This window comes from Sorghum bicolor, chromosome 1, assembly GCF_000003195.3.
Source record: "Sorghum bicolor cultivar BTx623 chromosome 1, Sorghum_bicolor_NCBIv3, whole genome shotgun sequence".
Classification (NCBI taxonomy): domain Eukaryota; kingdom Viridiplantae; phylum Streptophyta; class Magnoliopsida; order Poales; family Poaceae; genus Sorghum; species Sorghum bicolor.
In genome coordinates, this window is record NC_012870.2 from 64,322,612 (window position 1) to 64,442,358 (window position 119,747).

The 119,747-nt window shown below is 43.5% G+C and overlaps 13 protein-coding genes and 1 long non-coding RNA gene across 25 annotated transcripts; 8 read left to right on the top strand and 6 right to left on the bottom strand.

The window, feature by feature from the left end:
• LOC8080108 (uncharacterized WD repeat-containing protein C2A9.03) lies at positions 29,681-35,374 on the bottom strand. 6 transcript variants are annotated; one of them, XM_021451124.1, is made up of 9 exons: positions 35,280-35,374; positions 35,098-35,251; positions 33,340-33,510; positions 33,147-33,233; positions 31,319-31,453; positions 31,103-31,207; positions 30,913-31,004; positions 30,661-30,766; positions 29,681-30,565 (listed from the first exon to the last, which is right to left on the bottom strand). In XM_021451124.1, exons 2-9 carry the CDS (start codon positions 35,248-35,250, stop codon positions 30,056-30,058), a joined length of 1,359 nt encoding a protein of 452 aa, XP_021306799.1. In that variant the 5' UTR covers position 35,251; positions 35,280-35,374; the 3' UTR covers positions 29,681-30,055. The 6 variants fall into 6 exon arrangements, with proteins under 6 accessions (XP_021306799.1, XP_021306802.1, XP_021306800.1 ...); XM_021451127.1 differs by adding an exon at positions 32,303-32,454 and having other exon boundaries at positions 33,340-33,507; positions 35,098-35,374; XM_021451125.1 differs by adding an exon at positions 33,589-33,676 and having other exon boundaries at positions 33,340-33,507; positions 35,098-35,372.
• Positions 39,314-41,964, bottom strand: LOC8080746 (non-specific lipid transfer protein-like 1). The gene is made up of 3 exons (XM_002467730.2): positions 41,501-41,964; positions 41,164-41,187; positions 39,314-39,660 (listed from the first exon to the last, which is right to left on the bottom strand). The coding sequence occupies exons 1-3, from the start codon at positions 41,850-41,852 to the stop codon at positions 39,509-39,511; spliced, it is 528 nt and encodes a 175-aa protein (XP_002467775.1). The 5' UTR covers positions 41,853-41,964; the 3' UTR covers positions 39,314-39,508.
• LOC8080747 (zinc finger CCCH domain-containing protein 15 homolog) lies at positions 43,512-46,265 on the top strand. The gene is made up of 2 exons (XM_002465149.2): positions 43,512-43,762; positions 45,831-46,265. Exons 1-2 carry the CDS (start codon positions 43,646-43,648, stop codon positions 45,963-45,965), a joined length of 252 nt encoding a protein of 83 aa, XP_002465194.1. The 5' UTR covers positions 43,512-43,645; the 3' UTR covers positions 45,966-46,265.
• Positions 47,221-49,877, top strand: LOC8080468. Its single transcript, XM_002465150.2, has 2 exons — positions 47,221-48,342; positions 49,539-49,877. The coding sequence occupies exons 1-2, from the start codon at positions 47,221-47,223 to the stop codon at positions 49,875-49,877; spliced, it is 1,461 nt and encodes a 486-aa protein (XP_002465195.2).
• On the top strand, positions 53,961-58,561 carry LOC8080469 (probable serine/threonine-protein kinase PBL22). 4 transcript variants are annotated; one of them, XM_021451897.1, is made up of 3 exons: positions 53,961-54,363; positions 54,523-54,682; positions 56,402-58,561. In XM_021451897.1, exon 3 carries the CDS (start codon positions 56,425-56,427, stop codon positions 58,360-58,362), a length of 1,938 nt encoding a protein of 645 aa, XP_021307572.1. In that variant the 5' UTR covers positions 53,961-54,363; positions 54,523-54,682; positions 56,402-56,424; the 3' UTR covers positions 58,363-58,561. The 4 variants fall into 4 exon arrangements, with proteins under 4 accessions (XP_021307572.1, XP_021307571.1, XP_021307573.1 ...); XM_021451896.1 differs by having other exon boundaries at positions 54,540-54,682; XM_021451898.1 differs by having other exon boundaries at positions 54,540-54,682; positions 56,417-58,561.
• On the bottom strand, positions 58,679-60,030 carry LOC8080470 (phytosulfokine receptor 1). The gene is made up of 3 exons (XM_021452717.1): positions 59,657-60,030; positions 58,978-59,558; positions 58,679-58,797 (listed from the first exon to the last, which is right to left on the bottom strand). The coding sequence occupies exons 1-3, from the start codon at positions 60,028-60,030 to the stop codon at positions 58,679-58,681; spliced, it is 1,074 nt and encodes a 357-aa protein (XP_021308392.1).
• Positions 61,749-64,492, top strand: LOC110431991. The gene is made up of 3 exons (XR_002449445.1): positions 61,749-61,847; positions 63,749-63,836; positions 63,983-64,492. It is a non-coding gene; the product is annotated as an uncharacterized LOC110431991 (long non-coding RNA).
• LOC8080748 lies at positions 64,872-67,894 on the top strand. Its single transcript, XM_002465152.2, has one exon. It carries the CDS (start codon positions 64,923-64,925, stop codon positions 67,755-67,757), a length of 2,835 nt encoding a protein of 944 aa, XP_002465197.2. The 5' UTR covers positions 64,872-64,922; the 3' UTR covers positions 67,758-67,894.
• Positions 68,634-72,492, top strand: LOC110433045 (putative wall-associated receptor kinase-like 16). Of its 4 annotated transcripts, none has more exons than XM_021454631.1 (3): positions 68,634-69,565; positions 69,683-69,757; positions 70,429-72,492. In XM_021454631.1, exon 3 carries the CDS (start codon positions 70,472-70,474, stop codon positions 72,200-72,202), a length of 1,731 nt encoding a protein of 576 aa, XP_021310306.1. In that variant the 5' UTR covers positions 68,634-69,565; positions 69,683-69,757; positions 70,429-70,471; the 3' UTR covers positions 72,203-72,492. The 4 variants fall into 4 exon arrangements, with proteins under 4 accessions (XP_021310306.1, XP_021310314.1, XP_021310311.1 ...); XM_021454639.1 differs by having other exon boundaries at positions 70,448-72,492; XM_021454636.1 differs by lacking the exon at positions 68,634-69,565 and having other exon boundaries at positions 69,578-69,757.
• LOC110433052 (receptor-like protein kinase FERONIA) lies at positions 77,385-78,731 on the top strand. Its single transcript, XM_021454656.1, has one exon. It carries the CDS (start codon positions 77,519-77,521, stop codon positions 78,473-78,475), a length of 957 nt encoding a protein of 318 aa, XP_021310331.1. The 5' UTR covers positions 77,385-77,518; the 3' UTR covers positions 78,476-78,731.
• On the top strand, positions 78,979-82,674 carry LOC8080471 (probable LRR receptor-like serine/threonine-protein kinase At1g06840). Its single transcript, XM_002465153.2, has 3 exons — positions 78,979-79,592; positions 80,185-80,254; positions 80,433-82,674. Exon 3 carries the CDS (start codon positions 80,434-80,436, stop codon positions 82,396-82,398), a length of 1,965 nt encoding a protein of 654 aa, XP_002465198.2. The 5' UTR covers positions 78,979-79,592; positions 80,185-80,254; position 80,433; the 3' UTR covers positions 82,399-82,674.
• On the bottom strand, positions 84,600-86,750 carry LOC8080472 (5-pentadecatrienyl resorcinol O-methyltransferase-like). Its single transcript, XM_021454653.1, has 2 exons — positions 85,935-86,750; positions 84,600-84,899 (listed from the first exon to the last, which is right to left on the bottom strand). The coding sequence occupies exons 1-2, from the start codon at positions 86,748-86,750 to the stop codon at positions 84,600-84,602; spliced, it is 1,116 nt and encodes a 371-aa protein (XP_021310328.1).
• LOC110431768 (5-pentadecatrienyl resorcinol O-methyltransferase-like) lies at positions 98,625-100,311 on the bottom strand. Its single transcript, XM_021451319.1, has 2 exons — positions 99,454-100,311; positions 98,625-99,289 (listed from the first exon to the last, which is right to left on the bottom strand). Exons 1-2 carry the CDS (start codon positions 100,249-100,251, stop codon positions 98,990-98,992), a joined length of 1,098 nt encoding a protein of 365 aa, XP_021306994.1. The 5' UTR covers positions 100,252-100,311; the 3' UTR covers positions 98,625-98,989.
• Positions 113,779-114,929, bottom strand: LOC8080749 (ras-related protein RABB1c). The gene is made up of 3 exons (XM_002467733.2): positions 114,673-114,929; positions 114,371-114,548; positions 113,779-113,886 (listed from the first exon to the last, which is right to left on the bottom strand). Exons 1-3 carry the CDS (start codon positions 114,927-114,929, stop codon positions 113,779-113,781), a joined length of 543 nt encoding a protein of 180 aa, XP_002467778.1.

The following is a 119,747-nucleotide window of genomic DNA, read 5'->3' on the forward strand; positions in this document are numbered from 1 at the left end:
TCGTCTTGGCGAGCAACGCCGCGGCGTTGTCCAACCCGAACGGCAGTGCCGCCCTTGGAGAGAACGACCCGTGTGGAAGTAGCCTAGCTGCGGTGGGGGAGGGCGCGCGAGACGCACCTCCCCCCGTCGTCGCGTGGTGCTGAGTCGCCGTGCTTGTTGCTCGGTCATACGGTGTCGCTGCCTTGTGGCCCACATCCTGCCTTGCGCGAGTTGTTGGTCGCGCTGAAGCAGAGGGGCCGCGGTGGTGCTGCCCGCGCCTCTTCTTAGGCGGGGAGGCGTGGTGGTGAGGGCGTCTTGGAGCCTTCAACCGTGCTGGCGTAACGCGGACTCCTCCTGGTCCTTTGACTGAGAGCAAGATCATGTCGTAGCCGGAGCCCGTAGACATGAACTCGAGACTCCCAAACCAAATCACCGTGGAGCGCGGAAGCGGCGAGGCAGGAGTAGCCATCCGGAAAGTGGTGGGAAATCGGTGAAAAACACGCAGGACCCCTACCTGGCGCGCCAACTGTCGGTGTTTTATCCCCCGGGGGGTCAAACCAACGAGTAAATTTGTATGCGTGCTCCCCTTTCCGGATGGTGATGCAAGAAGACACAGAGATTTATCCTGGTTCGGGCAAGAGAAGGCCCTACGTCCAGCGGGGGGAGAGAGTTTGTATTATCTTGCACCTAAGTGCTTGTACAGGGGCGAATACAAGCGTGGTATGAAGTGTGTAGCTCTACTATGTATGCGTTCTTGTGTTCGGATGTCCCTCTTCTATTCCTGAGTCCCTCCTTTTATAGCTCCAAGGAGAGACACAGGGTACATGCGTAGATGTTAGAGTAGGGATCGATAGCTGCATGAAGCGCTGACCTACTCGAGGCTTCCGTACGGCATGGCCTCGAGCCGTCCCATCCTGATAGCTTGGTGATGATTACGCGTGCTCCCGCGAGCTGCCCTGCCAGCCGCCTTGTGATGGTTCTGAGGTCGCATGCTCGTATGGCGTGGTGGCGGATCCGGCGGAGCAGCTGCGGTGTTGTCAGTCGACGCCCGACTTGTCCCTGGGGAGGGACCTTGTTCGGTCGAGGGTCGGGCGCCGCGTAATATGCCGATATCTGGAGCGCTGACCTTGGGTGTCTCGAGGGGGTCCCGATTAGACGTTCCATCCTTGTTTCTCGCGTCCTGACACGCCCTGAGTCGTTCGGTGGGAAGGCTGCAAAAAGAACGATGGGACAGAAGCTCGCTCCCTATCACGCCTCCCATGACCTGTGTGTTAGGTGGGGAAGCGTCAGGTGCATTTAATGCTCCCGCCCGCGTGCGCGCGTCAGGCGGCGGACAGTGTCCTAACGCTCGACGTCTCTCGGTTCGCTCGAGCCCGCTTCCGTCTTCGACGGTAGTCGCTGCTCGAGCCCTGACCGGTTCGCTCGACGCTATTTCCGTCTTCGAGGCTGCGACTGTCGATGGCGGCGCATGCGTAAAACTAGGGCGTCGAATTAAGGGTCTCGACCTTCGTACGGGCAATCTCATAATGCGCATCGCTGAGGGTACCCCTTACCGATACCCTCGACAAACTTACCTGCAAATGGCTGCACGCATGATGTCACCCCGCGGTGCTCCTGAAGGTCGATCTGTCCAAGGCGTTCGACACAGTGGCCTGGCCCTTCTTGCTGGAGACCCTCGCGCACATCGGCTTTCTGTTGAGGTGGCGCGATTGGGTCTTGGCACTCCTCGGCATGGGTAGCACTATGGTGCTCATCAATGGACGCCTCGGTAAACGCATTTATCACGCCAATGGCCTATGCTAAGGAGACCCGCTCTCTTCCTTTACTCTTCATCATTGTCATGGACATCCTCAATGCCCTCATTTCTGAGGGTGATAGACGTGCCGAGCTACGACCTTTGTCAGGGAACATGATCATCCATCGTGCCTCGGTCTACACAGATGACTTGCTCGTCTTCCTGTCCCTCGAGGTTGATGACTTTATTTGCATGAGGCAAATTCTTGACCTCTTTGCGGGGGGTATCTGGGCTCTCCTGCAATGTGGAAAAGTGCATAATCACTTCGATCCGATGCACAACGTCAGAGGTACAGGCGTGCTTGGTGTATTCCCCTACAGGCTACAGGAGTTCCCGGCCAAATATCTGGGTGCGCCACTCTCCATCAGCAGACTGTGCCACAACCAAGAACAACAGATCATCGACTCCATCTCTACTAGGATTCCAACATGGAAGGGCGGCCTTTTGAACGCTGCTGGTCGCGCGACACTCAAGCAAACCACCCTATCAGCGATACCGGTGCATGTCTCAATCTGCTGCAGTCTGTCTGCTCGGGCCATCAAGGACCAGCGCAGACGTGCCTTCCTTTGGGCGGGCACGAAGTCAGTGATCGACGGGAAGTGCAAAGTCGCCTGGCCGGTTGTCTGCTCCCCAAAGGGACTTGACGGACTTAGTCTGCCGAATCTGCGGAACCTTGGCTTCGCCTTGAGACTGAGATGGGAGTGGCAACGCTGTACGGACCCGGATGTCGCCTGGACATTGCTTCCTTACAAACCCGAACCATTGGTTGAATCCATGTTCTGAGCTTCAGTGCCCGGATGTCGCCTGGACATTGCTGCCTTACAAACCCGAACCATTGGTTGAATCCATGTTCTGAGCTTCAGTGTTGGTACAGATTGGTGATGGGGCCTCAGCAAGATTCTGGACCGACTCCTTGTTACTGAATGGGCCTCTATGCAGCTTTGCCCCAAACTTGTTCCAAGCAATTGGCTAGCGACGTAGGTGTCACTCTGTCCGAGACGCACTCATCGGCAGACAGTGGACGAGGGACATCACCGGAGCCCCTACTGCGGCCATGCTATTGGAATACTTTCAGGTTTGGAATATAGTCGACAAACCTCCAGCTCCTACCACACCCCGCAGACATGTTCATCTGGAGGTGGACTGTTGACGCCTCGTACATGGCTTCCTTGATTTATCGCACGTTCTTTATTGGACGAACTACACTGGCAAGCGCTAAGCTTACCTAGAGAGCCACGGTACCTCCAAAAAATAAAATTTTTCTTTTGACTAACTCTTCATGGAAGGCTCTGCACAACGAAACCCCGGCGATGCCATGGTTTGCAGGCGGAGGCCACCTGCGCGCTCTGCAACCAACATGATGAGTCCACCGATCACCTACTCGTCGCCTACATGTTCTCACGTGATGTCTGGTCAAGACTCCTTGCGAGGGTCGGGCTCCAGTGCCTTGCCCCGGCACACAACTCTGCACTTCAGGACTCTTGGCTCAGATCTCGGCAGTAGGTTCCCCAAGACTTCCGTCGCGCCTTTGACTCTGTACTGATGTTAGCCTTCTGGACCATCTAGAAGGAGGGCAACGCCAGGACGTTCAGCGATTCGTCCCGCACGATGATCCAGGTCTGCTCCGCCGTGCTTGACGAGCTACACGATTGCGCACGGTTTCGACAAAAAAAAGATTCTGTCATTCCAGTCCCATGTGATTTAGATTCTTTTTTTTAGAATTATTCACTTACGAAGAGAAGCGAAGGCATTGCTTCTAATTCTTATAATCGAGGCCATTGTATATGATATCTCTCAGAAAGCGTCGGCTTAAAAAGATAGACAAATAATTAATTCTCTTTCATGCCTCATTTTAAATTATCAACATGGTGTTAATTGTTAAACTATTTATACTGTAATATATGTGGAAGCTTCCAACTTAATCTTTAAATTTAAGACTTACCTACCCTTTTGCAGACATTATGCATGGAGTATAACAAGGACTACTCGACCAGACCAGAAGCTTCACCAAGAGCTTACAAAAGTTACTCCTACGTGCCACAAGTGCCTAGCTAGCTTACGGTCCAAAGCGAGTCCGGTGTTAGGTCTGCGTACCGGACCACCTCGTTTTCAGCTGCAGCTTGCAGGAGATCGTTACAGCAACTTGAAACTAAATCCAATTTATACAGTTATATATATGCAAAAGCTGTGAGTCATGCCTGGATGGATTTGACGCGGCGTCCGGTAGCGACCTGAGACGTGTTCCGCCTGAATGCAATGAGCGTCGTTAGCGTGTTGATTGGTCATTAGTGTACGTGCAGGAGGAAGAAGGGGGATATATATGGGATAAAAAGGATCCATCCAGGAGATAGAAAAGCTGAGCAGTTGCTGTGGAGGAAAGTAATTGGGAGGTGACTGGAGTTTATGATTGGGTGATATGGAAAGGCAAGGTGATTTGTTGGCAAAGTAAGTTTGTACATGCATCCCTCCCTGCTCCTTTATATAGTTTTGTTTTTTTCTCTGTCTTGTTGTGTCTCTCTTCCCTACATCGATCTGCACTAGTAGTTATTAAATGGTAGGTCAAACAAGATATTATGATTTGCCATTAAGTACATATTCATGTTCAGACAACTGACCAACATTTGGTATTTTCATAATTAAATTCTACTGTGAAAGGTATCCCAAGGTCGATTGGGATCAGATTACATTTCTGATTAAACTATCAACCAAAGGAATAGCACTGAATCCACTATTAAAATATTTTTTTTTCTGAGAACCAAGCCACTACATACTAAAGCTGATCTTCTCTCTTTTTTTAAAAAAAAATATTAGTTATTTTCTGAAATATTTTCCTAAAGGGCGATTGCATTCGATACCTTGTTTATCTTCTCTTTTGCTAAAGCTGCTGGCTTATCACTGTCTCCATCTCATGTAGTATCTGCCAATGCAAAGATGACTGTGTTAGGCTCTTTGGATCGGAGTGTACATAGTGGGTCCATTGTCAAAATCCTATAAGGAGCTATTTTGTCTACTTCTAGAACATTGCAAGCCCACTTCAGAGCCAATGCCCCAACAAAGTCCTTCCTATGTCATGCCAACAACATATATTCTAATATTGATTGATCTTTTTTATTTGATGCCCTTGTAATTGCTACCGAAATAAAGATTTGTATCTGATTCCTTCGACAGCCTCCACCTATTTATAATTAAGATATGACCATGTTCTGATGCTTTTTTAATATAAAGTAGCTTTTCAAAACCTGAATAAACACCATTGCAATCCTAATAAAGTTCACGATTGATCGGCTAATTAAAAACTGTTTTAGTTCTAAATAATATCCGCGTATATAGAGCGCTATTTTTGATCCTACACGATGACGGCAGTTTAACACCTCTCAGTTTGTCTGGTGATGCGGATCTATAGAAAAATAAATTGGGAGGCGTTTCTTCCACTATGTTTCATCGCTAACCCTTTCTTTCAAGTTTTCATGAATACCAATTTGTAGGGTGCTTAGGCTGTCTCCAATAGGAGATCCATTTGGGAACCCAAACCCAAAATGGGTCTCCAATACAATACCTATAGCCTCCAACAGAGTACCCATACAGAAAACCCATTTTGGGTATCAGGAGAGGCATAACCCAAATTTGGGTATCCTCTCTCCTTGAGACCTATTTGCAGAAAGTGTTGTCATTTAGGTCTTGTTGTTGGAGAAGACTAAAAATAGGTATGGAACCTTTTACGTGTAGCGCTACCCAAAGGACAAATGAGTATTGTATTTTGGGTAACAATTGTTGGAGATAGTCTTAAGAGTTGTATGCTTCGAGTAGCTGTAGCATGCGCTCGACCCCATCCCGCTCTGGTGCTAGATCCGCCTCTTCTGTCCATTTGATTTCCTACAGTTCTAGCACTCTTCTAGCATCTGTCCAAGTTGGCTATGTTCCACGGATTTATTTACCAACTAGCCAGTCATATAAAGACACTTCAACATCGATTTTGTCATGGCTATATGATTTTCAACACTTATTATTGGTAGAAAGTTTTAGAAGATGGTCCATGGAAAGGAGTTCATAAATCCCAGCCATTCATCCTCTATTCTCTTTTGTTTTGCAAAATACAATGCATACCTATATAGATGCTATATGATATATACATGCATGAAAACTATGGCCATTCACACCCTATATCGCTATGAGCACCTTCAGAGACTATGAACCAACATATCATGAGATTGACAAAAACACCCACCATAGTTCTTGAACTATTGATAGGGTATTGTTGCTTACCACTAAAAATGATGATTCACATGTTCCACCAACCTAATCAACTAATCCATGCTCAGCTCACTATTTTTACAGTGGTTGGAGTACCTCTTAGTTCCTAAGTAATTAATTAGCTCTAATTAATTTTATAAGTGGAAGGTCAATACGGTAATTGTGCTTCTCCTCCTCCCGCAACCCCTTGCAGCGCCCACATGCACCTGAACCCGGACGCATTTGCCCAGGGGACATACACACACCTGCAGCCGGCCTCGTCCCTGCGGAGCGCTGCCGTCGGTGGCCTGCCCTTGCCCACGCTCTGAAGCGTTCTAGCATGCCACCTGGTACCTATGCCCAAAGACGAACATGGAGCTACTCGAGAAGAGCCAAGTTATGATTATTTCTGACTATGCTTTGTGTGTCAGACTACTGCAAGAAGATTTATGCACCCAAACTGTAAATCTGATTTCTAAAATCAAACAACAATTTACAAGTAGAACCATCCTTGAGCATCTTGCTGATAGTTTTCGCTAATGACTTGATAGCCGTGTCACGTTACAGTCCTATTTTATCTTTAGAATCTGAATAAATATATCTCATATTTTTTTGATACGTACTTGTAAAAGGAATTGAATAGAATAAATATATTACATATTTTTGGAGTTTGAGGCGATTGTGCAAGTTTCCATTGTCCTTTCCATCCTGAAATGAACTCCCTTTGTAGGAACTAAAATGTAGGAACTAAAACAAATTATATTACTTCAATTCAATTCAATCATCCCTATACTAGTTAGACATTATTTTTATAGTACTAGTATATATTTACCATTATACCCTTAGTTACATAAACAAATCTCGAAAATAGAATTATTCCAGTGGGTCCTCCCACCAATTTTAGTATGCACTTAGTGCATATGGCCCCACCGTTTAGTATGCACTTGGTGCCTATTTGATTGGTTCCTTTTGGTTTCTTTGCCTTTTTAGCTGTCGGATCGGCTCTCGTGAGCCATCCATTTTCTCACAATCATTGTAAAAATTCTCTATCTTCTATTATGACTACTTATTATAAAACCTAGTAATACTTTTGCGTTACAAAAAACACATAAAATGACTCGAATTAAACATTTTGTCCTCAAATGTTCATTTTAAATAATGCTCTTAGGATATCAAGAGCCAAATTTCAAAGACCTTATTGCACCATCACAAAATCACTTTAACTCAGTCTAGAACTGTATCATAGACCCTAACAATATTGACATGTAAGTGAGAACCGTATCAAATTTAAAGTGCTATAGAGATGGCATATAATGAACATTGTACCAAGGAAAACAAATGCATTGTTGTATCACGAGTGGATTTTGCGGTCTTCAAAGCCTTTATATGGCGAGGGTGTTTGCAGGTATCTCTTTCCTTTGCTCTCTTCAATGCGTTTTTCATTCTAGAACAACCGAGAGACAATGGAAGATCAAAGGAAGAAGATGACATGTTTGATCTTCGATGTACTCTTATTTAGAGGTCATTTGTGTCATGTTGTCCTAGCTATTGTTTTCCTTAATATATATGAAATATACGACACTCTTCTGAATGTTTTTTTCATATAAAAAAAGTTAGTGCTCTTCTGCCTTTTCAATACATACGTAGACACGCACAAGCATGAATGGACGGTCGACATTGCATAAGATTCCTCGATGTCCTAAGCCAGCAAATATCTGAAAACAAACATCTTTTGAGTACAATAGACTAGATTCTACCCTTTTTGGAGCATCCTGTTGGGATCGACTATATATGTGTACGTATAAACCTCCTATTTAGCTTAGTTTTGTCTCTTTCTGTCTCATCATGTATCGATCTGTACTTTCAGCTATATACACTATAATCGTATCTTATGATTAATATTCCATTGCTTGCTTGTTTGGCATACATATATATGTATAGATTAATCGTGACTGTAGGGACATGTATATGGTTCGAATTCTATTGCTTTATTAGATTTGGGCATCATATCGATTTGGGTGTTGCAAATCTTGTTTTTGGTGCCCTGTGTGAGTTTTATAATACAGTATTTTTTTTGAGGGATCTTTTGTAATACATTATTAACTGTGTAACAGAGATACACTACTAGCTTTAGTTTGAAATTAGCTAACAACTACACTTAAATTGTTAGTATTATCAAGGTCAAATCTCCAAACTTCAAAATTGGAACCTTCATGATGACTATTTTTTATTCAAAGTTTTAAGCTGGATTTTTTTGACCAATGTAAGGCTTGAACTTTGAAATAAATATATAGTCGCCCACTGTATAGTGAGGTTATCTACGAGAGTCTTTCTAAATTATCATTTGAAGAATTATTTGAGTAAAAATCAATTTATTTTATTTTGTCCTCCAATAACTTTCTATATCTTGCGCACACTCTAGAAATTTATTATTACTCTCTATCTTTGGCTAGTAAGAAATACATAATATATGATGTCTAGAGATTCAATTAAAGAGGCTGTCGGAGAGCTTTTTTAAAAAAAAAACTCTATTCCTGTAAATTAGGAAGAATATATAAAGTCGCTTGGAGATCCTCTAACCATATTTTAAACTGCACATGGGCACACAAGATTCAGTGAAATTTCAAGTGCCGATATGGTGGTCTATGAACTACCACAACCTGACCAATAATTTTGTTTGAACCGTCCGCGAGGGAGTTCCTACCTATTTTTTCTTTGTTTAACCCAATCTAGAAATTCGTCTCCATGGGGATTCAAATCCTGGCTTGCTGGCCCATTCATATATGTAAACCTAGAGAAATTACAGTACTACCAAATTAGTTTTGAAATAATAACCAAGTATCCAATTATGATTTTATTTTACATTTCTGAGCTATGCGTTAACAAAGGTGTTATACCATTTATTAAAATTCCTCAAATGCAGAAAGGTTTTCCTGTCTAATAAAATCTATCGAGGCATCCATTGATTCAAGTAGTAGCTACTACTTAACTGATCATCTCTCATTGGATTGAATTCATCCATTTGCCTCTCGAATTTATTTGTTGGTTCCAAATAGGTCCATACTTTACAATATAATATCGTCGGATAATCCCAGATTTTTTATTTATTCAGTGCTCATAAGCTTCATGAACTCCATCGTTTATGCTGCCACCATTATATAGTTTTTAATCTAAAAAAAATTGTACTAGTGTATGTATGCTTCTTTTCATCCTGCAAGCATCATAAAACCATCATTGAGATACTCCAAATAATTGACAATTAATTATAGAGCATCCTCATATTAAGTGATTTGGTCATTATTTGCTCCACTTTCGGACCTCAATGATTGCATTACCGGCTAATGAAGGTACAACGACATGGATTAGCTCCTCAAGAACTCCTACCACAGATCGTGTGCTACCTGCCAATACTATATATAGGCGCAAATGCCAATATTGGTATGTTAAGGACTTGTTTACTTCCACCCAAAATCTCAAAAATTTTCAAGATTTCCTGTCACATCGAATCTTTAGGCGCATGCATGGAGTATTAAATATAAACGAAAATAAAATTTAATTGCACAGTTTGGTCGAAATTTACGAGACGAATCTTTTAAGCCTAGTTAGGCTATGATTGGATAACAATTACCATAAACAAACGAATGTGCTACAGTGTCACGAAATCTTTTCGTCCACGAACTAAACACGGCCTAACATTTTGAATAGGAGAAAGACGGTTCCATGCAATCTGGAATTTCCGTTAGGACCTTAGCCACTTTCTGAGTGCTCCCCCTCCTCGTTCTGAGTGCTTTTGAGAATGAGAATGATTTCTTACACAGAATTATATGCACGTGAGAAAGTGAATGACAAGGAAGTGCATGTGTGTTGAGAATAAAAGTATCATGATGCACTATATCAAGAAGGCACAATTTTTATTTCTTTAATCATATACTATTCACCTTAGAAAGCTACTCCTCTGTCTCTAAATATTTGTCGCTATGGTTTGCGTGCTGGTCAAACTTTCTTAAATTTGACTTGATCTGAAAAAATGTTAGCGACATTTGTATCTTCAAATAAATCTATTAGAAAAATAGATTCAATCTATCTAATGGTACTAAAAATATTAATATATTTTTATATAAATTTAATTAAGGTTGACTATGTTTGACTTGTCGGGAAGCGAAAATGAATCTTAAAAAAAGACATAGAGAGTATTAGTATATATATTGAAGCTTTGGTAATAACTGCATGCTCGTTGGTAATTTTGTCGTTAAGTTAACAAGATAGATCGATGCAGTGTGCAATTAAAAAAAATATAGGTTCCATCTTTCAAGAAGAAAAATGCTAGGTTCCCAATACTAGTTGGAACAAAATAGTGTGCGCTAGCTTTAGATAAAAATGATTTCAAATTCAACCTGATATTGCTTAATGCTGGAACTCCCTAACAAATATAGTGTACTTTGGACTATAATCTGACCATGAGTAGTACTCTATACGTTACAAATTATAAGTTGTTCCGTTTTTTTATACAAGCTATGTATCTAAATATAATATATATCTATATAAGATATAATTTAGAACGGATAAAGTATCTAGCAACATATTGAAGGTTATGTACTCCATAGTTTAGTTACCTCGAAAAGAAGACCATAATTTCTACTGCAAAATTATGCTAGCTATCCCTTGACGTTAATATAACGTTCCAATGACACGTGAACCCCGTGCCAACATGTGAGAGAAGCAACAAGTACCATCAAAATTTAGCTGGGTAACATAGTAGGATACACGAGAGAACAAAGTTTTCTTCTTCTTTTGTTGCAGGCTATTTTTTATTTTTGAAACCGTTGCAGGCTAATTTGGGAATGCACCAAACTAGTGAGAAGTGGGAATATCTGCTGTTCCCAACTTGCATGTTTTTTCCGTCCACTAAATTAAACAAAATAATACATCTTTAAAAAAAAATCCAAATGATGACCTTGTTGGGGCCAAATTTGTAAAGATTGGCTACAATTGGTCATCAAGTGAAGATGATCTCGCTGTCTGGGAATGCGAAGACCTTCCTTTGTCCTCTTGTCTAGTGAAGCTTTACCACCCGAAGTGCATGTCTGCTGAGAATAAAAGTGTCATGATGCACTACAGGAAGGCATAATTTTATTTCTTTAATCATATAGTGTTCCACCTTAGAAAGCTATTATATATTAGTCATATATATGTTTTTTTTACAAGTAGTCATATATATGTATATTGAAGCTTTGGTAACTGCATGCTTGCTGGTAATTTTGTCGTTAAGTTGACAAGATAGATGCACTGTGCAATTTTTTTAAAAAAAATCTAGGTTCCCAATACTAGTTGGAACAAAGTAGTGTGCGCTAGTTTAGATAAAAAATGATTAAAAATTCAATCGGATATTGGTTAATGTTAGAACTCCCTGACAAATATAGTGTAGTTTAGACTATATATAATCCGACCATGAGTAATACTCAGTCATTATATTCTGACTTTTCAATATACAAAGTAAAGTTATGTGTCTAGACATAATGCATATCTAGATAAGATATGTATTTAAGATCCAAAATAATTTATAATTTAGAATGGAGATAGCATATATCTAGCAACAGAATTGAAGGTGATGTACTCCATAGTTTAGTTAAAAATAAGACCTTAATTTCTATTGAAAATTTATGATAGCTATCCGTTATCGTTAATATAATGTTTCTATGACATGTGAGCCCCGCACCCACACATGTTAGAGAAGCACTAGGTAGTATCAAAATTTAGCTGGTGGCATAATTTGATACACAAGAGAACAAAGTTTTCTTCTTTTGTTGTGCAAGGCTAATTTGGGAATGCACCAAACCAGTGAGAAGTGGGAATATCTGATATTCCCAACTTGCAAGTTTTTGCCGTGTCCACTAAACTGAAATAATGAATCTTCGAAAAAATCCAAATAATAAACACTGTACAATTTTCAAGCGAACAAGGCCGACCTTGTTGGTGCCAAATTTGTAAAGAATCGCTACAATATAGCTCATCAAGTGAAAATGATCTCGCTCCTTGGAGTGCTAACACTACAGGAATCTGGATGTTCGCCGACAGCCCAGGCGTTTGCCGACAGCCAGGATCTGGGCTGTCGGCGAACCATCTGTTTGCCGACAGCCGAAGACCGCTGTCGGCAAAGTCCACGGTTTGCCGACAGCCACTGTTGGCTGTCGGCAAACTACGCTCTTTGCCGACAGCCACTCGATGCTGTCGGCAAACTTTTTTTTTTGAATTGTGACTTCAAAATTTTTTTGTTGCCTAGATACATTGTTTACAATCACATGTTTGAATTTGGGCCTTTTTGGAAATATTTACCTATATTTCGTTAATTTTTTTCCTTCACATGAATTTTCCCGCATTTTTCAAATTTGAATTGCAGGTACATGAAATAATGAAACTTTGGCCTTCGAAATATGATATTCATGGTGGGGAATGTGTTTTAAGGCCGTGTACCAAAGCTCACCAAAAGTTTCAAGTACTTGTACACGTAACACGACCATCCAAGAGTGGCAAATGTGTTTTTTAATTATATAAAATCCAAACGAAGTTGAAAAATCACGAAACTTGACGGGGTGTCGTGTTATCGCATGTGAAGGCTATGAAAAAAAATTGAAAAAGTTTGAAGCAAGTTGCGGCGTAACATGCTCAAAACCCAGACATCTCCACACATCTCACTTGTGATCACATGTGGAGTTGTGTGTCTTTTGAGCATTTGACGTCGCAACTTGCTCCAAATTTTTTTAAATTTTTTCCATAGCCTCCACATGCTATAACACGACACCCCGTCAATTTTCGTGATTTTTCAACTTCGATTGAATTTTATATAATTAAAAAACACTTTTACCAATCCTAGATGGTCGTGTTATTCACACTTGTGGTTCTAAATAGCTTTGCTTTGTTTCACATGTGAGCATATGCTAAATTTTAACAGCAACACTGCATTTTCACATGTGTTCTGTCCATAGAATCTCCAGAGATGGACCCTGAAATGTTGTGTTTTGTACGTATTAAAATGCAAGAATCCTAGCAAAACCAGTAAAGTTTGAATTAGCAGCTGTTTATACTGTAATAATAATAATAAAGTATGACAAGCTCTCTGAAAAAAGTTTATCTATCCATGTTGCATTTGAGCAGGTGTGGTAATTAATCCTTCTAATTGTTGGCCTTCGTGCCATTGTGATGTTGGCCTTCGTGCCGCGATGGTTGTCGGCCTTCGTGCCGCTGTGGTTATCGGCCTTCGTGCCGTGGTCGTTGTTGGCCTTCGTGCCATGTTTTTTGCAGGTCTTGGAACCTCCCCGTGCAGGGGAGGTGCTGCCGAATTTTTGAGTGGATACTAATCTTTTTCTCTCCTTTTGTAGGAGGAGGACCTGTGGGGGGTACTCGGTGACGAGCAAAGTACCTTTGCCTCCATCTTCTCGACTAGGACGCATGTTAGACCCTTTTGCCCTCATGCTGGACTTGTAGGACTTGTTGGACATGTATGTTGGACATGTATGCACTTGTTACGCGACGTTATGTGTATTTCAGACATGTATCGATGGATTTGATGATGTTCATGTGTGGATTCATGTTGAGATCGAATCTGATGATGAAATGCGGTTTATATGCTATATTGTTATTATAAACGTGATCTGTGGTATATATATATATGCTATAAATGTGATTTGAATGCAATGAAACAGCAAAAAAAAAATCTCAGCTTTGCCGACAGCTTTGACCATAGCTGTCGGCAAAGCTGTGTATTTTTTGCCGACAGCAGATGTTTGCCGACAGCCTTGGTAGGGACTTTGCCGACAGCCCTGTTTACCTGGCTGTCGGCACAAAATTGGACTTTGCCGACAGCTATCTTGGCCTGGCTGTCGGCAAACCCTCACTTTGCCAACAGCCCTGGCTGTCGGCAAACCTGGCTTTGCCAACAGCCCTGGCTGTCGGCGATGCCGTTCACTTCGCCGACAGACCACGTGGCTGTCGGCGAAAGGACGCCGACAGCGCCCTAATTGCTGTCGGCAAAGTCCTGTTTGCCGACAGGATTTTTTCCGACAGGGGTTTGCCGACAGGAATAGGGAAATCCTGTCGGCAAACTCTTCGCCGACTGTTAAAGGGGCTTCGCCGACAGCTTTCAGCTGTCGGCAAACCCGCGAATTCCTGTAGTGTAAAACCGTTGGCCTCTTGTCGAGTGATGAGAAGCTTTTCCATCCTATGTGGCACATATGCTCTGCGTACACCCTCATTGTGCGCTCACTCGTTGCTAAGGGTAACAGGCTAACAGCTAATGAAATGTGCATTCGCTCGTAAGGAAACTAATTAAGAGGGTAAAATTAATAATCAGGGATATTTTTAGTCATTTATGCAAGGAAAAAGAGAGATTAAGAATCTGACATGTAACTGAAGGAGAGATATTCATGGGAGAAAAGAAGAGTTCAATCAGGCTATAAGAAAACTAATAAATAGCTAGAAGACTCCAAAAAAAGCCATGCGTAAGGACTTAGGAACATGAAACTACGCACGTGGCTAAATAAAGATTTTCTTTGTGTGACTGTGGCTAAATAAAGATTGTGCCTGTCGTCTTTGTTAGAAGAAGAATATATGGAGCTGAAGAAAGTGAAATTGTGCATGTATTATTAGGATTCATTATATCTCTAAAGGACAGCGACACGAGATTTTCTGACCTAAATCACTTCATCATCAGATACAATGACGATCTATACAGGCAGAAAATATTCTATATCTTGACAAGCACCGTGCCGTGAGCATATTTGGTCAATGTAACTATCATATTACTTGCCGGTATATATATCTAAAGAAGTGTCTGCAAAGTCAAACGGTGAACACAGAAGAATTGTCTTGTCAGGCATATATTCTTTTTGCTTGAATTCATAATCTATCACATGTTAAAGTTGCCCGTGATCTAGATTTGATCAGCAATCTTGAAACACAGGCGACAAACATCATCTGGAAATGAGGAATATCATAGTAAATTAAATGCTATAAAATGGTTTCTTCATGATGATAAAAAAAAGGGCGTTGCAGTTTGCCAGCTCCAACTGTTCTTTTAAAAAAAAAAAAGCCCTACATGGATTTCCTGATCACATATCATGTTCATACTTATTGTCAAAGTACTCCTACTTGTCAGTACTTCCAAACCAGTATTAAAATGTTGGAACTACCCATTTGATGCTGGGCGTCAAAATGGTCCCTTGGTGTAGTTTTGTAGCTTTAGTTTAATTTAAACATAATATCGCCATTAGTCTGTTGATGACCTAAAACTTTTGACCTTTGGATCAGAGAAAGTACTACTCCAGCCACATGAGAAACCGGCCATTTTGCATCGAGTATATCATGCATGCAGAGGCATAGATTATGGATATATGCATGCACATACCGTGTCCCAGAGAAGCTGACAGACAATGTTGTACCTACGTACGTACAATGTTTGCCTTGTCTGTTAAGAATCAGTACTCGTCAGATCGAGTAGCTTTAGGGTTGCTCACCATTTGATTAATATTATTACGCACTAGCTAGTATAATGGTAGCATGGTACGGCTAGCATGTGTTGCTGATTTCTTGTCGCAATGAAAAAGCACAAGGCAACGTCGCAAGTTATAGCAGCGCGTGGTTCATTGGAACTGATCGAACAGATGGAGATGCCAGAAGCTAGCCATGGAAACGGCCGGCGGGCAGGGCAGATCCTTGATGAGGCGGTCGATGGAGAACCTGGAAAGTGTGTAACTAACCATGGAGATTATTCTTGTTTGTGGAAGACGAATAGTACGTACAGTATATAGTAACGGCGGGAATCTCTCTGACTCTGACCGCGCTAACCCCATATATATGTTGGTACTGACGAACACCTAACACTTTGATGAATCTCGGCATTTCTTCACGTACGTCGTGAAGGAGGAAGAACTCGAACAAGCTAGCCAACACCAACAGCAGCTAATAATTAAAAGCAGAAGCAGCCATGTGCGTGAAGGCGCTTAATTTGTTCCAACCAGGAAAGGATTTCAGTTTCTTGGCAATGCAAGCGACATTAAGTGAGTTTATTTTATCTGAGAAAGGCTAGAATATGTGCTATACTCCGTATTTCAGGACGACGTAGAGGGAACGTAGATGCCAGAAGCCAAAGAAACCGGCAGATTCTTGAGACGAACGATGGAGAACCTGGAAAGTGTCTAACTAACCATGCATACGGCGATTCTTGTTTGTGGAAAACGAATATGTATATAGTAACGTACGGTGCTGGGGGAAACCTCTCTGACTCTTACCGCGCTATCTAACCGATCTGTTGTCGTTGGTACTGACGAACATATACCTAACAGCATTTCGCTTCGATATTTCTTCACGTACGTTCTCGTACGTCATCGAAGAACAACTCGAACTTGGGTATGTACATGTATGTAATACGTACCGTATTATACGTATATTATTAGCGACAATCCAGGCGATGTATGAATATGATCCCGACCATGAGAAGAGGCAGCAGGCACAGGAAATTAAGTCAGGAAGACGTCAAACAAGCCAACAGCAGCAGCTGAAAAGCAGAAGCAACAACCATGTGACTGAAGGCGCTTTGTTCCAACCAGAACTAGCTAGGAATAGGATTTCAGTTTCTTGGCAATGCAAGCGACGTTTGTTGTTGTTGATCGAGCTGGTGCCTGAAGCCTGAATTGCTTAGCGCTGAGGCCTGGAATCTGCTCGATCGTCGGGCTGCAGCGGCAGGGCAGGCGGATGCAAATGCGGATGCGGACACTGCACACAGGAATCACAGCACATGGACGTCGAAAGGAAAGGCACGCACGCACGCACGCTTGCAGCATCTGTCTGGTGGTGGTCAGGTCAGGGACGACAGGACAGGACAGCACGGGAACATTCGACCAATCGACCGCGCCTGCCGCCGGCCATTTGGATGCTTGCTTGGTTTGACCAGCAACCGACTGTGGAACGGCCGCACGTACGCTTGCTTGGGGCTGCAAGCGTGGTTGGAGCTGGAAGCCGTGTGCGTGTGTGTCCACGACCAAATCTGCATCCATGACTAGCTAGTTGTTGCAGACTTGCAGTACTAGTATACTAGTATCTTTCTTGCAGGGAAAGGTGGGTGGCACAAGTGTAAGGCCGGGAGGTGCGAGTGTGATCTGAACCTGGTGTCACTTTGTATCCCGATTCTCTCACTGTATCATTTGAGCGAGAGAGAGTCCTCCTTGTTCGGCAGGCAGTCGGCGCCAGTGGTGGACGGACGGAGCATTTGCGCACATGTTGGATGCGTTGGAAAGGCAGCTCTGGATGCCATTTCGCCATGTCATGCCAGCCACCACGCCCAACGTAAACGTAATGGGGACGAAGACCGGAGCTAGAATATCACCGTCAATGTGTAGTGTAGGAGGAGGAGTACTGCTAGCTAGCTTGTAGTATATCTGCGGGCGATACGGTGTACTACGTGCTATACGTTGGGGACCATCCTCCTCCGATCCCTCCACTTGTTTTTTTCTCGGCCGCTTGGTGGCATCTATCGCATGCAGGGCTGAAGCTGAAGCAAGCAGCACGAAACAGCAAGGGAAGAAACCGACGCGGAAAGGCGAATCGCCTTCATGCCCGATGCGTACGTCGTCGATCGGTCCAAATGGCTGCCTGCTTGCGTCGTCGATGACGACGATGCGGTAGCTGCTAGCTAGTAAGTACTACGTGCAGCAGATGGCTGCTTCCGGGCTTTCTTTCTTTCTTTGACCGGATTCAGAGCGCCGTTTCGGGAATTGAGAAATGGACTCGATCGATCGTCGTCTCGTCTGCACATGCAACAATATAATGAGGCAAGGACGAGAGATGCAGATGCTAGCTTTGACCTTTTGCCAAAAGCTAGCTTCCTTCCGTGTCTGTCATGCATGATGCTTGATGCATGCACCGTCGCCATTCACACACGACACGGTGTGCGACCAACCATAGCTCCGGAAGTGCCAATAATCCAAGGTATGTATATATGTAGGCGAAGAACAGAGACCGATTTTTTTTTTTTCGCGAACGAAACCGCCTCCGGTGCGCGCTGGGCCAAGAAATTGATAGGGCTCAATCTTACGGATATCAAAACCATCGGACAATGTTGCTGGGCTTTAATTTCCAGCCCAGATAATGCCTCCTAATGCTTGGTCGTGATAAAGAAAGCATTATTGCATTTTAGGAAACCTTGATTTTTCTTGACTAGACCATGTTCATACATTTTTTTCAGTGAAAAGAGATCCGTCTATTAACTATTCAGAAACATAACTACGTCACTAGAAATAATTTGCTTAACACACAGTAAAAACACAGTAAACGCCATACGGTTCAATTGAATGTTTCCTATGGTTTGCCAGTTGTTGAAGCATATTTGTGTAGTACTTATTTTACTCTTTTTTCATGTGGGTTACAGTGACTTTCTGGTACACCATGCATGCATTCTGCTGCGCCATGCGTGCCAGGCCAAGTCACACTTCTTCAGCGTCTCTGCCGTAACCAAAGAGCGCCACAGTCACACTATTTCTAGAAGTCCCGGTACCATTTTGTCAAAAGAAATAAAGGAAGTCTCGGTACATTTTAGCGCGCAGTATTAAAATGTTGGTAGTACCGATTCGATGCAGGGCGTCAAAATGGTCCCAGATTTTAGTTTATATAAGTACTATCTTTTAGTTAATAAACTTAATAGTGCCATTAGCGTGCTCCTAACCTAAAACTTTTGACCAGGGATCATAGGAAGTAGGTCTAAGTGGTGCGTTCTGCAGTGAGAATCATGCATGGGTACATTGTTGACAATATAAATAAGCATACCCAATCTAGTATTACTAACTGAAAGTCTCAACTGAATCTCCGTGTTAATCATCACACACGGGCTAGAAGAAATAAATCATAAAAATTGTAAAACAAAAAAAAACAGAGATGCATCTAGATATCAATCTGATATGCTCTAGCCGTTATTGATGGTAATAATCATTGGATCTATTACTAACTGAAAGTCTCAACTGAATCTCCGTGTTAATCATCACACACGGGCTAGAAGAAATAAATCATAAAAATTGTAAAATAAAAAAAAACAGAGATGCATCTAGATATCAATCTGATATGCTCTAGCCGTTATTGATGGTAATAATCATTGGATCTATTTTTATTTATTTTTTTCATAGAGACGGATGAAAAACATATATAGTAATTAGTCCTACCACAAAATATGCTATCATTATCAGACTATTGTTTCATGCTTCAATCGGCAGTAATATGCTGGTTTGTGAGTTGTGACTTAACTGACAGCGTGATAGGTTATTCTGCACAAAAAAAATCATATAAGGTCGGATCAAAATAAACTTGATATTAAAATTATAGAGTTCAAAGCGATCTAAAACTTAGAAGTTGACCAAGTTTTAAATTTGAGATGGTACATGTCCAAATATTTAATATAAGTTCTCAGAGCAGAATTGAGATGATTAATAACAATGTCAAATAGAGACAAAGTCATCGTCAAAGATGTAATACTCCATAAGATCTACAACTTTGTTGTTAACAACTTTTTTTCATTTAACATCGTTTAGAGAGTCAAATCTGTAACACCCGGCCAAGGGCTTAATAGGATTAATAGGAGACTCATACCAATAAGTTGCAACTTCTTTTTCGGAAGCCCATCTCCAAAGAACTCTAAAGTTAAGCGTGTTTGGCCTAGAGAAATTTAGGGATGGGTGGCCGACCGGGAAGTAGTTCTCGGGTGCGCACGAGTGAGGACAAAGTGTGCAGGGGTGCGCACGAGTGAGGACAAAGTGTGCAGAAAAGACTAGTGTTGGTCTGTGGGGATTGACTATGTCTTAGAAAAGCTGCCAGATGTAAGCGTGCCCGACCTCATAGAGGCGTGTTTGGAAATGAATAGAGAGAGAAAACAAGAATAAAACATTTTGTCCAGTAATAAGATTCTAGGCTGATGAGCATGCATATCTCCACTACTATATAATCCACCAGTTGTGAACTTAACTAAATGCACCCCATAACCTACTGCTACAGTCATAAGCTACATTAAGTACACCCAGGAAGTTCTATTTTTTGAAATTAAGGGACAAGATCTATTTTAACCTCTCATTTCTCTTACTCACTCAAATCCAACGGATCATATTGCTTGGATCAAACCTCATCACTCATTCATCGTTCCCCTCTCACGCACACCCGGCCACGCGCGAGGTGCGACTCTCCCTCTCCCCAACGCCCACCCTCCCTCTCCCCGAGGCCACACTGCTGAAAGGTCCTAATATGGCTAGAGGGGGGTGAATAGCCTATTTAAAAATTCTACAAACTCACTAGAGCAAGGAGTTAGTAAATAACAAAGCGAAGCTTTTTGCTCTAGCTCTAAAGGGGTGTTTGCAAGCCACCTACCCAACAATTCTAGTTGCTATGATTACTATGCACACAAGAACTAAGTCTCTACAAGTTACACTAGAGAACTAAGCTACACAAGGCAAAGTATGCAACTAAACTAATTACACTAGTTTGCGGTAAGTAAAGGATAGGATGAGATATTTATACCGTCGTGTAGGGGATGAACCAATCACCAATATAAACAATCAAGCACCGAGAGAATGCCAATCAAACACAATTGAGACACCAATTTTTCTCCCGAGGTTCACGTGCTTGCCGGCACGCTACGTCCCCGTTGTGTCAACCAACACTTGGTGGTTCGGTGGCTAAGAGGTGTAGCACGAACCTCGTCCTCACTAGGACACGACAAGAACCTACCCACAAGTGAGGTAGCTCAATGACACGAGCAATCCACTAGAATTACCTTTCGGCTCTCCGCCGGGGAAGGTACAAGACCCCTCACAATCACGGGAGATGGCCACGAACAATCACCAACTCGTGCCAATCCTCCTCCGCTGCTCCAATCCGTCTAGGTGGCGGCAACCACCAAGAGTAACAAGAAAACCGCAGCTAGAACGATCCCCAAGTGCCACTAGATGCAATCACTCAAGCAAATGCACTTGGAATCACTCTCAATCTCACAAAGATGTATAATCTATGAAGGAAATGAGTGGGAGGTGTTTGCTTAGGCTCACAAGGATGTCAAGTATGTTAGAATGCCAAGAGTATAAGCCCCAAGCCGACCAAACACGTATTTATAGCCCCTCAAACAAATAGAGCCGTTGGCTCTTTCACTGGGCAAAACTCGGGGTCACCGGACGCTCTTAAAGGGGCACCAGACGCTCAACACCAGCGTCCGGTGCTCCAACGTCAGCCGCGTGTCAGAGTCTAACGGTAACCTGCAAAGCACCGGACGCTGAGCAGGTTGGCACCGGACGCGTCCGGTGCACACCGGAGCGCAGAGAGTTCCGCAAACCTGCGGGTCACCTAAGCACCGGTAGCGTCCGGTGCTCACCGGACCCATGCGCAGAGAGGGTCGCAAAACGCCCGCACACCGGACGCGCACCACCGGACGCTCAAGCCAACGTCCGGTGCCTATCGTCCGGTGCCTTACCCTAGCTGGGCCAGGCACTGTCTGCACCGGACGCTCAGACTCCACGTCCGGTGCTCCAGAAGCCAGCGTCCGGTGAGTGCTTTCTCAACGAGAAACACTCCCGCGACTTCTCCAAAACTCCCATCGGCGTAATGGAAAATATGCACTTCATTTTCTCAAAAAGCGCCGAATCCCGCCTCGCAAGCTCGGCGGGAGGAAGAGAGGAACCCATCCTCTCTCTACCCTTCAAACTCCACCTCCTTCTCAAAGTGTGCCAACACCACAACGTGTGTACCAACAAGCGTGCACGTGTGTTAGCATTTTCACAAACAATTTCTTTGAAGGAGTCAAGTTAGTTCACTAGGTTCTAAATGCATGCACATGAACAACGACACCTAGTGGCACTTGATAACTGCTTAGCTAAAGAATTCCCCTCTTTATAGTACGGCTATCTATCCTAAATATGATCACACCCTCTATGGTGTCTTGATCACCAAAACCAAAACCCTAAGCAATACCTTTGCCTTGATCTTCATAGGGTTTTGTTTTTCTCTTTCTTCTTTTCTAAGTTGAGCACTTGATCATCTTATGGTCATCACCATGATAATCACTTGCTCCATCACTTGGCATATACCAACCTCATTAATTCTACACACACTTAGTATAGAGGGTATAGAGGTTAGTACTTGAGTTTCATCAATTATCCAAAACCAAACTCTGCCTCTCCTCGACGCCCTCTCTCCGCACCATTACGCCGGCAGGGACGCGCGCGTCACCAGGGAGTCACATCGGGAGGGAGGGGTGCTGGCAGGGACGCGCGCCGCAAGGAGTCGCATCGGGAGGGAGGGTTGCCGCCGGGGAGCCGTGTGTTGCAGCTGGTCAGCCGCCACAGGGCCGACCTACTGCTGCTGCCCACCGTCGCGGCCGTCGCCGTCTTCTGCCCCTTGATCTTCCCTTCCCGCTGTGTCAAACCAAGCACTCAAACCCTAACTTCCTTAAGCTCCGATCTGATTACACCTTGGTTCGCCCCCTTGGTCTCTCCCCAGTCCGTCGATCCATGGATCGATCCGTGCGCGGCCTTGGTCCTCCTCTGGGTTCTGATCTGTCCTCGCCTCGCCGGAGGAGATGAACAGCGCCGGGGCAGCCACCACAAGCAGCAGCAGAGGCTCCGACAGCAGCATTAGACACTCTTGATGCAGCAGCAACAGCAGTACCAGTCTGGTGCCACGGCGGCCATGACCCAGGTCGTCCCCCTAGATCCTTGCCTCTGAATTTATTGTGAAATTTTCTCCTGCAGGATGTTTATTCAGTTAACATGCTTATCTTTGTTAGTAATTTGTTGTCTTGTGGACTCCAGTCCACCCAGTTCTTAATATATTTGGGCAGAAAATAATTTAACAAGATTTTCTTCTACTGAATGAGAGTCACAATGGCCTCGAGAGATCACACTAGCTTGACCCAACAACTTCTGGATTTTCAACATGATATGATAGTGAGGTAAGTGCAGAACACGATCCATTCATGGATTTGAAAGCAAGATTCATGGACTATGTGTAAGTGGATTGTAATGTAGGCAAGTAACTTACCTCACAAGTTAATCTTGCTTGCAGGTTTATGTCATATCTGTCTACTCCCTAGGTTTCGGATGGTTCAAAAGGCCATCTTGAGACAACCAGTGAAGAGTTATTCACATTTTGTCCTCATGATTTGTTTTCTTATTTTATTTATAGTTATTCGCAAATATCTATGTTACCACTCATCTAATGGAATTCAATGGAATTTTTATTCCTGATGCAAACACTGTAATCACACATAATCAGTTCCACATATGTAAAGCCTGGACATACCTTACTGTGTGCCGTGAATTATATGCTACACCATTAAAAGGTGTTTTGAAGGCCTATGTTGTTGGCACCAGCTTATGATAAAACTTATTTTCATTGGCAATAAATCTAACACGGTTTCATATTTCCATCTGCAATAAATCTAACATGGCTTCATGATTCTTTGAGTTGATTTTTGTAGGTACGATGTTTCATGATTCTTTGAGTCGATTTTTTATGTTAAATTAGAAGTTTCATATATATAATTATGTACATTAATTGAGCTTATTTCTGGGGCATTTGCAAAATTTTCTTAAAAATTTTTCAAAAGTACTGAATGGTTGCATTGCCTCAGTCTATAGGTTGATGGTCTGCAGGCCAATGTGAAGAAAAGTGGACTTTCAACAAAGATTGAGCTGGGTATTTCTTCCCCATTACTAATGTATAATCTGGTAATATTTCTGTGCACTTTTTGGGTTTTAAGTGTTTACTTTGTATGCACATTTTTTTCTCCCTATTTTTCTTCATCAAACACAGAGCAATAGCATATTTTCTCCAAGCTAGATTCACACGAGTCATAACATTTTAATTTCCCAATTCTGACCTGCTCACATGTCCATGTAATTATCTAACTGATGTTTTTTCTTCAGAAGGCCAACGTGTATAGGTTGTTGCCATTTTATAGCTGCAGTATAGGTTGTTGGATTGTACTTCTACAGGGCTCATCGAAGTATGGTTTGTTGCATCCCAGAGCGAGCTCGACGCTGCCTTCAGCCGCGTGATGCGTGACATGGGATAGTGCCTTCTAAATTTCTTCATGCCTTTTTCAGGGTATTATACTATAAGTCATGTGTATCTACTATCTATAGAGCTTGAGACTTGGAGAGCTTGAGTTAAGTCCTGAGTTTAATTTGATGCAGTTGTCAGTGGAGGATTTTGAGAATAAGATTCAATTAAACTCTGCTGCTCCTGACTGCTGCCATTGGCATTTTTTTCTCCTTCTGCTGCTCTTGACAGTTCCACACAGCTGCTCTCATTCCATCTGTTAGATCTACTTCTTACAGTCCATATACTTGCTGCTCTGTAAGAAATTTGCATGCCTGATTTTTGTGTCTACTGTCTACTCTGATAAGTGGTGATTTCCTATTTTTTTCTATATCCAGGCTGCAAGTTCATTGAGGAGGAAGGACCCTGTCAAGTCCTCCCAATCAAACAGATGTGTAATTTCTTCATCTTGATCTTCAATTATTTCTCTTTTTTCTGTTACATTCATTTTTGCAATAGTTTACAAAACTTCTAGAAGAAAAGCAGAGGATTGATAGAGCGGGAGAGTACTAATCTTTCCGGTTCACTAAATTGCTATTCCTTTAATATTTTGCTCAAAAATTTTTTATGTTTGCAGCAATAATTTTGGTGCGGATTGGAGATTGCAGGTTCACACCATGATGGAAAGTTTTCTGAATTTTGTTATATGTTTGAATTCTGGATTTATAATTCATAGTTGATTTGCGATTCCAGTGATATGGAATCGTTGGTGTGACTTGCATGCCTCTGCAGGCATGGCGTGGGAACTAGAGTAGGTGCCGGCTCTGACTTTTTATGGTCTTACCGGTGATATTTAGCTATAGGTAGACATCTCTTGAATTTAGTTATGTCAGACTTCTAGACAGCTCGAGTTGTTAGCTGGAATCAAGTGATTGGACACTGAGAATGAGAGGGGACAGCAGCCAATGAAATTGATGCCAATACCACAACAAGGAAATATTTAAACAAATTTGGATAGTGATAATTTGCGCACATTATTGTGAGTTATTTGTATGAGCTCTATGATCTCACGCAAATATTGGTTGTTTCATTTAAGGTATTATGGATTACAGAAGATATCCCTGTTTGCAGTAAAAGATGTTGATGCTCAAATTACCTTTTCAATCATTAGTTTTGTGATGATCAAGTCATATTGATATTTCTGCAGGTATTTAAGAACATGTATTAATGAGAAACCAGGCTGCTTTTTCATTACAACCAAACATGATCCTACTAGGCATATGACATTTATAGTCAAGAAATTTATTGAATTTTTGTAGCTTCTATTTGTACGACAACATAATTTGCAATCACTTACCTTAATAGGAGCCAGAAATATAGCTGCTGCAGTAATCTGCTCATTACAAAGCAAGGTGCTTAATAGTAAGATGAAAGGACAGTGGATGCATTCTTTATTGATTTTCAATGCCACACTATCATAAAAGGTCTCCTTACTGAAACATGAGGGCTGGTTCACAAAACATATGCATATATGTGCAGTGCTAAGTCCGAACTGTTGATGTGATATTAGGCACTATGTTTCCGGCGATGTTGAAGAGCTCTCAAATGGCAAAGGCAGAAAGGACTTGATGCTTGGATGTTTCTATGTTCTAACTGGGGTCATAATCTTCGTCTGCAACACTGTTCTATAGGTATATCTGAGTTTTAGACATTCAGTAAATGATGCATGTTGTGTTCTTGTAACTTGAAGTACTGCAAACTTGAAAAAGAGAGAATGCAAGAACTTTTTTGCAGGTGTAATCATGACTTCTGAAATTCCTGTGTGCGTGTGTGTGTGGAACTTGGAATGTTAGCTGTGACAACACTGTATGAGTGACAGTTTGATTTGGAGATGTCACAGCTCGAAGGGGCCATGAATCTTCATGCCCAGGGACGTAAGTGGCAATCGTTGATGCATGTTTGGGCTATTTGTTTCTTGATTTAGCATTTGCCTAAAAATAGTGTTTGTTTCTTCGAAGGAATCCATATCTAATTAAGGAAATACATAAATAATAAAATAATTAATTGTTGTTGGTGTTTGTTGGGTTCATGGTGGATTATTTAAATAGTCGTCTAGAACTTAAAGATTTTTGCTGCTATATTTCAGATGGGTCCTCATTCGGCAAGCAGCTTACTGCATGGTGGGATTAAAGATGGGGAGGTTCTTTCTATTGGCATCACCTGATTTGGTATATTGGTCATCTCATGCTTGCTGTAGAGAAGATCGGTAGAAAGGCACACCTTGCTGACCTTACCAGTAGCCATGGCTTTGTTGTTACCAAGATCTATAGCTATGATGATTAATTTGTATTGTAATTTGGATAAGTTACTCTTTAAGCATTGATTGGTACAATAATAACTTTATTGTCTCACGCATATTCTTCTCTCTTTGCTATGCTTGGTCAAGAAATGTCGATTGAGAGTTTTGCTGAGTTGCGGTTCCAGCTCTTTATCTGTGTCGTGTGAATATTTATATTTTTTTTGATTGCTTGATTTGTGCTGCTAAATATCATCAAATATTACCGTAGCGTTAGCACGGGCAATATACTAGTATGGATTTGATGGAACAGTTTAAGAAAAGCTGTAACAGACATTGTAAATTAATTTGCCACGTAGCATGAGAGTATATGTTGGTTGCTCACATTTATTTGATTGATCTCAGCCCTGAGGCATGGTAGAATATAATAGAAGAGAATTAAAGTTGAGAAGATAGTATACCGTAGAAGAAAAGATTCAGGCCACGTTCGTTTCAGCAGGAACGAGCTCCGGGAAAAATTCCTGGCTGGATTGGTATTCTATTTTATATAAACTTTCACTGCTGGATTGATTCTTTTTCTCTGAATGCTGTAACCGAACAAGCCCTCACTGAGATTTGAGAATGAAGATCGATGGAAATATTTTTGTCCGTACCCGTGGAGATCGATGGAAATCTTTTTCTGTGAAGAAAATTACAGAGACATTAATTATCAAGCACGGAATCTGTTGACGACGACCGCGCGACCCTGACCACGCTACCTAGCTAGCTGCCGACGATAGATATACAGTATACTAGCTAGAACAGATTCATCACGCACGTACGCGCGAGGTCAAAATGCGCATCGTCGTGGTTCTCTCCGGCGAAACAAGTGGAGGTGCGCTGCATATGCATGCGGTGACGACCCTGGGTTAGACCACGACGACCCATGCAAATGATTCCGGCCGGCCGCCGGCACCCAGCTGAGGCCCAGGGGGGTACGGTGGCACACGTGAAACAGGCGAGGCGTGTGCAAGTGCCTGCGGGATGCACACGCGCTTTATTCCGGAAGCTAGCTAGCTAGGGCGGCATCACTGTGGCTGAGCGGGATGCGCGCGCGCGTGAGGTGGACGGAGATGCATGCAACTTGGAACGGCATGCATGACGGCAGGCACTGCCGCCGACGCGGATCGATGCGCATGCGCTCGCTCCATCGGTTAATTTGCATCCATGACCGAATCTCTGAAGAATGATCGATCGGTGTAAAAGCTAGGTGCGTAGCGTATATATATATATATATATATATATATATATATATAGCTGGGTCGGTCGCGCTAGCTCCAGAACAGAACAGGATTCGGACGTCGAGAACCCGGCCGATATCGATGCAATGATGATACAATGCAGACACGGCAACAGAAACAGGCGGAAGAACACACGAGAGAGAAGAGAGAGAGAAGGTGGATCGATCGATTCCGTGCCCGCCCGATCCATGGATCGGAGAACTGATGCCTTCATCTGCACGCAACTAGATATGGCGGCCTGGGACTGGGTGGTCTCTGACTGTACCTGCAACAACGACGCATGCATGCAGGCAGGCAAAAACACACTAATAATGAACTCATCGCCAGGTCAAGATGCAGGGCCACTCGTCGTTTCTCTCTTTCGTTTCACTGCAACAAGCCCAATTGCAGCGTGAAGAGCAAGCCAAGGACGCGTTCTCGATGATGAGCAAGAAATTAGAAGTCATTGCTTTAGAGTTTTTCAATAAAGGATGGAAACATTTATATTGTTTGAACTAGCGTCCAGGTCGTTTTATAAGACTATGGCTTTCTCTTTTGTATTTGATCCAAGTTCTGTAATAATAGGCCTCTACATTCTCGGATGTAGAGGCCGGGTTTTTATCCATTATCTAAATAAAAAATACAGCGACTGCTAGTTAGGAGGAAGGAATCGCATGAAATTGTGTAATATCTTCTCTTTTTTCCCGACCTCACTCCGTCTCAATGAATCCAGATGGACTGGCTTTCTTCTATTTCACCGATGCGGTGTTGCAGTTGGGCTTTCTCGGCCCATATTTGGCCCAACTGTGCGGTGACCTTGTAAATTTACGCCGCTAACAGTACCAATGCAGCCCAGAAGTAGCATTTCTTTTTAGAGAGAAACGATTTGTTTTCGGCCTATATATGTGATGACCGAGCACAGCTAAATTTTTTTACAATAGTTTCAGCAAATGAGCTGGCCAATTAAAAAGGGAAAAGAGTCAGAAAGACCAAAAAAAATATGATCAATGCAAAGTCTTCTATTACTTCTCCATTCGTTCTTGATGAAAGTATCCAAGCAAGGCAAGCAACAATCTCTAATGCTCTTCTTTCAAGTGATGTATAGTCTCCCACGCTGGAGCAATGTCAAAACGACAAAACCATAGCTAATATATTTCCTTGAAAATAGCCTACATAGAAAGTAATAATACTCCTTCTCATGAAAAATGATGTTGTGGCTTAAAACGAATATCATTACTCGTACAATAGACTTCTGAAAGAAATGTTGCGGCCCAAAAAAAACAATTTATTTTATTCTTCACTACGGCCTTGTTTAGATGCGAAAGATTTTGGATTTCGCTACTGTAGTACTTTCGTTTGTTTGTGACAAATATTGTCCAATCATAGACTAACTAGGATCAAAAGATTCGTCTCGCGATTTACAGTTAAACTGTGCAATTAGTTTTTATTTTTATTTATATTTAATACTTCATGCATGTGTCGAAAGATTCGATGTGACAGGGAATCTTGAAAACTTTTTAGTTTTCGGAGTGAACTAAACAAAGCCTATGTCAATTTCCAAGCTTATAGGGTATAATAGGTCTAGGTGGGGTCAACCCAATAGCTACTTGAGCAATACTCCAAGACTCCAAAGCAATCTTATACTCCCTCCATACTCGAAATTCTTGACGTTTAGGACATGATTGCGGTAACCAAGGAGTGATTAATTAGGGGTAGTTTTTCCTGTTTGCCCTTAGGGCACTCACAATGCAGACTCTATCATGGAGTCTAAAGTTATTTATTACCTCGAATAATGTGGACTTGGAGTCTTATTTTTTCTACCTCTTTCTTCAATAAATATGATGTCACATCAGCAAAATATTATAAATAATATGTAATTAATTGTCTTGGACTCTATGATAGAGTCTTACATTGGGAGTGCCCTTATTAAATAGGGTTCGCATACCTACTCACTAAAAAGGATGTTAAATGTGTTCATTATGTAATCACCGAAACACACTTTTGACTCGCAAATCTGTTTCTTTTAGCTAAGCTATGTTTTATTTGAAGTATATAGAAGCTCACTCGTCAAATCTTTAGACCCTGATATTTATTTGTTATTAAGAACACCTAGCAATAATTTACATTTCTTACATTACCGAGTGTGAATTCATACACAGCACCTCTATAGCAGCAAGCTCACAGTACCTCAAACACCAGTCACCACACAAGTGTCCTGCTTCCCCAAGTCCGAAACCACCAACAAGAAAGAGGCGCTAGCTAGCTCCTGAAAGCAAGCACCTGCCATTACGCCGTTCTAAAAGGAGCGAATGCAGGCCGCACCACACCTACACTATACACACCAAACCTCTGTATGTATACAGTATATACGTGCACATCGCCGGCCGGCACATGCACAGTGCACAGTCGATATAATGGCGCGCGCGCCTCCCTCAGAGCTCAGAAGAAACACGTGTCGAGGTAGCCGTCCGCCCGGCGGCGGCGGAACTCGAGCAGGCCGCCGTAGGTGCGGTCGGCGACGCTGACGAACAGCGCCTCGCCGTCGGGGCTGAACGCGGCGCCGGCCACCTCCCCGAACAGCTCCACCTCCTGCTCGCGCCCGACGTACCCGGCCGCGGCGTCGTACACGTGCACGAAGTCGGCGGCCTCGGCCGCTGCCAGGAACCTGCCGCCGTCGGGGGAGAACCGGAGGCCCCGGACGGCGCCGATCCGGCCTTTCAGCACCGCGAACGGCTCCGACAGGCTGCGCGCGTCCCACAGCCTGCACGTCCCGTCCTGGTTCCCCGTCGCCAGGACGCGGCCGTCGGGGTGCCACGCCGACGAGAAGGAGTAGTCCTGGTGCCCGCGCAGCGTCGCCGTCGCCCTGCCCGACTGCGGGTCCGCGATCACGCACTCCGTGCTGTCGCCCAGAACCGCCAGCAGCTTGCCGTCGGGGCTCACCGACGTGCTCTGCATGCAGACATAGCCAGTGTCAGGGATTCGGTTCACGAGCGAACGACAACACTATCAGATCGACTGCTCCAGAGCATCGGCAGGGCACTCACGTTGACAGACCACGGGAAGGTGAACTGACTGAGAAGGCTGTATCTCTCGGCGTCGAATGTTCTGACGACGCAGTCGTTGTTCGCCGCCATCACTCGAGTGCCGCCGCTACATCGTGTCGTGGTTCATCAGAACATATATATATATATATATATATATATATATATATATATATATATATAGTTGTAGAACATTGGTCATATTTAGAGGTTGCATTGCCTGAAAAGGCTGAAATGACGATCCCAGTCGCTTACTTGGGTGCCTGGTAGATGTCGACGGCGTTGGTGGTGGAGTTGTCGTCGCCGGTCAGGTTCGTGCAGAATGCCACCCCGGGTTTATCAACATACTGATGAACGAGTAATGCGCAGGAGTGAGAGACCTGTAAGCTGACAGAACTAAGGAAAAAACACTGACGAGTCTGCACTGCAGGCCACCCAATCCTACCTTGCAGATGAGTTCTCCCTGGAAGCCGCCGGCAACAATGAGGTTGTCCTTCACAGCCATGGTGCTGATCTGAACCCTCGACAATGGTCTAGCCCCCTTCACATTCTGCACAGCAGGTAGCGTTTGCACGATTAGGAGACTGGAGAGGAAGAAGCTAAAGGAGGAGAAATTATGTCGCTGACACAACGCCGACGACGACGATGGAAGGCCGCAGACCTGTGTCGGGGCCAATCGGCCGGCCACATTGAGCACTTCCGTTCCTCTCTGGAGCAGGGCAGACCAGTGCATCACGGAGTAGTTCTGCACCAGGTACACGTCGTGCTTCGAAGTAGGCCACAGGAGGTTCCTCAGCTGCAGATGTTCGGAACACGGTTATTGCAACACTTGAAATACATGCTTCAGAGAATGCAAAAGGATACAAATTAAGAGAGCTACGGGATGCGATGATGCAATAGCACTTGTTTTTCACAGTGGTCACAAGAACATGTAATATTGTGAATCTTCCCCATCCATTCAATTATTCAACAGCAAATGCTGATGACGCTGGTGGGGTCTTAACAACTGCCGAGTGAGCTTGCACAGAGTCAAGAAAATAAGACTGAACTTGTGTGATCCTGCGCGTGATTCCACTAATGTACTAGTACAACTTATAATTCACAGCACTGACGGAGCTAGTACACAGACAAACCGGAAAAAAGAAACATCCAGATGCACATAAAACAATTTCAACCATCACCCCCTTGTGACAAGTTTCACAGTTAAGTCTTACAGTGATGTTAGTCTTGGTAGGCTGGTAGCTACTACCTAGCACTGTAATCATGGACCATACATAGGCTCAAACTGAACTTTCAGTGTTCGAAGTTCATTTTTTTTTTCTTTTTTAACATGAAGTACAGTTTCTACAATCTAGAAATATTAACTCTCTGTTGTGAAGGTCCAAGTGTTAACATTGCCATTCAGCATTCAGAACGGTTAGCCACACAATATCACCCCAACGAAGGAATTCGACAATATAAATCCCATAATCTTTAACAAAAAGCATTAGTTTGAGCATAATTTCCATTAACATGAAAAGCATATCAGACACAAATGAGCATGCAGCAAAAAAATTGTGAACTCTCTCCCCGTACAACCTGCAAAAAAGGAAACTCAAGGTGATCCATTTAACAGATTCGCCCATCTTAAAACGTCCTATCATACCATATTGCAAGTTTCCAACCCCTGTAGTCACACTTCTCCCGGCTGCTCGAGGATGCTCATCCACCTGCTTATGGACCTCATAAAACAGGATACTGCAGATGTCCTAGTATCACAAGACTAATTGCATAGTGCAACCCAACTCCTCACATGACCTGCAATCAGTGTTATGTCCATATATAGAAGCAGAACAATAGCAACATCATTCAATGCATATGAAATATGCTTAATGATTCGTATGAGTTGGTATGCACAGTAGTAAAAATAAAAATCCATGGTCCCATGGACAAGTTAGATATAATATTCTAGGAGGTGTTTTTTTTAATCACTAGGTATAGGTCTTTGAACTTGTTGAACATGGAATGTACAGAGGCACACAATGGCACAACATGTTCTAACTTTTAACCCTGTGCGACCTTTGAATTCAGATACAGAGAACACACAAGAGCTAAATTGCACTGTGCTTCATGAGGCAAACTGAACTAATCAACTGTGAAGCAACACAAAATCAACACGGAGTTATGCATCTTGACATGGCAACTCTTAAGTAAATGAATTGTGTAACAACCCACCCAGCCCATAAACAGCGGAATGCATCTTGACATGGCAACTTCCAAGTTAATGAGAGGTGTAAGAGCCCACTAAACCCATGAGCCATGGCCAACGGAATGACTACTGTCATGACAGTATTTGTGTCAGTGCTATATGGGATGAAAAGATGGTAAATTTGAGTGTGTTAATCAAATGGCATGCACCTTCACATCCTCGCCCAAATTATATCTTTATGCTAATGGCAGCTTGGTAAGCATGCTGACTGTGTGAATGGAAAAATAGAGTAAAATTGTACCTGAAAATGAACTATTGTTGATTTGACAGCTCTCGTGTTCAAATGGAAATCATAGAAAGTATCCTTCCTCTCCACTTGTTTGCATTCCTTCCATAAAGAAACAAACATATCAGACATTACATAAAACACAAAGTAAATTGTATTTAACAAGAATTCCAATAGCGAGCATGGAAGATGTGACAAGGGATATAACCTGCTGTAGCCCGCTGCGTGATCTCGTGAGGTTCTGATAGCTCTTGTATTCTTTCAACCTCATCTGACGATACTGCTCCCTAGTGTAGTTCAGTCTTTCCCAGGGTATTCCTTGCATGTCTTTCCCTTCTTTATAGTCCAAAGCTGAAGTATTATCCATCTGCTCATGCTGCTGTACGTAGAAAAAAAAACTTGTTTATAGTCCAAAACTGAAAATATACTTGTTAAGATACTGATTTTTATATCATACCCCATACGTTGAAAATAAACAAGACTTATGTCGTTCCTGGCTTCTTATCTTCATTCGTTGAGAAACACACCCAGATAATGGACCACAACTACATATTGGCTTGAATTAGAAAGATCGAGTAAAATTCTATCAGATGAGACTGAATGGGTAATTTTAGAATATTCACGTAGGTGGAACGTTAATTTTCAGTTAAATTGTCTGGATGACAAAACCTTATCAGTCAGTGAGTCTTGTGTGTTACTGTTTACCACTGACTTGTCCTGTTGTCCACCTTATAACCACTGACTTGTCCACCTTATATAGTATAGTACTATTGTGTATGTAACAAGTAATACCTTGACCCATCTATTTTTTGTAGTCACTCAATCCAATAGACCTGATATATGAGGACAAATCCAAGTATCTAATTCTCATTACCCTGAGTCAATAACTAAACTTCCATTTTTTCACGAGGAAGGACTGAACTTCCTTGGCCTTGTTTAGTTCTCTAAAAGTTTTGCAAAATTTTCCAGATTCCCCGTCACATCGAATCTTTATATGTATGCATAGAGTATTAAATATAGATGAAAATAAAAACTAATTGCACAGTTTGGTCGGAATTGACAAGATGAATCTTTTGATCCTAGTTAGTCCATAATTAGACAATATTTGTCAAATACAAACGAAAGTGCTACTATTCATATTTTGTAAAAAAATTTGGAAGTAAACAAGGCCATACTATACTCCTATAGCTGGAGATAGCGCCTCCTCACAGATCACTGTTTATGAACAGTTCCCTCTCACAAAACACTGTTATGGTAACAGTAAACCCGTTAAAGAACAGTAAAAGTCCGTTAAGGAACAGTGAAAACGTTAACAAAACAGTACAAATCCATTAAAGAACAGTACAACCCGTTAAGGAATAGTACTACCCGATAAAAAATAATAAACCCCATCTAGAAACAGTTACACCCGTTACTAAATATTTACGGGTTTCGAACATAACGGGTTAAAGAAACTCATTTACTGCTCGGGGCACCTGCTAGTATAGATAAGGAACAAATTTCCACCAACCCATTGGTTTGTCTAGATAACCCCCCCTAAACTGAATTCCTGTTTAATTTAACCTCCTCCCCCGTTTTAGTTTGTCCTATGTACACTTTAATAAACTCCTATTTGATTCTTTTTTTTGTTTTGTTTCTCCTCATAAAATATTGAATCTAACTTCTTGATTTTGAGATGTGATAGCGGATAGCATATCTTGTGTCAGAAAAAAAAAAGATTTATGATTTTTCATCACTGTTTTATATGTAGGGTTAATTTTTATTAGGTGCCTTAACCTATCAAAATAATGATTGCAAAGAAACATAATATATTTTCTCTAATAACATAGGCTACGGTGTCCACTATATATCATGCCACAGAAGTTGGTTGGAACTTAAATTCAAACGAAACTAGTTTTTGGAAAAGGTAAACTTGACATCGAACCGTAACGAAACAGAGGTGAGGCAGTGAGGCGATAGTATATACCTGCAGGCCGGAGCCGGACGCAGCAGCGGTGGTGGTGGCAGGGGAGGAGGGGAAGCCGTCGTCGTCATGGAAATGGAAGTCGTCCAAGTAGTCGTCGTCGTCGTAGCCGCAGTCGGCGACGAGCTCCAAGTCGTCGCACAGGTCGTGCGCCATACTATACTAGTATCGATCGGCCAAAGGGGGGCGAGGCGAGGTCGGAGCTGCCGGTGCCCACGGCAATCGATCTATGAGGTGAGGAGTAGTAGATGCAGAATAGAAAGAGCTCCTCTTATCAGCGTTGCAGAGGAGGGCCGCTCTGTGCCAATATATAGGCGCCGCCCGGTCTGACGTGTGGGGCCCGGGCCGGCCGACGTGGCTGTCGCTGGCAAGTCGCTTCGGGTTGCCGTGGTCAGTGTGCCACCATCACCCGGGCCGGGCACCGTCACCGCTGAGACACCCGGCCGCGCGCGCTCCCGTTCTCACGTGGGGGCGCCCTCCCTCTGCGCTGCCCTCTCCGACTCCCACGTCCCGCCGACACGACACGACACCCGCCTCGGCGGCAGTCAGTTCCCGTGCCGCGCGTCCACGCCGCCGGCCAACTACAAGCCCAAACCATTCGCGTAATAATATACGAGAGCAAGCTCAGCAGTGGTTGTTTGATACTACTCTCGGTCAAAAAAAATATGTAAATCTCGATTTCTAAAAAGTCAAAGAATCTTCAAATCTAATCAAATTTATGAATCATATTTTTAATATTTAAATCTCTAACAGATTTATTATAAAACCATATTTAATAATTAATCTAGCTATACTCGTTATACGTCATAAATATCAATATGTTTTTATTTGTATTTAGTCAAAGTTAAGAATCTTTGACACCTCAGGAACCAAAATTTATATGTTTTTTTTGGGATGGGGGTAAAGATGTGCATGCAGCCCGTGGGTCCGAGACACGGTCCGTGGCACGGCCCGGTACGACGTGTGCCGGCCTGTGGCACGTAGCAGGCCGTGCCTAGGGCGATGCCTCGGCACGGCCCGGCCCGCTAACAACGGCCGGCCCGTTAGCGGCCCGGGCCAGTATATAAGCTGAGAGGAGGCCGGGAGGAGACGTCCTAACCTAACCCTAATCCCATTCGGCGCCGCTCCCCCTCCCCACCTGCGCTGCTGCTGCCCGTGCCCGCCGCGCTCCGCAAATTTTTCATATTTTCCATCACATCAAATCTTGTGACACGTGTATGAAATATTAAATATAGATAAAAACAATAACTAACTATACAGTTTGCATATAATTTACGAGACAAATTTTTTGAGTTTAATTAGTCTATGATTAGACAATATTTATCAAATATAACTAAAATTTTTATAGTATTTATTTTGCAAAAAATTTAAAACTAAACCAGGCCGACTATTCCGTAGCATGTAACGGCATTAGGCGGTTGCTTCCGACGACAAGTGCACCCGGTTTCATTCATTGTCCGCCTGTTTCCGAATTCCAACGTACAGGTGGCCGTGTGTGTGTGGGCACGTGCCGTAGCCCGCGGTCGCCGGCAGCAAAGTTTCCGGACGCGCGGCTGATTTGTTCCGTTTAATTTCTCGTTCGTCGCACGTACCTGACCCTGACGCCGTCGTCGGCAAGGCACACATGCATGCGACGTGCCCGGTGCAGGGGCGGCCGCGACCCATCCAGCCATGGCCCATGGCCCATTGCCATCCAGGTGGTGAAAGCGGCGGCGGGGCCCCACGCGGAGATGGGCTGGACTAGGGACCTAAAAGACACCGGTGCGCGTGTTTATGTGGCGGATCCCTGATTAACCGACGGTTTGTCCGGTAGGAGTACGTATCAATCCGCGTCGCCGTCGTCGTCGCCGTCGTCGTCGCGGCGGACGGCGGACGCGACCTGCTGCTCTGCCCGGCTCTAAACTAGAGTTAAATTAATTTTGGTCGGCTTGACCACAGCCGGTCGGTCGGTCGGTCGGTCACGGCCCACGGAGACGCGCAGCTTGACACCATGATCGAGTCTCTGTGTTTATGGATAACGGAGGCTCTACTGCAAGTCTTTTCCCGAGCATACGTCCATGGACGGGGTCCAGCTCAACTGCCCACCTGATCGTGTGCACGTAACCAGTAGGTGATCCTAACCTGTCGCGGCGACTGCCATGCATCAACAGCCCTTTTTTTCTTCTTCTTCTCTCTTTTATTAATTATTATCCGAACTGTCATAGAATTTACTACCAATCCTGTTGTTTTTTAGTAAAAGATCAAGCAAGCTGTCACTATTGGTGAGGGTGAGGATACTTTTCTTTGGACGGTACTCCCTCCATCTTAAAATTAATCTCTATGTTGGACTAGCTGAATTTTTTTTTTTGCTAACGTTAGTTATCGTGAAAGAAAGACACTGTTTTATGACTGAAAAGATCTGGAATTTATCTTCAAAATAATATTATTATCAAAAAAAATTATGAAACATTGTCCTCTAGTGTAGAAACTAATCATGATATGGGCTGAATCCAAGAGATATCCTCTAGAAAAAAAATAAGATAATGATAACAAATTTAAAAAGTTATTTACTTTACAATGGAGAAAGTATATTCCATGCAGCTGTACTAATTCCGTCTTTAAGCAGGTTTGTGCGAAGCAAGACGCACGACCCGTTTGCTTCTTTGTTTAACAAAAATTGCGCGACCCATTTGTTGCACGCACAGGACCACAAGGCAAGGAAGACTAGACTAGAAGTAGGGATGAAAATGGTAATCACTTTTGATTTTATATTTTTATTCAAAAACAGAATCGAGAAAGCCAGTTGAGAAAACAAAAATGAGTATATTAGAAAAGTTCAAACAGAACAATTAATCGGGAACAATTCGATAAACGCTCGGAACCGATAATGACGAGTGAAACTGGTTCAAATATCCTAACTCAATACAAAGGGTAAATACTCCTTATATTTCAAATTATAAGACATTTTATCTTTTCTATAAATATATTATTTTTAAGATATACAATACAAATTATAAGACATTTTATCTTTTCTATAAATATCTATGTGCATAACAAAAGTCACGTATTTAGAAAAGCTAAAACATCTTATAACTTGAAAATGGATTGAGTACATGGTAGATATATACATAGTACCAATGTGTACTATGGATAGGTAGACAACCCTACCAAACAATTAGCGCCTTGTTCGCTTTAGTTTATCAGTTGAATTTGTTAGTCATTCAGCAGTGTTTTTCTCTTGCAACAAATCAATCAGTTATTCAGCAGTGTTTTTCTCTTACAACCAATCAGCCAGCAGTACTTTATACCATCGTTTATGGGAATAATACTATTATTATTTAAATCGTCACAACGTAGGAGAAAACAAAAAGTATAAAATTGCAAGGAGAAAGAAAAAACAAATGAAAGAAACGGTCAAACTTGATATGCTTTCCTGGGCTGTGCTATTCATACCATGGGCTGCACATGACGCTACTGGCTGTTGCTGTGCATGTGCAGTCACGAGTGCAGATGTGCTGCCGAGCGGCGAGCGCACAGCGTAACGTTAGCATAGGTATAATTTAGATAAAAATTATTTTCTAGATATTTATATAATTTAGGATATTTGTAACATATTAATGTATCCAGCTATTATTTAACATAATTTTTCTTTCGTCGAAAAAAAACAACGCAAACGTTAGTACCACCTTGCAAAGTGAAAGCACCTCACATGTGGCGCAGTATATTTCAGGACGCAGATTCCACCAGCAATAACGAGTTTGGCAGCTGTTGTGATGTGAAAAAACGGGGACGATGGCTGTAATTACCCTATAAAATACGGGAACCGGCGTAACGGTAATTCGGTAAAATGTTTCAATTTAGTTATTTAGCTGGAAGATAGATGAGCAGTTTTCCCTCCCTTTTCCTGTGCAGTGCCTGAAACAAGCGGTACGATCGCTGTGAGCACAGCAAATCAGGCCCACAAGTAGATTTCGGCCTGCGATGCTGTACAGATTTCTGTCTATAGATAGATAGACTAGATTTTCCATCTATTCGTCAAATTACTACAAACCCAACGAGCAACTGGCCCGCTAAATAGTCGTCCACTAATTTTAGCCATAATAACAAAGCGCATGGTCCTTTTGCACCAGCGTGGGGTCCAATAATAAAGTTTCGGCCAGCGCAAAAGCGCGAACGCAAATCCGCCAGATGCTCATTGGCAGGCAGCGATCGCACAGCCCATTGACCCATGGCCTGTCAAGACCCAAAACCGATAAACGGATCCATAGAAGCACGATGAGTCTGCTAAATATAGAACACCACCACCTCAATCACCAACAATCTCAAGAACAGGGTAACTAGCAGCTCCACAAAGGTAAATTAATCGTCATAATACATAGTCACTCAGCCACAGCCTGGACGGCGGCATAGCATGCGAGGCAGGCAACAGAGATCCTCAGAAGAGGTAGAAGTAGGCGAGCAGGGGAGCCGCCACGGCAGCCACCAGAGCGGTCGCCGTCATTGGAGAACTGGCTGCCGCGGCTTTGGGTGGTGATGCGGCCGCCCCGCCACTCGACGATCCCCCAGCGGTGGATGATGGTGCAGGTGCTGCAATGAGAAATAACAGATGGTGATCAGAATCAACAGTTTTACAGTTCAATCCATTCATTCATACATATATTTCTCGTCAGAGAAGGTAGGACAATTAACAGTTTCAAATTAGACATCCTGCAACCATTTTTTTACCAGTAGTTTCACACAAAGGCTACACCATAAAAGCCGCTAACCATCACTACTAATATTGTTTGTCCCTGATTCAGAGCTAAAGGAATATGGTGGGTAACCACGAGGGTTTGTCAGTTTCCTAGGCTCGCCAACATGTGTAAACACAGGGACAAGGAAGAAACTACTGGAGGGAGCAAGCACCAGAGACCAGACATTGCAAGTGAACCAAAATATCTAGTAAGCCCTTGCAGGATGGGCAGTCCCGTGGTTGCCTTCGCTTCAGGATGGTTCTTCCATGAATGAAGATCATCCCTCCAGTTTGGCCACAAATCTAGTCAGCATATTCCACAGGCATTAAGACAAATGCTGACTGCGTCTACTTTGATTGATTGAAGCCCGAGTACTCCCGTGACTTGCCAGTCAGACAGTGCCCGTGACAACTGTGCAGATCTCCAGGAATTTAAATAATGGTTCTTTTGCACGGCCATCAACCACCCAGTGCTAGATTAAGGACAGACAATGAAATGTTCCAGGTTGGAATACAATACCGTCAGTCACTACTCTGCTAATAAAAGTAATAAAAAGGATTGTCTGCTTCTTCAGATGAGATTCAGATGAGCTGCAGAGTCACCTCACACACATTCGGTCTAACAATGTACTTACTAGCTTACGGATTGCTTTCAACAGCTCAACTGAACCGTTCGCTAACAGACAAGTAAACTGAATGCTACAACCATAACATTTTTACCCAATCGTTCGTCCTTTTGGCAGGATGGGGGTACAGTGAGTTGAGCCATAAAAGTTTCTTTTCACTCGTATGCTTCTGTCTAAATCGTTTTGTAGTGCACATGCGATCCAATCACTCGCAAAGATACAGAGGCGATGAATTTTTTAAAAAAAAGTGAGATTTTTTTGCGGGCAAATAAAACTGTTGACTGTTGGGGACCCATATATTTATGCCAAAGGAACGGAACACCACACATGCATGTGAAGATGTTTTGAACATGTCACAGCTCAGCTTCTTCTAGTAGAAGAAAGACAACTCATTTTTGTTGGCATTTGATATGTGTGTACTGTACTCTGTGACAGCTAAAATTGTTTTTTTCTACCCACTAAAAAAAATCTTTACTCTTTGAAAAAACGACAGCTAAAAATTCAGATCCCTATTTTTCCAGTTGAAGCCACAGTACCAACATAATCTGTTATGTTCATACTTGAAGATCTAAACAAGCCTAAGACAACAAAGTTCATAAAAGCATAATCAATACTAATATGCGCTAATTGCTCCTACAATCCTACTCTTCATCCATGGCAGACGTACGTAAAAAAAAGGACGGCGAAACAGATAAATAGATAGAGGAGATCTAGAGAGAGGAGTAGAGTTACCTCCTGCTGGGGAAAGCGCGGAAACTGCAAGCAAAAGCAAAAGAATGAAACTGTTAGATCATACCAAAATTGCTTGAAGTAGCAGAGGATAACCAAACCAACTTAATTTAAAAAAGTACCTTTATCTACACTAACATAAAATCCTTAAGAAAAATCGAAGTAACGGTAAAATCCCAAGAAACGAAATCCATAATTTAAGCATGGATTCTCAAGGGGGGAGGGGAAATTTTGGAGGAGATGGATTGTACTAAGTTTCTTGTACACATGATGAGATATGACGAAATTTAAGGAAGGAACAAGCTGTAGGAGGAGCAAAGGCTCGGGGTGTGGTGCTCACTGTTGCACTTGCTGAAGGCGGCGTTGGACGCGCCGCACGCGCCGGGGAGCGCCAGGACGCGCTTCATGTCGATGGGAATGCCCAGGTCCTTGTTGCCGGCGAGGGAGCAGAGGCAGCCCACGATGGCGGGGCTGGCCACGGCGGTCTTGACCTCCGCACAGCAGGCAGCGGACGGCCGCTTTGCGGTGCTCCCCGGCTGGACGTAGTCGAGGCAGTCGATGAGGGTGGTGGCCTGGGTGACGCAGTCCACCGCGGGCGCCGGGGCAGGGGAGTGGGAGCCCGCCCCCGCGGCGGAGGCGGCGAGCGCCAGGAGGACGCACGCCATGGCGGCGGCGCGGGAGGCGAGGGCCATGATGGCTCGAGTGAGTGAATGGGAGGAGCTGCGGTGTGGAGTGGAGTGGAGTGGGGTGGGCGGGCCGCTGGGGGAATGGACTGGGTTGGTGGGACGCGGGGAGTGGAACGGTCAGAGCACGCGGCACGGCAGCCGCCTTTATGGAGGCCAGATGCCGAGAGGGCAACGGTCCACCGGCGCACGGGATGCGGCGCGGCGAGGTTGGCATGAACTTGAATCGTGGGTGGTTTTCTGGTTTGTTTTGCCGTGTTATAATTTGTTCCCATTATTATGTACTATCAGGTTTAATTAATCCCTTCTCTGTGTCTACCTACAATCTATCTTGGGTTGCTCGGCTGCAGCAATAGAGGCTTTTTGGTTGCAAGCCACCGATTGCAACACCACAACCAGCGACACACCGTAATGAAAGCTTCTGTTTGGTTGGTGAAGAAGTTGAGACGGGCACGGAAAAAATAGAGCAGAAACTCTCAAGAAGGTATGGTGGTGGTGTTGGATGCTAATCCGCAGCGCCATCGCACATAAGACGTTACGGGTTATGATATATAACGAAACAATGTTATAGTACTTTTAGCCATTGTTGTTGTAGCCGAACGTTTTATCTATCTATAACTGAAAAGTGTTAGCGACACGTTATAAGACGAAAAGTGTCGAGGCAGCTATAGAAAAGATAGAGTAGAAACTCACCAAGAAGTGTGGCGGTGGTTTTGGACGCCGGGCGCCGCAACACATGGGGTGTGCCAGGCTATGGCTTGTAACGGAACAAGCTCACAGTACTTTAGCCACTGTTGCTGGGGCTGAACGCTCTATCTATCTATAACTAAAAAGCGTTAAAAGATCCTCATCTACTCGGCATAACAATAATCTCATATAGTCAACCGTTTGTAGGATTTTTTTTCTCCATTCCCATGATTTCCTCCCCTTCCCTTTGTTTTCATTTACTTTCCAATGGATGACCACATCCTTCTTACTCCATACTCATCACATGCATTGTCGTCTAGCAATTCGTTTACACCAGCCACCACTGTATGCATTTAGGCGCACAACCTGACCCTAGGCCACCACCACGAGTATTGATCTTTTTCGCCCATTGTTTCGAGTAGCATCCATGCATACTAGGAGCCTACTAGTATTGTATGTCTTGCTATTGCTATCCTCGTCGTATCGTATATACAACGCTAACACGCAAAACCATAATCTATGTATTTTGATCCGCTGAATCACAATCAGAAAAAAAGACATCAACACACACATTGTGTACGTTGATGTTATTGAACAAACATGTTTACGGTATCCTATTCAAGGTGTTAGTTCTTACCTAACAACTAATTCATATTTTTTATTTCAGCTTTTAGTTTAACTATAATAGTATTGCCACGTCTACTAAATATGCAACCGGATGTGGCTCCAGAACGTATTCTAAACAGGATACGGAGGGAGTATTAAATAGTAGGATATAGCAACGGAGCAGAGTTCCTCACCAAAATGCCGCCAAAATGCTATAACTTGCTATGCCATGTATGAACGTGGAACTGTGGGATCAAATAAGCAAGTGCATCGATGGCACAATCAAAATCATGTGAAACCATACACGTGGCAAAGCAAAACCCGTTGCGGTGTTGCCTGTTACCATTTCCTTGGAGAGAATAACGGAGTCGGGAGAGAAAAACTCAACAGAACGGGTTCCGGTTTGATTTGATCTATCGCGCCCGATCCGATCCGTTCCGTAGGCAGTTTCTCTCCGTATTCCAGTCGTCGCAACTTCTTCCCCACACAGAGATTCGCACGTTCTCGCGATGGGAGCGGAAGCCGAGGGTACTCCCCCGTCGCAGCCCGCCGCCGGCGAGCCCGCGACCACGGCAAGGGCGCAGCCCATCTCCGCAGCGCAGTTCCGCTCCTGGAAGCAGCGCAAGGTCCTTCCTCCCTTCCCCGATTAAAATTCCGCCTACATCTTTTACCATCAATTTAGGGTTCGATCTAGTTTGCTGCCCGTCGGGGCAGTAGCTGAATTAGGTTTGCGATCTTTAGGGATTTCCCGATTACTAAGCTGAACATGTCGAGGTGGTTTTGATTCGGTGGATTAAGCTTGATTGAATTCTCGTGGCAAAGATGCGACACCTTTACGACGCCAGCGAATTTACTTAGATACTATCTGACAATTCATCATTATAGGAGTACGATAAATCATTCCATTTCGTTTAGCTATTTAGGTTGCCTAAAGAATCGTGAAATCTTGCGAATACAAAGAATAATTTGTACTTTTATTTCTTACAAAGATATACACGTAGATTGAAGGGTAACTGTTAATTGGAACGGGAAGCCTATATGGCTATCGTATTTGTAACAAATAAACGCAAGTATATAAATTGCTATCCCTAGTTCGAGGCAGTTGTTTTTTCAGTTATTGAATAATCACAGTTTCTGTTTAATTAATCTATCTATTCTTGTTTTTTATTATATATTAAACTGTGTGGTCATTTTAAGTGATGCAGTGTTACTGTTTATCAGTAACATTACCAAGACTGGTGAGGTATTGCTGTTTCATCGCAGTTATTGTTGTTTCATCCTTATCTTGAGCTTCACAATTCACATTCTTATTGCTCAAGTACCAAATAGGCTTGCTAAATTCGTGCACTGTATTCCTATTTATACTTGAATCATACATTTGTGAATCCTGTATATTGCTGTACGCAGTTATGGTTTTGTCTGGCTCTGGCTGTTGATGTCCATGCTAAGTGTAGGGATAGTTTTGTTGCTGGCATACCCTGAGGTTAAGGTTATGTTGTCATCTGGCAGTTCACTGCTTGAGCCATGACATTTCTCTGCACAATTATCAAGTATATAGGAAGTTACAACCTCCATGGCACTATTGGTTCTCAACAATAATGCTGATATATTCCAAAGAAAAAACAATAATGTTGATATGGTATTTTATTGAGGCACCCCTCAAAATATGAGTTAAATTGTCTCTATTAGAGTGATTCAGTGAAAATTCACCCTCTTCCATGGACCTGTCAAGCAAACTTGTAGGGTGCATATATGACAGTTGTATAGACATTATAGGTCTTTGTTTCTTGATTCTTGCTAGACATTCCTCTTTTGTCTTGCAGAATGCATCTAAATTATGAGCTTTCTGATGTGATATGTCATCGTCTTTTGTAATTCATTTGAGAAGGTTGGTCTTAGTTAATGATCTTTTGTCTACCTTGAGAAGCTCTCTCTCAAGTCTCAATTTGTAGACTTTTTTCGCTCTTTCCCATATTCTAGCATGTATAAATGGTCACCGTGTCTAAATCTTTTCGCCTTTTCCTATCGGGATAAATTGCTCTGTCTCCCACCATCCACTATGGAAACTGTATCCATTCGAGGATAGAATTAACACTTCACATTTTTGCATCCCAATCCAAGTAAGCAAGTTGCAGAGAACCTCTTTGGATAAACAAAAATGCAGCATGAATGCAGGATATGCATTCAGTTTCCTGGCTGGCACAGCAAAGCTTGCATAGTGGGTTGGTCAAGAGACCAACTGCCTCTTACAATGTTTGTTGCTTAGGATTTTGTTAGGCAATGCCACCCCTGCGAAGAATTTGCATTTGTTTTGTTTTTGTGCCTTCCAAATTTGTCTTGATTGTGGCAGCAGCTTTCTTGAACATGTATCTCCATAGTCATCCACCTCCTAGGAATCTTAGTCGGTTGAGCTTGGCTTGTGATTGCGCAAAGTCGAATGAGCTGACTTGGTTGCACTGGACCTTTTTAATGTCTCTATCCATGTATAGGCGTCTATTTCTTGCATTGGCTCACTTTTTTCCACACCCACATCTCGATACTGTACTCTACAGATGTATTCCCACCATATTTAGATCAACTATGCCCTTGGCGGCTTTTATTCTGTCATGTATCAGGTGCAAGCTAGGGAAGATTCCATGCTTTACTAAGACCGGATGCTTCATCTGATGTTTTGTTGGTGTTCCTCACCTGCAGGATGAAGAGGAAGCTGCAAGGAAAGCTGAAGCAGCTCAGAAGCGAGCTGCTGATATCGCTTCGGGAGCGGTGCAGATGAACGGCCGCGAGCTGTTCCAACATGAGCCCTGGGTGTTCGACAACAACATTTACTGAGATACCGAGAGCATGGTGGTGTCGGGCTACTGTTCCTGTCTTGTGGATAACTGTAGAATGCCTTGAGATCTGATAAACTCGAGAACATAATGCACTATGGCATTACTGTATATCAGCACATGATTGTTGGTAATCCGTGGATGTGGTTATTGGCAATCCAGATGTCTTTCAGTCTTTGAAGGCATCTAGACTTAGCGAGAAGGCAAAAAAGGTCTCGTCCCAGGTCCAGCAGCCAACTGACTGCCCATCCAACAGATTCGCACCGCGGACAAGCTACAGTGCCATGTTTTTTGCGGGAAAGGCCCCAAACCTATGTGATGACCTTGTAATTTTTGTTCCTACGAAAATCCACCACCCCAAAGGGCACAAGAGGTCACTTGTTAGGGACACACTCTCATCTGCTAATTGTGTTCCTTACTCACCCAAATTTATTTCGTCTCATGTTTGGGCTAGTTCGTAACAATATAAGCATAAAATGGTCACCTTTAACAGCCCGCATCCATTGCTCAATTTTTCAACAGTAGTAGACAAAGTCATGGAAGCATCGTCAAAACTTCTGAATCAATCACTCGTTTTCCACATAGTACAAAAGTCATTGCGGCATCCTTCACGAAAAAACATGCTTTATGTGTGAATGAATAATGAAGATTATTTTTTTTAGGAAAACAGGAGGGTGCGAGCCCCTAGTGTGCTTTTATTAGAAGAGTATAAAAGTTTACAACAAACATCATGATACAAAAAAGGTTACAAAGAAGACCAAATCAATTACACATGATTCTAGCCATTGACTAATAAAAGGTTCATAATTCTTCTTTGCTCGAAGGATAACTTTTAAGTGCCTTCTTGCATTTTGAATGGTCGGCTGAATATGCCTTAAGATCGCATCATTTCTAACCGACGAGATGGTCCAACACATGGAAAGGAATGGCTGACTGATTTTCTGAAAGAGGTGATTGTTTGAAAGGGATTGGTAGAGTCTTCAATGGTTAAACCCAAAGTGGCCCAACAGTCCACTGCAAAGAACATTATTACATTAGCATTAGTCACCAATGAAAAGATCCTCTCTCGTCTCCTTCGGTGCGCGTTGAAGTCAAAATCTTTGGAGAAAAAAAACTGATGATCCCAAGATGGAGACGAGAGATATATGGTGACCCAATTTGATCCCCAGTAAATACCAACCGAAGCTATTTCCTACCTGCTCTCCTATCTCCTTCCGCTCCTCACACAGCAGGCTTGATTTTTTCCCCCCAAGAAGATGGAGACTGCCATCTCTGCAGTGATTGGCGAGGTCGTGAGCCAGTTCATCTCCTTCCTTATGAGCAAATACTCCAACAACGCAGCCTCAGAGGAGCAAAAGATGGGGAGACTGCAGCATCTGCTCCTGAGGGTTCGGACAGTCGTCGAGGAGGCAGACGGGCGGCACATCACCAACTCAGGGATGGTGGAACAGCTTCAGGTGCTCGCAGACGCCATGTACCGAGGCTACCGCCTGCTCGACAGCTTCAGCTGTGGAGGAAGGCCTAATAATCCTTTGATGATGGAGGAGGTTAAGGTTAGCAACACATCTGCCTCCTTGTCTTTGCAAAGCCCTCGTCCCAAACGTTGCCGTACGATTACCCTTGGAAGGAAGGGCAAGGCCGTTATTGACCTTGATCAGTCGTCGTTGGATGAAACACTGGACAGGTTAGAAACTGCTGCTGCTCACATGGCAGAATTTGTTGTGCTTTTGGGTGGCTGTGAACGCTTGTCGCGTCGACCATACGACGCACATCTCTACATCGACAATTTCATGTTTGGGCGTCATGCTGAAAAGCAAAGGCTCCTCAACTTCTTGTTGGATCAGAACAATTCAGCCACTGGTTCACCGCCGCCGGTTCTTTCGGTGATCGGCGGTCCTTCGGTAGGAAAAAGAACTCTGGTCGCTCATGTATGCAGTGACAAGAGAGTTACTTCGCACTTCTCTTTGATTTTACACTTGAATGAAGGTGATCTTTTTAGAGTACAAGAAGAACATGAAAGCAGGCGAGCGGCGGAGGGCAAGGTCTTGATAGTTGTGGAGTTTGATTCAGTAGTGGACGAGGAGGACTGGGTAAAATTTTATTCGTCTGTGACAAATCTGAAGAAAGGGAGCAAGGTGGTGATCATCAGCAACCTTAGAAAATTTGACACATTTGCAACTGTTAAGCCAATTTTTCTCAGTACCCTGCCATATGCGGAGTTCAGGTACCTCTTCAAGATACTCGCATTCGGAAGCACAAACCCCATGGAACATCCTCAGCTGTTAAAGATTGTCGACGAATTATCCAAGGAGTTGCAACTGGGGTGGTCACTTGTCACAGCAAATGCACTTGGAGAAGCCTTGAGAACGAATCTCGATGTACGTTTCTGGCTTTGCATGCTAAACAGGATTAGGAGAACATCTGAGAGAAACATGTCCGTTTTTGGCGCGTATCCTAGAGCACTCGCTGAACGGGGTGATCATGTAGACATGACAGACCTAGAGTTAACCCCTGGTGCTCCATTTCACTTCGTGTGGAGTAGAAAAGCCCATGATATCTCAGTGAAGAAGGAACTACCAAAGGTGACAGTTCGAGAACTTATGGTAGATCCTACTGCTAGGCCAAAAGGGGAGTTCATTATGATTATATGGCAATCAAGGATACCCCCTCACACTTGTTTTGGTCACTTTGTTCCAAATTGTGATCAGGGTATGCGTCAGCATGTTCTCTTGTCAGGGAGGAAACGTCGAGGACTGCCTTTATAGCGTGCATCTGGTGTAGTAGGAGTAATTTTATTATGATTCTGTGATATATTTTTTCCCATTTCTCCTATATTTCAGATATCTAAATTTAAGAAGATTTTTAGGTAACACTACTCTTGTACTACAAACTAGTACAAGTAAACTGTTATTTTTTATTGTTATTTGTCTTTGTGACATAATAACATATCAAATTTTATCCTTGTCTAACTATGAAAATAACTATAAATTGCCAACACATATCAGATTTTATCGGATTTGTAGTTTTGTCTAAAGGTTTTTTTATTCTGGGAACAAAAATTTACTTCAGAAACTACAATAAACTAAAACTATAATTTTAGTATAAAAAATATATGCAATAATCTATACCTATCTATAAAGAGCTAAAATTTCAGTCTACCTTTTTTTTCTGCCAATCTCCAGTCCGTTTTGGTATGGATGGCAAAGTCCAACACAGATACGGTAGGGAGACTGCAACGTCCGGTGCAAATACGGTAGGGAGACTGACCTCCTGCGTTTTTCCATATCTAAAAAAACCCGAAGCTAAACCTAGACATCCCCCGCCGTGTCCGCATCTGCATCCGCAACTCCGCAATCCGACACAGCACCCCACAAGAGAAGATTCAAAAATCAAAACAAATCCAGAAAACAACGGGGGCACGAGACATGAACCACCTGAGAACCAAGAAGAAAGGATACACACACACACATTATATATATATATATATATATAAAATCCTCCAAGATCTTTTTTCCTATTCTGGTTTAGCAGCCAACGCTTTCTGAGATCTTGGCCTAATTTTGCGAGAGTGTAGAGGCAACCGACCTTTGCGAGTTTCCTTGATTCACCTTTCCCAGACCGCCTGCCTGACCGAAACCAAACCCACCCTTTCCGCACCCAGCCGGCCAGCCAGCCCACGGAGGTCCTCAGCCCACCACCAGCTGGCGACGACCACTCCGCTAGCAGGGCGCCATCGCGCCATCAGGACTGCCTAGCGGCCAGGCCACCGAGGTGGTTGGGAGAGCACCCAGCGCAGCGGACTAGATGGAGCCGCGCGCAGGACCTGGTCGCGCGCGAGCACCGTGCCGGCCGGTCTGTGCTGCTAAGCCACGCCATGGCTGTTATGCTCTCTCTCCCTGTCTGTGTAAGATGACGACTGAGCAGGGTAGAAAAAAGTGGGAAGACTGAGAAAACTTTAGGGTTTCATTCCCTTTTATATCAGTATTTTGTTGTCCAAACGAAGAACAACTGTTGGATCAATTTGGATGGCTCAGATGAGTTTACATTAGGGTTTTTTTACTGGGCTGTTATTTGGGCCTTCAGGAGCCGTCTGGGCCTCTCAGGGGAGAGGCCGCAGAGGCCGAGCAGGCCACACGTAGTGGGCCGCTGCTGGGCCAAATCTTGGCAAAGGCAAAATTTAGTTTTTCTTTTTCCAGAATTTAATTTCCCTTTATTATTTTTCATCAGCGCAATTGTTTAAGTATTTTTTATTAAGTTAATTATATAAAGGTTGTCTAGAAACTAGACAAATTTACTAAACCTAATTAATTCGACATTAGCACATGTATGTTGTACCAATTATGGCTAATCATGGACTAATTAGATTTAAAAAATTTGTCTTGTGATTTACAACCAAATTGTGCAATTAGTTTGAGGTGCACACGTAATGTAGTCATCGTAAGATAAATTATAGCTTTTTAGTGTTTATAGAAAGGGTACAATATAAGTAAATATGTAACATTATTTTCTTATTTTCTATTAATCTTTTATAGCTTTTTTTTCTCCCGTTGCAACGCACGGGCATTTTTGCTAGTCATTACCTAAAAGAAAACTAAAATTCAAGCATATGAAATTTAGCAAATCCCCCCCCCCCCCCTCTTCTTCCACGACCATGACAATTATTGTAACTAGCTAGTCAATCAAACTGTGGTCCTCGGAGCTAGAATAAAAATTTTATGTTTAATAACTGCGACAAATAAAAAATATATTTGTGTTTTGCTTGTGGGCCCACACAAATAAAAAATATATTTTATGAGTAAAGAAGAGACTAACTTATTGTATACCTTGTCTATTAGATTTGTTTGTTGCTTTAGTTGGCTTGGCTTAAGCTAAGCTCATTGGGCTTACTCTTATAGCTATATCTCATGATGTTATGAATCTAGTTTTTTTTTATTTTAAAAAATTAATCTTATTAGTTGCTATGAATTTTTCATCCTCAAATTGAATGCATATCCTATATTCTACTAAAAAACTAATAATATTGTAGAGCTTATTACTATCGATTATGCTTTAAAATTGACAGCGATAAAGTATTTTTAGCGGATACAAATTGCTTAAACTTATCAGCACGGCTTATCAATTATAGTATAATGTTTTTCTCTCATAAGAAATAAGTATACGCCGGCTTATTAGCTGCAGAAACTATCACCCGAACAGCTAGGTATGACTTATAATTGGCAGTGATACTATTATGATCAAGTCTCACTACCATGCGAGGCCATTTTATTAGAGAATTTCATAGCATTATTTCTAAGAATATAGAATGCAACAAAATACGAATGAAACAGTCACTCTCGGTGTGCATAGCTTACTTTTTTTCAATTATATTTTACTTTTTGACTCATTTAGAGTTGGAAACCGAGTTAAGAGAGTTTCACATCTTTCCTATATGTTTTTAAAAAATGTTGTCACACCAATTAAAATATGTATGTAGGAATCTATTAAATGTAAATGAAGCTTTAATTTGATAAAACTCCTGCCTGAGAAACCATTCGTGCCCAAAATGTTGTATCAGCTGTATATAGGTCATGTTTGAAGTTTGTCCTAATTCATGAGCTCTAGTCCGTGTCGCCCCCCTTTCCCTCTTTTCTCCTTTGCTCCTAATCCACTCTCTCATTCGCTGGTGGTGACGTCGGTAGTCGAGGAATGATGATTGGCTAGGGATCGGATATTCGGATAGAGCGCACAATGGAACTATTAAGCTAGTTTTAATGAAAGTTTCAAGCGTCATTTGTATTAAATAGTTTGTCACATAGATATTTTTATGGTATGATAGTGTATTTAAGAAGAAAGGAGAAATGAGTTTTATCTAGATAAATTTTTTTTGATATAGTTAGGCTAGTCTCAATGTATGTTTCATGAGAGTGTTATGCACACTAAATAGGATGTCACATAAATAAAATTATTGACTTGGCAACGTCATTAAATGAAAGAGTTTCATCAGATGAGAGAGGAGTTTCGTCCCATGAAACTCATGTGGCTCGGTCTTGGTAACTATGCCACGAAACTATGCATCGAGACTGACCTTACTTAACTTTATGTGAGTCTTGAAATTAAATGATTTTAAAACTATAAAATAAAACTCTCTATTAAATATGAATGTTTCATTCTAATTTTATTTCATTTTATATGATATGATAGATTAGCAAAAAAACAATGCCATAAAATTTATTATTAAGACTAGTCTTAGTGTAATGGCATATAAGAGGCAAACACCCACGGCAGAAACGTCAGCGGATGGAGGCGGGAGAGTCGGTAGGAGAGTAGGTCCAGATATAGATGCGTGGCGAGATATAGAATCAGATGGTTGGATAAGGATGTCCTGCAGTCCGAACAAACTCTTGTTCTTATTGGACTTTTTATTCAAAATATCATTTTTTATTGGCAAAGGAATGCAATCTAGTCTGGTATAGGAGGCATCTGATGACTTGGGGTGGTGTTGCTGAACTGCAGGATGCAGAGGAAGCCTCAAGGAAATAAAAGCTGAGGCAGCTCAGAAGCGAGGAGCGTGATATCGCTTCTGGAGCCTTGCAGGCTGCAGATGAACGAGCGCGAGCTGTTTCAGCATGAGCCCTCGACAACAACATTTAGGGACCGTTGCCCGGAGTAGTATGGAACTGAAATGCGAAGGACTGCCGTTCCTGCCTTGTGGATAACTGTAAAATGTCTCGGGAAATCCGGAGGCAATCTCAATACTAAAAACTCAATACTAAAAACTATAGGTACTATATATATAAACTATAATTATAATATATAGTTTTTATAAAATATTTTTTATTCAATCACATTCATTTACTTTCTATTATTAACCAATCATTTCATGTCTTGGTTCTCGTATAGATATGATTTCTAATTGAAATCTAATTTTATTATCTTTACTCTATCTCATTAATAACTACCTTACCATGTCAGCAAATCGTTAAGATAATAGTATAATTAATGTACATCATACACTAATATAGAGTACTGTATATGGTTATCTATAACTATTATAATCCTAAACCTCACTGACTATTTCTCTAAGCATACAAGCTATCCACCTAATCAATGCACTATCATATTAAATTAAAATCCATAAGTAAAAACCTCAATAACTATTTATCTCAACATACAATACACTACCACATATATACAATTAAAATCCAATATCACACATGACAACTGTAGTGTTCACGCCAGCAAGACAAATAAGTATAGTTCACATCATCATACTGTATGATCCACTAATCTGCAATTTCTGCAGTAACGCACAGGGTATGCTCTTAGTTGGTAATCCGTCACATCGAATCTTACGGCTTATGCATGAAACATTAAATATAGATAATTACACAGTTTGTCTGTAATTTGCGAGACGAATCTTTTGAGCTTAGTTAGTCCATGATTAGATAATATTTGTCAAATACAAACGAAAGTGCTACCGTATCCATTTTGTAAAACTTTTGGGAACTAAGGCCTTGTTTAGTTCACCCAAAAACAAAAACTTTTCAAAATTCATAAGATAAATTTTTGAGACTTTATAGTCCATGATTGGACAATAATTATCAAATAAAAATAAAAATACTACGGTATATAAAACCAAAAATTTTTCGCAACTAAAGCTCTAAGGCCTTGTTTACTTCCAAAATTTTTTGCAAAATAGATATTGTAGCACTTTTGTTTGTATTTGACAAATATTATCCAATCATTGACTAACTAGGCTCAAAAGATTCGTCTCGCAAATTACAGACAAACTCTATAATTACTTATTATTTTTATCTATATTTAATACTTATATATGTATCGTGAAATTTGATGTGATAAAAAATCTGAAACTTTTTACAAAATTTTTTAGGAACTAAACAAGTCCTAAACAATTCCCACCGCAGACGCGCACAGCACAGCGCTGTTGGAACTTGGAAGTATGAACAGCTGCACCGCACTCAGAAGGCTCCCGTCTCGTCCACGGTCCTCGCAACAGTTGACTCGTCAACGCAGGGCCCACCTAATCGCTTATACTCCATAGAGGGCAAGGCAGAGAGAGAGAAAGGGATCTATCACCTCTGTTCATCCAGACTCTCCAGAGAGAAATCCTCATCACCTCTGTTCATCTAGACTGAGAGACAGAGAGAGAGATTGCTCTCCAGACTCTCCAGAGAGAAATCCTCATCACCTCTGTTCATCTAGACTGAGAGACAGAGAGAGACAGACAGAGAGAGATTGCTCTCCAGACTCTCCAGAGAGAAATCCTCATCACCTCTGTTCATCTAGACTGAGAGACAGACAGACAGAGAGAGATTGCTCTCCAGACTCTCCAGAGAAAAATCCTCATCACCTCTGAGAGAGATTGCTCTCCGCAAACCACGCAAAGAACCCATCAAGAGGTACGTCTTGCTCAATCATGCTCCCCTCGACTATATTTCCAGTTTCTATTAGTATTTTACTGGTATATCTGAGCCGTGTCTTTGGTGCTTCAACGCGTCCTTTGCTTCGACTTATGCATTTTTATCTTTGTTTATTACTGCTAAGATATGTTACTTCAGCTGCTACTTTCTTTCAGGTGTCAATCACAACAAATGTAAAAAAAAGATGACAAAATTGAAGGGCTAACATAACGGAAAAACAGCCTTCTATATAAAAGATGAGAATTGAGAACCTGTTTTATGCATCATCTGGCGGCTCTGTTTTGGTAACAAATTATCGGTATGCAACTCAGATCCAACTTGTCTAACTCAAAACGAAAAAATTGACTACCCTTGGTTTCAACTATAACACTTTTGTTTGTATTTAGTAAAATCCGACTCGCAAATTACAAGCAAACCGTACAATTACTCCATTCATTCGTCCAAAGATTCGATATAATGGGATCTTAAAATTTTTGGGAACTAAACAAGGCCTAAGTCATGTCGTGAATTTCCAACCCAAAATGGAAGACCACCGGCTTAAAATGCAGTTGCTTTTGACTCGTAACTTCTAACAACTTTTGACCCAACACGGACTGTTCCTTGTCTACCTAGGTACCTTGCACTTTCCTGCCTTATACTTCTTCAATAGGAAACCCAGTGTCCCAATCTCTTCGTGAAAAAAGAACCATACATATTAATGCAGGATCCATTAACAGCTTATGCAATAGACATCTGGCTTCCTGTTTTTGTGTTGCTGTGTTGTTCGTCTTTGTTGGGCAGCTTGGAAGTTGATGCTCTCTGCCTTTCTGGAAGTAGGGAGTTTTAATTTGGGAGTGGTGTTTACTATGTTGTAATCTATTAGTGCTAAGCTGGAAATCCAGCAGATTCTCTATATGTTTCAATATAAGCAGAGCCAAAGCCTTTGGTCTAATAAACGTGTGACTTCCTAAAACATACTGAAGAGTATGTGACTAAAAAGTATCTCATGCTACAAAGCAGAAAGTGCAAGGCTGTCGGTCAACGAACACCACACACATGCATCTGAGATATTGTAGACATAAATCACTAGATATTAGTGTTTCTTAGATTCTTGATGAAGCAGTCCTTTCACCGTCCAAACTGTGTTAGACTGTCTAATCAACATTGAAGCTGACTAGTTTCTTGTAGTTTGCTGCAATGTAATGATGTTTCTTTGGGTGGTTTTCCTGCTGTGACTTTGGGTTTGGTTCTGTTTGGTTTAAAGAGGGAAGTGCTTTGAGCACCTTTTGTGAAACTCTTGTAAGCTGGCAACCCCAGCATATGTAAACTTTACTTTATATAAAGTGGGGTTATTATTGGTCTTTGTCTAAAACTGTGTTACACTGAACTGAAGCTAAGTGCAACACCACTGTGGAAGCTATTTGCATGGGCCGTCTGGATCCTATAAGGCGTTGAAACTAGTTATGGAAATTATATTCCAGAAGCTAATTTCCTTTTTAGTAGAATTCTATAGAACTCGATTTAAATTCATCTATCTTGTTTGATGTGCGTGGAAAACTTTTTCCAAGAATTGAATTCGATAAGTTGTTTGGTTGTTTAAATATGGAAGTAAACCAGATTTATTTCAATACAAATGGCAGCAAAACACCATTACACCAACATCATGGATCGAACATGGCTGATCAAATTGTGCAGAGAAAAGATAACCTCAAAATTGCAACTGATCAAAATTGCGTCCCACGGCCTTGTAGCTATTCCCCTAGCAGACACATCTAAATCTATATTCATTTTGGTTATAGCTAGGGATGTAAGTGAGCTAGCTCGCGAACCCATGTATAGGCCAGGTTAATTATTTGGGTTCCCAGCGCAATCCGCAAAATTAACCCTATATGCGCGTTCGCGAGCTAGCTCTCTTGCATTCCTAGTTAAAGCCATGTGTTGCCTTTTATAGTTATTCAGTATATATTTTAGCCAAGGCTCACTGTTATACTCGTGCAAGTATTGACTGTTATCCAGCACTTACTAATTTAACTCACAGGAATTGATCATCAAGAATACAGTATGGAACTTATCCAAGGGGCTGATAGATCGAAGTGGATGGTGACGAGCAATCATAGCATAAAGTGCTTCACAACATATGAGGTAGAAAGAATGACCAGGAACTATATAACAACTCTCGGAAGAGGTGGCTTTGGTGAAGTTTATGAAGGAGTTCTTGAGGACCAAAGTAAGGTGGCAGTGAAAAGGTTTATCAACAATGAGAAAGTAAATTTCGCAAAAGAGTTGGCTGTCCATCGTGAAATCAACCACAGAAACGTAGTGAGGCTCATTGGCTACTGTTTAGATGAAAATGCCCTTATGATGATCACTGAGTACATCACTAATGGAAACCTGAGTGATGTTCTTCACCAAGACAACAGTCCTATCCCTTTGGATGTAAGACTTAGGATCGCCATTGAATGTGCTGAGGCGTTGGCATACATGCATTCTCACATGTATACTCGTGTTATCCATGGTGACATCAAGCCTTCTAACATACTCTTAGATGACAATTTCCATGCAAAGTTGTCAGATTTTGGAATATCAAGGCTAGTCAACACGGATAAGGTACTGTACACGGAGAATGTAATAGGGAGCATAGGTTATATGGACCCATTGTTTGCTCAGGACGGGCTTCTCACTTCGAAGAGTGATGTTTACAGCTTTGGAGTTGTCCTCCTTGAACTGATTGCTAGAAAAAAGGCAACAACAGTAATGGACAATGTCAATATTGTGCGTGCATTTACTAATGCTCTTGCAAGGGGGGTCAGAGGTGCTAGAGAGATGTTTGACGGTGAAATTGCAAGCAAGAATAGCATGAAGATTGTTGAAGGGTTTGCAAAGATAGCAGGGGAATGTCTAGCAATGGAAAGGAACAAACGTCCTGAGATGATTGATGTCGTGGAACGTCTTCGAGTACTAAAGAAAACTTCACATCAGGATCTAGGAGAAAGAGCAGGCCTGTTCTCTTGGGCTAGGAAGAGCAAACCAGTACCTGCAGCTGGTGTGACCACCGTCCCTGCCAAGATTCTAGTTTTGCCGGCACACCTGTGCCGCCAGTTCTCGTTTGCAGAGATGAAGGCTGCAACAAACAATTTTCATTGGCGGCTCATTGTTGGCGAGGGTGCATTTGGTAGAGTTTACCGTGGCAAGATCGATGGAGGAAAAACCAAGGTGGCCATCAAACGTCACAGCCCGAACTCTCGGCAAGGTGAGCATGAGTTTCGTACTGAGATAGAGATGTCATCAAAGGTCCGCCACTGTAATGTTGCGCAACTGATCGGCTACTGCGATGAGATGGGCGAGATGATCCTCGTCTACGAGTATATGCCACGCGGTTGTCTGCGCAACCACTTGTACCGAACAAAGCAGCCACCTCTGACCTGGAACCGGCGTCTGGAGATCTGCATTGGTGCAGCTCGCGGCCTGCACTGCCTTCATGCGTCACAGGTCATCTACCGCAACCTGAGGACGGAAGACATTCTGCTGGATCATGCATGGGTCGCCAAGCTTACAGATCTTGCTCTCTGCAAGACTGCTGGTCCATCAATGGACGAGATCACAAGAGTCATTGGCAGTGGATGCCTCCTCGATCATGAATATGTCACCACTGGTCGACTAACTGAGAAACTAGACGTCTATTCTTTTGGTGGTGTTTTGTTGCAGGTCCTATGTGCTCGGCCTATCCTAGACATAAGTCTTCTAAACGAAGAAGGTAGTACATTGGTAGACTGGGCATTGCACTGCAAGCAGGAGTGCAGGCTTGATCAGATTGTTGACCCATACCTGAAGGGGTCCATTGATCAATCATCTCTCGAAACGTTTGTTGGGATTGCTGAGAAATGTCTCGCTTCCGAGGGCGTTCGCCGTCCGTCGATGGGAGATGTGCTTCTAGACCTGGAGTTGGCCCTCAGGCAACAGGGGACGACTACCCACGGATTATCTCCAGTTGTGTTGTAACAGTTTCCAATTGGCATGTAATGTATCGCTGTTATACAGGGAAGAGTCCAATGGATCAGAGCACCGGAAGAATAAGAGTCTTTTCCTGTACTTGGAAAGGTAATAGCAGGTACAAAAGCCATAGCTTTACTTTTTTCCCCTGAAAATTCACGAGAACTGTGCTTCTTTGTATTAATAATGTAGAAATAATTTGAAATTACACAACGTGAGTCGAAGACATTGCTGACGAAGCTATACACCTGTTCGCAGAAGCTATGAGCTTGTTTGATTGGCTGGATATAGGCTAGTGCTCCAATCTGGTTCCTGAGATGCAGGCTTAAGGGCTCCTTTGATGTGGCTCCCGAACCGGCTCGTCCATAGGGTCCGGCACCGGAGCAGGCAGAGCGGCACCAAACGCCGCGCGCATGAGCGCTTCTAGCACCCAATCGGAGGAGCCTAGTCATTTTCACCAGAGAAAATCACCAGAGAAAATGGAGCTGCGTGGGAGAAGCCTTCCTAAGGCCTATTTTGGCAGCCCCACATTCCCGGCGGGATTCCAATGTTTTTCCTAGGTCGATTTCCTCCGTACCAATCTTCCACGGACCAAATTTTTGGGCCCTTTGGCAGCCCACCAACCCGAGGATCGCAGCGAGCAAAGAGGTCGGGAGGGTTTCCATGCGCTCGCGAGTCGGCTTCCCCTCGCGAGTCGCGACGCCGCGAGGCTTTTTCTTCCGCTCCTGTCGCCTCCCAGCCGCCGCCGCCACAGCATCCGGCCACCGCCTCCGCCTCCGCCCCGGCATCCGGCCTCCGCCTCGGCATCCGGCCGCCACCACGTTGGTCCCGTCTTTACTGCCCCGTTGCCTCGCGCCAACGTGTCGGACAAGGCCTTGAAGGAGAAGTCGAGGCGGACGAGGCTGCTGAGGTTGTGCAGGAGTGGCGACAGGCTGCCGGAGATTGAGTTGGTGTGGAGGCTGAGGAACTGCAGCGACGTGACGCCGAAGAGATCGTCCGGAAGAACGCCGTCGATGTCGTTCCCGTCGAGGGAGAGCTCGACGAGCGACCGGCATTGCCCAAACCCGGCAGGGAACGCGCCGGAGAGCCTGTTCATGGAGAGCCGCAGGACGCGCACCGCCGGAGACGCGGCGCACAGCGCGGCGGCGTCGACGGCGCCCGCGAAGCCGTTGCCCGACACGTCGTACGCCGTCAGGTTGCGCGCGCTGGTGAGCACGGGGTGGGTGCCGTTGAACGCGTTGTACAAGACATTGAACACGCGGAGCGCCGGTGCCGAGGTCGATCGACTCGGACCTGCCGTCACCAGGGCGCCGGCGAGCGCGTTGGTGCTGACGTCCAGCACCTCGAGGGTACGATCCGGAGCAGCGCCGCGGGCAGCGTGCCGTGGAGCGCGTTGCCCGAGAGGTTGAGCACCCGGAGCGCGGCGAGGCCGGCGAGCGACGCGGACACCTGCCCCCGCAGCGTCCGGTTGGGTAGCGCCAGCCCGACGACGGCGATGACCCCCGCCGCGCCCTCCGCTGCTGACTCGTCGCATGTCACCCCGGGCCAGTCGCAGCACGCGTCGTCGGACGCGTTGTCGGCGGTCGGCCGGCCGTCGACCCCGGCGTCGAGGCCCGCCGAGAAACTTTTTAATGACACATATGTAAAAGCCTCTAGTGCTATATGGTGAGCTGCCATCAAGTCCTGTGGGTGAAGACAAAAAGAAATAACCGCCTGGTGGTGGAGATTACTCGGTTGTACTAACTAAGAGACGATTGTGCGATGGTGCACAGTGGTAGAAGGTGTTCGCATGCTAGATAGTGCGAACGGCGACCAGTGTGGCTAGGCTGGCGAAGCTGGTAGCGTCGACCTCCTCCAGAATGAGATGGAACAACTGCGGAGGCATCTTACATGTCCCATTAAAAATCCGGTGATTACGCTCCTTCCATATATAGGTTCCAGGTAGTGATGAGGACGGTGGAATTGAAGGACTATTGCAGCTCACTAGGCAATCTCTTCCGCGCAAGTTGCCGACACCCTTATTCGTTTGGCTGATAAGCTATGGTAGAAAGTACTGTTGACTAAAAAATATTGTTGAATGACTGACAGATTCGGCTGATAAGCTCAAACGAACATGATGGTATTATTGTTTTGCGTATTGTACCATTCATGTTATCGTTTTGCGTGACTATTTAGTAGTTTTTTTCCTCCCGTTGCAACGCACGAGTATATTTGCTAGTATCTATTTATTAGTTATTACTATACTTAATAATATAATTAAGACGAAACAAAGACACAATGTGGTTTATGATTAGCGAATACTACTATGAAAGAATGCAATTTGCATTTTCCAAGAATTCAAACAAATTTAAATTTGATTAAATCTATCGAAACAACACTCACATTTTATATAAAACTTTGTACTCTTCTTCTTCTTCTTCTTCCCTGTCTCTTCTGTTGATCCTCACCCATTCTTCTCAAATCTCATCTCCAACCATGGACTCCACACCTACTAGTTCAGCGTCGAGCAGAATCCGTCCTGGTGCAAGCAGATCTGTAGGTTCTTCACTGCCGATGCGTGCCGTGGTGCTGTCCGCGGCGGGCCCGCACTTCTGCGTAGGCATCGAGGTCGGCGGTTCCGGGGACGAACCTCGCTTGCTGGTTGGTGAAAATGATGACACGCAACTTTTCTAGGACGCACGCTGCACAGCTTCTTGCCCCGCTCACACGCGGGGATGAAAACGTTACAGATATTTTCCGACCGTATTCGAGACCAAATTCGTTTAGAGGGGTTCAGATTTGTCCGTATCCGAGTCCGAATATTTAACATCCGAAACTGTATCCGTATCCGAATATTTAAATCGTATATTTATGATGTCGACATCCAATCATATCTTATCCGACATGATTGACATTATCCGTATTCGAATCCGAATTCGACAAGAAATATGAAAACAAATATGATATCGATGCCGTACGTATCCGATCCGTTTTCATTCCTACTCACACGGCCACACCCGCCGCCGTCTCAAAGCCATCCACGGTCTGAGAAACTGGGAGCGCGCGGCTATGGCGATTGGCACAGTGGCACGTGACCGGCAGCGGTGGACCGTGGCGCAGCGGCGCCGGCGCCGACGCCACAAGGCCGCGCGTCATCATCGAAGCCTCTAGGCAGTACAGAGGCTCGACGAAATGCGGCAACAACTTACAGCTCCTTGGCCGAGGCGTTGCGAAGGAATTTGGTGGGTGCAGACTTTCCGGTCACGGTCACACGAAGGAAGTTTCCCACTCCCACCACGGTCCAATCCACATTTGGACAACGCGTGCAAGACTTGACGCTTGACTCGGCATCGGGCATCGGGCATCGTAATATCTTCTAGCCACTACACCCAAGCCTGTATATACTCCACTTCATATGTCCATCCATGGCAACTTGGCAAGGTTAGCGGCGCACACAGGAGGGAGACGATTGGTTCGTGCTTAGCGCCCGTGTACTGCAAATTCATCCTTAACAGGTATGTCGTCAACAACCAGCTTGGCCATCCTTGGTAGCAGATTTATTCATAAAAAATTCTCGGGATATGACATATGAACTTGCAACTTAGCTGAGTTTGCCTTTTGCCTCCTTCTGTGAGGGGAAACATGGACCAACAAGAAAACTGATCTTTCCTCAAAAACAAGAAAATTGATCCTCCTGCTAACTTCTTGTATGCCTGCAATCTTTTCTTGGATATATAAATCTGAATGGAAAAACAAGCTCCTTTAGATCCAGATTAAGTGTATATACTTGTTTAAAACGTTTTCTCAAGTAGACTGTAGGCACCACTATTGACCCACAACACCTAGATTGACCTATTGTTTGTCAAGGTTAGACCTGTCTCAAGACATGGGATCTGATTGCCAATAGAATTGGGTGGAATTGGATGCATTGAGCCTTTTGTGCACTATATATAGAGAGAGTTTACATGGCTTGGGGGTCTAGCTGGTACACGGAATCGTAATGTCAGCTAACTCTGTTCTAGTCGTGATATCAGGTTCCTTAAAGACTACTATGGATTGCTCGCACCAGAGCGATTCATGGTGCTGCAGACGTCCTCGCACGTCGACGTGTGGCAGGGCTCTCGCGTGGCTACCCTCGAGCGACCGAGCCTGAGCACGGCTAACATGAGTGCTGTCACTGGCGGGTGGACCTTTTGACCCTGTTTCCATACGACCCCACAGGCAGCGACGTAAGGCAGAAGGGAGCATCCAGCTAGCTGGAGCATGGCCTCGGACCCGAGAATTCTATTCAATCGAACACATAAGCTTTGCACATGTCTCTCTCCTGGTCTTCCTTCTCCATGCCAAATCTACAACACTATGTGAATTAATCTATTAAGCACAATCATGGACTTTGAATAAAAAAACAAATTACATAGCTCGTTCGGAAACTGCAAGACAAATCTATTAAGCATAATTAATCTAACATTAGCACATGTAGGTTACTGTAGCACTTAAGGCTAATCATGGACTAACTAGGCTTAAAAGATTCGTCTCGCGATTTTCAACCAAACTGTGTAATTAGTTTATTTTTTTATCTACATTTAATGTTCCATATATGTGTCCAAAGATTTGATGGAATAGATGAAATTTTTTTATGTGGGGAACTAAACAGGGCCACGTACAAAGTATTCCTAATTAGATTGACGCAATGTCTGCTAGGTGAATTGACGTCTCCCTGACAAAATGTTATTTTTTTTAATTTGCGTGAAAAGATTTAGGAATTTATCTATTTTGGCAATTACAGTTTTAGCTATGCTTCCTATGCCACTAGGTGCTACAAGCACAAAGATACAAGAGCTATAATTCTTCTATGGCCAATAATTATATATTCACAAATATGTTTGTTCACGTCATCTCTGTATACATAGCCTATGATTATTATTCTTTTGATGATCTCTATGTTCTCCTCCTATTGATCTGAGGCATTAGGTATAATGCAATGATGATTACCATTCTTGTTAGAGCAAATTTAATAACACAACCTACTTGTTGGCTGTATGGTTCTTTATAGCCTTCTTCTAGCCCACCCATACAATAGTGAGCTATTCACTATTAATATATGGTCCACTTCTCTCTCACACAGAGTTTCTTTGTTCTTGTGCCTAACCTTGCTGTAAGCTTACAGTCTGCTTCTCCTCTCTCTCCTCACTTCTCTCCTCCACCTCAGCATTTAGCCGGCTTACAGCCCACCATAATACTTGCTCTTATGATTGTCTATTTTCTTATTTATAAACTGAGGCATATCGACAGTGATGACATTCATTATCTTCATATACTTCGTTGATCCAGTTGGACTTGCACGTTGTCAAGTACTCTTGTATATGCATGTTTTTTTAATACTCTAATTAAGGCCAGGTTTGCTAAATGTAATTAGGTAATTACTGCTACGGAGAATGGTTTTGACGAGGATGATCCTACCCAATCTATGAAGCTTTGTGTGATCTCTTTATGTTCTCGGCCCAGTAAGTCAGCCCATCACCACTGATTCATGATTCTTGTTTCTCTATGAGGCTTTGTGATCTCTTTACAGTTCTCTCACCTTGGTAAGTCAATGCATAACCACTTATTCATGGTTCTTATTTCTTTGTTGTGCATATTCCGACTCAAGTTGGGCTAGATGCGTGCGCACATGCACGGATGGCATTGGAATTGGAAGTGTACACGGTGGTAATAAAAGAGGTGTATGATTGTTTGAGCTAATAGCAGAGAGCTCAGCATGGACTAGACACTTCTAAGGATAATATGTGGCCGGGTGAAGCCGGTGTATAACATGTCGTATCCTATGCCTAAAGAACGTGAACATACAAATACAAGTTGTACATGTATAACAAATGGAATTATGTGGCATATAAAGATACAAACAATTCATAACTCAATCTGTCATGCCCTATATTATAGTGGCAAACTGTACTCTTTTCTTTTTGTTGGCCTGAAATTGCTGTTGGACATGTGCTTTATCATCTTCTGATGGTTGGGCGCGCAAAGCGCGCAAGAGTTTCTAGTACTCTAACACGTCCAGTTTCTTACTGAACCAATGGAAATTTAAGCAATCAATGACATGATGCCATTACTCCTATGCAGTGATATTATTTGTAACAAATGACACCAATTTTGGTCAACAGACTGCTGTTTCAGTTACAAATCACTGTATATTTCATGGATTCTTGCAGCTGTTCTTGCACTGTCAAAATTTGCATTAACTGAAACTATTATTTTGGCAAAAACTTTTTAGTTCAAGAACTACACAGCATTTTGCTCTTTTTTCTCAAAGAAACATAAAGATTCAAGTCATTAGTTTAAGTGGGTGGAAAATAACTTCTTGTTACATATTACTGGTTTACTAGGTTCTCTGGACTCTTTGACATAAACAGTGTACTACCAGAAGTCCCAATTAGTACAAAGTAAAAATACCATAAAGTTTAAGGTTCTGAACTTTGCTGCATCGACCATCTGGTTTTCTTTTGTTATCCAGTGTTTTACTCAATAGCTAACTATCATATCTATGAACTTTACTGCTTCCACAGGAGGAATCCTCCAGAAGCAAAGTGATGGAACTTATCCAAGAAGCTGATAGATCTAAATGGATGGTGCACAGTAATCATAGCATAAGATGTTTTACACAAGGTGACATAGAAAGAATGAGCAACAACTATAGAACTAGTCTCGGAAGAGGTGCCTTCGGAGAAGTATATGAAGGTGTTCTTGAGGATGGAAGCATGGTTGCAGTGAAAAGGTTGATAGGCAGTGTGAAAGAACAGTTTGCTAAAGAGCTTATCATTCATCGTGAAATCAACCACAAGAATGTTGTGAGGCTCATTGGTTACTGTGTAGAGGAAAATGTCCTTGTGCTGGTCATGGAGTATATTGCTAATGGAAATCTGAATGATGTTCTTCACGATGACAGCCGTCCTATCCCATTGGATATAAGACTTAGAATCGCCATTGAGTGTGCGGAAGCTTTGGCATACATGCATTCTCACATGTATACTCAGGTTATCCACGGTGACATCAAGCCTGGTAACATACTCTTAGATAGCAACTTTCATGCAAAATTGTCAGACTTTGGAATATCAAGAGTGGTCAACACAGACAAAACATTGTACACAAATAATGTAATTGGGAGCATAGGTTACATGGACCCTTTGTTTTCTTTGGATGGTCGTCTTACTGTTAAGTATGATGTTTATAGCTTTGGAGCTGTCCTTGTTGAACTGATCACTAGGAAAAAGGCAGTAGTTGAGAACGTCAACAATGTTTACGCATTTAGTAATGCTCTTACAAGGGGGGTCAGAGGTGTGAGAGAGATGTTAGATGTTGACATTGCAAGAAAGAATAACATGAAGGTTCTTGAAGGAGTCGCAAAGCTAGCAGGTGAATGCCTAAGGATGGACAGGGACAAACGTCCTGGGATGATTGTTGTGGCGGAACGTCTTCGGGTGCTACAGAAATCTTCATATCAGGATCAGGGACGGCAGCGAGTAGATCTGTTCTCTTGGGCATGGAAGAGCATTCCAGCACCTGCAGCTTTAGTGAACATCCAGGCTAATATTCTGCCGTCAGACATGTGCCGCCAGTTCTCTTTTGCAGAGATGAAGTCTGCAACAAACAATTTTGATAATTCACTCCTTGTTGGCAAGGGTGGATCTGGTAGAGTTTACTGTGGCCAGATTAATGGACGAAAAACCAATGTGGCTATCAAGTGTATGTACACCGACACCGTAGTTAATGAATTTTATACTGAGATTGAGATGATGTCAAAGCACCGACACCGTAATCTAGTGCCACTGATTGGTTACTGCATTGAAGAGGATGCGATGATACTGGTCTACGACTACATGGCTAGCGGAAGTCTGCATGGCCACCTCCATGGGGAGCAGAAGCTGCCACTTTCCTGGAAGCAGCGCATAGAGATCTGCATTGGTGCAGGTCATGGTCTGCGCTACCTTCACGAACAACAGATCATTTATCTTAACCTGAAGATGAAAAATATCCTGCTGGATGAGGAATGGGTTGCCAAGATTACCGATCTTTCTCTTTCCCGGACTGGGACATCAGTCAAGACACGTGTAGCTGGAACTCATGGCTACATCGATCCTGAGTACCTTATAACCGGTAGGCCTACTGAGAAATCAGACGTCTATTCATTTGGGGTTGTGTTATTGGAGACCCTCTCTGCTCAGCGTCCTTATTATTCAATTCGTCAAGATGAACAAGGGCATAGCTTGTCAAGTTGGACATTGCGATGCAAGGAGGAGGGGAATCTTGATCAGATTGTTGACCCTTGCCTGATGGGAATAATTAATCTGTGGTCTCTTAACAAGTTCGTCGAAATTGCTCTCAAATGTGTTGCTCTTAAAGGCATTGATCGTCCGTCGATGGGAGATGTGATTTCAGACCTGGAGCACGCCCTTCAGTGGCAGGAGAGTGCAGATGCAAGCGAATCCTCAATTTTGCCATCACGTCTGTGCCGCCAGTTCTGGTTTGCAGAAATGGAGGCCGTGACAAACTACTTTGATAAGTCACTCCTTATTGATAGTGGTTCATTTGATCGAGTTTACCATAGCCAGATTGATGGGGTGGCAATAACCTTGGTGGATGTTACACATGTGTACAGTGTATGTGCCTTCCATGGCCTGATAGAGATTACATCGAAGCTTGTCCATGATCATCTTGTGCCACTGATTGGTTATTGCGATGAGCAGGAGATGATGCTCCTGGTCTATGAGTACGTGGCTGGTGGAAATCTAAGTGAGCACCTTTATGGGACCAGGAAACCACCCCTTAACTGGATTCAGCGCATGGAGATCTGCGTTGGTGTTGCTCGTGGCCTGTGCTACCTTCACGGATGGCAGCTCACCCACGGGGCAGTGAGGACATCAAACATCCTACTGGATGAGGAATGTCTTGCTAAGATTACCAATCTAGCACTGCCGCCCAATCTTTTGGATAACCAGGCATCCAAAGTCCATGAAACTGATGGTTACATCGATCCAGAATACTTGCACACCGGTGTGCATACTGAGAAATCAGATGTCTATTGTTTTGGCCTTGTGCTACTCGAAGTCCTCTTTGGTCGCCCTGTTATCAAGCACCAACGTCTTGAGGAACAAATTGCGTGGTTGTTAATCCGAGGAGTTCAACAGCAGACATTGGACTACCTTGATCAGAATGTTGACCCATTCCTAAGGGGAAAAATTAATCCACAGTTTCTGAAGAAATTTTTCCGTACTGCCGCTAAGTGCCTTGCTGAGAAAGGCATTCACCGCCCATCGATGCGAGATGTAATGTCAGACCTGCAGTATGCCCATTTCTCCCTTAAGTTGGGTTGGATCACAGATGATAGCGGTTGCATGTCAGACGATGCCATGGATGAGGGGAGGTGATTGTGGATTCTGAACTCTGATGACCAGGCATAGCATGATTCCACGAGTTTGTTCTGTTATTACTCTCCCTTGTTTGCGATATAGTAGTAGATTTAGTTGTCCTGTATCCTGTCTTGCTTATTGTCTCCAACTCTGTTGTACGAGTACCGGTTATCTCCAACTGGCTTGTATTGTGTATCGCTTGCTATTTACCCAATGAATACCTAGCTCTGCTAGCATCATCATCCTTTGCGCACTACTGTAGGAGTAAGTCAACTTTGTTACACGAAAACATTGGGTTCTTGTTTTTTCACCCTTGTTTCTGTGAGCTTGTGTATCTGTATGTGTCCCTTCGGCAGGAGACTGGCCTCTTCCAGAGCCGATGTGAGGAATGTCTTGCTAAGATTACCAAGCCGCCCAATTTTTTTGATAACCAGGCGACCGAAGTCCGTGAAACTGATGGTTACATCGATCCAGAATACTTGCACACCGGTCTGCGTACTGAGAAATCAGATGTCTATTGTTTTGGCCTTGTGCTACTCGAAGTCCTCTTTGGTCGCCCTGTTATCAAGCACCAACGTCTTGAGGAACAAGTTGCGTGGTTGGTAAGCTGGCAGTTCAGTGTCCGGCGATGGACTACCTTGATCAGAATGTTGACCCCTTGTTTACTTCCCTAAATATTTTGCAAAATGTTTCAGATTTTCCGTCACATCGAATCTTATGGCACATGTATGGAGCATTACATAGTTTGCATGTAATTTGCGAGATGAATTTTTTAAGACTAGTTAGCCTATGATTGAATAATATTTGTTAAATACAAACGAAAGTGTTACTGTTTATATTTTGCAAATTTTTTTACAAGTAAACAAGGCTTTGTCGTCTCCTACTTTGTTGTACGAGTGTATCGCTGATTCGCTGCTATTTACCCAACGAACACGTAGCTCCGCTGGCATCATTATCATCCTTAGCGCATTATTGTCGAACTAAGTCAACTTTGTTATACACAAACACTACAAGATTGGTTTTTTTTTCACCCTTGTTTCTGTGAGGTTGTGTTTGTGTAACCGTACGGTGTCCCACTGTCCCTTCGGCAGGAGACTGGCCCCTTCTTGCCGCAGAGTGCATAGTCGATGTCGATGTGAGAGCGCCATAGGTGGTGCTCAAAGCCTTCATGGCTGGGCTGGCATGCGCCCGGCGCGACATGCCGACACATTCATAGCCTCGAAGTTTTTTCAACTTCACTCTATAGCCTACTCCCAGGTCCATCCGTAACGGTGCGACCTTCAACTGTTCGGTGGAGGAGGTGGACGGCATGGCCGCGTCGCCACGCTTGCGCACAGCTTCTCGACCGGCCCACACTCGCTTGGGATGGGAGCACGTGGGCTGTGGCGACTGCCAAGTGATCGGCGGCGGCCGAGGTGTTGCGATTGTGAGTGTTTGTTACCGCCCGTGGCGATGGTTGTTGCGCCAGCACGGTGAGGTAGCATGGCACCCTCCGCGCGCACCACGGTTGCTCGATGGAATGCCTCAACAGCATCTTTGCTGGAAGACAAACAGTGGGCAGCTCGCTTTCCGGCTGGACGTACAGAAAATGAATTTTCAACACCCACTGGCCACTGCTGCACTGCAGCAGAGGGCTGGAGATTCAGCTTGGCGGTTGACTCTCTCGGCATTGGCATCTCTTGTCTCCACTCCATTCATCCATCCATTGCAAGGTGAGCGTCTGTCATACACTGGAGGGCCGGGAGACGATAGACTCTCGTGCTTGACGGTTGACTCGCTCAGCACTGGCATCTCTTCTCTCCGTTCCATTCATCCATCCTTCACAGGTATGTCTTCAACCATGCTTGCTCGTCCATCCTTATTACCAGATACATATCCCTTTGCAATTTTTATTTTACGCATTTTTTATCCGCCTCAAAATTCTCGGGATACTTTCAACTCAGCTGAGCTCTCAAGTTTGCCTACATCTCGAGATACAATACAAGGACGAACAAGGAAATTGACCCTGCTACCTTCTGGTATGTCTTTGATCTTTTGTTAGACGTAGATCTGAGTTTCAGAGGAGAAATTTCGATCTCGTTTTAAAGTATTTTCTCATGTTGGGTGTAGGCATCACTATTAACTCCCAACAGCTAGATTCACCCATTGTTTCTCAAGTTTAAACCTGTCGCAGGACATGGGATTTAACCGAATTAATTGCCATACCGGTCCAATTTGTTCTTGAACCAATGTAAAGTTAAGCAATCAATGTCATGCTGCCATTACTGACAATGGTATTGTTTCTAACAAAAGGGACACCAATATAATTTGGGCAATGGACATCCATTTCTGCTACAAAATCACTTCATATTTTGTGGACTCTTGGAGCTGCTCTTGCACTGTAAAAATCTGTGTTAGACTAAACCGAAACAAACACTCTGGAAACAACAATTTTTTCCAAGAGCTCCGTGGCATTTTGGTCCTTTTCTGAAAGAAACATTAGGGAGCTGAAATTCGTTCATTCAAGAGGGTGGAAATAACTTTTTGTTACAGATTACTGGTTTACTAGGTTCTAAGGACTTTTCCACATAAACAGTGTACTACCATAAAGATTAAGGTTCTGACTTTGCTGCATCAATCATCTTCTATGGTTTTTTGTTGTTATCCAGTGTTTTACTCAATGGCTAACTATCATATATATGAACTCCAGTACTCCACTGCTTCCACAGGCGGAATCCTCCAGCAACAAAGTGATGGAACTTATCCAAGAAGCTGATAGATCTAAGTGGATGATGCACAGTAATCATAGCATAAGATGCTTTACTGGAGGTGACATAGAAAGAATGACCAACAGCTATAGAACTTGTCTTGGAAGAGGTGCCTTCGGAGAAGTATATGAAGGGATTCTTGAGGACGACAGCATGGTTGCAGTGAAAAGGTTGATCGGAAATATGAAAGAAAACTTTGCTAAAGAGTTTATCGTCCATCGTGAAATCAACCACAAGAATGTAGTGAGGCTCATTGGTTATTGTGTAGAGGAAAATGCCCTTATTTTGGTCATGGAGTATATCGCTAATGGAAATCTGAATGATGTTCTTCACGATGATAACCGTCCCATCCCTTTGGATATAAGACTTAGAATTGCCATTGAGTGTGCGGAAGCTTTGGCATACATGCATTCTCACATGTATACTCAGGTTATCCATGGCGACATCAAGCCTGGTAACATACTCTTAGATAGAAACTTTCATGCAAAATTGTCGGACTTCGGAATATCAAGAGTGGCCAACACAGATAAGACACTATACACAAAGAATGTAATTGGGAGCATAGGTTACATGGACCCTTTGTTTTCTTTGGATGGTCGTATCACTGTTAAGTATGACGTTTATAGCTTTGGAGCTGTTCTCGTTGAACTGATCACTAGGAAAAAGGCAGTAGTTGATAACGTCAACAATGTTTATGCATTTAATAATGCTCTTACAAGTGGGATCCGGGGTGTGAGAGAGATGTTCGATGTTGACATTGCAAGCAAGAATAACTTGAAGGTTCTTGAAGGAGTTGCAAAGCTAGCAGGTGAATGCCTAAGGATGGACAGGGAAAAACGTCCTGAGATGATTGATGTGGTGGAACGTCTTCGGGTGCTACAGAAATCTTCAAATCAGGATCAGCGACGGCGACGTGTAGATATGTTCTCTTGGGTAAGGAAGAGCAATCCAGCACCTCCTCCTTCAGATGTGTATCGCCGGTTCTCGTTTGCAGAGATAAAGGCTGCAACAAACAACTTTGATGAATCACTCCTTGTTGAGGAAGGTGAATCTGGTAGAGTTTACTGTGGCCAGGTTAATGGACGAAAAACCAATGTGGCTATCAAATATCTACAGAACGGACTCAATGAATTGTATGCGGAGATAAAGTTCTTGCCAAGGCACCGAATCCGCCATCGTCATCTTGTGGCCATGATCGGTTACTGCATTGAAGAGGATGAAATGATAATGATACTGGTGTACGACTACATGGCTCGTGGAAGTCTGCGTGACCACCTCCATGGGATCCAGAAGACGCCCCTTTCCTGGAAGCGCCGTACAGAGATATGCATTGGTGCAGCTCGTGGCTTGCACTACCTTCATGAACTACCGTTCATCCATCGTAATGTGACCTCAGAAAAAATCCTGCTGGTTGAGGAATGGGTTGCCAAGATTACTGTACTTCCACTTTCCAATACTCTGACATTATCAGTTGAGCATGGAACTTATGGTTATGCCGCTCCTGAGTACGTGAGGAACAGTTATCTTACTGAGAAATCAGATGTCTATTCATTTGGTGTTGTGTTACTGGAGGTCCTCTGTGCTCAGCCTGCATGGAAATGGGATGAGTATTTTCCAACCGAACAATTAGTGTTGACAAATTGGGCATTGTGTCAAGGGCGTTCTTGCCCAGCGACGGCGGCCCTCGGCTACGTAGCTCGTAGCCTTGGTCCGTGATAACTGGCGGGGTTATGCCCCCTCGCCTAACCTCGCTGGTCGGGTTATACCCCCTGGCCGGCGGCTTGAGAGAAGAGAGAAGAGAGATAGGTTTAATCTTGCTTGATTCCAAAAGGTCTCCAATTACAAGGCTTTATAGCCTGGACTCCCAACAAGAAAGGAAACTAATCTTCTAGACTTAAGGAAACCAGATAATATCTTTCTAAACAAACCAAATCTTACCAAACCTAGACTCTCCTTTTCTGGCCAAGCCGCCTGGGCGCCTGGCTAGCCACTAACGGCGCCAGCCCCCTTGGCCAGGCTCTGGGCGCGCTTAGCGGCCCTGCGCACATCGCGCAGCCTGCGACGCCTAGTGTATGTATTTCCCCCACATGACATCTCTCCCTTCCTCGAGAGGCAGCTCGTCCTCGAGCTGGAACTGTAGGTATGAAGCGCGGAAGACGTCAACATCTTCCCATGTAGCTGAAGCCGGCGACGACCCCTTCCACTTGATGAGGACTTGACGCACACCCCTGGCCAAGTGTGACTTGACCACTTGCTCAGGCTCGGGCACCACTGCACCATGGCGGAGCGGAGGAAGGGGCGGCGGAGCTGCTGGAGGCTCGCCGTGGTACTTCTTAAGAAGGCCCACGTGGAACACGTCGTGGATGCGAGCTTGGGGTGGCAAGTCGAGGCGGACCGCGACGTCGTTGATGAGATCCACCACCCGGTATGGCCCGTAGAACTTGGGCTTCAGCTTGCCTGCAGGAGCCGCGGACAGGGACGCAGCCGGCCTCTGTCGAAGGCGAAGGAGCGCCCAGTCTCCCACCAGGTAAGAGACCGGCCGATGGCCCCGGTCGTAGTGGCGTTTTTGGACTGCCTGGGCCTGCTCGAGTCGGTGCTTGACGTCGGCGATGAACTCGGCGCGTTCCTCCATGGTCTGAGCCACCGCAGCGACCCGGGTTTCGCCCGGCTCGTAGGAGCGAATGGACGGCGGGTCCCGGCCGTACACGACACGGAATGGAGTGTCGTGGAGCGAAGACTGGAACGCGGTGTTGAAGATGTACTCTGCCCATGGAAGCCAACGCAGCCAGTCGCGAGGTCTGTCTCTTGTCAGGCAACGCAAATACATGATGATGACTTTGTTAGCTGATTCGGACTGCCCGTCCGTCTGGGGGTGAAAAGCTGTCGACATCTGCAGTTTGGTGCCGCTAAGGCGCATCAACTCGCGCCAAAAATTGGAGGTGAACACCGTGTCGCGGTCGGACACGATGGACTGTGGAATGCCGTGCAGCCTAACAACGTCCGCGAAGAATGCTTGGGCCACCCCCTCCGCCGAGTACGGATGCGCCAAGGGAATGAAGTGGCAATACTTGCTGAATCTGTCGACGACGGTGAGGATGACAGACTTGCCCTTAACGCGGGGAAGGGTCTCGACGAAATCCATGGCGATGTCGGACCACACACCCTGCGGCACGGGTAGTGGTAGTAGGAGCCCCGCTGGGTGAAGATGCTCTGATTTGTGGCGCTGGCAGATGGAGCAGCCCCGCACAAAGTCCTGCACCACCGTCTTCATGTGAGGGAAGTGAAAATCGCGACGGAGCCGGTGCAGCGTACGCTGGACCCCCTCATGGCCCTCCTCGTGGACGGCGCGCAGAGCCTCCTGCAGCAAGGGAGAGGCCGGTGGGAGGTACAGCCGCCCGCTGTACGTGACCAGCCCGTCGGACAGCGCCCAGGGAAGCGCCCGTGTACCCGCACTGATCTCCTGCTGGAGTGCGACGAGGGCCGGATCAGTTGCGTGAGCCTGGCGCAGTCTCTGCACGAAGTCGAAGCGGGGCGCGGACAGCACCAGCACCGCGCTCTCCTCGACAGTATCCCGCCGTGAGAGAGCATCAGCCACGGCGTTCGAGTGCCCCGGCTTGTATTCCACGGCGAAGTCGAAGCCCAGCAGCTTGCCAACCCAGTGATGCTGAGGAATGGTTGACAAGCGCTGATCCAGCAGGTACTTGAGGCTGTAGTGGTCGGTCTTGACAGTGAAGCGGCGCCCCCATAAATACGGTCGCCAATGGCGAACTGCGTGGACAAGACCGATGAGCTCGCATTCATAGGCGGCGAGAGCTCGGTGCCGTGGCGCCACGGGGCGGCTGAAGAAGGCGATGGGGTGGCCCTCCTGGACCAGTACCGCCCCGAAGCCATGCGACGATGCGTCGCACTCGACGGTGAACTGCTTGGAGAAGTCCGGCATGGCGAGCACCGGCGCCGAGGTCACCGCGTCCTTGAGGGCGTCGAACGCAGCAGCGGCCTCGGCGGACCACGAGAAGCCGTCCTTCTTCAGCAGGGCGGTGAGAGGTGCTGCGATGGTCCCATAATTGTGAACAAACTTGCGGTAGTAGCCGGCGAGTCCCAGGAACCCACGCACTGCCCGGGAGGACCGTGGCTGTGGCCAGTCCCGCACGGCTTGGAGTTTGGCGGGGTCCATGGCGACGCCAGCAGCAGAGACGATGTGGCCGAGGTACGCGACCGACGCTGCAGCGAACGCGCACTTGGAGCGCTTGAGGAAGAGTTTGTGACGCTGCAGCTCGTCGAAGACCGCACGAAGATGGCGTAGGTGATCGGCCCAAGTGCTGCTGTAAATCAAAATATCGTCAAAGAACACCAGCACAAAACGACGGAGGAACGGACGAAGAACATCATTCATCAAAGCCTGGAACGTGGCCGGAGCATTGCATAGTCCAAAGGCCATGACCAGGAACTCATAGAGGCCGTCGTGCGTGCGGAACGCCGTCTTGTGGATGTCCGCCGGCCGCATGCGGACTTGATGGTACCCCGAGCGGAGGTCGAGCTTGGTGAAGTAGCAGGCCCCATGGAGCTCATCCAAGAGCTCGTCGACCACCGGTATGGGGAACGCGTCTTTGATGGTGAGCGCGTTGAGCGCTCTGTAGTCGACGCAGAAGCGCCACGACCCGTCCGGCTTCTTGACGAGGAGGACCGGGGACGAGAACGCGGAGTCGCTGCGCCGTACGATGCCTTGCTCCATCATGGCGGCGCATTGCCGCTCGAGTTCATCTTTGTGCGCAGCGGGGTAGCGGTAGGGCCGAACAGCCACCGGCAACGCGCCGGGCTTGAGGACGATGCTGTGGTCGCGGGTTCGCTGAGGGGGCAGACCAGCCGGCTCCGCGAAGAGGCTCCCAAAGACGAGCAGCAGCTCGTCCAGGAGGGTCGTCGGTGCTGTCACGGCGGCGCTGAGGGCCGGCGTGGGTGTGGCCACGTCGGACCAGCACACGCGCCTGTCCTGGCGGGTAAAGGACAGGGTGCGCGCGGTGAAGTCCCACTCAATCCGGCCCAGGGTTACCAGCCATTGGGTGCCCAGGACCAGATCATAACCGGCGAGGGGCAGAACGTAGAGGTCGACGCAGAAGCTCTCGCCGTCGATGACGATCGGCGCCTGTCGCAGCACGCCGGGACACGCGATGCGTTCGCCATTGGCGACGGTGGCGGTGAGGCGCGGGTCGGCGAGGATGGTGAGGCCGGTGCGCGTCGCAGCCGTCTCCGCGATGAAGTTGTGGGTAGAGCCCGTGTCGAGGAGCGCAGTGAGGGTGACGTCGCCCACGGCCACTCGGACCTGCATAGTATCACAGATGGGCATACCCGTGATGGCGCGGAGGGAGAACACTGGGGCAGCTGGCTCGGCATCGTCGGGAACGGCCTCCTCGTCTGCGAGCTCGATCCCATCAATGAAGAAGATGCGGCGGCAGACCCGGTTGTGACCCCTGGAATACGGCTCGTTGCAATTGTAGCAAAGACCGAGGCGTCGTCGTTCTGCCTGTTCCTCGGTCGAGAGCCGCTTGACCTGGTTGGGCGCGCCCCTGGGTGGTGGTGCTGGGAGCGCTGGCAGGGCCGGCGCCGGGGCCGGGAGCGCCAGGGGTGCTGGAGCCGGCCTGACCGCCGGCCGAGGTGCTGGACCAGCACGCGGGGCTGGTGGCGGGAGCGCGGCCTGGGTGCGATCCAGCTCCATCAGCTCGACCTGGCGCGCCAGACTCATCGCGGCGGCGAGGGTCTCCGGGTTGTGGATGCGAACTGCGTGACTCAGGGGCGGGAGCAGTCCCCCTGTGTAGAGCTGAACGCGCTGGGTCTCCTCCAATCGCCCGGCGCGCGGCAGCAGGGCCTGAAAACGATTAGAGTATTCTTCGACAGTACCTGTGCGGCGACACTCCGCGAGCTCGAAGAGCGGAGCCGACCTCAGGGGCGGCCCAAACCGCAAGTGGAGGAGGTCTTTGAATCGGCCCCAGGAAGGAGTGCCCTCGTCCTCTTGCAACTGGATGAACCAGAGCTGGGCGACATCTTCGAGGTTGTAGGACGCCATCCAGACGCGCTCCTCTGCCAAAGTGCGCTGCTGCCGAAAGTACGACTCGCACTTGTTGGTGAAGAGCAGAGGGTCGGACTTGCCGTCGAAGCGCGGGAAATCAAGCTTCTGGAACTTGGGGGGACGGTCCAAGTCGCGCTGGCCGCCGCCCGCGCTCTCGGACGTCGAAGCCGACTTCTCCTTCATTGCCAGCATGTCGGCCTTCATGGAGGATATCTCCTCCTTAAAGGATTTCAGCATCTCGACGACATCGGCGATTGTGGGAGCAGCCATGGCGGGTGGGGGATGGGTGGACGCAGTGGAGGACGTAGGGGATGGCGGCGGGGTAGGGTGGGCGGCGGCAGTGGAGGCTTGAGAGGTTGACGAGGATCGGCGTGACCGTGATACCAGGTTGTCAAGAGCGTTCTTGCCCAGCGACGGCGGCCCTCGGCTACGTAGCTCGTAGCCTTGGTCCGTGATAACTGGCGGGGTTATGCCCCCTCGCCTAACCTCGCTGGTCGGGTTATACCCCCTGGCCGGTGGCTTGAGAGAAGAGAGAAGAGAGATAGGTTTAATCTTGCTTGATTCCAAAAGGTCTCCAATTACAAGGCTTTATAGCCTAGACTTCCAACAAGAAAGGAAACTAATCTTCTAGACTTAAGAAAACCAGATAATATGTTTCTAAACAAACCATATCTTAGCAAACCTAGACTCTCCTTTTCTGGCCAAGCCGCCTGGGCGCCTGGCTAGCCACTAACAGCGCCAGCCCCCTTGGCCAGGCTCTGGGCGCGCTCAGCGGCCCTGCGCACATCGCGCAGCCTGCGACGCCTAGTGTATGTATTTCCCCACATGACACATTGCAATGCAAAGAGGAGGGGGACCTTGATCAGATTACTGATCCATACCTAAGGGGAAGAATTAATCCGTGGTCTCGTAACAAGTTTGCCGAAACTGCTCTGAAGTGTGTTGCTGATAAAGATCGTGACCGTCCATCGATGGGAGATGTGCTATTAGACCTAGAGTATGCCCTTAAGTTGGATGAGAGTCTGGCAAGCGAATGTGCCAAGATTTTGCCGTCAGGCCTGTGCCGCCAGTTCTCACTTTCAGAGATGGAGGCTGCGACAAACAACTTCCACGAGTCACTCCTTATGGGTAGGGGTTCATCTAGTAGTGTTTACCTTGGCAAGATTGATTCAGCGGCATTGGCAACCATGGTAGCTGTTAGGCGTGTTTACGGTGTACGTGACATCCATTGCCTGATAGAGACTGTGTTGAAGCTCGGCCATGGTCATCTTGTGCCACTGGTTGGTTATTGCCATGAGAAGGAGACGACGCTCCTGATTTATGAATACGTGGCTGGTGGAGATCTTCGTGAGCACCTCTACGGGATGAAGCCACCCCTTAGCTGGAGGCAGCGTATTGAGACCTGCATTGGTGTTGCTCGTGGCCTGTGCTACCTTCACGGATTACAACTCACCCACGGGGCAGTGAGGACGTCAAACATTCTACTGGATGATCAGGAATGTCTTGCTAAGATCACGAATATAGCTCCGCCACCCACTGAGGTCTGTGAAACTGATTCTTACAGCGATCCTGAGTACTTGCGCACCGGGCTGCGCACTGAGAAATCAGATGTCTATTGTTTTGGTCTTGTGCTACTCGAAGTCCTCTTTGCTCGCCCTGTTATCGAGCGCCAGCGTCCTGAGGAACAAGCAGCGTGGTTAGCGCGCTGGGCATTGCTGTGCCAGGAGGAGGGCTACCTTCATCGGATTATTGATCCATACCTGAAGGGAAAAATCAACCCACAGTGCTTGAATAAATTCCTCGAGACTGCTGAGAAGTGCCTTGCTTTTAGAGGCGATGACCGTCCATCAATTGGAGATGTGCTATCAGATCTGGAATGTGCCCTTGAGTTTACTACAAGATGCGAGTGGAGAGGCAAGCTCAGGTAGTAGCATGTCACACGAAGCCATAGACGAGGGGAGTTGATTGTGGAGGGTTCCGATTTCCGACGAGCTGGCAGCACTAGCATGATGATTCCACGCGGGTTTGTGCTCTTTTTTTTTTCCGATTAATCTAAAACTAATATGTTTGATTACCGTGTTGTACAGATACTTTAAGTGAATTTCGTTACATTTGCAATACAATACAGGTTTGTTATTCACCCTTGTTTATGTGAGGTCGTATTGTACTCTATGTCCTCTCGGACTCCCTACCGCGGAGCGGAGCGCAGAGAGCTGATGTGACTGTGAGAGCGCCAAGGCCATAGCCCATAGGTGCCGCTACGCAACAACACTACCATGATTTGTAAGGTCTAATTTAACTGCAGTGCCAGCACGACTCCCTGCAGCATGCATGACCCTCCGTCCTCTGCGTTTCTTGTTTCTGCACGCGCATGTCCATGGCTGCAGGCTTCCGTTCGGCGGTGAGCGAGGTGGGTGACGGGCGGCGAGGCGTAGGCGTAGGCGTAGCGCATAGCGCGCATTAATGGCGTGCTGTGTGCTGACTGCTGACTGGTGCCGGTGGCTGATGGGCGCTTGGCGAGCGGCGACGCACTCAAGACTCCGTTCTACCAGAGCAGGTCACCTCGACAGATTGCCTCATTGGCCTTTGTCACACCCACTCACAGTGAAAACCATCGCATGACAAGTAAGCCTAATCCGTATGAACCTCCTCTCCCACAATGCGCTCTCCGGCAGGGCGCGGGCCGACGGTGGACCTCAGCCACAACTGCCAAGTCTGGGCTCCTCTCGCTTGCACTTGCAAACGCGCGCGGGAGCTGGCTGCACCAGAATTGGCTGTGACTCATAGAAGAGCTAAGTCAATGAATCTGACGTCAACAACACCATAGGCTCTAATTTTGCCAGTGACATGGAATTAATTAATGCTTTTAGCTCACGCTTGACTTGCTTGACAGCCACCCTTCATTTGCATATGTTATTTTCGTCCTCCACAAGCTCTCTGTACCTAGCCTACTCCCCGGCCCATCCATGGCGATGTGAGCATCAACTGTTCGGTGGAGAACTGGAGATGATTCATGCTCTGGAGTTCCATCTATAACTACACCAGGTATGTCCATAGATACATCGGCATCTTGTTAGATGCAATTCACCTTCTAGGTTATATTCTTGTTTTTTTTTTTTGTTGTCCCGGGCTTCCATGTTGAGATGCAGCAGCAGCGTCTGTCATGGCTGACTGTGTAAGACACCAAATACTGTAGGTATAGTGCAGATTTAGAGCTATGACGCTTCTAAAACAGCCAGCTGAACAGGTCTAGCTGCTAGCTTGAGCAGAAAGAAAGATTTAACATGCTGCTTCATATCTGCATCATATGTATAGTATTTTTTCCCCTTGTACTACTAACTTTCCACAATAATGGTCAGATCATGGTGCCGTTAACACCCAGAAGGGCCAACAAGATAGAGCATATAAATCAGCTAGAGGAGATGCTTTGCGAAATAACTAAATCATCTCTAACGCATCATGTAGATGTAGTTCTATCTGTGTTCTACCACATAAAGCACAACATAGATGTTGGTCAATGGACACCTGCCTAGCTATAAATCAAGAAATATTTCTTTAATGCTTTGAGTTGACCTGACACTGCTAAACAGTGTTGGACCAAAACTGAATCTCATAACACTCTGGAAACAATTCTCAGGTCAGCACTCGGAACATCTACTGCAATTGTCCTTTTAGGAATGATATTAGGAGCGCTGCAGAGGGAACAGGTATCTATTTGTTTGAGATTACCAATTACTGGTACATTTCTGCTTCTGCACTGCACCACCACCACTAAGGTAGAACTATATTCGTACAAAAAAAATCGAGCCAAAGTTATCTTCTACAGATACCATTGAGCATTCCGTCAGAGCTAACTGCTATTTACTGCTATACTATATTTCACAGGATGAATCTTCTGGAACATAAGGTTGAAGAACTGATCCCAGGGGCTGATAAGTCAAGGTGGATGGTGCATAGTAATCATAACATAAGATGTTTCACAAAATCTGAGGTAGAAATCATAACCAACAGCTATAGAACTATGATCGGCAGAGGTGGCTTTGGAGAAGTATTCCAAGGAGTTCTTGAGGATAGAGGTATGGTTGCAGTGAAGAGGTTTATCAATAATGTGAAAGACGAAGATTTTGCTAAAGAGCTGATTGTCCATCGTGAAATCAACCACAAGAATGTAGTAAAGCTCATAGGTTACTGTATGGAGGAAAATGCTCTAATGATGATCACCGAATTCATCCCTAACGGAAACCTGAGTGATGTTCTTCACCGTGACAGTGGCCACATTTCACTGGACATGCGACTTAGAATCGCCACAGAGTGTGCGGAGGCAATGGCATACATGCACTCTTACATGTATACTCAGGTCATCCATGGTGACATCAAGCCTGCTAATATATTGTTAGATCACAGTTTTTGTGCCAAAATATCTGACTTTGGAATATCAAGGCTAGTCAACACAGATGATACATTGTACACTGGTAATATAAAAGGAAGCATAGGTTATCTGGACCCTTTGTTTGCTCGGGATGGATGTCTCACTGTGAAGAGTGATGTGTACAGTTTTGGAGTTGTCCTGTTGGAACTGATCACTAGGAAAAAGGCAACAACGAAAGTCTGGGGAGTCAGCATCATTGACCTATGTACAGATGCTCTTTCAAGAGGGATGAGAGGGGTATTCGATGACAAAATTGCTAACCAAGATAACATGAACATTCTTGAAGGGGTTGCAAAGCTAGCAGGTGATTGCCTGAGGATGGAAAGAGATAGACGTCCTGAGATGATTGCTGTGGCAGAGCGCCTTCGCAGGCTCAGGAATGCTTCTCTTCAGGGACAAAAACGGAGAGACTGGTTTTCTTGGGCGATGAAGAGCCTGCCTCCTGCACCTCCCTCTCCGGAACTGTACCGTAAGTTCTCATATGCAGAGATGAAAGCTGCGACACAAAACTTTGACAAGTCGCTTCTTGTTGGTAAGGGCGAATTTGGCAGGGTTTACCGTGGAATGGTTGACGGCAGCGGAACAAATGTGGTGGCTATCAAGTGTCTGAAACGTCGTCATACAGTAAAGATTCAACCGATGCTCCGCCACCACCATCTTGTGCCAGTGATTGGTTACTGTGATGAGGATGAGATGATCCTGGTTTATGAGTACATGGCTCATGGAAGTCTGCGTGATCACCTGTTTGAGGCACACAACTCACCTCTCACCAGGAAGTCACCCCTTAGCTGGAAGCAGCGTCTAGAGATTTGCATTGGTGCAGCACGTGGCCTTCACTACCTTCACACATGTGCAGAGAAGGATATCATCCATCGCAACGTGAAGCTGACCAATATTCTCCTGGATAACGAGTGGGTTGCCAAGATTTCAGATAACATCGAGACGGATCCAATCACGGACACAATATGCAATGCGCACGGTAATATCTACGATCCTGAATACGACTCCACCGGCAGGCTTACTGAGAAATCAGACGTGTTTTCTTTTGGTGCTGTGTTGCTTGAGGTGCTCTGTGCCCAGCCATTTCTGGGAAAAGATTGCTTGTTACATTGGGCGGTCCGTTGCAAGAAAGAGGGCAACCTTCATCAGATTGTCGACTGTCACCTAAAGAGAAAGATGGATCCACACAGTTTATTCAAGTTTGTCGAAACTTGTGAGAAGTGTCTTGCTAATCGGAGTATTGGCCGCCCATCAATGGCGGATGTGATTGCCGACTTGGAGTACGCACTTCAGTTGCAGGAGAGTGCAGAGGCTGGTAGTAGGGCAGGTGATGCAATCAACCTGGACCTGGAGGTTGACAGCAATAATAAGGACTCCATGGCCTGGTGGTACCTATCAACGTCATCTTCTGGCAGCTCCTGATGAACACCACGCAGCAAGCTTAATCTCACTACCTCACTACCTGGTGGTACCTATCAACGTCATCTTCTGGCAGCTCCTTATGCTTTCGTGAGCAGGATACCACAGTGTTGTGTATTACTATCATGCCAAGTAGCTTGTCAACTGCTGTCCTTACAATCTCCTATTGGCTTGTACTTACAATCTACGACCGGGTCGGGACTCGGGAGGGTTCAAAATTTTGCCAAAATTTCACGAATTACGGTGATGGTCGAAAGAAAAATCCGAAATTTTGTATAATACACTAATATATGTGCTATATAACTTTAGACTCATATTTCTATTGTTTATATTGTATATCCTTCTATTTATAAGAGATGTATCGTCATAAATCATACTAATATACTGATATTTGTTTAGATTTAGGTCCTGTTGGTTTGGGCTGTTTCTTTAACACCTATCTCATCGAATATTTGGACATATGCATGGAGTACTAAATATAGACTATTTGTAAAACTAAAAATACAGTTAGAGAATAATTTACGAGATGATTTTTTAAGTCTAATTAGTCTATGATTAGACACCATCTCCAACCAAACACCCCCTTAATTATTTAAAAAAACATCTTCACGAGTTTGTTCTGTTATTACTCTCCCTTGTTTGCAGTATAGGAATGTTTTTCCTGCTCCTGTATTGTATTGTCCTGTTCTGCTTATCGTTTCATACTATGTTGTGCTGGGCTTGCTATTTACCCAATGAATAGCTAACTGCCGGCAATCTCCAACTGCCTTGAGTTGGAGCTTCTGTTTGAGGGAGTAAAACTAATGAGATAATTACTTGTATGGCTCTATGAAACTCAGTTCTTTCATTGCCCTAGAAACTTTAAAATTTCTTGTATGGCCTTGTGTTCAAATTTCACTTTTGTTATTTTGTGAAGTAATGTTACCTAGACTTATGAAAACATATTTTTATTCATCGAAATCATATTTACCACGTCTTTTTTTTTATCAATTACTCGTGTTCTTCTTATATTTTTATAAAAAAACGTTATCTGTCATAGCGCCGCTATAGCTGTATAGCTGCTTGTGATAGCAGCTTAGGAGGTTGGCAGCATAGATGGAATTTTCCACAATGTTCTTCCCGTGGACAAAGCCAGTCTGATCCAGGTCTATCAGAGCGGGGATGAAGGGTCTAATTAAGCCGATTTGAAAGGATTTTAGTAACTAGCTAGCTTCATCAGACAGTTTTGAAGGGAGATGGGCCTGAAGGCGTTTGCCGAATTTGCTGCATCTTTCTTGGGGAGGGAGGACAAGGTAGGCACGGTTGGGGCCATCCAGGTCAGCCAACCCCCCATGGAAGGAGTTTAGGAAGGTCAGGACATCGTGTTTCGTGTGGCTCTAGTAGGAACTATAGAAAGCTCAAGGGTGGACCGAAGCTGTCCGGCCTGAGGCTGGAATTTGAGTCCATTGCAGAGAGCGCCATGGTGGCCTTGTCAAGGGAAAAAGGCTCAGTAAGGTCTTGATCATCGATAGCAAAGGATGGGTAAAGGTCAGAAAGGGAGAATGAAGTCCCAGTGAGTTGGCATGGCAAGACCAAGGAGGTTTGAGTAGAAGTTGTGGAGGATAATAGCCTTGGAAGCGTGGGAAGAGCAGAGAGAGAGAGAAATTGATGAGGGCCGCCCAGAGGTCATTTTCCCGCGGCCAGTGTCTGCACTGGCGGCGGCAGGCCTTGATGTGGGAAAAAGAGAGAACGGTTTGCCATGCCGGAGACAGGCAGCGCGGAGACAAGGTCTGCAAAACCAGGCTCAGTACTTCTCGTAGTGGAAGCAAGGAGATCTCGCAGTGGTGTTGGGGAACAAGGATTCCCAAACCAACAATCATGTTCAGAGAGGCGCACAGGGAGGAAAGGGAAGACATGGTGATCACATTTATCATCCTGCTAGCTGAGACTGTGGATGTTCCAGGAGAGAGCAACGAGATCGATTTATGCATAGAAAAGAAGAGACAACAGGAGATAACATAAACTCCATTGACGGAACAAGTGAGGTGTACAGATTACATGGGCCACCGCTAAACCCAGACATCACAAACATTCGGTAAGGGGATGAACAGGTTACACTCAAGTGTATAGTAAAAAGAACAATTCATAAAACTGTCAGCACCTTCATGGCGCGCGTCTTCACTTTATTATCAATTTATCATAGAGGGCCTTCATTCACCAAGCAGTCATGGATAGACCTCGATGACCGATAGAGCGCCAACAACGGGCAGGATTTTGTAGTCTTTGAATCCAGCTTCAATGAAAATCTTCTTCCACTCTTGCTCGTCGCGCTCAGCTCCATTAACCGTCATAATATATAAATCAAACATAACTTGTGTCTTTAGAAGCTTTATGTTTGGCTCCCCATATCCAACTACCATGTCCAAGATTATTACCTTCCCTCCTGCATCCCGTGGAGATATCGCTTGCTTGCATTTCTTTAATATCTTGACGCAGTTGTCGTCACTCCAGTCATGTAAAGTTGTCTGACATAGGTAATCATCAAATTAATCGATAGGTAATGAAGAAAAGGGTCTTTGGTGTTTGGATTCAAAGATAATAGCACATTTATGATGTGAGAGCCCTTTACTTCTACTCCATTAGTCCCAAATTAAGAGTTTGGTCGGCAATACTAGAACAACTCCGACTTTACACTAAAACGTTAGAATCACTGCTAAACACAAATATTACACGTAGCGTTTCTTTTCAGAAACAATTCTTCTATTTGCACTACACATGTGAAACGGTCCTAGACACTAGTTTCGAAGGATTGTGTTTTAGTGCTTGCTACACGTAGAGGAGGATCTATGCACTAGAAAACTGAAAAATAAAAAAACAATGATTATAGTTAAATTTTTATCATATACACATCCCTATAAAAATATATACACTTACAAGGTAAGTACACCTTCTCAAATTTTCTCTAGCTCCACCCTGGCTATACACTAGCGAATATATTTTTCTTGAATTGTTATTTTTAAGTGCAGCAAATTATACTAGATTGTATTTAAGTTGTTCGTTGTCCACACAAAGTTAGGAATTTTTTTAAGCTTATTTTTATTTGTATGATTGTTTATGTAAAAAGATTCTGGGAATAAGAATGCAAGATCATAACCAAATGATTTTGTAAAGTCATTCTGATTCATCACCCAAAACGTTTTATGAGGTAATCTAGATCTGAAATGTTTCTACAAAAATAATCTAGATCCCTATGAAACACAACCTGAATTAACTTATAGATAGAGTGGTCTTAAGTCAAACTATTTTAATCTTAATCGAATTTTTTAAAAAAATGGCATTAAGTATTTATGATACTAAATTAGTATCACTAAAACATCTTGACATATATTTTCATAATATAAGTGTTTGGTGTCATAGAAGTCATTACTTTTTTTTATATAAAATCAGTGAAATTTAAGATAGTTTGACTTAAGGTTTTATGATACAGTGAGCATCTCATGCATGACAAGAAAAAGGATAGTCAAATTTGAGCAGTCAGCACTCAGCAGTGACGGATGTACCTTGAGAAAAACAGCGGTTGCAGGTGGAATACTCTGAAACATGTTTCCTGCGATGAACTGCACGTTGACATCGGATGGAGCACCGGCGACAACGTGTGCAAGGTCAAGCACGCTGCATTTGATGTGCGGGAAGGCAGCGGCGATGGTGGCGGTGGCGCCACCATGCCCGCCGCCGACGTCGACCAGCGAGTCGATCCCACGGAACACCTCGCCGCACTCCCTGATCACGACCGGCATCAGGAAGCGGCTGTCCGCGACCATGCCTTTGTTCAGCAAGGCGTTTACGTCGTCAGCGTGCTCCCAGATCGTCGGCGTTGGCTGCCGGAACGCCAGCGCATAGGCGGTCGGCTCGTTCTGCTCCTGCCGGAACCACTTGCACATGCCCTGGGTGTGCGGGGCGACGGCGATCGGGTGGAGCGCCAGGCTCACGAAGGGCGCCAAGGTCGTCGACGACGAGCTCACCTCGTCGTCGCCGACGAGGAAGCGGGAGGCTGCCGTCAGCCTGTAGACAGCGGCTTCGCCGGACGACGCGTCGACGACGACGCTGGTTGGTGGTTGCTGGACGCTGAAGGTGCCGAAGACGGTGAGCGCGCGCATGAGGCTGCGTAGGGCGCGAAGCTTGTTTGGGTGGAGCGCAGTCTCGGCGAGGATCTGGGCGAGGGTGGCGCCGTCGTCGCCGTGGCGGTGGATCGCGTCGGGGATGCGGAGGTCCAGCGCCACGGCGAGCGCCATGGATTTGGCGAAGCACAGGGACTGGTGCCAGAGCTCGACGTAAGACTGGAGCAAGTCCTGGCTGCTCTCCTGCACGAGTGCCATCGTGTCCACGTGCACGTATAGTATGTATATCTATACGCTGCTGGCTGGCTGGTTAGTTCTGTTTCTCGATTGCTAGCGCTAGGCAGTTTATATAGTGTTCTGCTTGATGAGGTGCTCTAATAAAAGTCTAAACATGTGTTGATTATCTTTATAAATAGAGGCAGCAGGACATACCGGGAGCTGCTAGTCCGATGGATGGACGGGCCGGCGCCTGCCTCCGATAGTTTGCCGCCCTCCCATAGTTTCCCGCCCAATCAGCGCTAGCGAGGACGAGGAGCACACGGGAAAGAAAGGAAGCCTGCAGTTCCCTGGGCCTCATGTGGATAAATTTTGCCCCCAGCGCTCGTAGTCATGAGCCGTGCAGGAGCTCGCAACTTTTTCGCCCACAGGAAGAATGACCCCAAAGATGGCCCACGCAGGATGGACATCACAGCAGCCTGCATGCAGGTGATTATTTTATTTGCTTGATTTGCATGAGGTGATGCCATATGTTTTTACAAACAAAAAAGTCGTATGTTTTAGGTTCAGAGAACAATGTTCTATATTGGTAAGAAAAATATTCTCGGTTTAGAAGAACAATGTTCAGTTTAAATACATGATATTGGTATTATAACCCTGGACTCTCCCAACTTTTAGAAAGCGACAGAAAGAGAGAGTTTAACAGAAGAGAAAAGGAGCACCGCGTCACAGTTCCAACAATTACACAACCAACCAACCAATAGTACAAAAGCTTCAAGAAAACCGATCTTTAAGTTTCTTAAGAGAACTTCAGATCTCTTCAAGTGGAAGGATCTCCCTGTCCATCTAAATCCCCATCTGGCAGCAGTCTTGACGTCTCGGCATCCTTCTTCTGACGCTTCAGGATCTGGTTTGCAATCTGTAACATGGTGTTCACTCTATCTTCAAGTTGCTCCTTGTCAGCTTCACAGTAAAGACCTGCCCAGTATTTCATTAGAGCACATATATGGTATATGATTTGCATAGGGTCCTTGATGATGGTTTTCTCAAAACATGCTTTGTTTCGCGCTTTCCAGATGGCCCAGCACACCGCTGCAATCCCACATAAATGAAATTTCCTGCCAAATGGTAACCATTTCTCACACCAATTCCAACTTTGATCAAGATTCCTTGGAATATTTTTTGCTCCAAAGCATCATTAACAAGGATAAATATATAGAACAAATAAAAAGTAAATAACTTAAATAAGGGTGGAAAAAAGGGAACAATAACAATGAAAAACATATAGAAAACTAAAAAGGAAAGAAAAAGTAAGAACAAATAGAAGCAAGAAAAAACAATGAAGAGAATTCAAAAGAAAAAAAAAAGTAAAACAAAAAAGGAATATGCATGAGAAGAAAAAATAAAAATAAAAAATAAAAAAATAAAAACATAGATCAAAGAAAAATATAATTATAAAATACAAATAAAAAAATAAAAACATCACTAACAAGGATAAATATATAGAACAAATAAAAAGTAAATAATTTAAATAAGGGTTGGAAAAAGGGAAAATAACAATGAAAAACATATAGAAAACTAAAAACGAAAGAAAAAGTAAGAACAAATAGAAGGAAGAAAAAACAATAAATAGAATTCAAAGAAAAAAAATAAAATTAGAACATGCACAACGTGTGAATATAAAAAAATAAAAGAGTGAAAAATAAAAAAAGAAACATAAAAAATATAAGAATAATAAAATAATAAAAAAGACATAAAATAAAAAATGAGAAAAGAAATAAAAAAGAGGAACTAACGCAACCACCAACAAGTTAGGAGTTTAGGACTTAATAAGAAAACAAATAAGAAGAAGAAAGAAGAAAAAAAGAAACATACGTACAGGAACGTACGTCGCTTCGCTTAGGTAGGTGTTGTTATGTGTTGAGACGCGTGCAAGAATCATCGGACCACGTCTTTCGTCTGAATGTTCGGACAGAAAGAGTCCAGAGACATACCGGCCGTTCCGAGAATATGAGTTCGTCATCTAAATTCAGCAATGAGGCTGATTTAGTAATAAATCTACTAATTATTAGCTAGAGGCTCCTAACTATTAATTCTATTAGCTGATTTGGTTGTTAATAGATGCTAATACTTTATATATACATCTTTAACTCACTATATCCAACCACCTATTAGCAGGTGAATTTATAAGATCTACTAAAAATTAACTACCTAAAAAGTTACAGTATTAGCTATTAGTGATCGAGTAAATTCTTAATATTATATATTGGGTCCAAACATGCCTTTAGCTAACATATATATCTGTCATTAAATCTTCTCGTTCTTTATTTCTCCCTTGGCAAAGCGCGCACGTCCACCAGACTCCTTTGTCTTCCCACCTATGGAGACCTCGGCTGCTAGGTGTGTTGCTGGCACCAACGATAGCTAGAATAAAGGTCTGTTTGGCAGGGCTCCTCTTCAGCTCCGACTCTGACTCCTCTAGAGAAGTCTTGCCAAACGTTGTTTTGGAGAAGCCGTTTTTAAGTGAAAAGCAGAGAAGCCAGAGCCGTTTTGGTAAAGCCATAAATTATGGCTTCTCCAAAACAGCTCTATCGACGAACTCGCTACTGCATCAGACAAGAAAACGCTGGAGAATGGTGGAAAACTGGGAACTCTCGTGGTTGGAGAACAACGGCTTCAAGTGGAGTGGAGGGCAGTGGCTTGAGGGGAGCTAGAGTCCAAAGGGTGGCGCAGGGAGGGGGACGCGTTTTTTGACCTGTGTACATGCTCAGCAGCTACTATCCTGGCCATTTAAACAACTTTGAGATATGTGCAGCAGGAGAGAGAGAGTGCAAAACAAAAGTGTTGAACATAGGAGAGTGTGTACATTGCAGCACGAATTTTAAAGCATTTTTAAATGGTAGGAGATAAGCACAACTGAGCAGGCACAAGCTACAATACATTATCACAGGCAGCTCCGGGCCTCCGGCTAACTCATACTCTCATAGCGGTAGATAGCGGCGGCTTTAGTGGAGTGCTCTTGAGAGCAATGGAGGGAGCGACTCTAACAAACTTGTGGTGTTAGAAGGAGCGGCTCCGTTGAACTCGCTGTGGTGGACACCGGTATCCAAGGACAGGACCGCGAGAGGGAGAAAGGAGGTGGATGAGGAGGAGAAAGGTGATAAAGAGACCCACACTGGTTTTCAATCTAATGACCAAAAAAATCTAACAGAGAGACAGGCCATCTAAATCTATTGGTAGATGTAGCAATTTCTAATAGTTCTAGGCTCTCTTTTAATTTGAAATGATATTATGTAGATACTATTTTAGAAAAGGTGCAATAAAGTATAGACAATGTTATTGTCATAACAAAAAAAACCTGACCTGCATTTCTCACGCAGGTCGAGAAAACCCTTGAACCTTTGGCTCATCCATGCACAGCGGCATCGCAGCTCCCGTGAGACTGGGTTGGTCTTAGACCTGTGCTTTGGCGTGGGGCAGACGAGAGGATATTTTCAACACGGACATAAATTGCGCCTCATTTGGCCAAAATATCCACCCTGAGAGGGTTCAAATTGTGACCGACATGGTGCAAAGCGTACAGCTAGACCAATTGGTCTAGCATTAAACTTATAACTAGCTAGGATGAGGCTTTTTTATTAAATAAAAAAATTTGGTTGAGACAACACGTTCAAATTTAATTGCTCATGAGTTAGCTCAATTAGCAAAGAGAATGTGCATTGTGATGTGCGGCAATTAAGTCTTTTGCCAGACTCCTTGTTGGGTCCTAAAATTGCTTCATACCTTGTATTTCAGGCTTTTTTTAAAAAATAAATCAGTTGAGATAACACGTTCAATTGACTTGCTCCTGAGTTAGCTTAATTAGCAAAGCGTGGTGCATTGTGATGTGTGAGGTAATTACGTCTTTTGCCAGACTCTTATTGGATCCTAAAATTGTTTGAATGCCTTGTATTTCACGATAGAAGGAGTATATTGTAGGCAGAGGTGTGGTGACAAATATTCACCGGTAGGTCAAATGGCCGAACCTAACAGCTACTCTATGATATACAAAGTGTAGTTTTATAAGCCGCAGATGTGCAAAACCATGGTTTAGAACAAAAATCTCAAGAGGAGTTTCTAAAACTCCAAAAATAACTGCAGTTTATGTAACAATACTATATATGTAGCTTTTAAAACTAACAGGTTCGGTAAATCCAAACACCCTGAAGGTTTGAACAACCTACAAAACTGTACTATTTTTTCCAATACCTAAAAAAACTTCACATCCAAACATACTTACTCTGTGTGTGTGTGTTTGGGGGACACGATATATGATTGGTAGTATCATCATGTTAGCTTACCAGTTCACCATAGGTGACGGTAGGGGGGGTGGGGGGGGGACACGATATATGATTGGTAATATCATCATGTTAGCAACGCTAAAAGTACTTGGCATCCTAAGATTTTTGTCAAAATCACAAAAAAACAGCCTCCAACAAGTTAACAAAACTACTTGGCAATTTTGTGAGCTTGGCAAAATTTTCCCTTCACTTGGCAAATATGTCAAGTCCTCCATCACTTGGCATTATGTGTATCCCAATTTGCCAACTAGTTTTGCCAACTTGTTGGAAGCTCAATTTTATGATCTTGGCAAAAATCCTAGGATGCCAAGTTCTTTTGCCAAGTCCAAATAACAAATTGTTGGAGAAGATTTCTTTTTTCACTTGACATTTTGTTTTGAGACTTAACAAAACTATAGATTTGCCAAGTGAGTTTTAGCAAACTATTGGAGTTCCTTACCAGTTCACGACGACGGTATCAAAGCAAAATTCTGCGATACAATATTGATGCTTGCAAGTCATGCCCCCAAAAGATTACTCCCATCTTTCTTACTTTCTTCGTCTCCTGATTGGTAATCTCTAGGAACTGTATTTTGATTTTAATAAATTCACAGTAGGGGGCAACCCCTTCTGATTCCCTCAAAAAAAAAAGATTACTCCCACTAGTCATAGATTCTTAACACTTTGATTGACATCTGATCATTTTTTTAAAAAAAATTACCATCAATAGTTTCCAAAATATCTAGTTTGAAAAAAAAATATTATATACGGAGAATATATAAGTTTTTCATGTGACGGAGAATATGTTGCTAAAAAGGTCAAAATTTTGAACATGTACCAAGAAAAATGGCAGTTTGCACGCACTTGAGCTTATCGAGCGAGAAGTAATTTATAGCCATGGTCCACGGTCATGCCTCGGTTTCAAACTGGCAGGAATAAACCATCGGCGTTCCAAAAAAAAAAAGAATAAACTATCGGCGGCAGCGGCGAGATCCCAGGATTTGACTTAACTAATTAGCGGCAATAATTGCAGCGGTTTCTTTCTGGACATCTAGAAGGACGAAATTTCTAGAACAATAGCTTGAAACCAGTTCAGATTTATGCTGTGGAGAAAGACGCCAAACCTATAGTGCCGGCTTGGAACAGAGTAATAGAAAATAAAAAGAAAAGAAAAATATAGGAATAATAAGATAGAAATGTATCCGCAAAATAAAATAGAGAAATGGGGAAAAACTATACAAATTGGTGTCTGGAATGGAGGAACCAAAAGCACAAGAAAAAGAGTTCACTAGAAAAGCATGCGCATTTTTTAATAAGGTAACCATTAGTGAAGTACTGAAAGAACATACGACTGTGTGGAGTACTCTACTATACAAGCATATGCTGTATTTTTTAATCTATGCTGCATTTTTTAATCTAGTTCTAACTTTTACCTTTCCGATGGATATAGAGTTGCCAAAGCAAACTGATTTGACAAACTTATTTTTTGTTCACTACTCTTGATTCGAGAATGATATAAAGGTTGATGTACCAAAAACAATCCTGAGGCACTCACCATTTACTATACTATCCTAGTACTAGTTTATTATTGGATTCTTTCATTGTCTTACCTAATTTTAATAAGAATGGATGTAAGAGCATATGTAGTGGTGCTTCTCCTTCTTCTTCCTCTCTTCTCTCACCCATGGTGTGTGTTCTGCTCTCTCCTTTCTCTCAAAGCAGCAACAGCTCTTCTAGGGAATGGAGGCTAGGGTTTTCTCTCTTTTATCCTTCCTAGCATCAGTCTCAACCGTCGATTCAGGAGCAACTCAACAGTGCACAAGCACTAGGCTTGTGGGCTGTTATGTTGGGCTCAATTTCATCCTCCATGTCAAGGGATAGCCCAACAAACTCTCCCTCCCAACATCATGGAGGGTCTGCCTCCCGGCAGTCATGCCAGTGAGCCAAGAACAAACCTGGAGCTTTCCTCTTGTCATCACCTTAGTCAACATATCCACCCTGTTATCATTGGTGTGAACTTTCTCAAGTTGCATTTGCTTAGAATTCAACACATCCCGTATCCAATGATAACGGACATCAATATGTTTTGATCTTGAGTGAAAAACATGCATGCTTACTCAAGTAAATAGCACTTTGGTTGTTACAAAACAACACATACTTGTCTTGATTAAACCCAAGTTCACAAATAAACTTTTTAGCCATAGTAGCTCTTTGTTCGCCTCTATCGCTGCAATGAATTTAGCTTCAGTTGTGGACAATGCAACACATTTCTACAACTTGCTTTGCCATGACACAACTCCCCCTGCATAGGAGATCAAATGCCCTAAAGTAGATTTTCTAGTGTCAACATCCCTAGCCCTGTGTATGCAACAAACATAGGATCACCTTTCCCAAAATAAAGTTTTCGATTAATGTTGTCCTAGAGGTACTTCAAAATCCACTTCACGGCTTCTCAATGTGGTCATTCTGGATTGGACATAAATCTGCTCATAGTACTAACCGCATGAGCATAATGTCAAGCCTTGTACACACCATAGCATACATAATACTTCCAACTACTGAGGCACAAGGGACATTCTGCATTTCCATCTTCTTTTCATCAGTAGAAGGCCATTGCTTGGTGCTTAACTTGGAAATGAGCTGCAAGTGGATAGCTCATAGCTTTTGCATCGATTGTCCATCCTAAACTTGTAAAGTACTTTCTTAATATACTTCTCTTGAGACAAGTAAAACTTGTTCGAACTCTCTCAATTCTCATCCCGAGAATTAGCTTTGCTGGCCCCAAGTCTTTCATGGCAATGGACTTGCTCAACTTTTTTTAGCTCTGCAATTCTATATATACTTTTACCAATAATCAGTATATATATCATCAATATAGAGCAACATGATGATAAAATCATCACCTCAGAACCTCTTAATGAACACATAATAGTTTGAGCTACTCCTTTTGTAGCCTTGCTCCCCCATAACTGGATCAAATGTCAAGTACCATTGTCTTGGTGCTTGTTTCAGGCCATAAAGACTCTTTTTCAACCTAAACCCATAGTCTTCTTGCCTTTCACAAGAAACCACTTAGGTTGCTCCATGTAGATCTTTTCCTCCAAATCACCATGAAGAAAGGTTGTCTTCACATCCATTTGTTCAACCTCCAAGTTGAGACTAGTTGCCAAGCCAAGGACCACTCTAATCGATGTCATCTTGACCACCAGAGAAAAGATCTCATTAAAGTCAACACCTTTTCTCTGGCCAAATCCTTTCACAACATGCCTGTCCTTGAACCTTGGATGTGACGTGTGCTCTTCTTGCTTGATTCTGTAGACCCACTTGTTTTTAAAAGATTTCTTGCTCTTGGGACACTGTGCTAACTCATGTATATATGATTCTTATGCAAGGAATTCTTGCATAGATTTCATCCACTCCTTCTACTGATCTTCCATTGCATGTGCAAAACACTCTAGTCTAAACCATCAAATAGTAACACCACATATTGATCTGAGGGATACCTAGTGGAAGGAACTCAATCTCTAGATCTTCTAAGTAGAATTGTTGGAGGATCTTCTAGTACTGGTGGTTGCTGATCTAGATCATCGATTTTAGCATTAACTCATGTTATTGGGGAGCATTCTCATCACATGTACCATGCACATCATCTACAACATCACCTTCAACTTTGTGGAGCTAGAGCTGTAGGAACTGGGTTTAAATCAACCAATATAATGGCTCTTGCTAAGGAACCGACACCTTTATCTTCACAATATCCTCAATTGTTTGATCTTCAATAAATACAATATCACGGCTTCTCAAAACCATCTTTGCAATTGGATCAAAGATCTTATATATGAACTAATCTAATCCATGGCCAAGGAAGATGTACGGTCGTGTATTGGCATCAAGCTTGAGCCTTTCATCTTGAGGAATATGAACAAAGGCTTTGCACCCAAACAATTTTAGATGGTCATAGGAGACTTCTCTATTATACCAAACCCTATTAGGAACATCACCCTACAAAGGAATTAAGGTGAATACAAGCTGAACACCTAAACAAAGCTCTTGATACCACTCTATTGGGATAAAAGGGCAAAAACAATGTACAATTAATCCCTCATCTTGTGATGAATCCTGATGAGAACATCTACCATGAGATCCATAATAAAAATAAACAATGACATGCATAATGGACACAAAGATTTACATAGAAAATCTCCTCAAGGTGATGAGTAAAAACCACAGGACCAATCGGTTCACTCCAAGCAACATATTTTCAAGGAGTCTTCTCTAGAGCATCTAGAGGATTACACTAGTAGCAACACATTCATCAAGTTATAAACTTGGCATCAACTACAATCATAACCTTCTAATAAGAGGAATAACATCAACCAAATATAGAAGTCACATATTCTGTCCCCCTCAGTATCAGTTCATATCTCATATAACTACAGCTCCATTATATACGAATTTTGGTAGGCAAATATATCCATGAGTCCACTAACCACTGAGCAAATTTAAGCTCAATCAGACACCGTTTGACTACCTAAATAAATCATCTACCAAAACTGCTCTATTCTAAAACTATAGTGACATGAACTGATAAAACCTCTCTCAACTCTAGTGTTCTACTCAACCAATCCTCAAACCAACTTAACACTGTGACGCGTCCTGATGGTTTACGATTCAGCAAAATTTTATCGAAATCACCAAATTTTGGTTTTCACGCTGAGTCTGATATTCTTTTGTATTGGCAATTTTTTATTTAATTCATCTTTTGCCTCCCGCCCTTCAAAAAAATTTCTACAAAACCGCGGCCAACCATAATATATATGGACTAAGCGTGTGTTTGATTCTAGGATTATCGATGGGTTAGACCTAACCTATATTTTTGGATGGGATGAACTCATCTCTTGTTTGGTTTAGGAGGTTAAGTTTATTTGAGCTCTTTGTTTGATTTTACTGGGTTTCAAGGAGTGGGATGAGCCACTGACTGTGGGCCCCGTGTGACAGCCTCTCAGCGCCTTCTTCTACCTCGTGCGCATCATCTAGGCCACATGGTCACTGGGGCTGCGCGCGGCCACCGCTGAGACACACATGGGCTGCTCGTCGAGACTGCACATACGTCGGCCACCACCGCACGCAAGCGTGTCGCCCCCTGCCTGCCTGCCAAGGACGCACGTATGCCGCCACCATGCTGCGCAAGCATGCCACGCCTGCTTGCCTAGGCCACGCGCGGGCTGTCGCCGCACACTTCAGCATAGTCTCACGTAGGTCATCGTACATGAGAAAATGTATGTTAAGCCGATTTCTTCGTGTTTTATGGATGAGTTGAACCCGCATCTCGGAATAATATTCCCTTCTAAGATGAACCCAACACCTTTGAACTCCAAACCCAACACTCCCGAAAGGAGGTTTGACCCAGCCCAACCCACATTAACCCTTCATCCAAACACACGCTAAGTAATATATATATATATATATATATATATATATATATATATATATATATATATATATATATATATATATATATATATATATATATATATATATATATATATCTCAGACCCACATGACCAGTTCATTCTGCTAGTGTTTTGCTATATATAGTATTCGATCAACATGTGTCCATAAGGTGGATCCCACTCAAGATGAAAGAATTCCCCATCTCCAATCCATTGGCCAAAACAATGAGAGAGACAGAGAGAGGAGTAAGAAAAAGTAAGAATGCTTGCAGAATTGGCGAAGCCACTGCAAATTCGCAAATCTCTCGTAAGCGAATGGGCAGTTGCATTCAAAGGTTTATTTCTAGGGCAGTACCAGAGTAGTACTTCTTGTTCCATCATTAGAAGTATCAAAGCATTATTTCCTTTACTATTTTTCAATTGTCCGATATTGGTCTAGAAATATAGGAAATACTATACATCGTCACGTGTCTAATTTTTTTTTCTTTTCATTAAGGGAAAACTCAGGACCGTTGGATCTTCATTACGTGGCTACAGAGTTGTCTTCTTTTTTTGTGTGGAATAGTTGTCTTCAACCTCTAGCGATTCAGCATTCAAGGCTGCACATCCTGGAGTCGACTGTGTTTAGAGAAGGAAAGGCTGGTGCTAGCTGATCTTGGGAATGTTAGAGATGCGGTCCAGTTCATCCTGGAAGCTAAGGAAGACAAGCGACTACTGATGATCATCGCTATGTGGTTTACTTGGTGTGAACGCAATATTATTCGGGAAGAGGGACGGAGGCGAAGTGCTGATTTTATGACACGGTGCGTCAGGTGCTGTGCAGAGGAAAACACTGAAGGGTTGGGAAGGGAGTATCATACAAGAATCAACAGCTGCAGAAGTGGAGCAAACCACCAAAGGGGGTCCTGAAAATGAACTGTGATGCCTCCTTACTTCCTAACTCATCGTCGGGCAGTTGGGGGTTCTTGATACGGGATGACGAGGGCGATGTGATCGTCACTGGCCGAGGGAAGGTTGATCATCTCCTGAATGTGTTTCATGCTGAACTTGTAGCCTGCCTGCAGGGAATACAAGTGGCCGTGGATTTGGGTATCAGTCACCTGATTGTTGAAACAGATGCAAAGATGGTTGTCCAAGCAGTGTCTACCAATGAATTTGATGATTCTGTTGTGGGCCTGTTGGTGTCTGAAATCAAGAACTTAGTTTACTCCTGCTTTCTCAGCTTTCAGTGTGTGCTTAGAAGTAGAGAGTGCAATCAAGCTGCTCATGAGTTAGCTAAATTGGGTCTGTTATGTAATTAGGGAGAGGAGCAAATTATGAGCTCTATCCCTGAAGGCGTTCATGTATGTGTTGCTAACGACATGTTAGCACCTGAGTAATGGAATCCACACCCAGTTTTTTAAAAAAAAAAACATTCAAGGCTGCAACACTCACCCCTGCCTCCCACCGGCCTGCCCCCATCCACGACGACCTCCTGGCTGCTGTGTCCAACTCCACTGTCCCCCGCCGCACTAACCCAGCGTCTTCAGACCATACCCATGCCTCCCCTGCCCCTTCCTAGCCCAATTCTTGTCCTCCACCGCCTCAGCTGCCAGCGACCATGCTGCCTCGCCCTACCGCCTTGTACCCACCATCTACATCTGGCCGGCCTGCATGCGTCCCCGGAGCTCCTTTATAAGCCGTAGGGTGCAGCACCTCTAACATTGGGAACGTTCAATCTTGGCCGCCTGAAGGATCGATGTCTAGTTTTTAGACGACTGAATTATAGAAGATGTGTAGAAATATCATCCACGCCCTTAGTCAACTTCATATATGCTTATTAGTCATGTGCGCACAAGTGCATGTAGTTTTTCCTTTTCAGGTACATTATGAAATATAACAGATGCATTTTACCACCGCGACCACAGATTTCCTCGTTGGTCCAAACAAAAATTGAAAAGGCATCCCTGCTATCTTTTGGATGACATGAAGGGCAAAAAAGTTTAGATCAATGACACAATACATAGGTGATCACTCAACTTTTTTAATGACATATATGAAATTATACACTTTTTAATAGCGCGTCTACATCAAGGAAGAGCCTAGATACATATAGCACTTCTCTTACGTTTTGTATAATGTGGAATGCGCACCACAAGACCACAGGCAGAACACTGTTGTTCAGTTTATTATTACAAATTCTCAGAGGTTAGATTACAAATGTAGAGGAGCCTACTGGTCTTAGAAAGAAAAGTGCGACTCATGAGAGGTGAGGCCCTAAAGGTACAAACGTTGGCAGCAGAGTTTGTAGGCCTTTGTTCCCTGATCGTATCGGTGTTGTGGCCTCCAGAAACTGCGAGGCCACAAAAACTTGTAAATAGCTCTTGTAACTATTATTCTCTCCACTTATCAATGAAAGCCGGTAACGGATCTTTCGAAAAAAAAATTCTCAGAGGTTCAAGTGTAGTAAAAAAAGCAGTACATAAGTCTTTGGTTTATTATAAAAGCCTTTGTTCACCAATGCAAGCATTCATGGATAGACCTCGATGACCGATAGAGCGCCAAGAACGGGTAGGATTTTGTAGTCTTTGAATCCAGCTTCAGTGAAAATCTTCTTCCACTCTTGCTCGTCGCGCTCAGCTCCATTAACCGTCATAATATACAAATCAAACATGACCTGTGTCTCTAGATGCTTTGTGTTTAGCTCCCCGTATCCAACTACCATGTCCAGGATTATTACCTTCCCTCCTGCAATCCGTGGAGATATCGCTTGCCTGCATTTCTTCAATATCTTGACGCAGTTGTCGTCACTCCAGTCATGTAAAGTTGTCTGTCATAAGTAATCATCAAATTAACTAATGGATAGGTAATGAAGAAAAGGAACCTTGGTGTATGGATTCAAAGATAATTCCTACACTGATATGCAGATCTAAGCATTAGATACGGTGCGGGTGCACCCATCGAAAAACAAAAAAGCAGTGACGGATGTACTACCTTGAGAAAAACAGCGGTCGCAGGTGGAATACTCTCAAACATGTTTCCTGCGACGAACTGCACGTTGACATCGGATGGAGCACCGGCGACAACGTGCGGGAGGTCAAGCACGCTGCATTTGATGTGCGGGAAGGCAGCGGCGATGGTGGCGGTGGCGCCACCATGCCCACCGGCGACGTCGACCAACGAGTCGATCCCACGAAACACCTCGCCGCACTCCCTGAGCATGATTGGCATCAGGAAGCGGCTGTCCGCGACCATGCCTTTGTTCAGCAAGGCGTTTACGTCGTCAGCGTGCTCCCAGATCGTCGGGGTTGGCTGGCAGAACGCCAGGGCATAAGCGGACGGCTCGTTCTGCTCCTGCCGGAACCACTTGCACATGCCCACGGTGGAAGGGGCGACAGCGATAGGGTGGAGCGCCAGGCTCGCGAAGGGCGCCAACGTCGACGAGCTCACCTCGTCGCTGACGAGGAAGCGTGAGGCTGCCGTCAGCCTGTAGACGGCTTCGCCTGACGCGTCGGCGATGGTTGGTGGTGGTTGCTGGACGCTGAAGGTGCCCAAGACGGTGAGCGCGCGCATGAGGCTGCGTAGGGCGCGAAGCTTGTTTGGGTGGAGCTTAGTCTCGGCGAGGATCTGGGTGAGGGTGGCGCCACCGCCGCCGTGGCGGTGGATCGCGTCGGGGATGCGGAGGTCCAGCGCCACGGCGAGCGCCATTGATTTGGCGAAGCACAGGGACTGGTGCCAGAGCTCGACGTAAGCTTGGAGCAAGTCCTGGCTGCTCTCCTCCGCGGGTGCCATGGTGCTCAAGTATCTCTGTTGTCCTGTATCTATGCGCTGCTGCTGGCTGGCTGGCTGGCTAATACTGCTTCTCGATTGCTAGCGCTAGGCAGTTTATATAGTGTTCTGCTTGATGAGGTGCTCTAATAAAAGTCTAAACATGTGTTGATTCTCTCATATATAAATAATAATTATTTTTGCTCTAATACTTTGTTGTTTCTGCAGAATACATACAGTCGGAGTCTGTAAGGGTAGTAAAGATGGTTTTCTAGTTCTCTGCCTCCTCCTGTTGTTATGTGAAACTCTCTGAACATGTTGTATTTGCATTATGCTGGTAATGGAAATTGAGAATCTCCTCGCTTTCGATATCTATATTTATATACATATAATAATAAAAAGATAAAATTTTCGCCTTTTTTTTACCCATTTTTGGTATGTCCTCTAACTAACTCCATGAATATAAAAATTGTTTTTGTTTCTTTCTCCACAACTTGGTATATAAACATATAAGACTTTTGAGGTCATCTGAATAGAAATCCTAATCCAAATAGAGTCATTTATCTAAGTAGTGAATAGAAATCATAATCTCTATTTCTCTTCACTTCTATATTTTTTGTCTTTCTATTTTCTTAAAAACGTTTGGACATTTATGGTCTTTCAGCTGTCCATCACGAACAAGAGGACGTGAGGCTTTTCCTGTTTCCATATATTTTGTCACTTCTTTATTTTTGGTTAGAATGTTTTTCCTGTTTTGATTTGGCGTATTTATCTAAAATAGAATCCTTTATCTGTATAGTGAATAGAAATCCTAATCTAAATAGGAAAGAATATCTATATTTCTCTTCTCTTTGTCTTTCATGTTTCTTTCCAAAAAAAAGTTTTGACTTTTTTTCTTTTTTGCCTTAGAGACTATTCGTCATGGACAAGGCTTTTCGTGTTACCATATATTTTATCAATTTCTTTTCTTTAGCTCCGGTTAGATTTTTTTCTATTTTGATGTATTTTTTATTTCTAATTTTCCAAGTTACATCTTTTTTATACTGTTTAGAGTTCTTTTTCTGTTTTGATGTCTTTTTTTAATTTCTGTCTTTTCTAAGTCTGGTTAGAGAACTTTCTTTAGTTAATTAATCTATACCTAATACTAAATAGATAAAATTTCTCGACTCTATTTTTTATCTGTCCATTATTTTGTGTGGAATAGTTGTGTAGTTGCTCTTGTAATTAGTTTAGCTTGTGTAGCTTGCTAGTTACCTTCTTGCTTGTGTAGCTAGAAGTAGTTCCCTTACGTGGCTAATTAGATTTGTGTAACCTTGTTAGTCACATTGCTTAGTTTGTGTAGCTAAGTTAGTTGTGCTCTTTAATTTGGCATTAGTTGCCTTGTTATTGAGCTTGCTAGTGAGCTTAGGCTTTGTGCACTTTGCCTCACTAGTTTGTGTAGGAGCTCCTCCGGTTTGCAAAGTACTAGTTGCATAGGTTTGTGTGACTTTGCTTCTAGAATTGGTTACCTTGTTAGCTCACTTAGGATCTTTTACAAGGTGCTAGAGATCTTAGATAGAGGGGTGTAGTCTTGGCTAGACTGATAGTTCCGCATTTGTTTCGGTTAGCCGGCGCGATAAGTTTTAGAAAGGACTATTCACCCCCTCCCCCTCTAGTCCGTCATTTCGACCCTTCAACTACGCAGAGCCATAGGGCATGATGGCGAATGTGGCTGAGGCCCTCAGGTGGAATGACTCGTCCATGGTAACATTGAGGCTTTGAATGCCCTAGTTTGGTTTTGATAATTAATAAAACCCAAAGTACTAACCTCTATGCTAAGTGTATATAGATTAGATAAGATTGGTACATAAAAAGTAATAGAGGAAGAGATGATCATGGTGATAATGGTGATGATCACAAGATGATCAAGTGCTCAACTTTGAAAAGAAGAAATATAGAAAAACAAAACCCTATGGAGATCAAGGCACAGGTATTTCTTACGGTTTTAGTTTTGATGATCAAGACACCATAAATGGTGTGATCACATTTAGGATCGATAGTCGTACTATAAAGAGGGGAATTCTTTGGCTAAGCATGCTCTCAAGTGCCACTAGATGACCTTGTTCATATACATGTATTTAGAACCTAGTGTGCTAACTTAACCTTAAAAATATTTGTAAAAATATGCTAACACACGTGCACAAGTGTTGATGGTCCTTAACACCCATTTTAACCATCACCATTTCATCTGAAACCATGATAAATCAACATGATCATGTGCATATTTTGCTTATTACTTACCTAGTTCCACATGTACATAGAAATTTATTTGACGCAAGAAATAAAAGGAAAAAGAGTGAATTGGACCCACCTAGAAGGCAACCACCACACCTGGCGCCACATGGGCCAGCCAAGGTGACGGGCACCATGCCAGGGTGGTGGTCGCCTGGCCCGCCTGGCGGGCGCCACCCTCAGCATGGCAAACCACATCACCGATCCGCGTGACACCTCCAAGAGTCCATCTAAGGCGTCCAATGTTAAGTCGGTTTGATCCAATGGCAAGAAGATGATGTCATATGGATTATAGTTTTCCAACATGTGACAAAACAATGTTCTAACATGTGTCCTGCCTGAAACCTACCTTGGGAGCTAATCTGGACCGTTGGGAGCTAAGGCGGTAACTCAAGGGTGGCGCCCGACATTGACCCCAGCGGCCACCAGGGGGAGTGGCGGCTGCCACCTCACTTTGGCGTCCGCCACTCCACTTCACCCCCCCTGCGACCTTCTTGCTCCAAAAGATTTCCTAGCCTATAAAAGGACCCCCTTGGCACCTGTTTCATTCAGGGAAAAGAAAAGAACATAAGAAGAGCACAAGCATAGAGCATAGAGCTTAGTAGAGCAAGTGTTAGTGTAGTAGTCTCAAGTAGTTCCCTAGCTTAGGTAGCCTAGCTTAGCTCCACAGCCTCTCTGCCTCCAGCTTAGCCTAGCTCTAGTAGCTCAGAGTTGTAAGCGGGAAGAGTAGCCAGGCATAGCTCAGCTTGGAGTCGGGAAGAGTCTTCCTCCTCTCCATTCTAGTATTATACCTTTGCTATCTTAGTACTCATTTACTTATCATTTATCATTTATCATCTACTTTCAATATTTGTGTGCTATATTGATTGTTTAGCTTTCAAGTACTTAGTTTATGGTGATCATATCATTAGTGAGCTTAGGTGCTTGGTTGTGTGGTAATAGGTTGCTTAGTTAGTTTAGTGTTAGTTGTTCAAGTTAAGGAATTGCTCTGTTGTCTGGTTAGGGTGTATTTACTTGAGAGCTTGGGTAAAGATAGTAGGAATATAGATTAAGTGTGGTACTTAGGCTATAGGCTTACCTTCAGATATGGCTAGACCCACGGATAGCTAGGTAACACCAGGTGGTGATAGCCCTAATTGTCTACATAGTCCCCCATGTTTGGTCTAGTTCTTAAAATGTAAGGCTCGTTGTGATTCGTGACTGATCTACCATATGGTGAGTTTAGGACGGGTACGCCTCCTTGCTTGATTTGAATAACTAGTATTATCCTATTTACTGAGTTCCCTAGACTACTACCGCTCTTATTTATCCCTCAACCCCCTTAGGTTAGTCAGTAGATTAGTTTGGTTATCTTTTCTTTATTTTCTTATCCATCAACCATCCACATATCAACTACCCATCCATCCATTCTTGCTAGCCAACCCATTCTTACCATTCCTAACTCTAACTATCCATTCTTTCCCAACTCTACTACATCTCCCTAGCCTTTCTTTGGGAAATTATAAATTGACAACTAGTTACTCTCTAGGCGAAGTGCTACACACGATAGTTTTGTGCGCTTGCAGATCCCATTCATCTTAGGTAGATTACAATCACTCCTATCAGCCCTATTAGTGTCGGGATTGACAATCCCACTAGGCATTAGTAGACTAGCCAACTCAAGCCTCACCTTCAGTGTAGCTAAGAACTACTGACCTGACGCTTCTAGTACCACTGCTAGGATAGTAGTTAACCTCTATCCTATACTAGTGTCATTAAGAAGTGTCAATAACAAGGAGGTACACTTAGTGGTTAGCACATTTGATCAAGGGTTGAAGAGGTAGAGAGGGGTTTGGATTTGGCGCTTTTAAGAAAATAAAATGCATATTTTCTATTGCGCCGGAAGCCGAGTTGAAGAGGAGGCAAAGTTACGGGAGTGTTTCATCGGACGCTGGCTGCGGAGGCGTCAGACGCTGGCAGTGCATTGCGGCTGAGGGTCGCTCTTCTGTGTAGGCATCGAAGCATCCGAGGGTTTTGTGTTGGATGCTGGCCGAGCATTGTTTGAGTGTCCGTTGTATTGTGACGTAAGTAGGGTCACGAGCGAGTCAGTTGGGCAGTGTGCGTTAGACGCTGAGGTGCATCCAATGGCATACCATCATATGCATTTGACGCACCTCTAATCAATTTCTAAACTCTCTGAGTAGCGTCCGGTGTAGGGTGGTGCGTCCGATGCGTAGCACCTGACATGTTCGATGTCTTCTAACTATGAACTTTAATGATTAAGTGGCCATTGGAGATCAATGGGTTATATTTAACTGAGGACACATGGTAGCGATCTATCTAGGCAGTGTTGGACGCTAGGCAGTGTCCGACGCCTAGCGTCGGCGCGTTCAACGCCCCTGACAGAGGCTATTTCCAGAGGGTAACGGCTCTATTCGTTGGGAACGCTTATAAATATGTGGTGGGCAGCTCAAGGATATTCCTCTTAGCACTTTGGCATACTTGATATCCTTGTGAGTCTAAGCAAATACCTCTCACTCATCTTCATTATTCATTCATCATCATAGTGAGATTGAGAGTGATTCTAAGTATATTTGCATGAGGGATTGCATTTAGTGGCACTTAGGGATCATTTGAGCTACATACTCTTGTTACTCTTGGTGGTTACCGCCACCTAGACGGCTTGGAGCAGTGGAGGAGCATTGACACGAGTTGGTGATTATTCATGACCATCTCTCGATGATTGTGAGGGGGCTTGTACCTTCCTCGACGGAGAACTGAAAGGTAACTCTAGTAAATTACTTATGTCATTGAGCTACCTCACTTGTGGCTAGGTTTTTATGGTGTCCTAGTGAGAACAAGGTTCATGCTACATCTCTTAGCCGCTGAACCACCAAGTGTTGATCGACACAACGAAGACTTGCATGTCGGCAAGCATGTAAACCTTGGGAGAAAAATCAGTGTCTCAATTATGATTGATTGGCATTCTCCTGGTGATTGATTCATCTCCTACACAGTGATATACTCTCCATTTATATTTCCGTAAAGTAGTGTAATTAGTTTTAGTTGCTAGTTTTGCCTTGTGTAGCTTATAGTGACATAGCTTTTGTATGTCAAGTGATCTTAGTAACTAGTTTGGATAGGTGGCTTACAATCCTTGTAGAGCTAGAGCAAATTGGCATTACGCTTTTTGTTATGCTAACATTTACTCTAGTGTCTTGTAGAACTTTTAAATAGGTTATTCACTCCCCTCTAGCTATATGGATATTTCACCCTAGCACTTGGCGCCCTGGTCACACAGAGCAGTCAGGAGAGCTCGTTGCCGGTGTTGAGCCATGTGAACTCCCTAGTGGAACCACAACTTGCTTGGCGGCCACAGCAGCACCCCCGTCGGCACTTGCCATGTGCACAGCAGGAACGCACGAAGACTGATGCTCGGCCTCAATGGTTCACTGGTGATAGGCCATGGCCATGGCCACGGCACAGTGATGATTTCGGACTTGGCAGGCAGCCTAACACTGGTCGGATGCCCGTGGACAGGTCCTGACGATGATGGTGGTGGCGGCGCTGGTTGGCTCCACCATGGGGGAGATGGTGGCGCTGCTACAAGTGGCCATGGTGTACATGTCCACCTACCTGACGTGCTCCTCTGTTGAGGCGCCATGAGTGAGCACGGCCACTTCGCCTCACGCGCAGGCTGCTGCGGGCAAGCGCCGCTGCTTTGCCTCTCGTGTAGTGGGCATGTACGTATTTCTATGTGCATATATGTCTTAACGTTGGGTCCATATACACGAGAAGTGTAAAAAATAGTATGAATGAGAGAGAGATAAAATTATAATGATAAATTTCTGAATAGATAAATTGTAATATAGTGTATCTTAAAACTTAAATTATAATGCTGTAGATCGTAAAACCCCAATAAATAAATAAATCCCGAGCATCACGAGTTCACGACCATGCCTCATGCGGCCATGCTGTTCTCGCAAGCGTACAACCAGCTGCCTTCCCTGTCTCACATACTTACAATTTCTTTCCTATTATTTTCCATCCTAAACTCTGATTTTTATTTAGAGACCAAAATATGTGACGCTCACGTTTGTCTTTGCAAGAGCATTTCCAAGAGTTCCCTAAATTCCTTCCTAATCCTTTGTTTTTAGCAAGATGAGAAAAAACTCCTCTCCAACAACTCCTAATTAATCCATCCTCCTATAGTTGTTGGAGAAAGAATATATATAATTGGTTAAGATAATTTAGAAATATATAGGATTCCTGGTTTTCTGATGTAAAATGTCTTCTATATTTTAGGAGTAGATTATTAGAAACTCTTTAAGATGGTCTTCTTTATTCCTTCTAATACTTTTTTTTTGGAGTTGTAAAACTCCATGCTTTTGGGAAGAAAATATTGTAGTCTTGGAGATGCTCAACATACAAGCGCCTACTTTTGCTTCGGTTTCATAAAGTTCTTTTTTCAGTTTCTTCTATCAAACAGGTCCGATAAAACTTCTTACTAAAAAATTTGCTCCTCTTATAGCACAATGATCGAGGTGAATATGAAAATATTAGCTTCTTCAGGTTTTCTCTCTGCTTTCTTCCCTAAAAAGTTGTTTTACCAAACTTTTTTGAGAACAGCTTTTACTGATGAAGCCCTTTTATGGAACTAATGTCAAATAAAATTGTTTCACTAATAAAGTGGAGCTATACCAAATAGGGTCCAAGTTTCACCACTTTCTTGGAGCTGCCTTTTGTGCCTCACTAGTTTTCCTGTTAAATTTTTCATGTGACGGAGAATACGTTGCTAATAAGGTCAAAAATTTCTACATGTGCAAGAAAATTAGCAGTTTGGCACGCACATGGTCCACGCTCATTCCTCGGTTTCAAACTGTGAGGAATAAATTATCAGCTTGAGCTTATATGTCGAATCAATGTTTTTTCTCATAATAAATGTTTTTCTCAGAGTAAATCAGCAATCAATATTTTTTATGGCTTTTTAGCTACATGAACAGGCTCTTAATTGCAGCGGTTCCTGGACATCTACAAGGAACGAACCCAAGAATTTCTAGAACAATAGCTTGAAACTAGTCTGCGGAGAAAGACGTGTCACGATAAAACTGGGGTAGATGGCGCCAAAGGCCGGCATGGAACAGAGTAATAGTGCAAAATAAAAATAAAAGAAAAATATATGAATAAGATAGAAATGTATCCACAACATAGAGCAATGCAAAACAAAGAAAACTACACAAATTAGTGTTTGGAATGGAGAAACCAAGAGCACGTAGAGGAAATAGATTTTATTATGTACATGCAATATTTATATGTCCTACATGTTTAGAGTGAAAGAGTATAAGTTTAACTCGATTTGTAAAAAAAAATACATGCAATATTTATATCTCCAAAAGATTATTAAAACTAGATTCAAAAATCTTTCTAATAATATATTTAGTCATCAAAATTATTTCTTGTACAATCGATATTTAGGGATAGAGGGCTAAGGCCTTGTTTAGATCCAAAAAGTTTATAGATTTTGACACGGTAGCACTTTTATTTTTATTTGACAAACATTGTCTAATCATGGAGTAACTAGACTTAAAAGATTTGTCTCGCGATTTATAGGTAAACTGTGCAATTAATTTTTATTTTCATCTATATTTAATACTCCATGCATAAACCGCAATATTCGATGTGACGGAGAATCTTGAAAAGTTTTAGATTTTTTGGGTGAACTAAACAAGAGTGACAGTGGTTTTCGCTCAAAAAAAAGAGTGACAGTGGTGCAGATCACCCTCTTCTTCGTGCGATTTGCCTCGAGGACGCATCACCCTCTGAAACCATCAAGCGACCACACTCTGCTCCACTAAAATTATCTACAGTGGATAAGTACGTAACGCTGGCTAGCTCCACTAGCACAAGCCAAACAACGACATTGGTTGTTGGAGCCTCGTCAAAACAAGGTGCTATCCATCACCAAGAAGATGGATATCAGTCAACCACCATTACTATCTATTGCATTAGAAATCTGCGGCAAGGAATAACAAACGGACAACGTACGGTTCTTCAAACTTGGATATATGTATCTATCAATCTATCATGTGAAGCGTGCGGATTTAGGCCTTGTTTAGTTCTGAAAAGTTTTTGAATCTTGATATTGTAGTATTTTTGTTTATATTTGTAAAAAATTATCCAACTATAGACTAAGTAGGCTCAAAAGATTCGTCTCGTAAATTACAAACAAACTGTGCAATTATTTTTTATTTTTTTTCTATATTTAGTGCTCCATGCATGTGCCGTAAGATTCAATGTGATGGGGATCTTGAAAAGTTTTTAGATTTTGAAGTGATCTAAACAAGGCCTTAATAAGAAACGACCTGATCTTTCTAAATCTAAGGCCTTGAAAAGTTTTTGGATTTAGCTACAGTAGTATTTTTATTTTATTTGGTAATTAATATTTAATTATTAACTGATTATATTTAAAAAATTTGTCTCGTGATTTATAGACAAACTATATAATTAGTTTTTATTTTTATCAATTTTGTAATATTATTTTTATAATAGTACAAAATAAAAAGAAAAGAAAAATATAGGAATAAGATAGAAATGTATCCACAACATAGAGCAATGGAAAAACAAAGAAAACTACACAAATTAGTGTTTGCAATGGAGAAACCAAGAGCACGTAGAGGAAATAGATTTTATTATGTACATGCAATATTTATATCTCCTACATGTTTAGAGTGAAAGAGTATAAGTTTAACTTGATTTGTAAAAAATACATGCAATATTTATAATTAGTTTTTTTGACTTGGGGCTTGTTTAGTTTTTATAATTAGTTTTATTTTATTTAGTTTTTTTGTACATGCAATTTTTATTTTTATCAATATTGACGCGGCGTCTGACATATACAAAATATAATTAGTTTTTATAATTATATAGTTTGTCAAAAAAATAATGTGATAGACGAAAAATTTTTAAGTGGAAAACTAAACATGCCTCAAGTTTGACGACGGAAGAGGTAGGTGCTGCTACTCAGGGCATTTTATTTCAATATATATGTCAGACGCCGCGCCTAGAGATCGAGCAACAAAGATGCTGCTAGCTCTCTCTAGCCGTCAACACACGTGCTCGCCAAATGTCAAGAAACCTTGGCCACTCTGGTCCACATCGAGGCCTTCATCCAAAAATCTAAAAATTTTTAAGATTTTCTATCATATTGAATCTTTAGATGCATGCATGAAGTATTAAACATAGACGAAAATAAAAATTAATTGTACAGTTTAGTCGGAATTTACGAGATAAATCTTTTGAGCTTAGTCAGTCCATAATTAGACAATAATTATCACAAACAAACAAAAATACTATAGTGTTATACAATTTTTCCTACAAGGAACTACTAAACACGGCCCGAGAGCAGTTGCATTGCGGAATTCGTTGTTCCCTGGTCGCAGTGGCGGCTATCGGGGTCTCGGGGAGCAGGTGCAGCATGAGTGCGACTTAAGTTGGCCATGTTACATGCTTGATGGACTTCTCGGGTCGTGTTTTATCCTTGCTCCAGGCCTTGTTTAGATGCGAATTTTTTTTGGATTTCGCTACTGTAGTACTTGCGTTTGTTTTTGGTAAATATTGTTCAATTATAGACTAATTAGGATCAAAAGATTCGTCTTGTGATTTACACACAAAATGTGTAATTAGTTTTTGTTTTTGTCTATATTTAGTGCTTCATGCATATGCCACAAGATTCGATGTGATGGAGCAGAGGCGGATGTAGATTAGTAACCTGGGGTTACAGCTGTCCCCCACCCCAAAATTTTTTGAAAAATATCTAGTATATATAATACCCTTTAATAATATATATATATATATATATATATATATATAATGCATTGTTATATATAACTGCTAATCTGTTCAGCTCATACAACAACCTTAACATTTTACATTCACAACTATTTTATCACTGTTTAGTGATCTAATTATGTTATGTCCATATTGATGAATTATATCATTTTTGTCCGTACCCTCACAATTAAAATCCTAAATCAGCCACTGTGACAGAGAATCTTGAAAACTTTTTGAATTTTGGTGGAAACTAAACAAGGCCTCAGTCATGTACTGATGTACGTAATATGGATTTAATAGCTTTTAGATGGTTCTATCTATAGCAGTTTTTAATTCTCCTTGAAGGATATTAAAGAGATTCAGGATCACTTGGCTTGAGACACTGTATTCCTTTTCTCCCATGTTCAGTCACTTATTATCATTTCTCTCTTTGCTAAAGTCTCGACGATGCGTTTATTCAGCCCTCGCAAGACGACACTGCTACTTATTCCAGAGACCGAGTCCAGTTTGATCAATCTCCTCAGAATTTTTCCATATAGTTTGGTATAAGTCACTGTACAGATCAATCTCCTGATAACTCTTTTCCTTGCTAGTTTGGTCTTGTTGACCGTGGCATAAAATTTAGGCCAGTTCAGAAAAAAAAATTGGTTTTGACTACTGTAGCATTTTTATTTGTATTTAGAAAATTTTATCTAATCATAGACTAACTAAGCTCAAAAGATCTATCTCTAAATTACAGACAAACTATGCAATTAGACTTTGTTTTTATTTATATTTAATACTTCATGCATGCGTCTAAAAATTTGATGTGACGGAGAATTTTGAAAAAATAATTTTGGGAACTGAACAAGGCCTTTCTCGAGAGATGATTGATCTGCAGTTCTGCACAGTGACATGTAGCTCAGGAGCACAAGAGGTAGCAAATGCAATAGCTTTCACCACCAGCTCCTTGCTGTAAGAAAAGTCATTGCTTTTTTTTTATTCCATTGATATCATTGATATGCTGATTGCGGCCTTGCGGGAGCACATGGTGTTGTATATTAATGGTTGTCATTTTGGTAGGTGGACAGGCATGGTTGATGACTTTATTTGGTTCCCTTACTAAATTTTAGTCAGTCAAAATTATTTTAGTTACTCTTGAGTAACTAGTGAGACTAAACTATTTTAGCACCTTTTTAGTCAATGTGTTTGGAACTTTAGCTACTAATAAAGTGACTAAAATTTAGTTGACTAAAATTTAGCAAGAGGAACCAAACAAGACCTAGCACAAATTCTAGAAAAGGTAGCCCATGTGCCATGTTTTTTCTAACTAGGTAGCGTGCTCGTGCGTTGCTACGGGATGGCTAATATTTTTTATTTAAAATACACGAATCGCACAATAAGATAATAATATTATAATAAAACTTAAATACCAATTATAAAGTGACATTTATCTTAAAGAAGCAAAGTTTGTGAAATCAAACACTGTCACGGAGAGCACGACGTTATAGGCTTACAAATTCTACTTTATAGACCTTTCTATGATACGACCAAGATAAGTTTAATATCGGCAGGAAGAAATTTTCGATATTCATATCTTTCGTGCGCTAGTAAATCCACAAATAAGTTCTGTCGCATCTCCGTACCATCCTGTCGCTAGTAAATTCACAAATAAGTTTTGCCGCATCTCCGTACCATCCTGTCACACATTTGAGTATATATACGTAAATTTAATTGTGTGTCGCATGGGTAATACTACGTTTTTGTGATGACTGTCACCTCATAGTCTTTTCTAACATCACAAAGCAAACATTGTGTACCTACCAAAACACCTGCTCTCGATGATAGGTAAGCTCTAGTCTCAAGGCCATGACAAGACTGGACACACACTATTTACAGTGCCGCTCAACCTGCGGCACCTCCTATCCCTTCATCAAAGTGCTAGTGCTTCTACTCGCTTTCCACCCAATCAACCATCCGGCGTCCTCTACATTTGTTGCTAGACTATACAACTCAAGTTTACATTGAGTTCTGTACCACAACTCAAGTTTATGTTGAGTTCTGAAATAGTTTGATGCAACAAAAGCTTCATCCAGGAGCGTTGTTTGCAGCCCAATGCTACATTGCAAATAGGATGGTGATCTTCAATATCCTTTGTTTTCAACTGATGGATAAAAGCTAGTTTAAATTATTTATGGATTTAATATGTAGGAAAATAATTTGATGTATCTCTAAAAATCAAAGTTGATGCTGCGGACCAAATGAATCTGCAACTTGTAAAGGCAAACTTAGCAGTTAATGTGATGAAGAAATGCTTATAGATAAATTGAAGACATGTCTTGTGCATCTTATTACAGTACATATTGCACAAAATCCTTAAGCTATATGACCTCCCAGTCGCATGATCCCAGGACCTCACTACTTGTGCCTTCCATTTGCAGTCTGAAGGGCAATAGTTTCAGAGATCAAATACTTGTGACCAGTGCTGTAGTGATATAATATATTATCCGTGCTAACGCTGCGACAACATCTATCAATGCAAAACAAGCAACCAACAAATATCTTTTAGTAATCAAACATAGATTGAGATAATATTTAAATATTTTTCAACATCAAACATCAGCAAGCCTTGCTTGCACCTGGTCACACAGGCCAGCTCTGCAATCCAACACTGAGAAGGCTCAAAGAAGATATTGCAAGTCCTAGCAACAATTTTACTACTAAACACAATTAACTACTTTAGTAAAAACCACTCTAGTATTGCACCCAGCAATAGAAAAGTGACCCCCAAAACAAAAGTACTCCAGTACTACACCTTCAACAACAATCCAGTAGCCAGAAAGATATGCATAGAGAAATACATCTCCAAACAGGAGCACATGCCTAGGCAACAAGAAGGCTTCAGGTTTTCAAGCTCGACTATCTCTCAGATGGTGGCCTTAGAGCTTCCAATTGGCTGGTGCTTTATCTGGATGTCTAGTGGACTTCAGGTTTTCAAGCTCTACTATCTTCAGATGGTGGCCTTAGAGCTTCCAATTAGCTGATGCTTTTTTAGATGTCTAGTGGACTTGAGATGCACCAGTTAGCAAGATCCTCTCTACCATTGGTATTAGAGATTCAAACATCAAGTACCATCTTCTCTACTGTTGTAGATATCTGATATGGAATAGTTGCTCCCAATTCTTGATTTTGGACAACATGGGCCGCTGAGGCTAAAGAAAACCTTGCAACATGCCAATGGTTTTCAAAGTTACCGAATATGTTTTTTTTCTCACAAATCCAAAACTTTTCTATGGACTAAAAAATATCTTTGGTTATGCCACCCAAACAAATAATTTAATAGGTTTCCTGAAATACAGAAATGCTGGAGAGAAATAAAAAACTACTTCCTGAAATCTAACAATTTAACAATACTAAAACAAGTTCAATGCAAAACAGGATATGCCACACTTACTTCTTTTGTATCTCTATTGTGTGACATGCTTCTTTTAATTATTCTGCAGTGTGATATTTATCCTCACACGAGAAGTCCATGTCCTTTTGAAAATCAACAGTTCCAACCATCTCAACCATGCCATAGAAGTGCCCACTATCATTGACCTGATAAACATAACAAAAAGTTAATTTTGAACTTTGAAGACAATATATTTTATGATGTTCAACAGTAAAAAAATTGATTGTTGAACTTTGAAGGTAATGCCCCTTATAAGTTACTGAAAATTAACTTCTAAATTTTTAGATCGCATTTTAAGAATCATATGTATTATAGTGGGCTATAACCAGATATGCAATAGCGCCTGGTAAGACTAAATCGAGAACACAGAATGGAAGAGTTTGCCAATATTGCCTGAAATAAGTGAAAAATCCACTATAGAAGTATTAAAAATTTAGCAGCCCCAACGATATAGCACAACCCAATATGGTATGGGTTTTACTAAATCTATAAGTTTCTTCAACAGTGACTATTGAGCAACCATGGGGATGCAAACAAGATTCAACCTTTCCAAGCAAGCAACCAGATAAAACAAATCTATAATTCAAGTCAGGGATGGTAGTAAAATATGTAGTTGGCCACAAAAATCACCTCCTCGATGTTTTGTGAAGTTTTAGCAGATGCCTCAATAAAGACAAGACCATGCTCCCTGTTCTCCTTCCTCATAGCTGACAACACCTCTATGAAAAAGATCACATTTAATTTGTTTCCAATCAACATCACTATCATGTTACGATTTGCATGCTGCCTGGCATCTTCTAGCCTAGAGCTAAAATCCCAAATGTATAGGTAACATTTATGTAAATACAACAGCTATAGCTCTCTAACCATGATGGCTTACCAAAACAACGAAATCTAAAGAACCGAATTACTGAAATAAAAAAACTGCATACCTGCTATGCTTCTGCCTGTTTGGCATTTGCATATGCAGAGTGCAGCTCTGCGCTAGGTGCCGGTGGCCAGCATGCCTGCTGCAGCTCTTGCGCCCTGCAGGGTGCCAACTGCTGCTCTCCCCACCACGAAGATGGGCTAGCGCAATGGCTGTGCAACACAGATGGGATGCATTGGCGTCGCCGAGGCGCACGTGGAGGGAAGCGGCCTCATCCCCGGTGGTGATGGCATGGACCTGGAGGCAGCGCTCGGCCTCCATCTAGGCGGTGCGGTGGCAGATCCAGGCCACCACACCATCCCCTCGCCCGCTACTTCGCTTCCGATGGCATTGGCATCGGTGGCAGGGACGTATGAAGGGGCACACAAGGACAGTAACGATCAAGGACGACTGTGTCGCGGAGGGCGCTCAAGGACGGAGCTGTCGCGGTCGGAGATCGAGGACGACGCTCTCGAGGACGACGAACGACACTCGGGCCGAGGCGTGGATCGACTGCACTCGGGGCTCACGGCGGACGACGACCGGCGCTCTCGCCTCACGGCGGCCGGCGCTAGGCGGCCGGTCTTGAGGCGGACGGCGGACTGTCGGCCACCAAGGCGTGTGGAGGGATGGCAGACGGCGCGTGCGCTCCGCGACGGACAGCGCTCGGCGGGCGAGGCGAGGTGCCTGCGTTCGCATGACGCCCGCGCGGATAAGATAGGAAAGGTGGAGGGGATTGAGGAGGGGATGACGATCTCTGTATTTGTTTCCAAGTACGCACGATGGAGGAATGCGGACGCACGGCGGGAAGGCAGGACAAAAGCAGATGTCGCACAAAAATTTGTCCACTCTTTAGTCTTTTTAGTTGTATGTATAGAAGATAATTTATTTACTTAAAGTGGTTGTCACAATGATTTCTGATAAATTTTCAATTATCTCGCTGTTCTCAGATGCTAAAGTAAGAGAAACGAAGAATGTTACTGCAATAAAGGAACTGCAAGAGAAGGCTAAACAAATTAGTTACTTTACTGAACCTCATGGTGGAGTGAAAGATTAGGATAAGACTTATATTACCTAGTAATTATTTACTTATGCACTACACCGTCGGCCACAGGAATATAAGCCTGGAGTACTGAAATTTATATAAATTTTCTGTGATAGTATTAACTTAGGTGGGACAATGGATGAACTACTAGCTAAGTACTGAATGGCCAAAGTGCTACCTTAGCAGAATATTTATGAAAAGGTTATTCATTTTCTGTGATAGCGTGACAACTGCTTCTGTTGTTATTTATCTTTGTCAAGCACTGAATGACCAAAGTGGTACCTTAGCTTTGCCAAGCACTTATGTTGCTATTTATCTTTGTCAGCTTAACTGAACTTGTAGTTTTACAAGTTGAGTGAATGAAATAATGATACATTTTCAATCAATAGAGATCATAATCTACCACTTGTATGTATTTCCTTTATGTATATAAAATGACTTGTCATCTGTGAACTGAGAAGTTTGCTCAGACTATTCATAGGAAGCATTGTCTTAAAGTTAGTCTAGAAGATTATTATATTAGTTACATGCCTGTCGCGCGCTGCTTATCTTAGTTCAAGTAGCAACTAGATTTTGCCTGCAGTATGTGGAGGGACTTGTAATGGCCTTCGATTCATGTATATGTAATTGTTAATTAGCAAGACTATATAATTTTATGTGTTATGAATTTATGATCTATATAAGATATTGGTATTGGAATTTACATTTTTTTATTCATAATCACAGACATGTGTTAGTTATATGCGTCTATTATAAGGGGAAGTCGCAGATATGTTTTGACTATACGCATCTCTAATAGAGATACTATAGACGCGTCTTTACTCCACCAGTCTGTCCTATAACCCAATCACAGATGCGTCTATAGTAAAAATTGGCACGTCTATAATAAGACCTATTACAAACGTGCTATGACAGTAATGACTCCGGATGAGCATATTTTACATAATGCTAGACGTTTTATCCTCTTATTCTAAGCCATCTATCTCGTCATCCTGCATGGAGGCTAGACCATTGTATTGCAAATAGAGATGGCAACGGGTATAAACCCGCTAGGTTTTGTTAGCCCAAATCCATGCCTATGAACATAAAATTTACCTGCTAAAAAACTCATGACCCATGACGGGTTTAATTTGGTGCCCAGACCCATAACTATCGGGTCATGGGTACCTATAGGGTTACTCATGGGCACATCCACATAGCAATAAAGAAAAAAAACAGAACACGAAAATCATGTCTCAGACCATGAAATTGTATTCATTCTTCTAATTCTTCACTTGAATGGACATATCATCTTATATATGTCTCTAAACGTAGTCCTTTAGTAGAAAACTTTAGGGTATTGTGGATTGATATGATTGCTTCACTATGATGGATCGAGTTTTAAAAACAAATGGGTTTATAGGTTTGGGTACTACATCCCTAGACCCATGCCCACAAACCCGTTAGGTCTAGATTTTTACCCATTAACAAACCCAGTGGAGAAATTAACTGATACCAACCTATCGGGTTTCGGGTACCTGTTGTCATCTTGAATTGCAAATTTCCTATCCCTCTTCATGTCACACCCATATTTTAAGAACAAAATAGGATGCATAAAAGACTCATATGTGCCCCAGAAACAGTCGCACACATAAGTAGACAAATCTCAAATGTACCGTTGCAATGTTTATTACATAGCGGAATATAAAATATATCACATAGTCTCATACAAAAATGATAGCATAAAGTCAACCACGCTCTCGACAGAAGCTCCACACAGGGACACTGCTGACTGGTTGACTCCAAACCTAGTACTCATAACGGTAATCCTCATTCCAGTCATCTTCATTAGCATAACCTAGGGTGTTGGGAAATTGCAAGAGTGAGCACATATCGTACTCAACAAGTATAACCAGGGGTTCATGAGGCTCAAATAGCTGACACTGGTTTGACTGCATTTAGCTTTTAATGGTGGATAGCATATTCATAATTAAATAGCAAATGTCAAGGTAGCATAAATAATCCATTAATCCCATGATCAAGTGTAAGCATAATTAATTCATAGCATGAACGATAATCAAATGAACATAACAACTTAATAAGCTCATCGTCGTCGCAGCAAGAACCCCCAAGGCCGCTCATAACCGTGAGCACGGCTAGTATACCAGTTTTACACTCTGCAGAGGTTATACATCTTTACCCATGAGTCATGATTTACCCTTTCTCCCGAGGTAGCTAATCTCTAAACCCCCTTCCCAGGGAGGTCGGCAGGGATCACTATGAAGCCTTTCAAAAGTTCGTCTAACCTGTTAGGGCCGCAAGGTTTCCTTTGCGCGCAGATATAGAGCCCCCCTTCCGATGGCACAATGACTCGCAGCCTATACACATACAGACAGAGGCCACACTACCCAAAACGGTTCAGCCCCTCCGCCCTTTCGGGTAACCTCTAACAAGCTAGAAAAGGTCTTCATACTGAGCTAAAGCTAGAGCCATTATAGCCCTCATGGTTGTACTGTTGTCCCGGTGATCACTTACAGACAAGATCTCATATAGTTATTTGTCATCTTTTAACGTTCATTGCATAGCTATTAATCATCTTACAAGATCATGGATTATATCAAGCACTAGCACATCTACAACAAATGCATGTCAAGTAGGTAGCAAGGAATACAGGTAACAATCATCTATGATTTTGCTAAGGTCGACAAGGTGATAGCATGCATATGATATATATGTGTACTTAAGTGAATAGGTAACAAGGATGATCCCAAGTTATACTTGCCTTGCTCAAAGCTCTCCTGAGCCTGCTGGTCTTCAAAAGCTTGGTCTTGATCACCAACGTACGGCTCACCGTCTATTCCCAAACTTCAATCAACAACACGCAATCCAATGTAGACAATCATACACGAAGCAAGCAAGTTATTATTAGAACAATACACCAAACAGTAGTAAAACAAATATAAAAGTTTATGAAAATATTCTACGCAGCGCTACGATCATACAAACGTAAAGTTCACGAAAATCGGAATTAAAACGTGAAAGATATAAATTTTCTAAGATTTCCTATAGAGAAATAATTAATTAAATAGTACCAGGAAATTAAAAAGTTTCAAAACAGTAAACTAATATTTCTAACATATAGAGCATGTAAATACGAATCTAACGGAATTTGAATGGACAAAAACGGAGTTAATATGAGCATTTTATAAGCAAAACAAATCCAGTGGCAATCTTGTAAATAGCAGAAGCGCATTTTTCCATTAACCGGCCAGGAATACGCCTTTGGCATTGGAAAACTTATTTTACTCAGGGCGCTAGGGACTGCGGATTTGAATAGCAAAAACTCTAGGGGCTCTTTAACAATTTTTCCGTTTTAATCTGGGCCCCTTGATCTTCAGATGGACGGTCCCCAGGGCCCCTTGATCTTCAGATGGACGGTCCCCAGGCCACCAGGGAGAGCCAGGCGGCGGCCGGCCGCCGGTTGCCAGCTCCGGCGCGGTGGCGCCATGGCCGTAACTCCTGAGCTCGCCGGCGTCCGCTGGCTTCTCGTTTCCGAGCACCGTTTTAAGAAAGAAAAACACCGGGAAGACGAGCAGCTCACCGCGAAGTCGACTGCGTCCTCGGTTCGGTCCGAAAGGGAGTAGGAGGAGCACGCGGCGGTGGGGCTTGACTCAACCTCGGCGAGATCCAAACTGTCGCGGATATACGGAGCTAGGGCACGTTTTCGTGGTTTAGATGTAAAGGAAAACCCACCGCGGTGCTTGGGAGTCTTATAGAGCACGGTATAGCAAGAAATCCCGGATTCACAGGATTTGATTCGGCCACGGGACTCTCGGCCGAGTCCTGCTCGAACACGGCTGGGGAAGGAGAAGGGTGCCGCTAACATGTGGAGCCCGCGCGTCAGCCAGCAAGGAAGGGAGAAAGGGCGCGGGTGAGCTGCCCAACTGGGCCGCCGTTGACGGGCCAAGGTGGGGGAGTAAGCAGGCCAGAGAGGGGCTGGGCCGAGGGGTGAGAGGGGGGTTCGGCTGGGGTTTTCTTTTCCCTCTTTTTTTTTCTTTTCTGTTTTGTTTTATTTT

Coding starts and splice junctions, on each gene's coding strand:
- LOC8080747 (XM_002465149.2), top strand. CDS start 43,646: ATGGGAGCGGAAGCCGAGGGTACTCCCCCGTCGCAGCCCGCCGCCGGC. Junction 43,763..45,830: donor GCTCCTGGAAGCAGCGCAAG/GTCCTTCCTCCC, acceptor CCTCACCTGCAG/GATGAAGAGGAAGCTGCAAG.
- LOC110433052 (XM_021454656.1), top strand. CDS start 77,519: ATGGGAGATGTGCTATTAGACCTAGAGTATGCCCTTAAGTTGGATGAG.
- LOC110433045 (XM_021454631.1), top strand. CDS start 70,472: ATGGAACTTATCCAAGAAGCTGATAGATCTAAGTGGATGATGCACAGT.
- LOC8080746 (XM_002467730.2), bottom strand. CDS start 41,852: ATGGCCCTCGCCTCCCGCGCCGCCGCCATGGCGTGCGTCCTCCTGGCG. Junction 41,188..41,500: donor CGCCTTCAGCAAGTGCAACA/GTGAGCACCACA, acceptor TTTTGCTTGCAG/TTTCCGCGCTTTCCCCAGCA. Junction 39,661..41,163: donor CGCGCTTTCCCCAGCAGGAG/GTAACTCTACTC, acceptor TTCTCATTGCAG/CACCTGCACCATCATCCACC.
- LOC8080472 (XM_021454653.1), bottom strand. CDS start 86,750: ATGGCACTCGTGCAGGAGAGCAGCCAGGACTTGCTCCAGTCTTACGTC. Junction 84,900..85,934: donor CAACCGCTGTTTTTCTCAAG/GTACATCCGTCA, acceptor TACCTATGTCAG/ACAACTTTACATGACTGGAG.
- LOC8080471 (XM_002465153.2), top strand. CDS start 80,434: ATGAATCTTCTGGAACATAAGGTTGAAGAACTGATCCCAGGGGCTGAT.
- LOC8080748 (XM_002465152.2), top strand. CDS start 64,923: ATGGAACTTATCCAAGAAGCTGATAGATCTAAATGGATGGTGCACAGT.
- LOC110431768 (XM_021451319.1), bottom strand. CDS start 100,251: ATGGCACCCGCGGAGGAGAGCAGCCAGGACTTGCTCCAAGCTTACGTC. Junction 99,290..99,453: donor CGACCGCTGTTTTTCTCAAG/GTAGTACATCCG, acceptor TACTTATGACAG/ACAACTTTACATGACTGGAG.
- LOC8080469 (XM_021451897.1), top strand. CDS start 56,425: ATGGAACTTATCCAAGGGGCTGATAGATCGAAGTGGATGGTGACGAGC.
- LOC8080468 (XM_002465150.2), top strand. CDS start 47,221: ATGGAGACTGCCATCTCTGCAGTGATTGGCGAGGTCGTGAGCCAGTTC. Junction 48,343..49,538: donor CCTTGAGAACGAATCTCGAT/GTACGTTTCTGG, acceptor GCGAGAGTGTAG/AGGCAACCGACCTTTGCGAG.
- LOC8080749 (XM_002467733.2), bottom strand. CDS start 114,929: ATGGAGGCCGAGCGCTGCCTCCAGGTCCATGCCATCACCACCGGGGAT. Junction 114,549..114,672: donor AACAGGCAGAAGCATAGCAG/GTATGCAGTTTT, acceptor TTGGGATTTTAG/CTCTAGGCTAGAAGATGCCA. Junction 113,887..114,370: donor CTTCACAAAACATCGAGGAG/GTGATTTTTGTG, acceptor TATGTTTATCAG/GTCAATGATAGTGGGCACTT.
- LOC8080470 (XM_021452717.1), bottom strand. CDS start 60,030: ATGGCAGCTCACCATATAGCACTAGAGGCTTTTACATATGTGTCATTA. Junction 59,559..59,656: donor ACGCGCTCGCCGGCGCCCTG/GTGACGGCAGGT, acceptor CGTGCTCACCAG/CGCGCGCAACCTGACGGCGT. Junction 58,798..58,977: donor TTGCTCGCTGCGATCCTCGG/GTTGGTGGGCTG, acceptor GAAAATGACTAG/GCTCCTCCGATTGGGTGCTA.
- LOC8080108 (XM_021451123.1), bottom strand. CDS start 35,165: ATGACGACGACGGCTTCCCCTCCTCCCCTGCCACCACCACCGCTGCTG. Junction 33,677..35,097: donor CGTCCGGCTCCGGCCTGCAG/GTATATACTATC, acceptor GCCAATATGTAG/TTGTGGTCCATTATCTGGGT. Junction 31,208..31,318: donor GCCGATTGGCCCCGACACAG/GTCTGCGGCCTT, acceptor CCTGCTGTGCAG/AATGTGAAGGGGGCTAGACC.